A 144179-nucleotide genomic window follows, 5' to 3' on the forward strand; every position below is an offset into this window, starting at 1 on the left:
GTGCCAGCTCTTTGAAAGGGCTAACCAATTAGTCCCTTTATTATGCCACAATTGTCCAAGTGGCAATTAATTTTGTCCCTGATTATTTTTTTAAAAGATTCCCCACCACCGAGGTTAAACTGACTGGCCTGTAGTTGATGGGTTTATCCTGACACCCTTTTTTGAACAATGGTGTAACATTTGCAATTCTCCAGTCGTCTGACACCACCTCCGTATCTAAGGAGGGTTGGAAATTATGGCCATTATCTCAGCAATTTCCACCCTTACTTCCTTCAGCAACCGAGGATGCATCCCATCTGGACCGGGTGACTTATCTACTTTAAGCATAGCCAGCCTTTTTAGTACCTCTTCTTTGTCAATTTGTAGCCCATCCAGTATCTCAACTACCTCCACTTTTACTGTGACTTTTGCAGCATCTTCTTCTTTGTTCATGACAGATGGAAAGTATCCATTTAGTGCCTCAGCCATGCCCTCTGCCACCATGGTTAGATCTCCTATTTGGTCCCAAACCGGCCCCACCCCTCTTCTTACTACCCGTTTACTTTTCTATGCCTGTAGAAGACTTTGGGATTCCCTTTTTGTGAGCTGCCAGTCTACTCTCATATTCTCTCTTTGCCCTTCTTACTTCATTTTTCACTTCTCCTCTGAGCTTTCTATATTTACCCTGGTTCTCACTTGTATTATCAACCTGACATCTGTCATACGCCCCCTTTTTCTGCTTCATCTTACTCTCTATCTCTTTCGTCATCCAGGGAGCGCTGGCTTTAGTTGCCCTACCTTTCCCCCTCGTGGGAATGTATCTAGACTGTACTCGTACCATCTCCCCTTTAAAGGCCACCCATTCCTCGAATACAATTTTGCCTGCCAATCTCTGATTCCAATTTATCCGTTCTCAACCCACTGAAATTGTCACTCTTGGAATCAAGCAATTTTTACTGTAGATTGCTCCTTTCCTTGTCCATAACTAATTGAAACCTCATGATATTATGATTGCTGTTCCCTAAATATTTCCCCCTGAGATTTGCTCCACTTGACCCACCTCATTCCCCAGAACAGCAGCACGCGAAACCTCAGTAATCAGGGATGTTGCTGAGAAGAGGAAAAATCACTGCTCACTGAGTTTCTATGCTGATCGAGCAGATGCAGGACGCCCCGTCCAGCTAGACCATCGCCCCCCACCTGTCCCAGGTGAAGAAGTTCCCGTGGATGAACCACTTTGACCTTAAAGCCCTCAGACAGTGGTCAGCACGGAATGTTCCGGGGATCCTGCAGTGAAAGGAGAGGCAGGCTCCGAACGGGCAGTTTCTCGACCAGACAGTCGATGCCATTTGGCAGAACATCCATCGCTGGAACTGATGAACAGCCACGAGGTTGTAGCCTGGATGGTGGTGAGAAAGGCCTTCCAGTCCAGTCCTTACAACAAGCATAGAATCTCAGCACCACCGTGAGCTGCCCTCGAGGCTGCGGCGGCAGGAGACCGTCGTCCGTCTCCTGATGGACTTTCCCTTCACTCAGAATGTGTGGAGAGAGAATCGTTGTTATCGGTCCCGTTCATCCCCAACGCCTCGGTAACACAGGACGCTGTGCTCCACGAGCTGTTCCCCGGGACGCATACCGAGAGAGTTATCAACTGCTGTTGGAAGACCATCAACTCGGTGAAGTAGCCCCTTTGGTCTGTCCGAAACCTCTTGACCTTCCAGCTGAGGGAGCAGCCCACGACCGAGTGTTGCCAACTGGAACATTCCGAAGTCCAGGAGTAGGTGCTGCGTGACGCACTGAAGCGAAGTGCGGCCTACGCAAAAGCTCTATGGGGAAAGGGAACCGGGTAAGGACATCCCACGTGATATTGGTCACCATATATTAGAAAATATATACTTTGTTTGAATTGCAATATTGGGATCATACTGTGTGCGTTCTGCTTTGTATTGTTTTGGAATTGCATTGATTTGAAATTGCGGTATTTAGTTTGAACTCTGTGGATTATTTAATTTTGTGAAACAAAGTATATTTTGTAATAAAAAAAACGTGTGCATAAACCTTTGAACCATCTAGAAAGCAAACCTACGAACTTCTGGCTTGTAGTCAAACACGTTACCCATTGCTCCACTGCCTCAGGGTGCGGAGAGAAAGTAACAGCTCACACTCCCACAATGCTGTGGAATGAGCAGGTACCGAGTCAGTCTCGGTCATACCCCCTTGAATCCACGAGTCCGGGAGTGTCAAAAGACGCACGGTGAACAATCACTAAAGAGAAAAACCTTGAACTGCTTCCCTTCGATCGCTCATCTGGTCGAGCGGAAGATGGTTAATTGACGAAGAACACAAAGCAAATTCATCGTTCGATCAGTGTTTGAATTCCAGCTTGAAGGAGCGAGTGCTCTTTTGGAGCAATTAGCTCAAGGCCGCTCTTTTAACTTTCCAGCCGAGAGCTCAACATGTTGACAACTCTTTTCCTTTCTCAAAACTGAAAGCTTTCTGTGTCTGCCCGAACACGGCTGTTTCACTCGAACATTTGCCTTTGTTTACCAGCAGGGAGCGCCTTTGAGCAGCAACTTTTATAAAATTTCAAAGTCGACTTTATTCCATAAAATTTAAGGGTACATACAGTTCAGTGTAAATGTCGCAATTTCAGTTCAAAACAATACAAAACAGATCGCACACCGTATGTTCACGCTTTTTCAAAAGAAAATACACAACATAACTAATTTTAAATTCTGTACAATACAAGGTTGGGTGGACTCAATACATATCTTATATTACATTCTGTACAATACAAGGTGGGGTGGACTCAGTACATATCTTATATTACATTCTGTACAATACAAGATGGGGTGGACTCCGTACATATCTTATATTACATTCTGTACAATACACGGTGCGCTGGACTCAGTCCATATCTTATATTACATTCTGTACAATACAAGTTGGGTGGACTCAGTACATATCTTACATTACATTCTGTACAATACAAGGTGGGGTGGACTCAGTACATATCTTATATTACATTCTGTACAATACAAGGTGGGGTGGACTCAGTACATCTCTTACATTATATTCTGTACAATACAAGGTGGGGTGGACTCATTACATATCTTATATTACATTCTGTACAATACAAGGTGGGGTGGACTCCGTACATATCTTATATTACATTCTGTACAATACACGGTGCGGTGGACTCAGTCCATATCTTATATTACATTCTGTACAATACAAGTTGGGTGGACTCAGTACATATCTTACATTACATTCTGTACAATACAAGGTGGGGTGGACTCAGTACATATCTTACATTACATTCTGTACAATACAAGGTGGGGTGGACTCAGTACATCTCTTGTAGTACATTGTGTACAATACAAAGTGGGATGGACACAGCACGTAGCTTATATTACATTCTGTACAATACAAGGTGGGGTGGACTCAGTCCATATCTTATATTACATTCTGTACAATACAAGGTGGGTGGACTCAGTATGTCGGTCTTTGTAGACGTCACCGAGCCCTCTTCCTCCTTCAGGCTGTTGATCACAGAAGTCTCTCTGGCCAATTTTATGCAGTAATGTATGTTTTATAACAAAAAACAGTTCACAGAAACCTTCGAGTCAAGCGGGAAACAAACATAGAACGGGTGCTATTCGTGAACAGAAACGTTATCCATTACTCTACTGACCAAGTTTGTAAAACTGAAGTAACAGCTCACACTCCCACAGCGCTGAAGAATTAATAGGTACAGAGTCAGCCTCGGTCATGCCCACGCGATTCCACGAGTCCAGGAGAGACAAAAGGCACACGGTGAACACTCCCCAAAGACCTTTGCTGCTTCCCTTCGATCGCTCAGCTGGTGGAGTGGAGAACTATTGTGCAATTAACAGATCAAAGTCATCCTCAGGTTGCTTGCTCGAAGTAGCGAACGTGTCATAGAGTTATACAGCACGGATAGAGGCCCTTCGGCCAAACGTGCTTTTGGAGTAATTAGCTCCAGGCCGTTCTCTTAAATTTAGAGGCAGCCGACAGCTTAACACGTTGGCGCTGAGGCACAGGAGACCTCTTTTCATTTCTCATACTTTAAAGCTTTCTGTGTCTGCCCAAACACGGCTGTTTTGCTCGAGCATTTGCCTCTGCTCACCAGCAGGGAGTGCCTTTGAGTAACAACACTTCAAACCGCTTTGAGGCAAAAAAAGTCTTCCATCAGTCAGAGAGACAGAGAGACATACTGGGTTCTCGCTGCTCCCTCAAGCTCGGCACGGCTGTTCCTTTCCTCGTCTGCCTTCCGCAGGCTCGGGCTCTTCTCAGCATCATTCACGATTACAGTGGCTTCCCGTTCTGCTGTCGCTCACTTGTTGATGCTCGATAACTCCGAATAGAGCAAAATATTGATTGAATTCAGGGAGGGGCCAACCCAAGGCAAGATTTCTCTGCTGGTAGTGGAGCTGCTTGGTAGCGAGTGCGAAGCAGCTATTGTGATGGCCAATTTACAAGAAACAACCTCAAATGTGGAATAAAGGAGGCAGTAGCAACATGAATACAGAATTGGCTCAGGTACAGGAAACAGAGAGTAGTGGTGAACGGTTGTTTTTCGGACTGCAAGGAGATGTACAGTGGTGTTCCCCAGGGACCAGTTCTGGGACCACTGCTTTTCTTGATATACATTAATGACTTGGACTTGGGTGTATAGGGCACAATTTCCAAATTTGCATATGACTCAAAAATGGAAGTGTAGTGAACAGTGAGGTGGATAGTGATCGACTTCAAGAGGATATAGATAGGCTGGTGGCATGGGCGCATACGTGGCAAATGAAAGTTAACGCAGAAAAATTCGAAATCATCCATTTCGGTAGGAAGAACGAGGAGAGGCAATATAAACTACAGGGCACAATTCTAAAAGGGGCACAGGAACAGAGAGATCTGGGGGTATATGTGCACAAATCGTTCAAGGTGGCAGGGCAGGTTGGGAAAGCGGTTAAAAAGCATACGTGATCCAGGGCTTTTTAAATAGACTACAAAAGTATGGAAGTCATGATGAACCTTTATAAAACACTGTTTCGGCCAAAACTGTAGTATTGTGTCCACTTCTGGCCACTGCATTTTAGGAAAGATGTGAAGGTCTTCGAAAGGGTGCTGAAGAGATTTACTAGATTGATTCCAGGGATGAGGGGCTCCAGTTACGTGGAGAGGCTGGAGAAGCTGGAGTTGTTCTCCTTGGAACAGAGACGGTTGCGAGGAGACTTGATGGAGGTATTCAAAATCATGAAGGGTCCAGACAGAGTAGATAGAGAGAAACTGTTCCCATTGGTGGAAGGGTCAAGGACCAGAGGAAATAGAATTAAGGTGATTGGCAAAAGAATTAAAGGTGACATGAGGAAAAACTTTTTTACACAGCGAGCAGTTAGGATCTGGAATGCACTGCCCGAGGGGATGATTCAATCGTGGAAAGGAAATCATTTTCAGGGCGACGGGGATGGGGCGGGGGAGTGGAACTAGCTGGGTTGCTCGTGCATAGAGCCGGTGCGGACTCGATAGGCCGAATGGCCTCATTCCGTGCTGTAACCTTTATATGATTCTCGCTGAGCATGTGAGAGATAGCAGTATAGATTGTTGCATTCTCCACACACCTTTTGACTTGGGTCAATTGTCCAGAAAAAAAGTGGCGTCAGTTTTCAGCGAGCCCATGGTCCATGTACTTCTTAAGCTTCACTGCGTGCGATGGCACACAGAGGTCAAGGGGCAGCAAATCTTTTGGTGTGCTGCAGGAAGCAAAAATTCTTGATTTTGGTCTTGAGCAAAGATGAAAAAAAAAGCTTAATTATGCCTTCTCTGAGGATAGAACTCAGGACCTTCAGATTATGAGACTGACGCGCTGCCTGCTGCGCTAAGAAGACACTTGAAGCATAAATGTCCAGGCAGCACTACCAAGTCGGACAGTTTGCAAGGTGTAAAGTCATAACGTAATTGGCAGTTTGAAAAAACATCCATCCAGGTGGAAATCGAACCAACAATCTCCTGAATTCTGGTCAGACACGTTTTTCATTGCTCAACTGGCCCAGGGTGCTGCAAGTAATTAGGAGCACACACTCCCACAGCGCTGCGGTATGAGCAGGTACCGAGTGAGTCTCAGTCATGCCCACGCGATTCCACGAGTCCGGGAGTGTCAAAAGGCGCACGGTGAACAATCACTAAAGAGAGGAACATTTGCTGCTTCCCTTCCATAGCTCAGCTGGTAGTGCACAAAACTTGTAGAGGTTAAAACTTGAAAGGAAAATCGCTGGTTTAATTCTGGCTCAAAGTATATTGCCACCAATCCCATGTGTTTTAATTTTGCACACTTATATGTGGGACTTTATCAAAAGCCTTCTGAAAATCCAAATGAAACACATCCACTGGTTCTCCCTTGTCTATTCTGCCAGTTACATCCTCAAAAAACTCCAGTAGGTTTGTCAAACATGATTTCCCTTTCACAAATCCATGTTGACTTTGTCTAATCCCGTTGATATTTTCTGAGTGTCCTGTTATCACATCCTTTATAATAGACTCTCACATTTTCCCTACTACTGATGTTAGGCTAACCGGTCCGTAGTTCCCTGTTTTCTCTCTCCTTCCTTTTTTAAATAGTGGGTTTATATTTGCCACCCTCCAATCTGTAGGAACTGTTCCATAATCTATAAAATTTTGGAAGATGACGACTAATGCATTCATTATTTCCATGACTACCTCTTTCAGTGCTCTGGGATGCAGATTATCAGGCCCTGGGGTTTTATCGGCTTTCAGTCCTATTGATTTCTCCAGCACTATTCGTTTACTAATACTAATTTCCTTTAATTCCTCTTTCTCACTAGTCCCTAGCATTTCTGGGAAGTTATTTGTGTCCTCTTCTGTGAAGACAGAACCAAAGTATTTGTTTAATTGTTCTGCCATCTCCTTGTTCCCCATTATAAATCCTCCCGTTTCTGAATGTAATGGACCTACTTTTGTCTTCACTAATCTTTTTCTTTTCACATACTTGTAGAAGCTTTTACAGTCCACTTTTATGTTCCTTGCACGTTTACTCTCATACTCTATTTTACCCTCTTAATCAATCGCTTGGTGCTTTTTTGTTGACTTCTAAACTGCTCCCAATCTTCAGGCTTGCTACTTTTTCTGGCATTTTATATGACTCCTCTTTGGATCTAATACTATCCTTAATTACTTATGTTAGCCATGGTTGGGCCACTTACCCATTTGTGTTTTTATGCCAAAAACTGTTGCAATTTATACATTCGTTCCTAAAATGTTAGCCATTGCCTATCCACCGTCATGCCTTTTAATGAAGTTTCCCAATCTATCATAGCCAACTCACTCCTCATACCTTCGTAGTTTCCTTTGTTTAGATTTAGGACCCTAGTTTCGGATTGGACTACTTCACTTTCCATCTTAATGACGAATTCTATCATGTTATGGTCACTCTTCCCAAGAGGACCCCGCACAACAAGATTATTAATTAACCCCTTCTCATTGCACAATACCCAATCAAGGATAGACTGTTCCCCAGTTGGCTCTTCATCGCACTGGTCTAAAATATCATCTCGTGCACACTCCAGGAATTCATCCTCCACAGTATTATTGGTAATTGGGTTTGGCCAGTCGATATGTAGATTAAAGGCACCCATGATTACATGCATCTCTAATTTCCTGTTTGTTGCCGACCCCTATATTAGCACTACATTTAGAGGCCTATAGACAACTCCCACCAGTGTTTTCTGCCCCTTGGTGCTTCTTAACACCATCCAGACTAAATCTACAGCGGCCATCTTGAAAAAAATGGCCGCATGTACGGTGGCCATCATGGACAAAGTAGCGGCAAGTACGAAGGACATCTTGGACAAAATGGCGGCAAGCATGGCGGCCATATTGGTAAAAATGGCGGTAAGTACGGCGGCCATATTGGACAAAATGGCGGTGAGCACGACGGCGATCTTGGATAAAATGGAGGTGATTACGGCAGCCACGTTGGACGTAATAGCGGCAAGTACCTCAAGGCTGTTCGACAGGAAGAGGAGGAGGCCATTCAGCCCCTCGAGCCCGTTTCACAGATAAAAGAGGCCATTCATCGGAACATAGGAACAGGTTAGGCCATTCAGCCTCTCGTGCCTGATCCGCCATTTGATAAGATCATGGCTGATCTGTGATCTAACTCCATATACCTGCCTTTGGCCCATATCCCTTAATACCTTTGGTTGCCAAAACACTATCGATCTCACATTGAAATTTAGCAATTGAGCTAGTATCAATTGTCGTTTGCAGAAGAGAGTTCCAAACTTCTACCACCATTTACGTGTGTCGAAATGTTTTCTAATCTCACTCCTTAAAGGTCTGGCTCTAATTTTTATATTGTGCCCCCAACTCCTAGAATCCCCAACCAGCGGAAATAGTTCCCCTTAATATCTTATAAAGTTCGATCAGATCACCCCTTAACCTTCGAAACTCTAGAGAATACTACCACATTGTGTAATCTCTCCTTGTGACTTAATGCTTGAAGTCCGGGTATCATTCGAGTAAACCTACGCTGCACTCCCTCCAAGGCCAATATGTCCTTCTGAAGGTGCGGTGCCCAGAACTGCTCACAGTACTCCAGGTGCGGTCTAACCAGGGTTTTGTATAGCTGCAGCACAACATCTGCCCCCTTGTACTCTAGTCCTCCAGATATAAAGGCCAGCATTCCATTAGCCTTCTTGATTATTTTATACACAAGGAACTGAAAGCTGCAAGCAGCAGTAAGATTAATACAGAAAATTGAGCAATAGTATCCTGCGCTGATTAGAAAGACGTTTAAACATCAGCATAGCAGTTTAATACCAAAAGGATGCCGAATAGAAAAGGGGAGACAGTTATTGCTATCATACTAGAGTTCAGAAACAGAAGATTTAACCCTCTAGTATCTGCAGCATTGAAGCTCCCCCCTCCATGGTTTTCACAACGTTGCAGTCAAACAAAAGGTACAACTGGTTCATGGTAACTGCAAAGTGATTCACCAGTGTACATCACAAAGTAAATGGTCATACGACCAAGTAGAGATGTGGAATAAGGTTGTGTACGTGACCATAGTCTGTAGTATAATACATTAGTCTGGGGACACCTAAAGTTCCAAGTACTTACCTCTATAATACAGTTCCAGCTTAATGCAGTCTCTGCTGAAGGAATTACTATGACACAGGAACAAAAACGGTACAACACATTGGATTTGAGCATGGGGAAGGCTGAGAGTGTACTTCAATTTGTGAATCTGTGAGCACCATTTTTTTCAGCCAACCTTTAAACTGGACTTCAAGTCCCCCACATAAAATGCATGAGGTGCTCTTCTTCAAAGGCTGGAGCCTGCATCTCCCTGAAGGTGCTCAATGGGATCTGGACAGTGTTGCAGTTCTGTTAGTGAAACTGATTACAAGAACAGCAGTGCCTAATTCTCTACTACAAATATGCTTTTTAAACATTTTGACTGGAGTGAACATTCAGTACAAATGGATTTGCTTGCGTTACATCAAAGAATTATTTCTATGATGGAACGGCTGCTGAACGTATGGTAAGCCAGCATAAGATTCTATACCTGCACAGATTTCACATCCTTTCTTGATCTGGTCACAGAAGTCCTATACAGATCTACATACACCTAAGTAACAGGCAAAAATAGCAACACCTGAACTACTTTAACAACAACTTGCATTCAATGCTATTTTTTTTCACGGTGCTTTTTTGTAGATGTGCTCTATTATCAGAGAAAGTAACATTATGCAAGGAAACTGCAAACTTTGACACCCCAAAAGCAATGTGGTACTGAAGGACAGCAATTTAAATTTTAAAAAAAACTGCTCTGCACACAACTAAGATATACTACACTGGCATTTTCAAAGGATGTTGATGGAAATTACAATACAGACCAAGTTCATTTAGCCCGTCGTGCTTGTGCCGGTGCCAGCCCTTTAATCGAGTTTTCCCTATCCTTCCATATTCTTCCTTTTCAAATACCTATTTAATTCTATTTTAAATAACATTATGGTGCCTGCCTCAATAGATACTTGTGATTAAACATTCCTTGTTATCATAATGTGAAAAACTTCCTTCCAGTGATAACCCTGAGTCTAGCCCGGTACCAATTTACTAACCACTGGAAATAAGCTTTTACTGTTTACCTTTAAAACACCTTCCATAATTTTGAAAACCCAAATTACATTCCCCTTAATTTTCTCTGTTTCAATGGAAAAAAAACACCAATTTTTTGAGCCTTTCTTCATAAATTTAACCTTTAATTCCCAATATTATTCTTTGTTGTATTCTTTCCATAGCTCTAATATTCTTTCTATAATGAGGTGTCAAGAACTGTCCAGTGGTATTTCACACAGGGTCTGGAACCCCTACTATTCACAATATTTGTGAATAGGCTGTAGTAGTATTACATTTTCTAATAATACAAAGGTGCATGTGCAGGTAATGAAAGAACGATTATCTTCAGATAGTCTCGGACCAATTATGCTGAAATATAGCAGATAAGATTTTAATTATAGATATAGGATTGTGCATATAGGAAGAGATAACAGTAAACATGTATAAGATGAACTTTGAGATGAATGTGTGGAAATGGGCAACATCTAACCCCACAGGGATACATCAAGTGCTCCCCACGCAGGGAGGGCACCACTAGAAATTCAAGGAAGGGTGGCCCATCCAAATTTATCTTTAGACAAATTAAACCAAAACAGTGAAGTCAGGAGAAGTCAAAACAAAAATACCACCTGGTGCCCACCAGTCATGGAAGGCATCCGGTTAATCAGTAGACACTGCATGTTGGCATTCAAGGGTCACTTGGGCATGAATCAAATCGTGAAATCTAGGCAGTGAAATCCCGCTTGATGATCCTATGCTTTCTGGACCTGTGGCTGGCAGAATTTTCCAGGCCCAGGAGTAGACATGGCAGGAGGACCACCAATCTGCTCACCATGTGACCAAAAATAAACAGTGACTTGTCCTCCACTGGCAGAGGCTGAAAATGAAAAGAATTTGGGTGATCAATAACCATACCCTGAAGGTAGGTAGTATGAGACAGCTGCATAAGCAAATAACCAAAATCAGTTACTGCAGTGCATCTGGAGGGCAATGGATTACAAGTCAGTACCTTATATTGGTATTGTACAGATCAATGGCAATGCCAATTTTAGAATAAGATGCTGTTTTAATGACTACCTCAAAAACCATTAGATGCATTAGAAAGGGCTCAGGTGAGAATGATCAGGATGATTCAAGGACTACAGCGGCTAAGTTATGAAGAAAGGCTTAAGTCACTAAACTTAATTTTCAATGATCGGTGTACCTGAACCGGAAGTCCATTTGGACATCCACTGTTTTTAACTTTTTACCATTTAGAAAGTACCCTGTTCTATCCTTTTTTGATCCAAAGTGGATGACCTCACATTTGTCTACACTGAATTCCATTTGCCACAGTTTTGCCCATTCACCTAATCTATCAATAACGCTTTGTAATTTTATGTTTTCATCTACACTGCTTACAATGCCACCAATCTTTGTGTCATCGGCAAACTTAGATATGAGACTTTCTGTGCCATCATCTATGTCGTTAATAAATATTGTAAATAATTGAGGCCCCAAGACAGATCCCTGCGGGACTCCACTAGTCACATCCTGCCAATGTGAGGACCTACCCATAATCCCTACTCTCTGTCGCTTTTCGTTCAGCCAACTTCCGAACCAAGTCCGTACTTTTCCCTCGATTCCATGGGCTTCTATGTTACCTAACAGTCTCTTATTTGTGACCTTATCAAATGCCTTCTGGAAGTCCATATAAATAATATCCATTGACATTCCCCTGTCCACTACTTTAGTCACCTCTTCAAAAAATTCATTCAGATTTGTCAGGCACGATCTACCTTTCACAAATCCATGCTGGCTCTTTCTGATTAACTGAAAATTCTCGAGGTGTTCAGTCACCCTATCCTTAATTATAGACTCCAGCATTTTCCCCACAACAGATCTTAAGCTAACTGGTTGATAGTTCCCAGGTTTCCCTCTCTCTTCTTCCTTAAAAAGCGGAGTGATATGTGCAATTTTCCAATCGAGAGGGACAGTTCCTGATTCGAGAGAACATTCACCCCCTCAAGGCTGTTACACAGGAAAAGGAGGAGTCCATTCAGCCCTTTTATCCAGGAACTGGAGGCCAATCAACCTCTCGAGCCTGTCGGATAGCAACAGGAGGAGGCCATTCAGCCCCTCGATACTGTTATACGGGAACTGAAGGCCATTCAGCATCATGGTCCTATTACATTGTGTCCCTCGAGCCTGTTTCACAGGAACTGGACGCCATTCAGCTACTCGAGCCTGTTAAGTGGGAAGAGGAGGCCATTCAGCCCCTCGAGCATGTTATACAGGAACTGAAGGCCAATCAGCCCCTCGAGCATGTTAGGTAGGCACAGGAGGAGGCCAATCAGTCCCTCGATTCTGTTACATGGGAACAGGTGGAGGCCATTCAGCCCCTCGAGAAAGTTACATAGGAACAGTAATACACCATTCAGCTCGTTGAGCCTGTTCCGCCATTTAATTAGATCTGCATCTTAACTTCATTCAACCGCCTTGGTTCCTAAATCCGTAATAGTTTTGCCTAACAAAAATCTAGCGATCTCTGTTTCGAAATTTCGTCTTGACCCCCCGCCTCAACAGACTTTTGTGGGAGAGAGTTCCAGATTCCCACTACCCTTTGTGTGAATAAGTGATTGCTGACATCAACCCTGCACGGCCGAGCTCTATTTTTACCATTGTTGTCGATGACCCACCAGAGGAAATCGTTTTTTTCTCTATCTACCCTATTAGTTCCTTTAATCATCCTAAACACCTCAATTAGATCATCCCATAATCTTCTATATTCAGGGGAATACAAGCCTTGTCCATGCAACCTGTCCTCATCATTTAACCCTTTTAGCTCCGGTATAATTCTGGTGAATCTGCGCTGCAGCCCTTCCAAGGCCAATATATCCTTCCTGAGGTGCAGTGCCCAGAACTGAATGCAGTCCTTCAGATGGGCTCTAACCAGAGCTCAGTACAGCTGGAACATAACTTCCACCCCTTTATATTCCAGCCCTCGAGAAATAAAGGCCGACATTCTTTTAGCCTTTTTAATTATTTTTGTAACTGTCCACTAGCTTTTAATGATTTCTGTACTTGGACCCCTAAATCTCTCTGCTCCTCCACAGTTCCGAGCTCCTCACCATTTAGAAAACTCTCTGATCTATCTTTCTCAGATCCGAAGTGGATAACCTCACATTTCCCCTCATTGAACTCCATTTGCCACAGTTTTACCCACTCATTTAATCTCTCAATATCCTGGGAATGTTTGGTGCCTTTGTTTGGTTGGAGAATGATTTATATCAGATCGTTATTTTTAAAAAAATAGGATTGATTTGTAATTTGTATGGTTTGAACAAGATCATTGTTCCCCGATCAGTAAAATATCTGTGTTTTTCAGATAGTGGCGACAGTTCAGAGATAGTTGCCTTTTTGCCGACTTTCATGAAGTGAAATTTTGCTGATTTCAAATCAGCTGTATTTCTAAGCTTGAAAAAGCAGCTCCTCTGTTAGGTGAGGCTTCACTCCCAATGTATCAGCGTTTCCGCTTGTCCTGATATCAATGTAACATTTGAAGGGCTCCAGGTAATGAACAGTGAAACCTCTTCAGATTATCTCAGCCCACTCGTTCCATCCAGTGCCTAATAGTGCCTGCTCTTCAGAGGGTGACAGATTCACATTACACGAGACCTTGTTTTAGACTTTAACTGCCCAACAAATTGATGAAACAATAAGAGAACAAACAAATAGTAGCAGCAAGACAACAGTTTTACTGTAAAGCTCAACGAGATCCTTACTGCAAAAGAAAATAATAAATAATTCACAAATACTGTACGAAACTGTGAGAGAACTTTCGAACATTCTGGTTCTTTGTTGTCATTTTTTCACTAACTATGGAAACTGTCGACCTGATTAACATTCTCAGAGATTCCAAACAGACTCACCAGTTTGAAAAGGACAGGCTGATAAATGGTTTCAAAACAGTGACTGGGAGCCAGTCATTTTAAGCAATGGTCTGTTTAATTCAAAAGAAGCTTCCAATCAGAACTGGAGGAGAAGAAATTACCCCGGAGGTTTGTATCTGAATCAAATGTTTGACTTTGTGAGGTCAGGCTGCCTTTAAGAGGTGCAGCCTGCCTTTCAGAGGTGCAGCCTGCCTTTAAGAGGTGCTGGCCACTTACGCAATATCGTGGCCCCCTGCTGGTGAGAAGCCGCTCAACAGCTCAGCCAGGCCTGACTGCTCGCAGGAATCAGGGAAATCACCAGACAGCACCAATCTCACGGGCTGTCTGCATCTCAATGACCGGGTGCAGGTTAATCACGTGGGGGTTAATCGACCCCCGCGCCCGGATTCGGGGATTATCGAATTTAACCCCGTACTTATCTTGATATATATTTTACATAGAATATAGCGCGGCACAGAAACAGGCCATTCAGCCCATCTGGGTCAAGAAGTTCCCCTGAATTTCTTATTTGACAACAACTTCTGGAGTAGAAAATATTATACAATATATAATCAAATATTATATGTATGTATATTTAACATCGAATGTACAGTACAGCACAGTACCGTGTCCATTCGGCCTGACTACTATTTCTGTTTTACAACACCACATCTTTATATAAAATACAATACAATATATCTTTATATAAATATTACATAGAATTCAGCACGTCACCGAAACAGGCCATTCGGCCCATCTGGATAATTAAATATCCCACAGTGTTCCCACAGTGACCAAGTGATCCCACAGTGCACCCAGTGATAGTGCCCCATTGATCCACGGTGTCCCAGTGATCTAAAGTGCACCCAGTGGTCCCACAGTGATTGCAGAGTGAACCATTGATACCACAGTGCATTCGTGATATTGCTCCAGTCATGCACAGTGTCCCAATGATCCACAGTGCACCCAGTGATCCCACAGTGCACGCAGCGTGACCCAGTGATTCCACGGTGCCCCCAGTGTCCCCACCGTGCACCCAGTGATTCCACGGTGCACCCAGAGGTACCAGTATCCAAACTGCATTTGTGTAAACGTTGGAGAGACTTTATTTACATACAACAACTTGTGCTTATGAAATAACGTGTTTTATATATATATATATATATTACATATTACATGGAATGGGTAATTAAATTCCTCCTGCAACACCATGAAGCTGAAATGAAATGGCGGCCATTAAGGCGGTCAACTTAAACAAAGTGGTCGCCAGTGTCCCAGCGCTCCCACATTAACCCAATGATTCCACAGTGTCCCACTGATCCCACAGTGTCCCAGTGATCCCAAAATACCCAAGTTAACCTGAAGTGTCCCAGTGATCCCACAGCAACCTGTGACCCCACAGTGCTCCCATTGATCCCACAGTGACCCAGACAAAACTCACGTGAGTCCCATTGGGTGCAACCTGTGTCAAAGGCCTCGGTCAGTGCCCTGTGGAGAGAAAGCCTGTAGTTTGTGGTTAACTTACAGTTTGTGGCTTTTTCCAATCAGCCAAAGAGTTCATACAAATTCATGACATTCAAAAGAGTCAAAGCAAAAAGCTTTTTAAAAAACCGAACGCACGGCAAGATCCCTCATCAGTTACAGGGACAATCTCTCAGCAACATTCAATTACACAGAAACAAAGCCCAGTTTATAAAGGAGAAGAATCTAAGTAGTAAAAGATTGAGAGACAATCTTAATCGATAACAACTTGTATTTATTTCTTACAGCAACTACTACAACATCAATTTGCATTATTACATATATATGTATTTGCATAATACAACTACTATTACAAAGCCTCCATAAAGGATGTGGGGAAAGAGCAAAGGGGGAAATGGGACGAATTCGACAGCCCTTTCAAAGAGCTGGCACAGGCACAGTGGGGCGAAAGGCCTCCTCTTGTGCCATAGTTACCATGAAACCTTAAATCTATGAACAACAACTTCAATGTCATGAACCTGAAACACAATGGACACCAGTAAGGCAGTCATCTTACTGAGGGGCAAGCTGGACATCTTACTGAGGGGCAAGGCAGCAATTTAACTGAGGGGCAAGGCGGCCATTTAACTGAGGGGCAAGGCGGCCAAATTACTGGGGGACAAGATGGTCATATTGAACAAATTGGCCGCCATGAAGCTTAAACAAATTGGGCGCCTTGATCCTGAAACCTAATGGCCACCAATAAGGCAGCCATCTTACTGAGGGGCAAGATGAAGCAAGCTGTGTTGTGAGACCCGGAGAGGGTTCATTTGCTGTTCCTGTTAAATCACTGTTGAACGATAGTTAAAGATACAAACGGAGTGAGACTGGCACTAGCTGGTGTTTAACATAAATACAGCGGAGCGGTGAGGAAATCAAGGACCAAAATGTGAACATCTGCAAAAAAATGGATTAACATTTGGTTATTTGGACGTAATGCGTCTGGAGAAGGAAAGACCAGGCATTCGGAGGAAAGGTCAAATGAGTCATTTTGTGTCGTGTTTGCAATTCTAGCTTCTATTAAATAAATCAGAGTAAAATTGGTCTCAATCTGAATGCAGTTCTGATCTAGGATTTGGTTCATTTCTCCATTATTCATATTTTTCTTTAATCTGAAACAATAACCGGACTTGTAACAGTAACATAACAGGAGAGTGCTGCGGGACTCTGCCCAGTTTGGTAAGACAGCAGAAGGGGTAAGAGTACATTATGATTTATTACAGAATCCCAGCAGCTCACTGGGAAAGTTACACATGGTAGAGATGGAGGAATAAAAAGGTGCAAAGTGATTTTACACTTTAATTTGGGGCAGTGCCTTTTTATCTCCAAAAGGTTAAAATTTATATTTAAATAATGGGCTCTTTCTCCTCAAGAAACTTCAGGCACAAACCATGGCTTTATGAACAAAACAATCATTTATTATTCTTAATGCACTAGAAAATTTTACATTTGAATTTAATCAACATCTTGGGATTATACCCGATTTAGAATTGCTTTAACACCAATGAAACTACACATTCTGAATTCCCAAAATGCATAACCGTTTGGAAATCCAATGTCTATCTTCCACTAAGCTGATAACGAAAGTTATATCCTTATGGTTGACTCAAGCTTGCCTGGAAGATTCCAGGCGTTTTGATGGATCCTGTTGTAGTGTCGCCTGCCTTACTCTGGCATCCAGGTCATCTGCTTCACAGGCAACCTGTAAACCATCATCGAGGCATCAAGCTGGGAGGTTGCGAGCAGTCATGAAGATTCCAGGTGAGGTGGTGCTGCCAGGAAGCGAAATGTGAGTTTGGAGCAGCAGTGGTGGATCTGTGTCTCTCCCCACTCAACTTCTGCCCAGCTTCTTTGTAACATAGAACCACACCTCTGGGGCGTTAGCTTATCAAAAATAGTTTCCTACAAATACAACCCAAGATTGATTGACACTTCACTTGTTTTCTCTCAGTGTCCACAACGTAACCAAGTCAAGCCGGCAGGAGTTCAAACCATCTCCAGCCCTCCTGGAATCGTTATTATTGCGATGGTGATCTATCCTCTGCTGTGTGATCTTTCACAACGTGTCGTTAACAATCCTTCTAACAGCCCTTTCTCCTTTTAATCGTCCTTTTCCTTCAGACATGCTGAAGCCGATTTAATCTCAGGCTTTCGTTTATCAGATGATTTTTTTACGACACAGAGCAGCTGGGAAACTCCTGCAGTAAGTAATGGTTAGGGTCAGGTACACAAGGCTGGGTGACTTTGTTGTGCAGCCTCCCGGCATCACCTCTCTCCTTGTTTCTCTCTGTGGATCTACTTTTCCGTTTTCCTTCTTTCTATCTGTCTCTTCCTCCTTCCCTTTCCATCTGTCTTTGTATCATTCTGATGCTTCTCACTCTCTCCAGCACTGCTTCTGTCTACTTCTTTCTCTCTGTTTCGATTTGAATTCTCGAACTCTTCTTTGCATCTGTTTCTGTATTTCATTCCATCTCTCTCAGTCTCTGTTTTAATATTTGTATTTCTCCCCATCTCTCCTGTTTTCCATTTTCTCCCTGCTTCCTGTTCCTCTTTTTCTCTTTCTCTTTGTCGTTTTATGTCTGACACTCTCTTGCTCTGAATCTTGCTCAGTCTCTAGTTATTTTGAATTGATTTCTTCTGTCTATTAACCTCTCCTCTCCTTTGTAATTATTTGGCAGTGTCTCTCTCTCATGATATATGGAGAAAGAAAGTATAAATATATATATATGTATATATATATACTTTCTTTCTCTCTTTATTTTTCTCTCTTGTCTTAATAACTTACTCTTTATTTCTCTCCGTCTCTGAATAACTCTGTCTCTGCCTCTCTTTATTTCTGCACTTTTCTAATTGGTACATTTATGTTGTCCTTGTGTTCTCTCTCTGTTTGTCCTTCTCTCTGTCTCTCGTCTCTCTCCCTCTGCCTCTCTATCTATCTGTTTATTTCGCTTTCTCTGCCCTCTCTGTCTCTCATTCTCTCTGTGTCTCTCTCTCCCTGCCTCTCTCTTTGTCTTTCTCCTGGTCTCCCTCTCTGTCTCTCTCTCGGTCTATCTATGTGCCACTCTCTCTGTCTCTCTCTCTCTGTCTTTCTCTTTCCCTCGCTTCCCTCTCTCTATATCTCCCTCTCTGTCTCTCTGCCTCTCCTTCTTTCTCTCCATCTTTCTCTCCCACCCTCTCTCGCCCTTTCCCTCTCTCTTCCCCTTTGTCTCTCTTTCTCTGTCTCTCTTTCTCTGTCTCTCTCCAAATCTCTTTGTCTCTGACTCTCCCTCTCTCATTTTCTCTGTCTCCCTCTCTCTGTCTCTGTCTCTCTCCAATTCCCTCTCCCATTCTCTCCCTCTTTCTCGCTCCCTCACTCCTTCTTTCTCACTCTCTCTCTGTCTCCCGTTCTCCCCCTCCCCTCTCTCTCTCTGTCCCTCTCTCTGTCTCCCCTCTCTCTCTCCCTCTCTCCCTTCCCCTCTCCATCTTTCTCACCATTTATGTGAAGGACACACATCCTGATCAGGTCCACAGAAGTGAATTTGATTTCCAGCTTTGCCCATTTTGTCTTGCGGTCAGTTAATTAAAGTCCAGCTGAGCTCTTTGGTGCCGTCGTTTTGAACAACAATTCACGTGTTGTCTGCAAAGAAAATCCCGCCTCAATAGGTGAGATTATCAATAAAATATAATCTCAGAATCAGATTTAAGATCATTTCAGGGCTCTGTGCTGCTAATATAAAATGTACTTTCCATCCCCTGGGAAGTGTAGGGGATGGAGTATGAAATGGGATTTAGTTCTAGTGCTTGAAACCCTTCAGCGCTTTCGATGATTTCACTAAATTAACAATTTGATTGAGTGGGTATTTCACCGCGTTCTTCAGCTCCTCTCTGAATTTAGTCTGGGTCAGGACATAAATACACGTGTTTGTGCAGGAACTGAGAAGCCGCAGCATCTTTGATGTCTGTTCTGAGATATAACCAGGGTCAGTGAAGGAGTAATAAGACCGAATGTCTGCAATTCGCACATAAATGAAAAATACAACATATGTCAGCCACAACAGTATAAAACTACCCGAGATACTGAAGAGCAAAATGATGGATTTCTTTCGGTTCTCCATCTCTGGATCACTCCGATTCTCTCCATTGCTGCGGCCCCGGAGTCCCCTGCGGACTCGACTGGACATTAAAATACGCCTGACTGTCAGAACATTGAGCAGCAAAATCAGACAGAACGGGAGACAAGGGGTTAAAATGAGGTGAAACATGTCAAATGCGGCCCATGTGGGGGAAGTACGGAAGCTCAGTTTACTCACACAAAACCAGGGAGCATTATTAATTATATATAAAGGTTCATTGGTAAAGTACCAGGGGACATTCACCAAACAGCCCAGCACACTCACTGTTCCCAGAACCACAGCCGCCGTTCTCTCGGTGCAATATTTAGTTTTCAGCTTCTCACAACAAATGGCCACAAAACGATCAAAGGTGAAAGCGACCGTGAACCAAACAGAAACATTCGTGGTTACAAAACTCAAGACTATAACAAAACTACACACGGGAGTGATGTCCAGGAATGACATTGTGAAATAAATCGAAGTAATCTGACTCAATATCGGATCAGTGATAACGACCAGAAGATCGGCCACTGCCATTCCCACCAGGTAGACACTGATACATTTGGAGAGACCGCACTTTCCTCGGGACAGGATCACAATCGCCACCAAGTTAACTGTAAGAGAGAGAAAAGGAAGCAGCGAAATTATTGATCTGACCTGGAGTGAAAGCAGCAGTTTGAGAGGATCTGAGGTGAAATTTCCAGCTTTGTTGCTGCATCAAACGGTGGAAAGTGATTGATTGACCTGGGCAGCACTTTCGGTCAAAGGGATGTTTTTAAACACAATGATCAGTAATGAATTAAGAGATGGATACAGAACGTGAATGAAGTGAGCACCGGATCCACTGGAAGGGCTGGGTGAGGGCACAGTGCCGGTGGGGAATGGAGAAGGGGTATTGCACACCCGGAATCCAGCTGATTAAAGCCGGATTTGGGTTCCAGACTGATGGGGAAAAGGGGGAAGGGTGGGGAATGTGAGGGTACAGGGTGAGGTACAGCTGGTTTCTTGCTCTGGGTTAAGTGAGCCGACAGCGGCTGGCACTAAATGGGAAAGGCAGCTGGAGCCCGAGCCAGTGAGTGAGATTGGGAGGGAGACAAGGAAAAGGACATGTAGGAGCTGAACGGGAGTCAGGAGCAGATGGTTTGGGAAAGCGAACAAATTGAAGCAACGGATGAGGAGACAGAGGATTCAATGCAGTGAGAGGAGAGGCTGGGATTCATGGGGAGAGACTGCAGCAGAATGTCAGACGAAATCGAATCTATAGGTCCCACTAACACAATCCAACTATTACATTCAATAGTTCATTTCTGTGGTTATTGATATCAGGGAACCTGTGTCGTTATAAAATGTGTACAATAAATTTACTTTGTAATTCACTTGAAATTAAATTTAAAAGTATTAATTAAATCAACCTCGTTGTTTATTGAATTCACCTAACTTTAACGTACTGTATCCGAACAATTCATTACGATCAAGACATTTCTGATTATATTTTTTTCAGCAAATTTTAATTATGTTCAGTGTTAAGTTGGAAAACAAAGAACATTCACAAAAACAGACTGAGGACCTGACAGGGATATAAACATGAGGAGCGAGTCCCACAATAAAAACTCACCCAAACTGACCACATCATAATAACATATTCAAGTCATTTTTTCTCTGTGTAATTGTACTGGAAGTTTCAGCAGATCATTCTGATGAATTATTCACACCACAGCCTCTCGCTTTCGCTCTCAGTCTCCCTCTCTATCACTCACTTCACTCTCTTTCTCAAGTCCATTTTCATATCCGATTAAATCCTATCATCCTGTGCCTGCATTCTGTTCACCAGCCCCGTGTTCCACCGATCCTATTCTCAGTGTTAGTTTGTTAAATAGTGAAGCCTCTGTGGGATAGTTTAATGTTTCTACAGATCATCCAATTCTCCACCTGTTCACCTGCACTGTTCTCTTCATCCACAAATCATGGAATAAACAGAATCGAATCCCTCTCCCAGGCAGAACTCACAATAATTGAGATTCCTTCTCCAGTAATTATAGGGTATGGGGATGGATGGCGGGATTGTTCAATTTACAAAACTCCAACATCATACTTATCACCTACAGGTACATAGAAGGGCTGCTGATTCCAACAGGGACAGTGCAAATTGAGACCACAAAACATCAAAACATTTCATTTTACAGTGAAGTCCAGTGACAGTCAGTGAATTCATCCACAGTGAAGCAGAGAAGGAGATGTGAAAGAGTCAGCAGAAAACTCAGTTCAGTAACCAGACATCTGAAGCGGCGTCAGATACACACATAATGAAATAATATTTCATAACAGTGATAACCAATAAATACATTGAAATCCCAGTTAAACTGAAGCATGTTATTTGGGAGGGAGGACATTCCGCTGCCTCCTTGTAACACTGAGACCGTGAGCTGTCTCATTATCAATCACTGAAAACACATTGATGAAAACATATTCCAGGACAGGTTAGTTCCACAACAAGAAACTGTTATCAGCTCCTGATGGTCTGATACCAACTCTTAGCCCAGTACATTCAGTACAGAGAATAATCCAGTAACAATGCCAGGGTTGGATAGACAAATTCATGACAGATATAATGCAGCGCCTCAATACCGAAAGAGCAGAGACTTAACACATTCCATCATTCAACCAATAGAACAGAACAAGTGACTGTGTAAAATATGTAGGGACAAAAAACAATTTTCCAAGTACAGCAGCAGAGTTAACACCGATTTACACCATTAACAGCTGAGATAATGGCTTACCTGGAACTCCAAATGCTGCAAGAACTGGATAATAAATAAGTTCTATCTGATGGATTACTGGATATTCCATTTCTGTGAGAAGCACTGACTTCTGTTACCCTGGAAACCACAGATCCAGCAGGCACTCTGAGCTGATCCATTCCAACAAGCCCTGATTTATACAGGGGATAAGTCTCCACTGACACGGTTATACTCCTGATCATTGCTGTTAGTTACAGTCAGTTTAACAAACACATTACATTAGCAGCTTTGACTCCGCTGTAAATAATGTGGTGAATAAAACACAAACATCTCAAAGTCCACGATATTACTTAGTCAGATCTCTCTCAGGAATAAAGTTTAAATCTGATCTCATACAGGACTGATCCAACAATAATAAACGGCTTCATTTACAGCTTTTATATAACTATATTGACCATGTTCACTCCTGGTGATTCATTTATAATTTAGACAGATGTCTCCGCAGTGTGCACTGAATCCAGGGACACAAGCAGACCCGTTTCACTCTGTTCCTGCAGTTTCCCAGTTAAAATATGAATTGCGAGTCTCTGACACGAGGACAGTTAAAGGGCAGGTTGAGGATTGCAGCCTAGAAATGACTGGGTGATATTAGGGGACGGACACTGAACATGTCATATTGACATTCCTCTCTCCGCTATTTTACTGCAGATGTTTACCCGTTTATTCCACATTGGTTAACGGTTCCAGTAAAATTGGTCCCGTGTAACACCGAGCTGAGCCCATGACCCTTTTTGACCTCCATCACAAAGGCCCCGTAATTCCCTCACCCGCCTCCATTCCTTCCTCAGCCCTTTGCCATTGAAACCCTCATCAATGCCTCTGTCCCCTCCAGACTCAATTCCTCCAATGCACTCCTGACCGGCCATTCAACCTCCACCTTCTTTAAACGTGAGCTCGTCCAAAACTCTTGTCCGTGTCCAACCAGCACCAGGTCCTGCTCGGCCTCACTGACCCTCACTGGCTCCCAGTTGCATATTCATTAAATTTAAAATTCTCATCCTTGGGTTTAAATCCCTCCCCATTTCCATACCGACAGACAACCCACCCGTCAGCATCTCATTCATCGGAAACTGGCCTCTTTTGCTGGGACTCACCTCACTTGGTTCCACTCACCTATCTGATCAGAGCCAGAAGAAGCTTCTCTTCCCACCCTATCACCGTTATCTCTGATGTTTCTAAAGGTTCAATCCTTGGCTCCCTCCTCTTCCTCATCTCCATGCTGCCCTTTGGTGACACAGTCCGCAGACATGGACCAGCTTTCAGATGGACGCTGACAAAACCACCGCCTCTCTTGACCCTTCCAATATATTTGTGTTGCCAGACCCACATTCTGTTTTAGATGAGCCTCCAGTTCCTCCAGTTAAAAATTGGGAAGTCATGATCTTTGGCCCCACAATCTCCACATACTTGCCAGGGATTCCATCCTCACCCCTAGTTTTTTGATTGGTGAGTCACTTTGGATTCCAATCTCCTCAGCCTTTAGTTTATTTTTATTCTTTCTCACACTTGAATCCATCAGGGCCTCACCCCTCCCTATCTCTATAAACTACCAGTTCCGGAAGCCCCTCCCAAACATTCCGCTCCTCCACCTCTGGCCGCTTGTGCATCTGCAGTCCATTTGTCCTACTTCTGACAGCGGTGCCTTCAGCCATATCCACGCTCCTGAATGCCCTCCCTAAGCCGCTCCATCTCCATTCCTCCTTTCACGTGTCAGACGTGGCTCAGTGGGAGCAGTCTCACCTGTGAGATAGAAGTCTGTGCATTGAAGTCTAATTCCAGATACTTGAACATATAATCCCGCCTGACACTGCAGTGCAGTCCTGAGGGAGCACTCGACTATCGGAGGGTCACTACTGAGGGAGCACATTACTCTCGGAGGGTCAGTACTGAGGGAGCACAGTACTCTCGGAGGGTCAGTACTGAGGGAGTGCTGTATGGTCGGAGGGTCAATATTGAGGCAGCACAGTACTGTCTGAGGGTCAGCAGTGAGGGAGTGCTGCACTGTCGGAGGGTCGGTACTGAGGGACTGGCGCACTGCCGGATGGTCAGTGCTAAAAGAGCGCAGTACTGTCGGACGGGCAGTACTCTGGGAGCGCTATACTGTCGAAGGTGCCGACGGTACGATATTTTAAGCCGAGGGCCCATCTGCCCTCTCAGGCAGATGTAAATGATCCTACAGCAATATTCGAAAAAGAGCAGGGGAGTTCCTTCCAGTGTCCTGGCCAATATTTACCCCTCAACCAATGTTTATAAAACCGACTTTCTGGCCATTTATCTCATTGCAGTGTGTGGGAGCTTCATGTGCGCAAATTGGCTGCCACGTTTCCTACATTAACACAGCGACTACTCTTAACAATGTACTTCATTGACTATTTAGGGACGTCCAGAGGTCAAGAACGGCGCTTGATAAAAGCAAGTTCTTTCCTTCTTTCAGACCTTCCAAGAAACCCGTCTCTTGCTCAAGTTTTTGCCGTCCTTCCTACTATTTCCTCACTTGGTCAGGGGTCGTCGAAATTCTACTCTTGAAAACCAATCATATCCCCTCCGATTCTCCATTTACTTCTCCTCCTTTTACATCCTCCCGAAACCCACTCTTGACCAAGGTTTTCGCCAGTCCTCCTGATATCTTGTTATTCCTTTTACTTCTCCGTGAATCCGCTTGGGAATGTTTATTCCATTAAAGGCGGTCTGGGAATGCAAGTTGTTGTTAACTTTCATTGGAATGTGTTCATTAGTTGTCCACTGTATGAGCAAAAGTAGTTTCTGGGATCATATTCTTGTACCAGAAAGAAATTTATATCAGAGACAGACTTGCTCACATAAATAAACATTGGAAACTGCTCGTGGACACCGTTTTATTCGAACAACATAACTTGGTTTATGTTCAGGCATCGCATTGAAATCGGTTTGTACAATCGTGAGGGAACCTTTAGGGGAACCTTGATCTAATAGGAGACAAGCAACACTGACTAGGATGAAGGTTTATTAGTTATTTGCCTTTTTACTCCATGATTATAACCCGTTTTACTGCTCCCTGGGACTGATGACTATGATGAAGATTTATTAGTTACTCTATTCGGTTAAACCACATAGTTCCAGAGCAGTTTCGGTGTCCCATTATAGAAACAACATTAAAGCCATAGGGAGAGCACAGTGTAGATTCATTCGAATGAGGCCAGGGAAGGGAAACTTATTTGGAAAGACTTGAAAAAACAGGATTATTTCCATGGGAATAGAAAGGACGAGGCTTAAATCTTAAAAAAACAGTCCATTCGGCCCAACTGTTCCATTCCGGTGTATATGCTCCACACGAGCCTCCTCCTGACTTCATCTAACTCTTTCAGAATATCCTTCTGTTCCTCTCTCCCTCGTGTACTTATCCAGCTTCCCCTTAAATACATCTCCACTATTCGCCTCAACTACTCCAGGTAGGAGCAAGTTCCAAAATTCCATCCACTCTCATGGTTAAAAAGTTTCTCCTGAATTCCTTATTGGGTTTATTAGTGACTATTTTATATTGCTGAGCCCAAGTTTTGGGCGCCCCACAAGTGGAAAAATTTTCCCTCCCTCTAACATATCAAACCCCTTCCTAATTGTAAAAACCTCTATTAGGGCACTCGTCAGCCTTCTCTTCTCTAGAATAAAAATACCCAGCCTGTTCAGTCTTTCCTGATATTTATAACCTCTCAGTTCTGGTATCATTCTAGTGAATCATTTTTTGCACCTTTTCCAGTGACCATGTATCGTTTTTATAATATGGAGACCAGAACTGTTCACAGACCTGAAATGTGAAGACTGTTTCTCTCTCCACAGATGCTGCCTGACCTGTTGTGTGTGTCCAGCATTATCTGATTTAATTACAGTTTACATAGACTGGTCTAAACAAGCTCCTGTACAAGTTCAACATAATATCTCTGCTTTTCAATTCTATTCCTCTAGAAATGTTTGCATTTTTATGGCCTTCGCCCCTCAGCAAGATCGCCAGCTTGCCCCACAGTATGATGGCCGCCTTGCCCCTCAGTATGATGGCCGCCTTGCCCCTCAGTAAGATGGCCGCCTTGCCCCTCAGTGAGATAGCCACCTTGCCCCAAAGTATGATGGCCGGCTTGCCCCTCAGTATGATGGCCGCCTTGCCCCTCAGTAAGATGGCCGCCTTGCCCCTCAGTAACATGGCCGCCTTGCCCCTCAGTAAGATGGCCACCTTGCCCCTCAGTAAGATGGCCGCCTTGCCCCTCAGTAAGATAGCCACCTTGCCCCAAAGTATGATGGCAGGCTTGCCCTTCAGTATGATGGCCGCCGTGCCCCTCAGTAAGATGGCCGCCTTGCCCCTCAGGAAGAGAACCACCTTGCCCCAAAGTATGATGGCCGGCTTGCCCCTCAGTATGATGGCCGCCTTGCCCCTCAGTAGGATGGCCGCCTTGCCCCTCAGTAAGATGGCCGCCTTGCCCCAAAGTATGATGGCCACCTTGCCCCTCAGTAAGATGGCCGCCTTGACCCTCAGTATGATGGCCGCCTTGCCCCAAAGTATGATGGCCACCTTGCCCCAAAGTATGATGGCCACCTTGCCCCTCAGTAAGATGGCCGCCTTGACCCTCAGTATGATGGCCGCCTTGCCCCAAAGTATGATGGCCACCTTGCCCCAAAGTATGATGGCCGCCTTGCCCCTCAGTAAGATGGCCGCCTTGCCTCAAAGTATGATGGCCACCTTGCCCCTCAGTAAGATGGCCGCCTTGACCATCAGTATGATGGCCGCCTTGCCCCTCAGTAAGCATTGCTGGCTCCATTTTGTTTTCAGTTCAGGGCGGGAGTGAATGGTTCCCTGTTACCCACTGTGTACTGTACATGTCCAGGAGCTGACACTGTTCCATACATGGGCCGTAAAGTACCGAGAAGGAGAGACACACTGAGAGAGGCATTTTGTTTAAATGTAAAGGCACTGATTTTTTTACAGGTGTCTGTCTCAATTTTGTGTTTATTCAGGGCCACCATTTTGTGTCAACACAGCACTGGGACATTTATTACAGAGCAGCTCTCCTCACTGGGAAATAAACGCACTGTACAGAGGACAGGAAATATAAAGTGAAACACTGATACAGGTCTGAATGGAGATCAGAAATTGAACAGATAAAACACAGGTGCAGATCTCGTTGTTATGTTTAATAACTGTTTTTTTTATTCGTTCATAGGATGTGGGCGTCGCTGGCGAGGCCGGCATTTATTGCCCATCCCTAATTGCCCTCGAGAAGGTGGTGGTGAGCCGCCTTCTTGAACCGCTGCAGTCCGTGTGGTGAAGGTTCTCCCACAGTGCTGTTAGGAAGGGAGTTCCAAGATTTTGACCCAGCGACGATGAAGTAACGGCGATATATTTCCAAGTCGGGATGGTGTGTGACTTGGAGGGGAACGTGCAGGTGGTGTTGTTCCCATGTGCCTGCTGCTCTTGTCCTTCTAGGTGGTAGAGGTCGCGGGTTTGGGAGATGCTGTCGAAGAAGCCTTGGCGAGTTGCTGCAGTGCATCCTGTGGATGGTACACACTGCAGCCACTGTGCGCCAGTGGTGAAGGGAGTGAATGTTTAGGGTGGTGGATGGGGTGCCAATCAAGCGGGCTGCTTTATCTTGGATGGTGTCGAGCTTCTTGAGTGTTTTCGAGCTGCACTCATCCAAGCAAGTGGAGAGTATTCCATCACACTCCTGACTTGTGCCTTCCAGATGGGGGAAATGCTTAGGGGAGTCAGGAGGTGAGTCAATCGCCGCAGAATACCCAGCCTCTGACCTGCTCTCGTAGCCACAGTATTTATATGGCTGGTCCAGTTAAGTTTCTGGTCAATGGTGACCCCCAGGATGTTGATGGTGGGGGATTCGGTGATGGAAATGCCGTTGAATGTCAAGGGGAGGTGGTTCGACTCTCTCTTGTTGGAGATGGTCATTGCCTGGCACTTATCTGGCGCGAATGTTACTTGCCACTTATGAGCCCAAGCCTGGATGTTGTCCAGGTCTTGCTGCATGCGGGCTCGGACTGCTTCATTATTTGAGGGGTTGCGAATGGAACTGAACACTGTGCAATCATCAGCGAACATCCCCATTTCTGACCTTATGATGGAGGGAAGGTCATTGATGAAGCAGCTGAAGATGGTTGGGCCTAGGACACTGCCCTGAGGAACTCCTGCAGCAATGCCCTGGGGCTGAGATGATTGGCCTCCAACAACCACTACCATCTTCCTTTGTGCTAGGTATGACTCCAGCCACTGGAGAGTTTTCCCCCTGACTCCCATTGACTTCAATTTTACTTGGGCTCCTTGGTGCCACACTCGGTCAAATGCTGGCTTGACGTCAAGAGCAGTTACTCTCACCTCACCTCTGGAATTCAGCTCTTTTGTCCATGTTCGGACCAAGGCTGTAATGAGGTCTGCAGCCGAGTGGTCCTGACGGAACCCAAACTGAGCATCGGTGAGCAGGTTATTGGTGAGTAAGTGCCACTTGATAGCACTGTCGACGACACCTTACGTCAATTTGCTGATGATTGAGAGTGGACTGATAGGGCGGTAATTGGCCGGATTGGATTTGTCCTGCTTTTTGTGTATGAGATTTTTGGACTGGTATGCAATGTGTATCTCAGGCTGCACTAATAGAATTGATACTCTATCTTTAAATCTCATTCTACGAGGACATTCTGAACAAGTATCTAATTTGTTTCTCAGGTTTACTATCTTTCAATATTTCTCAATCTGATACTCTACCTGAGTTTTGGACTTGTATGCAATTTGTATCATATGATACACTTTTCGAATGGATATTGCATGTATTAAAGTCATGTGTGTGAGAGTTCTGGGCTCGTATTCAATTTGAATCTCGGGGTACATTATTGGGATTCATTCAGTACCTTTGAATCGGGTACCATGTGTGATTTCTATCTGGTATTTAATTCGTAGCGAATGTTGCCCTATTGTGAGATTGACACAGTGCCTTTCACTCTGAGTGTGTGATTTTGGACTGGGATTTTTGTATCTACCTGTCAGCGGGACTGAGTTAGGGGGAAATGGAACAGTGTCTGCCTCACCTACTCTGCTTGACTGTTGGATTGAAAATATGTCTCTGGAAATTGTGATCAGTGTGGGACTGACGACTTCTGCTGTCTGAGACTGTGGAACTGATGACCTGTCTGTGTCTCTGTGCTCTGTGAGTGATAATATACCTCCTGTGTGTGAGAAGGAGCTGGCTGCATTGTTCCTTCTGCCTCGGGTGGAGGAAGCATCACATTTATTCTGGATCGTTCAAGGGTTTGCCTGTGGAAAGAAAATTATCTCTTGTTACTCAGGAACATGTGAGGTAGAAAATACAGAAGTGATCAGTTTAATATCTCTCTTAATGATCATTTTGAATATCCACAAATGAAATCCAGTGATACAAACAGTGTCAGTGTCTGACTCCACTGCAGTACTGCAGCAATCAGCTTCTGCATACCAGGTGTGTTGGGCTGTTTTATAACAATTTAATGACATCCAGACACGGCCCAACCCATGCACTGATCCATGAATGGGACGACCCGATGGGGCAGGGACCTTTGCACAGGTCAGGTTTCTAATCCCCTCTCCCATGGGACTAACCGTTCAATCGAAACCAAACAGCCGCTGTTTAAAATGTGTCCTTCACACTTCTCACCTGATGCCTGCAATAGATGCTCTTTGTATAACTCCCCACATCCTTCCTGTCCGGCTCTGTTTCCACTCTTCACTGTCCAATAACAATAAACAGGGTGAGCATGGAACTAAACCAGGACCATTCACTCCTGGTTTGGGGAGAGAAAGCAGCAATGATTTTAATAGCAGGTTCTGCCCATTCTCTCTCCCTTCCCCTGGACACACCCTGTACACACACAGCCCGAGAATGACCTCTCCCTTCCCCCCTCTCACTCCATGTTCCGGGACCAGTTCCTGATCGACTCCGCCTCTTACAAACAGCCCCCGGACTGCCCCTGAACTTCCCCCGGACTCAATGCCGATCTCTGAGCCCATCTGCGGACACGGTCCCGAAGCGATGATCTGCTGTAACGAGGCTGCTCTTTGCTCCCTTCCCCCGGGGGCCGTGATCTCTCCATTCCCGACTGTTTTAAACCATCTTCTTCCGCTCACTGAGGGAATGGCGCCCACAATTCCCAATCCAAAAATCGATGGAAACTTTCCCCAATTGGAATTTTTCCGAGTCTGAGCAAAGGAATTGGGTCTGGGGGAAATGTCAGAGGGAATGGGGTCCACAGGCAGTGCAGGAACAGGCACCAGAATGGGAAACAGATGGGATTCCACCAGTGCCTAACGCTGGAATCCAGACTGACTTTACAATCTCCAACTATTAAACTAGATGTTTCCATCCCTGCTGTTTCTCTCGGAGTCTTTTGATGGGAAATGCCTTTCAGAGATAAAGTGAGCGGCTGTGAAATCAGCCAATGGATTCTCTTCATTAATGGCCCCTATAATGTGTGACTGAGAGAGGATTTCTCAAACCAATCCTGGAGAAACATGGGAGGAAAGTGGGAGTCGGTGTATTTGCTGGGACCGTGTAGGGTTAATATCAGGCAGCAACAGTCGCAGATTAATTTAACCGGAGTGAAACTGTCGGTCACTGAGAGTAATATCGAACAGCCCTGAGCTGTAAAACTGCAGATAGTACAACAGGCATTAGAGGGTTAAATGTGACCCATTGTTTCTGTCCCTCTCTGTACTGTCCCTGGGTGTGGGATTAATAGTGTTTCTGACCCTTGTACAATATCAGTGAGAGATGAGATTGCATCTTCTGTCTCTCCAACGCGATCTTTCTGGATAAAACGGCACTTTCCCGGTAAGTCTGGATCTAATACTGTTAACGTCTGTCTGTCACTGTGTCTCACCGCTCTCTCTGTCTCTCTCACCGTGTCTGCCTCCCTCTCTCTCTATGGTGCTGTATATGAAGGTGGATACTGCTATTGAGCGTGATTTGGACACAGATCGGAAGTGTAAGACTGATACTGTCTCTCTCTCTCTCTCTTCCTCTGTTGCTGGACCTGAAAGTGGGATACTGTCTGATATAAAATAGAGAGAATGAGATGTCCGGGCCGGGCCTCACTGTAACTGGGGATGTGTTCGGCTCCAGTCCCAGTTCATGGTCATAATCTTTTCACAGATTCAGGGCGAGTGTCTCTGTGAGACGGTAACACTGGTGGAGAAACTCCGCGTCATAACTCAAACCCCAACAGATGAGATTCTCCAAATAAGCTGGAATAAGGTGTTTGTGAAACGCTGAACCCGTCTGGGAGGGGATGTGTGGGGAGATAGAACAGGGAAACAGACTGAAATGGAGGAGCCGAGTTGACTTGTTATTGAATGGACTGTATTCAGACAGGAATATTAACGATTTCTCATTGTAACGGGGCTTATTTGAAAGCTTCGGGTTTTGGGAACCCTTGACTATGAAGCCCGGGTCTGTCAGGGTTTGTGCGGAGCGCTGAGGTTCGGTTCTATTATCGATAAACGGTTTGAAACTGTCGGATGGAGAGAACTGGAGGTTGAGTTAGAAGATCAGATGCCGCTCTCCGCTCTGTCACTCTGACTGTCTCCTCCCCTCCCGATTTCTCTGTTTAATCCCCCATATGGAACCAAAGCGGGTCGGTGGACTCTAAACACGGTTTACTCGTTAACAGGACGAAAGGCGAGTAATGTTCCTGATCTCCTGGGCACCAGGCAATTCACTGTTATTTGTTTCTGTACAGAGTTACATTTCAGAGACTCCCCAGTGAGTTTGATGCGTTATGTAAATAATCCAACAAAATAGAACAGAAACAGAGCGAAGCGCTGAATTCCACAGATGTAGAAAGGTTAGTCGAGCAGTTCTGGTGATTCTTTATGAGCCCAGCATGGCAAGTAGTTTAAATAAATACAAGAAACCTGGTGATGTGTGGGCTGGGGTCTATAAGTCACCGTTTAATGTACCGGATTGTGGTCACTGCCCCGACTCCAGTCCCATTAATTCCTCATCTCGTCCACAACGAGACAAAAGCAGCTCAAAGCCTCACTGGTAGCTTGATATCAGCGTCTCCCTTCAGACAGTAACCAGCCCTTTCACAGATACAGAGGGTGGCTCTGAAAAGAGCCTTTACATCCAGTTACATTGAAACTGGAGCACAGAAACAGGCCATACGGCCCAACTAGTCTATGCTGGCGTTTATGCTGCTCATGAGCCTCCTCCTTCCTTACTTCATCGAACCCTATCGGCATATCCTTCTATTCCTTTCTCACTCATGTGCTGATCTATCTTCCCCTTAAATGCCCCGATGTTATTTGCCTCAGCTACTCCTCGTAGTTGCAAGTTCCACATTCTAACCACTCTCTGGGTAAAGCAATTTCTCCTGAATTCCCTATTTAATTTATTAGCGACAATTTTATGTTTATTACCTGAAGTTTTGGACTCCCCACAAGTGGAAACATTTTCTCTACATCTATCCTAACAAACCCTATCATTATCTTAAAAACCTCGATCAGATCAACCCTCAGTCTTCTCTTTTCTAGAGAAACGAGACCCAGTCTGTTCAGTCTTTCCTGATAATAATATCCTCTCATTTCTGGTATCATTCTTGTGAATCCTGTTTGCACCTTCTCCAATGCCCCTATGTCTATAATATGGAGACGAGCCCTGTTCGCAGTCTTCCAAGTATGGTCTAAACAAGGTTCTATACAAGTTTAACATAACTTCTTTGCTTTTCATCTCTATCCCTCTAGTAATGAATCCTAGTGTTTGATTTGTCTTTTTATGACCTGATTAACCTGGGTCGCTACTTTGAGTAATTTGTGTATCTGTACCACGAGATCCCTTTGCTGCTATATCCCGTTTAGACTCTTATTATCCAAGCAGTGTGTGACCTCCTGATTCTTCATTCTGCAAGTTTATTAATGTCCTCTTGCGTTTTGATGCATTCTTCCTTTGTATTAACTAAATCCCCCAATTGGGTGTCGTCCACAAATTTTGGAATTGTACTTCCGATTCCCGAATCCAAATCGTTAATGTAAATTGTGAAGAACAGTTGTCCCAGCAACTGGAATTCCACTTCCCACCTTTTTGCCAGTCTGAGTCGCAACCCTGAAACTCTATTCTCGCCTGTCAATTTTGTAGCCAACTTCCTATCCATTCTGCCACCTGACCTGACTCCACTTGCTCTGAACTTAGCCATGAGTCTGCAATGTGGTACATTATAGAAGGCCTTCTGAAAATCCAAATATATCACATCTACTGCATTAAACTTGTCTACATTTTCTGTTCCTTCTTCAAAGATTTCAATAAGGTTGGTCCTGTCCTTTGGGTTATCAGATTAAGCCTTGGCCGGTTTACTTGCTCTTGGAGCTCACAATGCTGGTTTTCTTCGGCAGCATCACGGCCTGGATATCAGACAACACCCAGAGCGATGGTCACCCGTCCCGGCAGCTTGTTGAGCTCCTCGTCGTTACGGATGGCCAGCTGCAGGTGTCTGGGGATGATGCGGGTCTTCTTGTTTGTCCCGGGCCGCGTTGCCGGGCAGCTCGAGGATTTCAGCCGTCAGATACTCGATGCACAGCAGCCAGTTAGACCGGGTCTCCGGCACCCACACGTTCAGCATAGTTCCCCTTTCGCAGGAGCCTGTGAACACGGGTAACAGGGAACTGCAGTCCGCCCCGGGATGAGCGAGACTGGGCCTTGGCCCGAGCTTTACCGCCGGTTTTTCCTCTTCCAGACATTTAACACAATCTCACAAACACTTTCACAAAGAATGAAGAAATCCTCCCGCACTCGCCCTTCTTATACCTTCTGGAGGAGTACAGTGGGGGCACTTGTGATGAGTCTCTCTCAGAGTGTTTACACTGCCCGCTCACCCTCACTGATATTCTATCTTTGAACTGCTGTAATATTGACCATTAGTAATATTGCTGCTCCTCCTCCTTTCCCTATTTCCCTGTCCTTTTTAAAGTTCTTATGGACTTGAATATTAAGCTGCCAATCCTGCCCAATTGTTCGTCAGGTCTCTGTAATGATTTAATGGAATTATTTAACTTTACTCAATCGCTGATATGAGCTGTGGTAAAATGTATTGCCAGCTGGTCAAGTATTGCCGGTATCGACAATCTCTTCAGTCCGATTTCAGTTGAAGAATTACTGGCTGGTGTGGAATTTCCATTGATTGGGGGTTGGCTCAATCTCCTGGGCGGAAACAGGAACTGCAACAGAGCGAGAAACGATCCGTCAGAAACCAGTTCAAATGAAGAACAAAATCCAACAGCCTGCAGTGTCGGATCAGGATCTGATGTTTGGCAACTATTTTATTGTTGATTATTTTTAGCGATGGCGGTATAGTGGTGATCATAGCTGCCTTCCAAGGAGTTGACCCGGGTTCGATTCCCGGCCATCGCAGTTAAGTGTTTTTATTAGTTTATTTCCATCAGAAACTGTTAAGTTTACAATCGAATTTGATGCAGTTCAGTTGGATATTGTTTCCAAAACATAGTGCAATTATAGTAAAATATTTTCAACCTTCATTTCTTTTCCCGAAAGAAGCAAAAGAGGAATAACATGCTGGAAATACTGATTTACCAAGGGTCGAATGAGAGTGAGGAAGGGAAATGAAATGTTAGCCTTTATTGTAAGCGTGTTGGAATATGAGAGTAAGAAGGTCTTGCTGCAATTGTAGTATGAGGAAATATTGTGTAAAATTGGCCAATTTTCGGTGGAGTTTAGAAGAATGAGAGGTGATCGCATTGAAATGTATGAAATTCTTAGACGGCTTGACAGGGTCGATGCTGAGAGTCTGATTCCCCTGGCTGGAGATTCAAGAACTCGAGCTCATGGTCTCAAGATAAGGGGTCGGCCATTTCGGACCGACATGAGGAAACATTTCTTCACTCAAAGGATTATGAATCTTTGGAATTCTCTACACCCCAGAGGGCTGTGGATGCTCTGTCGTTGAGTTATATTCAAAGCTGAGATCGATAGATTTTTGGACTCGAGGGGAATCAAGGGATATGTGGATCTGGCGGGAAAGTGGAGATGAGATCGAAGATCAGCCATGATCTTATTGAATGGCGGAGCAGGCTCGATAGGCCATATGGCCTATTCTGCTGCTATTTCTTATGTTCTTATGTTGAGAGTTTATTTCCAAGTGTGCTGACGACAATAATTTATGATGTGGAGATGCCGGTGATGGACTGGGGTTGACAAATGTAAGGAATCTTACAACACCAGGTTATAGTCCAACTGTTTTATTTGAAAATCACAAGCTTTCGGAGGCTTTCTCCTTCGTCAGGTGAGTATGGGATTCCATGGAAGGTGACTGCATTTATCGTCAGAGAACACAACCTGGTGATTACAGATAATCTTTCCAACTGCCCGTTGTCAAGGCAATCAACGTGTTCGGACAGATAGATGTAACCGACAGGACCACCGAATATACAAACGGCCAGAACAAAAGACAGAGAGAGAGAGAGAGAGAGAAACTTCCGAAAGGAAGAGAAAGACAGAGAATGACCCGTTGTATTAATAACAGAGAACTTATTTTCGCTGGTGGGGTTACGTGCAGCGTGACATGAACCCAAGATCCCGGTTGAGGCCATACTCATGGGTGCGGAACTTGGTTATCAATTTGTGCTCGACGATTTTGCGTTGCTGCATTTCTCGAAGGCTGCTTGGAGGCGAGTGTAAAGCGACCATTGTGAAGGGCAAGGTTGGGCTAATAACTGGGGAATTAGCTCAAATAGTAGAGCGCTTGCTTAACATGCGAGAAATAGCGGGATCGATGCCTGTATTTTCCCTCACTTCTTTATCTTGGGGTTTTGCAGCGAAACAAAAATGGTGTCAGTTTTCAGCAAATCCATGACCCACGGAAAGCCAAAGCTTCGATAAAGAGAACTCAAGGGGCGATAAATCATTTGGTGTGCTGCAGTCAGCAAAAGTTTTTGATTTTTGTGTTAAGCAAAGATGGAAAGATGAAGTGAGACATGGAAAAAGCTTCACAGGTCCTGATATCTTTTCTGTGGTTTGAACTCAGCATTTCCAAAGATAATAAAACTGATGAATTCCCTGCTGTGTGAGGAGCGCACGAACGGCGGAGACTGCCAGGCAGCACTGACAAGTTGGTCAGTTTACAAGCTATCTAAATTCATAAAGTCATGGACAGTTTGCAAAAACAATCCAGTCAGGTTGGAGTTGACCAGACAATCTTCTGATTTGTCATCAGACACGATATCCGCTGCTCCAATGGCCTTGGTTGTGCAGAGAAAGTAGCAGCTCACACTGCCACAGCGCTGCGGCATGTGCAGGAACCGAGTCAGTCTCGGTCATGCACACGTGACTCCACGAGTCCGGGAGTGTCAAAAGGCGCACAGTGAACATTTACCAAAGAGAGCAATCTTTGTTGCTTGCCTTCGATCGTTCAGCTGGTACAGCGGAGGACTGCAAAACAATTAACAGATAAAAGTCATCCTTAGGTTTCTGGTTGGAACAAGCGAACGTGCTTTTGGAGTAAGCAGAAATTAGCTCAATGCCGTTTTCTTTACTTTACAGACAGCCAAAAGCTTAACATGTTGGCGCTGAGGCACAGGAGACCTCCTTTCCTGTCTGAAACCAAAAGCTTTTTGTGTCTGTCCGAAAACGGCTGTTTTGCTCGAGCGCTCGCTGAGCATGTGAAAAGTAGCGAGATCGATGCCCGCATTCTCCACTCACTTTTTTACCTTGGGCAATTGTCCCGAAACAAAAATGGTGTCAGTTTTCAGCAAATCCAGAACCCACGTCAATCCTCAGCTTTGATAAATAGAGATCAAAGAGCAGCAAATCTTTTGGTGTGCTGCAGTAAGCAAAAGTTTTTGATTCTGGTATTTAGCAAAGATGGAAAGATGAAGTGAGACATGGAAAAAAGCTTCACAGGTCCTGGTATCTTTTCTGTGGATTGAACTCAGGATTTACAAAGTTAATAAAACTAATGCACTCCCTGCTGTGTGAAAAGCGCACGAACGGTGGAGACTGCCAGGCAGCACTGCCAATTAGGTTAGTTTGCAAGCTATCTAAAGTCATAAATAATGGGCAGTTGGCAAAAACAATCCAGTCCGGTCGGAGTTGTCCAGACAATCTTCTGATTTGTCATTAGACACGATATCCACTGCTCCACTGGCCGAGGGTGTGCAGAGAAAGTAGCAGCTCACACTGCCACAGCGCTGCGGCATGAGCAGGAAATGAGTCAGTCTCGGTCATGCACACGTGACTCCACGAGTCCGGGAGTGTCAAAAGGCGCACAGTGAACATTTACCAAAGAGAGCAATCTTGGCTGCTTCCCTTCGATCGTTCAGCTGGTACAGCGGAGGACAGCAATACAATTAACAGATAAAAGTCATCCTTAGCTTTCTGGTTGGAACTAGCGAACGTGCTTTTGGAGTAAGCAGAAATTAGCTCAATGCCGTTTTCTTTACTTTACAGACAGCCAAAAGCTTAACATGTTGGCGCTGAGGCACAGGAGACCTCCTTTCCTTTCTGAAACCTGAAAGCTTTTTGTGTCTGCCAGAAAACGGTTGTTTTGCTCGAGCACTTGCTTCTGCTCACCAGCAGGGAGTGCCTTTGAGTAACAACGCGTCAAACCGCGCTCACTTTCAGGCAAATAAGCCTTCCATCAGTCAGACAGACAGACAGACAGACAGAGCTCTCGCTGTTTCCTCAAGCTCGGGCTGCTGTTCTTTTCCGATGACCTTGTCTGCCTTCCGCAGGCTCGGGCTCTTCTCAGCATCATTCACGATGACTGTGCCTTCCCGTTCTGCTGTTACTCAATTGCGAACACTCGTTACCGCGGATTGGAGCAAAGTATTGAATGCATTCAGGGAGTTGGCACTTCGCGGCGCTGCCTGGAGACGAATGTTAAGCGATTATTGTGAACGGCAAATTCACTGCCTCAACTGGGGAATTAGCTCAAATGGTAGAGTGCTCGCTTAGCATGCGAGAAGTAGCGGGATCGATGCCCGCATTCTCCACTCACTTTTTTACCTTGGGCAATTGTCCCGAAACAAAAAGGGTGTCAGTTTTCAGCAAATCCATTACCCACGTGAATCCTAATCTTCGATAAAGAGAGGTCAAGGGGTAATAAATCTTTTGGTGTGCTGTAGCAAGCAATAGTTTTTGATTTTCGTGTTTCGCAAAGATGGAAAGATGAAGTGAGACATAAAAAAAGCTTCATGGGTCCTGGTCTCTTTCTTGCGGATTGAACTCAGGATTTACAAAGTGAATAAACCTAATGCATTTCCTGCTGTGTTAAAAGCGCACGAACGGTGGAGACTGCCAGGCAGCACTTCCAATTAGATCAGTTTGCAAGCTATCAAAAGTCATAAGGTAATGGACAGTTCGCAAAAACAATGCAGTCAGGTTGGAGTTGACCAGACAATCTTCTGATTTGTCATTAGACACGGTATCCACTGCTGCATTCGCCTCGGGTGTGCAGAGAAAGTAGCAGCTCACACTGCCACAACGATGCGCCATGAGCAGGAACCGAGTCAGTCTCCGTCATGCACATGTGACTCCACGAGTCCTGGAGTGTCAAAAGGCGCACAGTGAACATTTACCAAAGAGAGCAATCTTTGCTGCTTCCCTTCGATCGTTCAGCTGGTACAGCGGAGGACTGTAATAGTATTAACAGATAAAAGTCATCCTTAGCTTTCTGGTTGGAACGAGCGAACGTGCTTTTGGAGTAAGCAGAAATTAGCTCAAGGCCGTTTTCTTTATTTTACAGACAGCCGACAGCTTCACATGTTGGCGCTGAGGCACAGGAGACGTCCTTTCCTTTCTGAAACCAAAAGCTTTTTGTGTCTGCCCGAAAACGGCTGTTTTGCTCGAGCACTTGCCTCTGCTGATCAGCAGGGCGTACCTTTGAGTAACAACGCGTCAAACCGCGCTCACTTTCAGGCAAATAAGCCTTCCATTCTTCAGTCAGACAGAGCTCTCACATTTTCCTCAAACTCGGGCGGCTGTTCTTTTCCGATGACCTCGTATGCCTTCCGCAGGCTCGGGCTCTTCTCGGCATCATTCACGGTTACTGTGCCTTCCCGTTCTGCTGTTGCTCACTTGCGAATACTCGATACCGCGTATTGGAGCAAAGCATTGAAAAAATTCATGGAGGTTGCAATTCGTGGCGCTGCTTGGAGGCGAGTGTAAAGCGACTATTGTGAAGGGCAAATAGATCCGCCAAACAGGGGAATTAGCTCAAATGGTAGAGCGCTCGCTCAGCATGCGAGAAGTAGCGGGATCGATGCCCGCATTCTCCACTCACTTTTTTACCTTGGGGAATTGTCCCGAAACGAAAATGGTGTCAGTTCTCAGCAAATCCAGAAGCCACGTCAATCCTCAGCTTCGATAAAGAGAGGTCAAGGAGCAGCAAATCTTTTGGTGTGCTGCAGCGAGCAAAAGTTTTTGATTTTGGTGTTTAGCAAAGATGGAAAGATGAAGTGAGACATGGAAAAAAGCTTCACAGGTCCTGATATCTTTTCTATGGATTGAACTCAGGATTTACAAAGTTAATAAAACTAATGCACTCCCTGCTGTATGAAAAGCGCATGAACGGTGGAGACTGCCAGGCAGCATTATCAATAAGGTAAGTTTGCAAGCTATCTATAGTCATAAAGCAATGGACAGTTGGCAAAAACAATCCAGTCAGGTAGGAGTTGTCCAGACAATCTTCTGATTTGTCATTAGACACGATATCCACTGCTCCACTGGTCTCGGGTGTGCAGAGAAAGTAGCAGCTTGCACTGCCACAGCGCTGCGGTCTGAGCAGGAAATGAGTCAGTCTCGGTCATGCACACGTGACTCCACGAGTCCGGGAGTGTCAAAAGGCGCACAGTGAATATTGACCAAAGAGAGCAATCTTGGCTGCTTCCATTCGATCGTTCAGCTAGTACAGCGGAGGACTGCAATACAATTAACAGAGAAAAGTCATCCTTAGGTTTCTGGTTGGAACTAGCAAACGTGCTTTTGGAGTGAGCAGAAATTAGCTCATGGCCGTTTTCTTTACTTTACAGACAACCAAAAGCTTAACATGTTGGCGCTGAGGCACAGGAGACCTCCTTTCCTTTCTTCAACCTGAAAGTTTTTTGTGTCTGCCCGAAAACGGCTGTTTTGCTCGAGCACTTGCCTCTGCTCACCAGCAGGGCGTACCTTTGAATAACAACACGTCAAACCGCACTCATTTTCAGGCAAATAAGCCTTCCATCAGTCAGTCAGACCGACAGACAGACAGAGCTCTCGTTGTTTCCTCAAGCTCGGGCTGCTGTTCTTTTCCGATGACCTCGTCTGCGTTCCGCAGGCTCGGGCTCTTCTCGGCATCATTCACGATTACTGTGCCTTCCCGTTCTGCTGTTGCTCAATTGCGAACAATCGAGACCGCGGATTGGAGCATTGAATGCATTCAGGGAGGGGGCAATTCGTGGCACTGCCTGGAGACGAATGTTAAGCGATTATTGTGAAGGGCAAAGTCACCACCGCAACTGGGGAATTAGCTCAAATGGTAGAGTGCTCGCTTAGCATGCGAGAAGTACTGGGATCGATGTCCGCTTTTTCCACTCACTTTTTTTACCTTGGGGAATTGTCCCGAAACAAAAATGGTTCCAGTTTTCAGCAAATCCATAACCCACGTGAATCCTGAGCTTCGATAAATAGAGGTCAAGGGGCAGTAAATCTTTTGGTGTGCTGCAGTCAGCAAAAGTTTTTGATTTTGGTGTTTCGCAAAGATGGAAAGATAAAGTGAGACATGGAAAAAAGCTTCACGGGTCCTGGTATCTTTTCTTTGGATGGAACTCAGGTTTTGCAAAGTGAATAAAACTAATGCATTTCCTGCTCTGTGAAGAGTGCACGAACGGTGGAGACTTCCAGGCAGCACTTCCAATTAGGGCAATTTGCAAGCTATTAAAAGTCATAAAGTAATGGACAGTTTGCAAAAACAATCCAGTCAGGTTGGAGTTGACCAGACAATCTTCTGATTTGTCACTGCTGCATTCGCCTCTCGGGTGTGCAGAGAAAGTAACAGCTCACACTCCCACAACGATGCGCTATGAGCAGGAACCGAGTCAGTCTCGGTCATGCACATGTGACTCCACGAGTCCGGGAGTGTCAAAAGGCGCACAATGAACATTTACCAAAGAGAGCAATCTTTGCTGCTTCCCTTTGATCGATCAGCTGGTACAGCGGAGGACTGTAATACAATTAACGGATAAAAGTCATCCTTAGGATTCTGGTTGGAACCAGCGAACGTGCTTTTGGAGTCAGCAGAAATTAGCTCAAAGCCGTTTTCTTTACTTTACAGACAGCCTACAGCTTAACATGTTGGCGCTGAGGCACAGGAGACCTCCGTTCCTTTCTTCAACCTGAAAGCTTTGTGTGTCTGCCCGGAAACGTCTGTTTTGCTCGAGCACTTGCCTCTGCTCACCAGCAGGGCAAGTGCACCTTTGAGTAACAACACGTCAAACCGCACTGACTTTATCACGAACAGAAGACAAACACACGTCTTCGTTCAAAAACCACCCTGCAGGTGGACACGGAGTGAGATAAACACAGGGCAGAGATGCAGACAGTATCCGTAAACATCGGGAAGTAGACAAGAGAAATAGATTGAGCGCTTTGTTATCAGAAAAATGTCTGAACCTCCACGGTCAATGAAAGGGCTTTTGTTGGTCGGTTTCCCATTGAACCGGATAATTCGGGAGAATTTGGTAGATGTTTGGTTTGGTTCCCTTGACCCCACCAGCGGAAAAGGTTTATCGATCCCACCCGACAACTCGTTTTAAAAGCCACTCTGTCCAAAGCAAATGTATCCTTCCAGATTAAAAGGGAATAAAACTTGAAAAGAGCGTCACTGTGGATCAGTTTTCTCTCACTAAAAGTAAACTGTTTAATGAAGTAAAAGATGCACTTTCCAAAGAATCAGGGAACAGCCACTGTCTCCCTTTTTGGCAGGAGAAGAAAATCGATGTGGATGTTTATGGAGACCAAGTTCCAACATAATGTTCTACCCGGAATCGAACTGGGGACTTTTTGTTTACAAAGCAAACGTGATAACCGCTACACTACAGAAATGGATAATATTTCACTAAACAATGGGCAACTGAATGGTGTCCTCTCTCTGCTCGCAGTTGGAATGTGTTGTTTCAAGTGCAGCAAGAGATACAGACAGTGGCTGTTCCCCCTTTGCTTTAAAAACTCTCAGGGTGGTGGGTTTGAGCCCACGTTGGGCGAGTACCGTTTTAAACTTTTGTGCTGCTTCCACCGGTGAGCCCCAGCTCTGACACTTCCCCCACCCGCCTCTGTCTCACCGCGCACGATGGGGCCGCGCCCGGGCTGAATCTCTCCAATTAGGTTTCCGCCCCTGTCGCAGCATGAAATGGTCCTTATCAAAGTCACAAATGATACCCTATGTGACTACCACCATGATAAACTATCCCTCCTCATCCTTCTCAAATACAATATCTCACCGAGCTGTTATGCTGTTAGACTAGTTTCCTCTCTCTGCTCTTATTTGGAATATGTTGCTTTTCCGTCTGACAACACTTGGTATCATCGTATTATGTTAGTCCACAAGAGGAGATCATTCGGCCCGTCGTGCCTGTGCCGGGTCAAACGCACATTTTCGTTCAAAATTCGTTCAGGAATAGATTGAGTGCTTTGTTATCAGAAAATTGCCTGAACCCCGACAGTCTACAGCTTTCCACCTCGATATCAACCACACGGCCTATTTTTGTGTCACCCGCAAATTTCTTCATCATGCCCCCTACGTTTAAGTCTAAATCGTTAATGTATACCACAAAAAGCAAAGGACCAAGTACCGAGCCCTCAGGCACCCCACTGGAAACAGCCTTCCAGCCGCAAAAACACCCATCGACCATTACCCTTTGCTTCTTGCCACTGAGCTAATTTTGGATCCAACAAGCCACATTCCCTTGGATCCCATGGGCCTTTAATTTTTCGATCAATCTGCCATTTGGGAATTTTTCAAAAGCCTTGCTAAAATCCATGTCGACGACATCAATTGCGCTACCCTCATCGATCCTCCTTGTCACCTCCTCGAAAAATTCAATCAGGTTAGTCAGACACGACCTCCCCTGAACAAATCCATGCTGACTGTCCTTGATGAGTCCGTGCCTTTCGAAGTGACAGTTTATCCGAGCCCTCAGAAATTATTCCAATAATTTGAAATGGAGTCTTTCTCCTGGTTGCTGCAATAACAGACAAGGCGATTAAAGTAACCATGCCCGGCTAGCTCAATCGGTAGAGCATGAGATTCTTAATCTCAGGGTCGTGGGTTCGAGCCCCACTTTGGGCGAGTGCGATTTTCAAATTTTATGCTCAGTTCACTGACCAACAGTGCAGAAATAATGCAGAATGGAATATGCATTCGGTAGTCAGGATGGCCGAGCGGTCTAAGGCGCTGCGTTCAGGTCGCAGTCTCTTCTGGAGGCGTGGGTTCGAATCCCACTTCTGACATTGCTTACTTTTACTAAGACGTGAAAATATTTTATTGGTGGATTGGGCTGCAGCTGATTTTTCGACCAAGTTGAGTTGCTCCTCCCACAAAAGCAACTGGCTTTGTGATGGAAATGTGACTTGAGAAGTTTCAAACGGTGAAATGTTTGACATATTAATGACCTGGACAAAGAAATAGAACAGCAGTGGGAAACATTTAAAACGGTGATCAATAGAGTCCAGGAGAAATATATCCCACTGAAAAGCAAGAACAAACTAGCCAGAAATGACACACCAGGGATGAATAAAGAAATAAGGGTAAAATTGAAACTGAAGAAAAAGGCACACACTGGACAATAAAAGAGAGAGGGGAATGTGAAAAGACTGGGAAAGAAGTCTAAAGAACTGTTGGAAAGGCAAAAAGGAATATAAAAAAAAGCAAAGTATTCGAGACACAACAACAGCCAAAGAAAATTTAGGACAGGAATCGGGTCACTTAGCGAGACACACGACAAACTCACAGGCAATGACAGCGAAATGGCAGAAATATTAAATAATCACTTTGCTTCAGTATTTACCAGGGAGACTGGTATTGTGGGCATGGCAGTAGAAGAAGAGATCAAAAAATATGTAAAGACATTTAAGATGGAAAGCGGGGAGATAATTGATAAACTAATCAAACTCAGAGAGGAAATTTCCTGTTAGGAGCCTAACCAGAGTTTCAAACCGCTCAGCCACGCTAATTTCCGTATTACTGTTCAGGAGCTCATTTCACAGGGACACGATTACTGCGCTCCATTTAGGGAGGCTCAGTGAAAGGCGGAAATTGATCTATTAATCGAATCATAGAATAAGACAGCGCTATTCGGATACCATTCGGCCCATCGTGCCTGTGCCTGCTCTCTGAACGAGCTGTCCAGTTAGTACCACTCGCCTGCTGTTTCTCCATTGCCCTGAAAATGTTTCCATCCAAGCGTTTATCCAATTCCCTTTTGAAAACTGTGAGTTAAGAAAAACAATATTGAAAGGGGTGATGGGGTCTCTGCACCGTCGATGTAGAGTGTGTGATGATTGAAGTTATCAAGATGGTTGCTTTACACATGGTATGTTGTGCAATCATCCTGAAATATCTTCAACATCCAATACAAATTGAATTGCAAACCTGACGGACAAACACTGGAAAACAAGTCACGAGTGAACGCAAATCATCTGGGACCCGTTTTCAGCCTCACGGCACTTTAAATAAAGTGAAATAACTTTGCATTGAAAATATTTGGAACTTGCATCTGTGCCTTTATCTGTTCCATTTGTAAAAGTTGCTGGTGTCTGATGATGTACACGCCTCTGCTCCCTCCATTGAACAAGAAAGGAGGTGTTTGACGATGACGGGACCTGTTGCTTATGAGCTCATCCTTTACATTGAGTGGGTTCGCGTTTTTTAAACGGCGTCAGCTTTAGCCCAGCGGTGAACTTCACAACAAACAAGTTCGACACCGTCTCACCGCGGGCATTGACTGACATGTTTATTGTTATTTCTTTCAGACCAAAATGAATAGTGACCGTGATTTTAAATTTGCACTAAGTGATTTTTAGATAGTCGCCTTTAAATGTTTCAAAGGCGACTCCTAATTTATGATAGTCCGGCCATTTCACCAGCCGTGTTGAAAACAAAACATGTCTCTGCTTTTCGCGTCTTTTTTCGAAAGGCAAAACATATATTTCCCCTGGCCTCTGAAGGATGGACAAGTACATTTCAGAAAGCTGAAGCAAGTTCACCGAGCTTAAATCGTCTGACCACGTTAAAGGCAATGTATACAGATATATATGCAAGTAGTTGCTGCCTGTTTCTGTGGTTCTCTTTCTTCTGTGTGTCCATCTGCAGGTCGATTTTGAATCAATACCAGTGTTCGTGTCAGTTTGTTGCATGAAATAAATGAGGGTATCAGGCGCTCCCCTCCCTGCCACTGGGTCGGTACTGAGTCAGGTTTTAGGCCAAACACCTGTTTCTTTTCTGTGAAAAAGCAATTAAAACCTTCATTCGAGAATTATCCAGTCTCATGTGAGCGGTGAAAGAAACAGTGACCCCGATGTGATGTGAACACGCAGACTTTTGATCTGGAGTCAGAACTTTGCGCCACGCACTCTGAAGACAGGATCCAGGATGTTATTGTCTGTATGAATCTTTCTCAAACATCGTTTCATTTATCCCACCTTGGTTGAATAGATAGGACTGACCAAATTTCCGCCAGGTCCCACCGGGTGTGGGACAGTATTGGAAGCAGCCTTCACCCTCAATATCACGGGTCTTTCATCGCCTGCTCTCAGCGGGCTGCAAGTTATGGACTTTGTTCACATTTCATCAGCAGTGTGAATCGTTAAATATTCACTCATTTTTAATGGGAACAAGGTTTACGCCCGGTTTCGAACTGGGGACCTTTCGCGTGTTAGGCGAACGTGATAACCACGACACGACGGAAACCTGAAGCTTGCAGTCCCGTGTTCGGGACATAACGCCTCAGCCAAGCTGATTTCCGTATTACTGTCCGGGAGCTCATTTCACAGGGATACATTCACTGCGCTGTATTTCGGAAGGCTGCAGAGAAGGATCGGTGGCTATGGTCAGGCAGGGAATCCCAGAGCATCGCGCCCACACAAACATTTCACTGTTTTTCATGTGCCTGATATCCGACCGCAGTTTGAACTGTAGCGAATCCGGCATGCTCAGATGACATTGTTCACAGAGTGTTTTCTTGCAGCCAAATCACACATTCGAAAACTTGAAATGAGATTACGAGATCGGAGCCAATTAAAGTGCTCCCAGTTACTGCAGATCAGGAATTAAAACCTGGCACCGGCTTCAGGACTATCAGAATGAGGCAATGAATCCGAAAGTGGGAAGAGAAAGGTGCAACTTTCGTCCCTGGGTGGGCTCAAACCACCAAAGCTTTTGATTAACATCCGAACGCGCTAACCGATTGCGCCACAGAGACCACCCAATACATGTGTTTGCAAGATACACGAAAGCAGCTTGTCACCTTGCCAAATTTACAGCCACAGAAATGCAATTGTCCACGATCAGTGTTACTTTTCCAGAAGCAAAGGATGGGACATTGTTTGTGGAAACATGGAAACGATCTGGTCTCGCTCACAGCATCGATATCACCGCCAACCAGCTCTCCTGCAACCGGCGCGCCCACCGGTGTTTTGTCTGTTACTCAGCAGCACTGTGGGAGAACCTTCGCCACACTGACTGCAGCGGTTCAAGAAGGCGGCTCACCACCACCTTCTCAAGGGCAATTCGGGATGGGCAATAAATGCCGGCCTCGCCAGCGACGCCCACATCCCATGAACAAATAAAGAAAAAGTATTCTAAGCGTCCTGACGCTGATGTCAGGTTTTGATCCCTGATCTGCAGTAACTGGGAGCGCTTTAAATGGCTCCGAACTCTTAATTTCATCCACAACATCAGAGTAACTGTTCCAGGAGGACATGCCGACTCAGCTGCGTCTTGGCCGCCTGTCTGGTCAGTCTTTTATTCGCCTCCAATTCCGTTTCCCAAAGCGTATCTGCAGATTCACAAAGCTGTTTGTCATTTCGGTTCCTTTCGATTTGTCCAGCTCCCGACTGGCAATAATTTGCAAACCTGGTTGCAAACCTCCGCCTTGCATCGTGTCCAGGGATGGGTTATGTGGAGAGACTGGACAATCTGGGATTGTTCTCCTTCGAGCAAAATAAGGTTAAGGGGAGATTTAATGGAGGTATTCAAAATTATGAGGGGATTTTGATAGAATGGATGGGGAGAAGCTGCTTCCATTGGCAGGAGGGTCCATAACCAGAGGATGCAACCTGCATTTGTCGAGCGCCTTTAACGTAGTAAAACGTCACAAGGTGCTTCACGGGAGCGTTATTGAACAAAATTTGACACGAAGCCACATAAGGAGATATTGGGACAGGTGACCAAAAGCTTAGTCGAAGAGGTAGGTTTTAAGGTATGTGTTAAAGGAGAGAGAGGCGGAGAGGTTTAAGGAGGCATTTCCAGAGCTTAGGTTGCTGAAGGCACAGCCGCCAATGGTGGAGCGATTTAAATCGGGGATGCGCAAGAGGCCAGAATTGGAGGAGCACAGAGATTTTTTTTATTCGTTCATGGGATGTGGGTGTCGCTGGCAAGGCCAGAATTTATTGCCCAAACCTAATTGCCCTTGAGAAGGTGGTGGTGAGCCGTCTTCTTGAACCGCTGCAGTCCGTGTGGTGAAGGTTCTCCCTCAGTGTTGTTCGGTAGGGAGTTCCAGGATCCAACGGCGATGAAGGAACGGCCGATATATTTCCAAGTCGGGATGGTGTGTGACTTGGAGGGGAACGTGCAGGGTGGTGTTATTCCCATGTCCTTGCTGCCTTTGTCCTTCTAGGTGGTTGAGGTCACGGGTTTGTGAGGTGCTGTGCAAGAAGGCAATCGAGTAACAAGTCGAGCAATGTATTCCGCTCAATCATTGATCATTCCATTCAGATCTTCTGCTTTTCAGCTGCACTTCCCCCCAAACATTGCAAATAATTTTGCTCAGTATTTGTTTCGCTTTTTGAATATTTTGTTCTCCGGCTTAGCCAGATTAATATTTCATTTCAATTATCAATGACAGGGAGCAATGAACAATGAACTAGTGAGCAAAGTTTCGTTTATTATTAAAAAGCAGTGATTCCGAAATTATCCAGGCTGATATGAATGGTATAAGAAGTAGTGATTTCGACATGATTTAAATACGCAGCCTTCAGAGTCAGACGCGCTACCGTTTCACCACGAGGTCTACTGATGGCATAGATTATATATATATATATATATATATATATTATATATACTTATTATATACTTAAATATATATGTTTGATGCAGTGTTCCCTTGTGGTTGGGAATAGTTCATTGCACAAAAATAATTCAAGTCTGTGAGACATTTAATGTTTTTTTAATCGCCATTAATACGTTCTGTTGCACACTGAAGTAAATGCTAACTTGTTTGCCAAGTGACAATTAAAACGTCAATAAATCTTTGTGTTTTGTATGTCATGAACTTTTATCCCTTCCCGTTTTACATACTGTATTTTAGGAGTCTGCTTAAAAGTGTTTAGTGCTTATTATACCAGGAATCTGGTGTAGCCGTTGTTAAATTAAAAAAGGTTTGTAGCCCCTTTCATGCATGAACAAACTCGACCCTGAAGGTTTATGGGGAGCACGTCCCAACAACATGCTTCCCTCCGAGGTTAAATCGGGGACTTTCTGCGTGTAACTGGTGAACATGATAACCGCTGCACTATGGAAATGAGAAACTTTTCGTTCTTAGCTCTGAAGGAAGTGTCTCGGGAAAACATGTACTGTTGACTCTCTTTGCACTGACTCTTTTCACGAATATTTCATCGATCGAAACTCTCCAATTCACAGGGAAAAAATGTCAGTCATTAAACTCCCGAATTAGCCCCAAAATCTATCAATCTCAGTTTTTAAATTTTCAATTGACCCCCAGCCTCAACTGCTTTTTGAGGGAGAGAGTTCCAGAATTCCACTCCCCTTTGTGTGAAGAAGTGCTTCCTGACATCAACCCTGAACGGCCCAGCTCTAATTTTAAGGTTATGACCCCTTGTTCTGGACTCTCCCCACCAGAGGAAATAGTCTCTATCTGCCCTGTCAAATCCTTTAATAATCCAAACACCTCAATTAGATCACCCCTTAATATTCTGCACTCAAGGGAATGCAAGTCTGGTCTTTGCAACCTGTCCTCATAATTGCTTATCAAGGATAGCCAACAAAAAGGGTTTTACGACGGCTGGCTCTTTAATGCGTTCGGTTTTGTCAACGGGCTCGTTGGTCTAGGGGTATGATTCTCGCTTCGGGGTTGTCTGTCCAAATATGTGAGAGGTCCCGGGTTCAAATCCCGGACGAGCCCTTATTTTACTCTTCAACTTCCAAAGACAGAAAAGTACCCAAATCAACCCACATGAGTGAAACAATTCCAATGTTTCATCCTATTCCCAAACACAACTGCCCAACGTGGTTCTGATGAAAGGTCATTGACCTGAAACATTAACTCTGTTACTCTCTCCACAGATTCTGCCTGACCTGCTGAGGGTTTCCAGAATTTTCGATGTCATCAGAGTATCACTTCCCTCATCACCGAACTACACTCCTCCACTAGATGCAGCCTTGTGGTGCAAGCAGGCTCCTTCCGCACAGCCAGGTGTTCTGCTTTAGGCATTAATTATAACTATAACTTTGGAACTTGTTAGTTAAAACATATGGCCTTGCCCATTGACCAGAGAGCAGAATGGTGTTTGTCTCTCACCAGTGCAGCCCTTTCCCGCTTCGTCAGCTTGGAATGATACGTAGCTATCATACATATCTCACACCTCTCCTGCTTCCCTGTGAAGCTGGTAAGACGAATAGCACACAATGCTGTCTGACACACATACACACCAGCTCTGAATGATTTAAAGGCCTTGTTATGATTGTCAGAGAATTGTTTATATCAAAAGGATAATTAAACTTATGAGTAATATGATATCAGCTCCGATCCAAGAGTTTCTGGACTTCAGAATCTACTCGTCTCTATATTAAACATATGCATGCATATAAAATGAAGCAAATCTGTCTGATGATTGTAGTTTCGTTCTCCCAACAGAGATTTATACTTCCTTACTTAAGAGGCAAATGGTAAAGGTTAATATTAATTCAATATAAAGACTAATTCTTTCCTTACAATACAGATACCCCAAACTAATATAACACTTCAAACTGATAGAGCTTCTCAAATTAAAAGAGTACCTCAAACTAATACGGTACCTCAAGCTAATACAATACCTGAAACGGATAGAGAATCTGAAACTAATATAATACCTCAAGCTAATACATCATCTCAAACTAATAAAGAACCTCAAACTAATACAGTACCTCAATCAAATACAACACCTTAAACTAATACAGTACCTCAAACCGATACAGAACCTGAAACATAAATTAATACCTCAAACTAATACAGCATCTCAATCTAATACCGTATCTCAAAGCAATAAAGTACCTCAAACAAATACAACAGCTTAATCCAATACAGCACCTCAAACTGATGCAGAATCTGAAATTAATATTTTTTTTATTCGTTAATGGGATGTGGGTGTCGCTGGCGAGGCCGGTATTTATTGCCCATCCCTAATTACCCTGGAGAAGGTGGTGGTGAGCCGCCTTCTTGAACCGCTGCAATCCGTGTGACGAATGCTCTCCCGCAGTGCTAATAAGTAACAGACAAAGCAGCGATTAGCGCGCCGGTTGCAGGAGAGCTGGTTGGCGGTGATATCGATGCTGTGAGCGAGATCAGACCGTTTCCATGTTTCCACAAACAATGTTCCTTCCTTTATTTCTGGAAAAGTAACACTGATAATGGACAACTACATTTCTGTGGCTGCAACATGAAACTTTGGCCAGGTGACACGCTGCTTTCGTGTATCTTGCAAGAAACCGCACCGGTTGGTCTCTGTGGCGCAATCGGTTAGCGCGTTCGGCTGTTAACCGTAAAGGCTGATGTTTCGAGCAAGAAAACACTCAATGAACAATATCATCTGAGCATGCCATTCGCAATAGTTTAAACTGCGGTCGGATAACAGGTACATGAAAAAAACAGTGAAATGTTTGTGTGGGCGCGATGCTCTGGGATTCCCTGCCTGACCATCGCCACCGATCCTTCTCTGCAGCCTTCCGAAATACAGTGCAGTAAATGTATCCCTGTGAAATGAGCTCCTGGACAGTAATACGGAAATTAGTTTGGCTGAGGGGTTATATCCATATCACAGAGGTTGAAGCATCAGTTTTCCGTAGTGTAGTGGTTATCCCGTTTGCCGAACAGGTGAAAGGTCCCCGGTTCGAAACCGGCCGGTAGCATTCTGAAACCTTGTCCCCATTAAAAATGATTAAATATTTAACGATTCACATTGCTGAATGATGTGAACAAAGTCCACATCTCCCAGCCCTGTTCATGCAGTCCGCTGGGAGCAGGCGATGAATGCCAGCGTGATATTGGGGGTGAAGGCTGCTTCCAAAACTGTCTCACACCCGGTGGGATCTGGCGGAGATTTGATAAGCCCTATCTATTTAACCAATATATGAGACGGTGTTTGAGAAACATTCAAAAAATATAATAACATCCAGGATCCTGTCTTCAGAGTGCGTGGCGCAAAGGTCTGACTCCAGATCAAAAGTCTGCGTGTTCACCTCACATCGGGGTCACTGTTTCTTTCACCGCTCACATGAGACTGGATAATTCCCGAATGAAGGTTTTAATTGCTTTTTCACACAAAACAAAACAGAAGTTTGGTCTAAACCCTGACTCAGTCCCGACCCAGTGGCAGGGAGGGGAGCGCCTGATACCCTCATTTATTTCATGCAACAAACTGACACGAATACTGGTATTGATTCAAAATCGACCTGCAGATGGACACACACAGAAAAAAGACAACCACAGAAACAGACAGCAACGACTTGTACATATATATATATATATATATATCTGTGTATATCGCCTTGAACGTGGTCAGACGATTTAAGCTCGGTGAACTTGCTTCTGCTTTCTGAACTGTACTTGTCCATCCTTCAGAGGTCACGGGAAATATATTTTTTGCCTTTCGAAAAAAGACGCGAAAAGCAGAGACATGTTTTGTTTTCAACACGGCTGGTGAAATGGCCGGACTATCATAAATTAGGGGTCGCCTTTGAAACACTGAAAGGAGACTACCTAAAAATCACTGAGTGCAAATTTAAAATCACGGTCACTATTTATTTAGGTCTGAAAGAAATAACAATAAACATGGCATGATGTGGAAATGCCGGTGATGGACTGGGGTTGACAATTGTAAACAATTTTACAACACCAAGTTATCGTCCAGCAATTTTATTTTAAATTCACAAGCTTTCGGAGGCTTCCTCCTTCCTCAGGTGAACGTTTGTTGGAAACGTTTATCATTCCCAACAAACGTTCACCTGAGGAAGGAGGAAGCCTCCGAAAGCTTGTGAATTTAAAATAAATTTGCTGGACTATAACTTGGTGTTGTAAAATTGTTTACAATAAACATGGCAGTCAGCGTCCGCGGTGAGACGGTGTCGAACTTGTTTGCTGCGAAGTTCAACTCTGGGCTAAAGTTGAAGGACGCGAACCCACTCAATGTAAAGAATGAGCTCAGAACCAACAGGTCCCGTCAACGTCAAACACCTCCTTTCTTGTTCAATGGAGGGAGCAGAGGCGTGTTCATCATCAGACGCCAGCAACTTTAAGAAATGGAACAGATAAAGGCACAGATGCAAGTTCCAAATCTTTTCAATGCAAAGTTATTTCACTTTATTTAAAGTGCGGTGAGGCTGAAAACGGGTCCCAGATGATTTGCGTTCACTCGTGACTTGTTTTCCAGTGTTTGTCCGCCAGGTTTGCAATTCAATTTGTATTGCATATTGAAGATATTTCAGGATGATTGCACAACATACCATGTGTAAAGCAACCATCTTGATAACTTCAATCATCACACACTCTACATCGACGCTGCAGAGGCCCCAGCACCCCTTTCAATATTGTTTTTCTTAACTCACAGTTTTCAAAAGGGAATTGGATAAAAGCTTGGATGGAAACTTTTTCTGGTCTATGGGGAAACAGCAGGCGAGTGGGACTAACTGGACAGCACTTTCAGAGAGCTGGCACAGGCACGATGGGCCGAATGGCATCCGAATGGCGCTGTCTTATTCTATGATCCTATTAATAGGTCAATTTCCACCTGTCACTAAGCCTCTCTTAATGGAGCGCAGTAATCGTGTCCCTGTGAACTGAGCTCCTGAACAGTAATACGGAAATTAGCGTGGCTGAGCGGTATGAAACTGTGGTTCGGCTCCTAACAGGAAACTTCCTCTCTAGCTTTGATTAGTTTATCAATTATCTCCCCCCTTTCGATCTTAAATGTCTTTATATTTTTTTGATCTCTTCTTCTCCTGTCATGCCCACAATATTAGTCTCCCTGGTAAATAGTGAAGCAAAGTGCTTATTTAATATTTCGGCCATTTCGCTGTCATTGCCTGTGAGTTTGTCATGTGTATCCCTTCGTGGCCCTATTCCAATCCTAAATTTTCTTTGGCTGTTGATGTGTCCAGAATACTTCCCTTTTTTTAATTCCTTTTTGTCCTTTCCAATAGTTCTTTAGACTTCTTTCCCAGTCTTTTCACATTCCCCTCTCTCCTTTATTGTCTCGTGTGTGCCTTTTTCTTCAGTTTCAATTTTGTCCTTATTTCTTTATTCATCCCTGTTGTATCATTTCTGGCTAGTTTTTTCTTGCTTTGTCGTGGGATATATTTCTCCTGGACTCTATCGATCATCGTTTTAAATGTTTCACACTGCTGTTCTATTTCTTTGTCCCGGTCATTATTATGTCAAACATTTTACCATTCAAAACTTCTCAAGTCACATATGCATGACAAAGCCAGTTGCTTTTGTGGGAGGAGCAAATAAACTTGGCAGAAAAATCAGCTGCAGCCCAATCCACAAATAAAATATTTCCACGTCTTGGTAAAAATCAGCAATGTCAGAAGTGGGATTCGAACCCACGCCTCCAGAAGAGACGGCGACCTGAACGCAGCGCCTTAGACCGCTCGGCCATTCTGACTACCGATACCGTGTTTTATTCTGCATTATTTCTGCACTGTTGGCCAGTGATAGCAGCATGAAACTTAAAAATGGTCCTCCCCTAATGTGGGGCTCGAACCCACGATCCGGAGATTAATAGTCTCATGTTCCACCAACTGAGCTAGCTAGGCCTGCGTACTAATAACCGCCTTATCTGTTATTGCAGGAAGCAGGAGAAAGACTCCATTTCAAATGAGGGACAGGATCAACTGTCACTTCGAAAGGCACGGACCAATCAAGGGCAGTCAGCATGGATTTGTTGAGGGGAGGTCGTGTCCAACTCACCTGATTGAATTTTTCGAGGAGATGACAAGGAGGATCGATGAGGGTAGCGCAATTGATGTAGTCTACATGGATTGTAGCAAGGCTTTTGAAAAATTCCCACATGGCAGATTGGTCGAAAAAGTAAAGGCCCATGGGATCCAAGGGAATGTGGCTTATTGGATCCAAAATTAGCTGAGTGGTAGAAAGCAAAGGGTAATGGTCAACGGGTGTTTTTGCGGCTGGAAGGCTGTTTCCAGTGGGCTGTCGCAGGGCTCGGTACTTGGTCCTTTGCTTTTTGTGGTATACATTAACGATTTGGACTTTAGCGTAGGGGGCATGATTGAGAAATTTGCGGTTGACATAAAAGTGGGCCGTGTGGTTGATAGCGAGGAGGAAAGCTGTGGACTGTGGGGGTTCAGGCATTTTTCTGATAACAAAGCACTCAATCCATCTCTGAACGAATTTTGAACGAATACGTGTGTTTGACCGGGCACAGGCACGAGGGGCCGAATGATCTCCTCTGGCGGACGAACATAATACAATGATACTCAGTGTTGTCAGACGAAAAAGCAACACATTCCAAATAAGAGCAGAGAGATGAAACTAGTCTAACAGCATAACAGCACGGTGAGATATTGTATTTGAGAAGGATGAGGAGGGATAGTTTATCATGGTGGTAGTAACATCGGGCATCATTTGTGACTTTGATCAGGACCATTTCTTGCTGCGACAGGGGCGGAAACCTAATTGGAGAGATTCAGCCCGGGCGTGGCCCCATCGTGTGCGGTGAGACGGAGGGGGGCGGGTGGAAGCAGCATAAAAGTTTAAAATGGTACTCGCCCAACGTGGGGCTCAAACCCACTACCCTGAGAGTTTTTAAAGATAAGGGGGAGCAGCCACTGTCTGTGTCTCCAGCTGCAATGGAAAGAACACATTCCAAGTACGAGCAGAGAGAGCACACCATTCAGCAACCCATTGTGTTACATACCATGCCATCGGTTTCCGTAGTGTAGCGGTTATCACGTTCGCTTTACACGCGAAAGGTCCCCAGTTCGATCCCGGGCGGAAACATTATGTTGGAACTTGGTCTCCACAAACAGACAGATCGATTTTCTTCTCCTGCCAAAAAGGGAGACAGTGGCTGTTGCCGTGTTCTTTGTCACCTGCATATTTTACTTCATTAAACAGATAATGTTGAGTGTTAGAAAACTGATCCACAGTGACGCTCTTTTCAAGTTTTATTCCCTTCTCATCTGGAAGGATATGTTGGCTTTCGACAGAGTGGCTTTTGAAAGGAGTTAGTCGGGTGGGATCGACAAACCTTTTCCAATGGTGGGGGACAAGGGAATACGAACCAACCATTCACCAAGTTCTCTCAAATTCTCCGGTTCAATGGGAAACCGGCCAACAAAAGCCCTTTCATTGACCGTGGAGGTTCAGACAATTTTCTGATAACAAAGCGCTCAATCTATTTCTCTTGTCTATTTCCCTATGTTTCCGGATACTGTCTGCATCTCTGCCCTGTGTTTATCTCACTATGTGTCCACCTGAAGGGTGGTTTTTGAACGAAGATGTGTGTTTGTCTTCTGTTATTTGCATTAAATAAATGAGGTCATCAGGTGCTTCCCTCCCGGCCAGAGGCAGACTTTAGAGCAGGGTTCTGTTAATTGTGAAGACGCAAAGAAAGCTTGAATTGCAGAATTGTTCAAACCGGCTCTCAGGGAAAAAACTGTGATCCCCACGTGATTTGAACCCGCAACCTTCTGATCTGGCGTTGCGTCACGATGCCTGGGTATTTCAATGGGTGTTTGTTTCTATCAATGTTTGTCAAGCACCGCTTTCGAGCTCCCAGATTGGTGGAATGGGTTGGCTTTCAAATCCCCGCCCACTCCCACCGGATGTCAGGCAGCATCAGAAGTATCCTTCACCTGTCAGCGGTAGCATGGCGCTCGCTTCCATCGCCTGCTGTCACCGGACTGCAGCAAATACAATTACATTCATCCTGCACCCAGAATTATCACATCACAGGAAATGGATGTGGGAAACTGCTCAAGATACATAACAGGACGGGAAACTTCTGAAAAACACGTGGACTTTCGATGTTTGGACTTTGGTGAGAACTGCAAAAAAGAAGGTGTGAAAAAATAAATTATGGGTGTGATGCTTGTATATAAAGTGAATGTTTATTTTCGGATTTCTCCCGTTACTGTCGCAAATATGGGTTGTTAATCCATCAACAATAACGTCCGCTTGATTTTAGCCCAATTGGTTACAAAATAGCAATTTTAATAGACTGATTACAGCAGAGTTGCACTACAGGTATCTTCAACATTACATTCAACAGTATTATTATTATTATAATACAACTGTCTACAGATTACATTAATGACAAGCAATCAACACAACCTGACCTGTCTGCGAATCCAGGTATATCAGACCTGACATTTGCGGACTGCCTGTGGCAATGGACTTCCGACTGTCCCCTATTGAGAGCTCTAACATTTGAGAAGGGAGCATGCCCTATCTTTATACGATTCGGCTGCATTGTTCTGTACGTAAGCACTACTGATCTTAACTCATGGTCGTAAACCATCCCACTTTGCTGACTCACAGAAACCACCAAGGGTTGTTTATTGTCTTAGTTTTTTTTAGACTTTCTCCGTCATCAGGTTTTGGATGCATATACTAGATTAACACAACCTGGAGTTCAGGTGTCCAGGACACCCAAGTTTCTCTGGACATCAACATTTTATAGTTTCTCACCATTTCAAAAATATTCAGTTCTCTGTTCTTCCTACCAAAGTGAATAACCTCACATTTCCCCACATTATAATCCATCTGCCACATTCTTGCCCACACGCTTAACCTGTCTGTATCCCTTTGTAGACTCTTTGTGTCCTCTTCACAGCTTACTTTCCCACCTAGATTTGTATCTTCAACAAACTTGGATACAATACACTCGATCCCTTCATCAAGTCATTACAAGTCGTCTATAGGCATATAAATAGTAAACTGGTAGTGAGAGGAGGGGTAAGAACGATTAGGGACCAAAAGGGAGATCTACACATGAAGGCATAGGGCATGGCTGAGGTTCTAAATGAGTATTTTGCATCTGTCTTTACCGAGGTAGAAAATGCTGCCTAAATCACAGTAAATCACAGTAAAATGGGAGGTAGTTGAGATACTGGATGGGGTGAAAATTGATAAAGAGGAGATACTAGAAAGGCTGGCTGTACTTAAAGTAGATAAGTCATCTGGTCCGAATGGGATGCGTCCTCGGTTGCTGAGGGAAGTAAGGGTGTAAATTGCCGAGGTCCTGGCCATAATCTTTCAATCCTCCTTAGATACAGGGTTTGGTGCCAGAGAACTGGAGAATTGCAGATGTTACACCCTTGTTCAAAAAAGGTTGTAAGGATAAACCCAACAACGAGAGGCCAGTCAGTTTAACCACGGTGGTGGGAAGCTTTTAGAAATTATAATCTGGGACAAAATTAATAGTCATTTGGACAGGAAAGCCACTTTGGATTTGTTAAAGGCAAATCGTGATTGAGTTTTGTGGTGAGTTAACAGAGAGGGCTGATGAGGGCAATGTGGTTGATGTTGTGTAAATGTCCTTTCAAAAGGCATTTGATAAAGTGCCACAAAATAGACTTGTCAAAAGGGGCGATAGTGGCTGCTTCCTTATTCTTTAAAAGCGCTTTCTTTTCTTTCACTCAACAGATAACTTTGAGTGAGCGAAAACTGATCCACAGTGACGCTTATTTTAAGTTTATACCCTTTTAATCTGAAAGGATATATTGGCCTTGGAAGGAGTGCAGCACAGATTCACCAGATTGTTACCAGGGTTAAGGAGTTAAGTTATGAGAAGATGTGGTATAAATTAGGTTTAAAATCACACAAGTCACACTGCAAAAAGTTTTCATTTTTGATACATACATTAATGACCTGGGCTTGAGTATACAGGGTATAATTTGAAAGATTGCAGATGACACGAATATCGGGAATGTAGTAAACAATGTGGTGGATAGTATCAGACTTCAGGAGGACATCGACAGCCTGGTGAAATGGACTTTATTAATAGAGGCATAGAGTACAAAAGCAACAAAGTTATGCTAACCGTTCATAAAACATTGGTTGGGCTGCAGCTGGAGGATTGTGTTCAATTCTGTGCACCGCACTTTAGGAAAGGTGTCAATGCCTTGGAGAGGGTGCAGAGGAGATTTACTAGAATGGTAACAGGGATGAGGGACTTCAGTTATGAGACGAGAATGGAGAAGCTGGGATTGACCCCTTAGAGCAGAGAAGGTTAAGGGGAGATTTGAAAGAGGTGTTCAAAATAATGAAAGGTTTTGATAGAGCAAATAAGGAGAAACTGTTTTCAGTGGCAGAAGAGTCGGTAACCAGAGGACACAGATTTAAGGTAATTGGTAAAAGAGCCTGAGGCGACATGAGGGAATATAATTTACACAGCGAGTTGTTATGATCTGGAATGCGCTGCCTGAAAGGCCGGTGGAAGCAGATTCAATAGTAACTTTCAAAAGGTGATTGGATAAATACTTGAAAAGAAAAAAAAATCAGGGCTTATGAGGAAAGAGCTTATGGGTGGTTAGACTACTTGGATCGCTCTTTCAGAGAGCTAGCACAGGCACGATGGGCCGAATGATCGCCTTCTATGTTGCAACATATTAAGTGTTGCTGGGCGAAGAAGCAACACATTCCAAATCAGAACAGAGACAGGAGACTAAGTCAGTTCCCCATTGTTTTTAATGAGATAGCAGCGGGTTCCGTAGTGTAGCGGTGATCGGGTTTGCTTTGCACGCGAAAAGTTCCCGAGCGTAAACATTATGTTGAAACTTGCTCTCCATAAACATCCAGCGAGGAGTTTTTTCTCCTGCCAAAAAGGGCGACAGTGGCTGCTCCCTTATTCTTGAAATGCTGCATCTTTTACTTCACTAAACAGATAACTTTGAGTGAGAGAAAACTGATCCGCAGTGACGCTCATTTCAAGTTTTATTCCCTTTTACTCTAAAAGGGTATATTGGCCTTGGAAGGAGCGCAGCCCAGATTTACCAGAATGTTAGCAGGGCTCGAAGGGTTAAATTATGAGGAGCGGTTGCATACTTGTATTCCCTGGAATATCGAAGGATTTTTCGGATTTTGGAAGGGAGATGGACAAACCCTTTCCGCTGGGGAGGGAGCCTCAGGCAATATCACAATAGCTGCTTTCCGAGTGAAAACGGCCCGACGCATCACTGTGAATATGAGAGACGAGTCTCTCGGTGCCGCGTCCTGCACAGTGAATGTCAAAACTTTTAAAAGGTGCAGAAACATAAACCTCCAATGGGAATGAGATTTTGTCAGAGGTTGCCGCCTTCCCTGCTGCTCTTGCCTTTTGCGAGGCACCTATTTCGGTTTCAATTTCCAAACTGGGTGAGTTGGTGATCACAGTACAGTAGACTCAGCGGTCCCGGGTGAGATGGAGAGAAATCAGCCGTGGCGCAGACATACTGCAGGAGAGAGTCAGAGCTGGGATTCACCCCTGAAAGCAACAGAAACAGTTTGAAAGAGAAATCATCCAACGTGGGGTTTGAACCCACGACCCGGAGATTCGGAGTCTCATGCTCTACCGACTGAGCTAGCCGGGCCTAAAGCACTCGATCACTCTTGTCTGTCATTGCAGTAAACTCGGCCCTGGGTGTCCATGTGCAGCAATCCCAACATAACGACTATATCATTGGCTGTGTTTATCTCTGTGTGTGTGTCCACCTTCAGGTTGATTTTGAGCGAATACGAGTGTTTGTCTTCTGTTTGTAACATTAAACAAAATAGCGCATCAGACACTTCCCTCCCTGACACGGGGGAACCAGTGAGACAGACTTGTTTTTGAGAAAACGCAAATGAATCATCAATTGCGGAATTATACAGACTCTTATCAGCGCCAAAAGTAGATTTACAATATATACACCCCAATAAATAAATACTACAGATCCGTGTAATACATTTGCAACCAACAGAGTCACGAAACCATAAATATTATTTGTACCTAATACAAACACTCTCAGATATATTTCGAAACTATTCGCACCTTCTCTGGTGGTCCAGTGGTTCGGATTCGGTGCTTTCACAGCCACGGCCCGTGTTCAATGCTTGGTCAGGGAATTTGCTCTTAAAAAAAACCTTTTGCCAAATCATAGCAAATTGACGGCACAAAAGGAGACCATTCGGCCCATCGCGTCCGCGCCGGCCGAAAATGAGCCACCCAGCCTCATCCCACTTTCCAGCACTCGGTCCGTCACCTTGTCGGTTATGCCACTTCAGGTTCATATTCAAGTATTTTTTAAATGTAACGAGGGATTCTGCCTCTCCCACCCTTTCAGGCAGTGAGTTCCAGACCCCAGAAAAAGGATTCTCCTCATCTCCCCTCTAATCCTTCGAACAATCACTTTAAATCTATGCCCCCTGGTTATTGATCTCCCTGCTAAGGTAAATACGTCCTTCGCATCCATTCTATCTCGGCCCTTCATAATTTTGTACACCTCAATTAAATCACCCCTCAGCCTCCACTGTTCGAAATAAAACAACCCCAGCCGATCCATGCTTTCCTCACAGCCAACATTCTCCAGCCCTGGCAACCTCCTCGTAAATCTCCTCTGTACCCTCTCTAGAGCAATCACATCTTTTTTGACCAGTCTGCCAATTGGGACCTTGTCAAAAGCCTTGCTAAAATCCAAGTAGACTACATCAAAGTACTCCAGGTGTGTTCTCACCAAAGCCCTATTTAATTGCAGCAAGACTTCCTTACTCTTATACTCCAACCTCCTTGCAAAAAGGCCAACATACCATTTTTCTTCCTAATAGCTTACTGTACCTTCATGTTAACTTTCTGTGATTTGTTTACAAGTACACCCAACTCCCTCTGAATATCAACATTTATTGGACTCTCACCTTATAAAAACTATTCTGCTTTTCTATTCTTCCTACCAAAGTGGACAATTTCACATTTTCCCACCTTATACTCCTACTGCCACCTTCTTACCCAATCAATTAACCTGTCCACCTCCCTTTGCGTCCTCCTCACGGCTTACTTTCCCACCTACCTTTGTATCGTCAGCAAACTTGGATACATTACACTCGGTCCCCTCATCCATGTCATTAATATAGAATGTAAACAGCAATTGCAACATAAATTGTCCGCCCAGGATCGAAAGCAGGGCCGTTCGCGTGTCAAACGAACTGGTAACCACTACACCACAAAAAACCGCTGGTGACTTATACTGGGCAGAGGGGAACCGACCAGTCACCTCTGTCTGCTCTGATTGGGACAGTTTTACCTCTCTTTAAACAACATCTCTCCTGTCCCACACTTAAATCATGGAATTGAATCATAGAATATTACAGCACAGAAGGAGGCCATTCGGCCGTGTTGCCCTGCCTACTCTTTGAAAGAGCTGTCCAATTTAGTCCAAAAAAAACAGCCTTTTCCCCATAACCTTGCAAATCAGTCCTCTTCAAGTACCTGTCCAATTGCCTTTTGAAAGTTCCTATGAAAGCTGCTTCCACCGCCCTTTCAGGGAGTGGCTACCAGATCGGAACAACCCTCTGTGTGAAACAAAATATCCTCATTTCCCCTCTAGTCCTAAAAGCTCTCAATCCTTCTCCAAGGATGCCTTTTTACAAATATTTCATTCATCAAAAACCACACAAGTTACACCGGAGAAAGTCTTCATTTTCAAGTAATGAACGTTCCGAAGGAGCTCCCTAATTTCCCTCCCCTAACATTATGAATCAGATCATTCTCGTCCGGATCCTGTTCCACATGAACCGGCCACGCCCACCCCCGTCAGGAAATAGCCATTCTGATTCTGTGACTGTGGCCAGCTTTGTTCGGGCAGTTGGTTTGACAGGGACCTCACACCATACCCTCCTCCCGTGTTTTATTCCACATCCGCAGATTGGGGCCCGGCCTGGACTGATTTTTTTTCTCTGTCTCACCCGGGGCCGCTGAGTTTCCTGCTCAGATCACAAACCAGCTCTCCTACACCCGATCAACAATTCACCCAGTTTGTAAATTGAAACCGGAGCAAGTCCCTCGTCAGAGGGCAAGAGATGTAGGGGAGGCAGCAACCTCTGACTAAATCTCAGGCTCATCACAGAGGTTTGTGTCTCTGAACCCCGAATAACCTTCTGCTCCTTTTATAGTTTTGATCATTGCGCACGAGGCGGCACTGACAGAATCGTCTCTTGCACTGACAGTCAAGCAAGCAGAGGGTTCACTTGCAAAAGCAGCGTCAAAGTTTAAAACAGAATTTGCCCAACGTGGAGCTCGAACCGACGACCACAAGATTAAGAGTCTTATGCTCCACCGACTGAGCTAGCCGGGCCCACTAAAATCTCTCCATTTGGTCTGTTATTGCAGTGAGGCAGCTGCTGGCTCCCCCCGAGGGGCTGAGTTTCGAATCGGAGAAGTAGACAGCTCAGAAGCAGGCCATTCGGGCCATCGCGCCCGTGCCTTGTCCTACAAACCATGTACCAGATTCTCCTGAATTCCAAGGTGTGGAACGAAAGCGAACAACAAAAGCCCTTACATTCGACCGTGGAGGTACAGGCAATTCTCTGAGAAACCGGTTTGTCTATTTCCCGGTGTTTGCCTGTCTCTCTGGCTGTGTTTATCTCTGTGCGTGTGGAGCTGCAGGCTGATTTTGAATTAATAAGTGCGTTTGTGTATGTTTCTTGCAATAAATAAATGAGGGAATCAGACGCTTCTCTCCCTGACACTGGGGAACTAGTGAGGCAGAATTCAGAGCAGGGTTCTGTTTATTGTGAAAAAGGGATCTCAATATGTATTATTCAGTCTCTTACCAGCGCGAAGTACAAGTGCGACCCAGACGTGATTTAAACACTGAGCTATCTCATCTGGAGTCAGTACGCGCTACCATTGCGCCACGAAGTGAGATAGTAGAGAGTTGGGTTTTACCTTAATGAACGTTTCTCATTTACTGTTTCATTTATTTCAGATTCCCAAATCCCCGCCCACTCCCACCGGGTGTCAGGCAGCCTCAGAAGCAGCCTTCACCTGTCCGCGGCAGCTTGTCTGCAGCAAACACAATGGCACACACCCGGCACCCAGAATCATCACATCACAGGAAAGGAACTGCTCAAAATGCAGAAGAGGACGGGCAGCATCTGAAAAAACGCGGAGACTTTCGGTGTGTGGAATTTGTTCAAGACTGCTCAGAAGACGGTGTTAAAATGTAAACTATGGATTTGTATAAATGGATGTCATGCTTCTTTATAAAGTGAGTGTTTATGTTCTGTGTGCCATTGAAAAATTTATTTTGATTATTTTTAAAATATGATATATCTTGTCATAAATATGTATGATTGCATCTGTGACATTTATAAATACATTTGGGTGTAACTGTGTGGTGGTTATCATTATATCTCTGTGTATCTGTGTTATGTATTTGTGTGCAATGACAAATAAGACATAGAAGACTGAAGCCGATGGTTTCATTCTTCCCGTCGTTTAGCAGCAGGAAATTACTCGGCCATGCAGGCGACTTTTTTGTCTTCATTCATGGGATGTGGGTGTCAATGGCAAGGTCAGCATTTATTGCCCATCCCAAATAGCTCTTGAGAAGTTGCTGGGGAGCCTCCTTCGTGAACTGCACCTTTCATTGACTGTGTTATTGACATTTTCTGGATTTGCACAAACTATTTCCGCTGGTTGCGAATTCTAGGACGAGGGGGCACAGTCCAAAAATTAAATCTGAGATAGATAGCTTTTTGCCAGCCGAAGGTATTAAGGGATATGGGCCAAAGGCAGGTATATGCAGTTGGATCACAGATCAGCCATGATCTTATCAAATGGCGGAGTGTGCTCGAGGGGCTGAATGACATACTCCTGTTCCTATGTTACATTTCCCCATGTTACATTTCCCCAAGTGTCTGTTTTCTCCATAGTTTTCACAGAGGAAAAAAAACCTGCCCCAACATAATGCTCCCGCCCATGATCGAAACGGGGACTTTCTGCATATCAGGACAAGGTGATAACCGCTATACTACGGAAACCTCTGTTCTGATTAATAGCCAGAAGTTAGAATGACTGCATTGATTCTCTTTCATAACTATTCAATTGATCGAAGTTGCACAAGTCACAAAAGAAAAATGTTCATTTCAAAGTTATTAAACTCCCAAATGTGACCTGCCTTGTTTGGACAGGGGTTGACCCAGACGTGACAGCCTCAACAAAGCATATTCTCAACATTTCCATTGGGAACAAGAGGAGGCCATTGAGCCCCTTGAACCTGTTCCGCCCTTCAATTCGATCATTGATGATCTGCACCTCAAATCTATTTACCCTCCTTTGCTCCCGATCCCTCGATACCCTCAGCCAACAAAACTCTATCGATCTCAGTCTTGAAAGCTTCAATTGCCCCCCAGCATCCACAGCCTTTTGGGGGACAGAGCTCCAGATTTCTATTGCCCTTTGTGTAAAAAAGTGCTTCCTGATTTCGAACCTGAGTTGCATGGTTCTAATTTTAAGCTTATGTCCCCCTCGTTCTTGATTCCCCAGAGGAAATTGATTCTCTCTCTCTCTCGATTCTATCGAATCATTTAAACATGTTAAACATCTCGCTCAGACCGCCCCTCAATCTTCTATACTCGAGGGAATACGCAGCCTGTCGTCATAATTTAACCTTTTTAGCCCCGGTAATATTCTGGTGAATCTGCTCTGCACCCCCTCAAAGGTCAATCTATCCTTCCTGAGGTGCAGTGTCCAAAACTGAACGCAGTTACTCCAGACGCAGGCTAACCAGAGCTTTATATAACTGCAACATACATTCCACTTCTTTATATTCCAGCCCCCTGAGATAAAGGTTAACACTCCGTTAGTCTTTTAAATTATTTTTGGACCCGTCCGTTAGCTTTTACTGATTTATGTAAATGAACCGTTAATTCTCTCTGCTTCTCCACAGTTCCGAGCTTCTTACCATTTGGAAAATACCCAGAGCATAGGTACAAAGTGGATTACCCCACATTGAACTCCATCTGCCATAGTTTTGCCCACTCACTTAATCTATCAATGTCCCTTTGTAACTTTCAACTTGCATTCCACACTACTTACTGCACCACCTAACTTAGTGTCATCAGCAAACTTGGGTATACGACTCTCTGTTCCTTCATCAAAGTCATTGATAAATATGGTGACAAGCTGAGACCCCAGTTACAGATCCCTGGGGGACACCACTAGTCGCATCCTGCCAATTGGAGTATGTACCCATTATCCCTACTCTCTGTCTCCTATCTGCGAACCAATTCTCTCCCCATGTCAATAATTTGACTCAAGTTTCATGCGCTTTCATTTTTGCGAACAGTCTCTTGTGTGGAATCTTATCAAATGCCTGTCGGAATTCTATATTAATAATATCATAGGAACATAGGAACATGGGAACATAGCCTTTGTGTACAGAAGTGTTTTCTAATCTCACTCCTGAAAGGTCTGGCCCCTCGTCCGAGAATCCCCAACCAGCGGAAATAGTTTCTCTCTATCCAGAAAATGTCAATGACACAGTCAATGAAAGGCGCAGTTCACGAAGACGGCTCACCAGCACCTTCTCAAGAGCAATTCGGGATGGGCAATAAATGCTGACCTTGCCATTGACACCCACATCCCATGATTGAAGACAAAAAATGTCGCCTGCATGGCCGAGTAATTTCCTGCTGCTAAACGACGGGAAGAATGAAACCATCGGCTTCAGTCCTTTGAACGAACTGTATACACTTGCCGTCGAGCTCAATCCCCACTTGGTCCTCTGCCCCGAATATCCACTGCATCAGAAAATCCTCCATAACATCGAATCTCAGCATGGAAACATCACAGAAGGAGGTCATTCGGCCCATCGTGCCTGTGCCAAATATTTGAAAGAGCGATTCAATTGGACCCGCTCCCCTTCCCTGTCCCCATAGCACTGCAATACTTTCCCCTTCAATTGTTGATCCAGCTCCCCTTTGAATGTTATTATTGAATCTGTTTCCACCGCCCTTTCAGGCAGTGCATTCCAGATCATGGCAACTCGCTGCCTAAAAACATTCTCCTCATCTCACCTATGTTGCCAATAACCTTAAATCTGTGTCCTCTGGTTAGCATCCTTTCTGGCACTGGAAATAGTTTCTCCTGATTTATTCTATCAAAACCGTTCATGATTTTGAACACCTCTGTTAAATCTCCCCTCAACCGTCTCTGCTCTCAGGAGAACAACCCCAGCTTCTCCAGTCTCTCCACCTCACTGAAGTCCCTCATTCCTGGCACCATTCTCGTAAATCACCTCTGCACCTTCTCCAAGGCCTTGACATCCTTCCTAAAGTGTGGTGGGCAGAATTGTGTGGTGGCCAGCTGGGGCCGAACCAGTGATTTATGAAGGTTCAGCAGACGTTCCTTGCATGAGTACTCTATGCCTCTATTAATAAAGTCAACGATTCCGGATATTTTTTTATCAGTCAGGATGGCTGAGCGGACTAAGGCACTGCGTTCAGGTCGTAGTTTCCTTTGGAGGCGTGGGTTCGAACCCCACTTCTAATATCGGTTATTTTGACTCCTATTTTATTTGTTGCTTGAGCTGCAGTTGATTTTTCGGCCCAGTTGATTTGCTCTTCCCGCAATTACCAACCCGGTCTCCATCCACGGCATGTTTTGACGCCCACCGGTTCATCCCTGAGCCATTGGAAGTAAATGCCTTTCATGACTGCTGCTTACAAATGTATTTACATGTATCTGTATTATTTATTCATTTATTGGGGTGTATATGATGTCAATGTATTTTCTGGATGTTTATTTCTCTATGTCTTATTTTTTATTACACACAAATACATAATACAGATACACAGAGATATAATGATAACCACCACACAGTTACACCCAAATGTATTTATAAGTGTCACGGATGCAATCATATATATTTATAACAAGATATATCATATTGTAAAAATAATCAAAATAAATGTATAAATGGCACACATAACATAAACACTCACTTAATAAAGAAGCATGACATCCATTGTTTAAATTTTCACACCGTCCTGTTAGCAGTCCTGAACAAAGTCCACACACCGAAAGTCTCAGCGTTTTTTCAGATGCTGCCCGTCCTGTTATGCATTTTGAGCAGTACCTTTCCTGTGATGTGATGATTCTGGGTGCCGGGTGTGTGTAATTGGATTTGCTGCAGTCATGCTGCCGCGGACAGGTGAAGGCAGCTCCTGAGGCTGCCTGAGACCCGGTGGGAGTGGGCGGGGATTTGGTAATCTGAAATAAATTCAACGGTGCATGAGAAGCTTTCATCAAGATCAACATCAAGGTCCCTGCCATTCGACCTCCAGGCGCAATAGCGGCGCGTCTGATTCAAGGTTGCGTGTTCAAATCACATCGGGGTCACGCTTGTTCTTAACGTTGGTCGGAGTCTGAATAATTCCGGAATTCTTATTGCATTCCCTTTTTCACAATAAACAGAACCCTGCTCTGAATTCTGCCTCACTACTTCCCCAGTGTCAGGGAGAGAAGCGTCTGATTCCCTCATTTATTTATTGCAAGAAACACACACAAACACACTTATTAATTCAAAATCAGCCTGCAGCTCCACACGCACAGAAATGAACACAGCCAGAGAGACAGGCAAACACCGGGAAATAGACAAACCGGTTTCTCAGAGAATTGACTGTACCTCCACGGTCGAATGTAAGGTAATTTGTTGTTCGCTTTCGGTCCACACCTTGGAATTCAGGAGAATCTGGTGCATGGTTTGTCGGACAAGGCACGGGCGCGCTGGCCCGAATGGCCAGCTTCTGAGCTGTGTCCTTCTCCGATTCTGAACTCAGCCCCTCGCGGGGAGCCAGCAGCTGCCTCGCTGCAATAACAAACCAAATTAAGCTTTTTCAGCTCGACCCGGCCAGTTCAGTCGGTAAACGATGAGACTTTTAATCTCAGATTCGTGGGTTCGAGCCCCACGTTGTGCGAATTCTGTTTTAAACTTTCACGCTGCTTTCGCGAGTGAACCCTCCGCTTGCTTGACTGTCAGTGCAAGAGACGATTCTGTCAGTGCCGCCTCGTGTGCAATGGTCAAAACTTTAAAAGGAGCAGTAGGTTGTTTGGGGTTCAGATACACAAACCTCTCTGATGAGCCTGAGATTTTGTCAGAGGTTGCTGCCTCACCTGCATCTCTTGCTCTCTGACGAGGCACTTGCTCCAGTTACAATTTACAAACTAGGTGAGTTGGTGATCGGGTGCAGGAGAGCTGAGGAGAATTATTTTTACCCAGAGGGTGGCAGGAGTCTGGAACTGACTGCCTGAAAGGGTGCTGGAGGTAGAATCCCTCGTTACATTTAAATAATACTTGGATATGCACCTGAATTGGCGTAACCAAAAAGGCTCCGGACCGAGCGCTGGAAAGTAGGATTCGGCTGAGTGGCGCATTTTCGGCCGGCGCGGACATAATGGGCCGAATGGCCTCCTTCTGTGTTGAACATTTGCTGTGATTCTCCAAAATTGGCACTTGTTTTTTGTAACAGCAAGTCCTCTGATCAGGAATCGAACCAAGGCTATAACAGTGAGAATGCCGAATCCTAACCACGACACCACCAGAAAACACATGTCAGGTTTCTGAATATATCTGGGAGTGTTTGTATGAGGTTCAAATAATATTTCTGGTTTTGTGACTCTTTTCGTTGCAAATGTATTTACATATACCTGTATTATTTATTTATTTATTGGGGTGTATATATACTAAAGCTACTTTTGGCGCTGATAAGAGTCTGTATAATTCCGCAATTCATGCTTTAGTTGCGTTTTCACTGGTTCCCCAGTGTCGGGGAGGGAAGTGTCTGATGCGCTCTTTTATTTAATGTTACCAACAGAAGACAAACACTCGTATTCGTTCAAAATCAACCTGCAGGTGGACACAAGAGTGGAACATAACACTCTTAATCTCAGAATCGTGGATTCGAGCTCCCCGTTGGGCGAATTCGCTTTTAAACTTTTTATGTTGCTTTCAGGGGCGAACCCCAGCTCTGACTCCACCCCCGACCTCCCGTGCAGTGTCACCGCGCACATTGTGGCCGCGCCCGGGCTGATTTCTCTCTCTCACCCGGGACCGCTGAGTCTGCTGTACCGTGATCACCAACTCATCCAGTTTGTGAATTTAAACCGGAACAGGTGTCTCGCAAAGGGCAAGAGAAGTGGGGAAGGCTGAAACCTCTGACAAAATCTCATTCCCATTAGAGATTTGTGTATCTGAACCCCAAACACTTTCTTCACCTTTTAAAAGTTTTGACATTCACTGCACAGGACGCAGCACCAAGAGGCTCGTCTCTTACACTCACAGTGATGCGTCGGACCGTTTTCACTCGTAAAACAGCTATTGTCATATTGTGATATTGTCTTAGACTCCCTCACCAGCGGAAAGGGTTTGTCTATCTACCTTTCAAAATCATAAAAAGCCTTCTATATTCCAGGGGATACAAGTATGTAACCGCTCCTCATAATTTAACCCTTCGTGCTCTGCTAACATTCTGGTGAATCTGAGCTGCGCTCCTATCAAGGCCAATGTACCCTTTTAGAGTAAAAGGGAATAAAACTTGAAATGAGCGTCACTGAGGATCAGTTTTCTCTCACTCAAAGTTATCTGTTTCGTGAATTAAAAGATGCAGCTTTTCAAGAATAAGGGAGCAGCCACTGTCGCCCTTTTTGGCACGAGAAAAAATCTCCTCCGTGGATGTTTATGGAGAGCAAGTTTCAAAACAATGTTTACACTCGGGAGCTTTTCGCATGTGAAGCAAACGCGATAACCACGACACTACGGAAAGCGCTGCTATCTCATTAAAAACAATGGGGAACTGACTTAGTCTCCTGTCTCTGTTCTGATTTGGAATGCGTTGCTTCTCCGTCCAGCAAAACTTAATATGTTACAACACAGAAGGAGATCATTCGGCCCATCGTGCCTGTGCTAGTTCTTTGAAAGAGCTATCCAAGATGTCTCACCACCATAAGCTTTTTCCTCGTAAGCCCTGCAAATTGTTTTCCTTTTCAAGTATTTATCCAATCCCGTTTTGAAAATTACTATTGAATCTGCTTCCACCGGTCTTTCAGGCAGCGCATTCCAGATCATAACAACTCGCTGTGTAAATTATGTTCTCCCATGTCGCCACAGGCTCTTTTGCCAATTACCTTAAATCTGTGTCCTCTGGTTACCGACCCTTCTGCAACTGAAAACAGTTTCTCCTTATTTGCTCTGTCAAAACCTTTCATTATTTTGAACAACTCTTTCAAATCTCCCCTTAATCTTCTGCGCTTTCAGGGGATAATCCCAGATTCTCCAGTCTCACCACATAACTAAAGTGCCTCATCCCTGTTACCATTCTAGTAAATCTCCTCTGCACCCTCTACAAGGCCTTGACATCTTTCCTAAAGTGCGGTGCTCAGAATTGAATACAATGCTCCAGCTGCAGTCTAACCAGTGTTTTATAAACGTTGAGCATAACTGTGCTGCTTTTGTACTCTATGCCTCTATTATTAAAGTCCATTTCACCAGGCTGTCTATGTCCTCCTGAAGTCTGATACGATCCACCACATTGTTTACTACATTCCCGAGATACGTGTCATCTGCAATCTTTCAAATTATACCCTGTATACTCATGTCCAGGTCATTAATGTATGTATCAAAAATGAAAACGTTTTGCAGTGTGACTTATGTGATTTTAAACCTAATTTATACAACATCTTCTCATAATTTAACTTATTGCACCCTGATAACAATCTGGTGAATTTTTGCTGCCATCCTTCCAAGGCCAATATATCCTTTCAGATTAAAAGGGTATAAACTTGAAATAAGCCTTACTGTGGATCAGTTTTCGCTCATTCAAAGTTATCTGTTGAGTGAAATAAAAGAAAGCGCTTTTAAAGAATAAGGAAGCAACCACTATCGCCCATTTTGACAAGTCTATTTTGTGGCACTTTATCAACCGTCTTTTGAAAGGCCATTCACACAACATCAACCACATTGCCCTCATCAGCCCTCTCTGTCAATTCATCACGAAACTCAATCACGATTTGCCTTTAATAAATCCAAAGTGGCTTTCCTGTCCAAATGACTATTAATTTTGTCCCAGATTATCATTTCTAAAACCTTCCCACCATCGTGGTAAAACTGACTGGCCTCTCGTTGTTGGGTTTATCCTTACACCCTTTTTTGAACAAGGCTGTGACATCTGCAATTCTCCAGTTCTGTGGCAGCAAACCCTGTATCTAAGGAGGATTGAAAGATTATGGCCAGGACCTCTGCAATTTACACCCTTACTTCCCTCAGCAACCTAGCATGCATCCCATTCGGACCAGGTGACTTATCTACTTTAAGCACAGCCAGCCTTTCTACGATCTCCTCTTTATCAATTTTCACCCCATCCAGTATCTCAACTACCTCCCCATTTACTGTGATTTACTGTGATTAGGCAGCATTTTCTACCTCGGTAAAGACAGATGCTAAATACTCATTTAGAACCTCAGCCATGCCCTATGCCTTCATGTGTTGATCTCCTTTTTGGTCCCTAATCGTTCTTACCCCTCCTCTCAATACCAGTTTGCTATTTATATGCCTATAGACGACTTGTAATGACTTGATGAAGGGATCGAGTGTAATGTTTCCAAGTTTGTTGAAGATACAAATCTAGGTGGGAAAGTAAGCTGTGAAGAGGACACAAAGAGTCTACAAAGGGATACAGACAGGTTAAGCGTGTGGGCAAGAATGTGGCAGATGGAGTATAATGTGGGGAAATGTAAGGTTATTCACTTTGGTAGGAAGAACAGAGAACTGAATATTTTTGAAATGGTGAGAAACTATGAAATGTTGATGTCCAGAGAAACTTGAGTGCCTGGACACCTGAACTCCAGGTTGTGCTAACCTAGTATAATCATCCAAAATCTGATGACGGAGAAAGTCTAAAAAAAACTAAGACAATAAACAACCCTTGGTGGTTTCTGAGAGTCAGCAAAGTGGGATGGTTTACGACCATGAGTTAAGATCAGCGGTGCTTACGTACAGAACAATGCAGCCGAATCGTATAAAGATAGGGCATGCTCCCTTCTCAAATGTTAGAGCTCTCAATAGGGGATAGTCAGAAGTCCATTTCCACAGGCAGTCCGCAAAGTTCAGGTCTGATCTACCTGGATTCGCAGACAGTCCAGGTTGTGTTGATTGCTTGTCATGAATGTAATCTGTAGACAGTTGTATTATAATAATAATACTGTTGAATGTAATGTTGAAGACACCTGTCGTGCAACTCTGTTGTAATCAGTCTATTAAAATTGCTATTTTGTAACCAATCGGGCTAATTTCAAGCGGAAGTTATTGTTGATGGATTAACAACCCATAGTTGCGACAGTAACGGGAGAAATCCGCAAACAAACATTCACTTTAAATAGAAGCATCACACCCATAATTTATATTTTCACACGTTCATTTTTGCAGTTCTCACCAAAGTCCAAACATCGAAAGTCCAAGTGTTTTTCAGAAGATTCCCATCCTGTTATGTATTTTGAGCAGTTTCCTACATGTATAAACATCACACCCATAGTTTATATTTTCACACGTTCTTTTTTGCAGTTCTAATCGAAGTCTAAACACGGAAAGTCTAAATGTTTTTCAGAAGATCCCCTCCTGTTATGTACCTTGAGCAGTTTCCCACATCCATTTCCTGTGATGTGATAATTCTGGGTGCAGGATGAATGGAATTGGATTTGCTGCAGTCCGCTGACAGCAGGCGATGGAAGCGAGCGCCATGCTGCCGCTGACAGGTGACGGCGACTTCTGATGCTGCCTGACATCCGGTGGGAGTGGGCGGGGATTTGAAAGGCAACCCATTCCACCAATCTCGGAGCTCTAAAGCGGTGCTTGACAAACATTGATAGAAACAAACACGCAGTGTAGCATCCAGGCCTCTTGGCGCAACGGTAGCGCGTCTGACTCCAGATCAGAAGGTTGCGTGTTCAAATCACGTCGGGGTCGCAGTTTTTTTCCCTGAGAGCCGGTTTGAACAATTCTGCAATTCAAGTTTTCTTTGCGTCTTCACAATGAACAGAATCCTGCTCCGAAGTCTGCCTCTGGCCGGGAGGGAAGCACCTGATGACCTCATTTATTTAATGCAAATAACAGAAGACAAACACACATCTTCGTTCAAAAACCACCCTGCAGGTGGACACATAGTGAGATAAACACAGGGCAGAGATGCAGACAGTATCCGGAAACATCGGGAAATAGACAAGAGAAATAGATTGAGCGCTTTGTTATCAGAAAATTGTCTGAACCTCCACGGTCAATGAAAGGGATTTTGTTGGCCGGTTTCCCATTGCACCGGAGAATTCGGGAGAACTTGGTGGATGGTTGGTTCGTATTCCCTTGTCCCCCACCATTGGAAAAGGTTTGTCCATCCCACCCGACTAACTCCTTTCAAAAGCCACTATTTCCAAAGCCAATATATCCTTCCAGATGAGAAGGGAATAAAACTTGAAAAGAGCGTCACTGTGGATCAGTTTTCTCTCACTCAAAATTATCTGTTTAATGAAGTAAAATATGCAGGTGACAAAGAATACGGCAACAGCCACTGTCTCCCTTTTTGGCAGGAGAAGAAAATCGATCTGTCTGTTTGTGGAGACCAAGTTCCAACATAATGCTTCCGCCCGGGATCGAACTGGGGACCTTTCGCGTGTAAAGCGAACGTGATAACCGCTACACTACGGAAACCGATGGCATAGTATGTAACACAATGGGTAGCTGAATGGTGTGCTCTCTCTGCTCGGACTTGGAATGTGTTCTTTCCATTGCAGCTGGAGACACAGACAGTGGCTGCTCCCCCTTAACTTTAAAAACTCTCAGGGTAGTGGGTTTGAGCCCCACGTTGGGCGAGTACCGTTTTAAACTTTTATGCTGCTTCCACCCGCACCCCTCCGTCTCACCGCACACGATGGGGCCACGCCCGGGCTGAATCTCTCCATTTCGGTTTCCGCCCCTGTCGCAGCATGAAATGGTCCTTATCAAAGTCACAATTGATACCCTATGTGACTCCAACCATGATAAACTATCCCTCCTCATCCTTCTCAAATACAATATCTCACCGTGCTGTTTTGCTGTTAGACTAGTTTCCTCTCTCTGCTCTTATTTGGAATGTGTTGCTTTTCCATCTGACAACACTTAGTATCATGGTATTATGTTAGTCCACAAGAGGAGATCATTCGGCCCATCGTGCCTGTGCCGGGTCAAACACACGTATTCGTTCAAAATAAGTTCAGAGACAGATTGAGCGTTTTTTTTATCAGAAAAATGCCTGAACCCCCACAGTCCACAGCTTTCCTCCTCGCTATCAACCACACGACCTACTTTTATGTCAACCGCAAATTTCTCAATCATGCCCCCTACGCTTAACTCCAAATCGTTAATGTACACCACAAAAAGCAAAGGACCAAGTACCGAGCCCTGCGACACCCCACTGGAAACAGCCTTCCAGCCGCAAAAACACCCGTTGACCATTACCCTTTGCTTTCTACCACTCAGCTAATTTTGGATCCAATAAGCCACATTCCCTTGGATCCCATGGGCCTTTACTTTTTCGACCAATCTGCCATGTGGGAATTTTTCAAAAGCCTTGCTACAATCCATGTAGACTACATCAATTGCGCTACCTCATCGATCCTCCTTGTCATCTCCTCGAAAAATTCAATCAGGTGAGTTGGACACGACCTCCCCTCAACAAATCCATGCTGACTGCCCTTGATTGGTCCGTGCCTTTCGAAGTGACAGTTGATCCTGTCCCTCAGAATTGATTCCAATAATTTCTCCTGCTTGCTGCAATAACAGATAAGGCGGTTATTAGTGCTCAGGCCTGGCTAGCTCAGTTGGTAGAACATGAGACTATTAATCTCAGGATCGTGGGTTCAAGCCCTACATTTGGCGAGGACCATTTTTAACTTTCATGCTGCTATCACTGGCCAACAGTGCAGAAATAATGCAGAATAAAGCATGGTATCGGTAGTCAGAATGGCCGAGCGGTCTAAGGCGCTGCGTTCAGGTTGCAGTCTTTTCTGGAGGCGTGGGTTCGAATTCCACTTCTAACATTGCTGATTTTTACCAAGACCTGGAAATATTTTATTTGTGGATTGGGCTGCAGCTGATTTTTCTGCCAAGTTGATTTGCTCCACCCACAAAAGCAACTGGCTTTGTCATGCATATGTGATTTGAGAAGTTTTGAATGGTGAAATGTTTGACATATTAATGACCGGGACAAAGAAATAGAACAGCAGTGGGAAACATTTAAAACGATGATCGATAGAGTCCAGGAGAAATATATCCCACGAAAAAGCAAGAAAAAACTAGCCAGAAATGATACAACAGGGATGAATAAAGAAATAAGGACAAAATTGAAACTAAAGAAAAAGGCACACACGAGACAATAAAGGAGAGAGGGGAATGTGAAAAGACTGGGAAAGAAGTCGAAAGAACTATTGGAAAGGCAAAAAGGAATATCAAATAAGCGAAGTATTCTGGACACATCAACAGCCAAAGAAAATTTAGGATTGGAATAGGGCCACTAAGGGATACACACGACAAACTCACAGGCAATGACAGCGAAATGGCAGAAATATTAAATAATCACTTTGCTTCAGTATTTAACAGGGAGACTAATATTGTGGGCATGACAGGAGAAGAAGAGATTAAAAAATATATAAAGACATTTAAGATCGAAAGGGGGGAGATAATTCATAAACTAATCAAAGCTAGAGAGGAAATTTCCTGTTAGGAGCCGAACCAGAGTTTCAAACCGCTCAGCCACGCTAATTTCCGTATTACTGTTCAGGAGCACAGTACACAGGGACACGATTACTGCGCTCCATTTAGGGAGGCTAAGTGACAGGTGGAAATTGACCTATTAATAGAATCATAGAATAGGACAGCGCCATTCGGATGCCATTCGGCCCATCGTGCCTGTGCCAGCTCTCTGAAAGAGCTTTCCAGTTCGTCCCACTCGCCTGCTGTTTCCCCATAGCCCAGAAAATGTTTCCATCCAAGCGTTTATCCAATTCCCTTTTGAAAACTGTGAGTTAAGAAAAACAATATTGAAAGGGGTGCTGGGGCCTCTGCAGTGTCGATGTAGAGTGTGTGATGATTGAAGTTATCAAGATGGTTGCTTTACACATGGTATGTTGTGCAATCATCCTGAAATATCTTCAATATCCAATACAAATTGAATTGCAAATCTGACGGACAAACACTGGAAAACAAGTCACGAGTGAACGCAAATCATCTGGGACCCGTTTTCAGCCTCACGGCACTTTAAATAAAGTGAAATAACTTTGCATTGAAAAGATTTGGAACTTGCATCTGTGCCTTTATCTGTTCCATTTCTTAAAGTTGCTGGCGTCTGATGATGAACACGCCTCTGCTCCCTCCATTGAACAAGAAAGGAGGTGTTTGACGTTGACGGGACCTGTTGGTTCTGAGCTCATTCTTCACATTGAGTGGGATCGCGTCCTTCAACTTTAGCCCAGCGGTGAACTTCGCAGCAAACAAGTTCGACACCGTCTCACCGCGGACGCTGACTGCCATGTTTATTGTAAACAATTTTACAACACCAAGTTATAGTCCAGCAATTTTATTTTAAATTCACAAGCTTTCGGAGGCTTCCTCCTTCCTCAGGTGAACGTTTGTTGGAAATGAAAACGTTTCCAACAAACGTTCACCTGAGGAAGGAGGAAGCCTCCGAAAGCTTGTGAATTTAAAATGAAATTGCTGGACTATAACTTGGTGTTGTAAAATTGTTTACAATTGTCAACCCCAGTCCATCACCGGCATCTCCACATCATGCCATGTTTATTGTTATTTCTTTCAGACCTAAATAAATAGTGACCGTGATTTTAAATTTGCACTCAATGATTTTTAGGTCGTCTCCTTTCAGTGTTTCAAAGGCGACCCCTAATTTATGATAGTCCGGCCATTTCACCAGCCGTGTTGAAAACAAAACATGTCTCTGCTTTTCGCGGCTTTTTTCGAAAGGCAAAAAATATATTTCCCGTGACCTCTGAAGGATAGGCAAGTACATTTCAGAAAGCTGAAGCAAGTTCACCGAGCTTAAATCGTCTGACCACGTTAAAGGCGATATATACAGATATATATATATATATATATACAAGTAGTTGCTGTCTGTTTCTGTGGTTGTCTTTTTTCTGTGTGTGTCCATCTGCAGGTCGATTTTGAATCAATACCAGTATTCGTGTCAGTTTGTTGCATGAAATAATGAGGGTATCAGGCGCTCCCCTCCCTCCCACTGGGTAGGTACTGAGTCAGGGTTTAGACCAAACTTCTGTTTTGTTTTGTGTGAAAAAGCAATTGAAACCTTCATTCGGGAATTATCCAGTCTCATGTGAGTGGTGAAAGAAACAGTGACCCCGATGTGATGTGAACACACAAACTTTTGATCTGGAGTCAGACCTTTGCGCCACGCACTCTGAAGACAGGATCCTGGATGTTATTATATTTTTTGAATGTTTCTCAAACACCGTTTCATCTATTGGTTAAATAGATAGGGCTTATCAAATCTCCGCCAGATCCCACCGGGTGTGAGACAGTATTGGAAGCAGCCTTCACCCCCAATATCACGCTGGCATTCATCGCCTGCTCCCAGCGGACTGCATGAACAGGGCTGGGAGATATGGACTTTGTTCACATCATTCATCAATGTGAATCGTTAAATATTTAATCATTTTTAATGGGGACAAGGTTTACAAAACGCGCCCGCCCAGTTCCGAACCGGGGACCTTTCGCCTGCTCGGCAAACGTGATAACCAGTATACTACGGAAAACTGATGCTTCAAGCTCTGTGATATGGATATAACCCCTCAGCCAAACTAATTTCCGTATTACTGTCCAGGAGCTCATTTCACAGGGATACATTTACTGCGCTGTATTTCGGAAGGCTGCAGAGAAGGATCGGTGGTGATGGTCAGGCAGGGAATCCCAGAGCATCGCGCCCACACAAACATTTCACTGTTTTTTTCATGTACCTGTTATCCGACCGCAGTTTAAACTATTGCGAATGGCATGCTCAGATGATATTGTTCATTGAGTGTTTTCTTGCTCGAAACATCAGCCTTTACGGTTAACAGCCGAACGCGCTAACCGATTGCGCCACAGAGACCAACCGGTGTTGTTTCTTGCAATATACACGAAAGCAGCGTGTCACCTGGCCAAAGTTTCATGTTGCAGCCACAGAAATGTCGTTGTCCATTATCAGTGTTACTTTTCCAGAAATAAAGGAAGGAACATTGTTTGTGGAAACATGGAAACGGTCTGATCTCGCTCACAGCATCGATATCACCGCCAACCAGCTCTCCTGCAACCGGCGCGCTAATCGCTGCTTTGTCTGTTACTTATTAGCACTGCGGGAGAGCATTCGTCACACGGATTGCAGCGGTTCAACAAGGCGGCTCACCACCACCTTCTCAAGGGTAATTAGGGATGGGCAATAAATACCGGCCTCGCCAGCGACACCCACATCCCATTCACGAATTAAAAAAAATATTAATTTCAGATTCTGCATCAGTTTGAGGTGCTGTATTGGATTAAGCTGTTGTATTTGTTTGAGGTACTTTATTGCTTTGAGATACTGTATTAGATTGAGATGCTGTATTAGTTTGAGGTATTAATTTATGTTTCAGGTTCTGTATCGGTTTGAGGTACTGTATTAGTTTAAGGTGTTGTATTTGATTGAGGTACTGTATTAGTTTGAGGTTCTTTATTAGTTTGAGATGATGTATTAGCTTGAGGTATTATATTAGTTTCAGATTCTCTATCCGTTTCAGGTATTGTATTAGCTTGAGGTACCGTATTAGTTTGAGGTACTGTTTTAATTTGAGAAGCTCTATCAGTTTGAGGTGTTATATTAGTTTGGGGTATCTGTATTGTAAGGAAAGAGTTAGTCTTTATATTGAATTAATATTAACCTTTACCATTTGCCTCTTTAGTAAGGAAGTATAAATCTCTGTTGGGAGAATGAAACTACAATAATAAGACAGATTTGCTTCATTTTATATGCATGCATATGTTTAATATAGAGACGAGTAGATTCTGAAGTCCAGAAACTCTTGGATCGGAGCTGATATCATAATACTCATAAGTTTAATTATCCTTTTGATATAAACAATTCTCTGACAATCATAACAAGGCCTTTAAATCATTCAGAGCTGGTGTGTATGTGTGTCAGACAGCATTGTGTGCTATTCATCTTACCAGCTTCACAGGGAAGCAGGAGAGGTGTGAGATATGTATGATTGCAACGTATCATTCCAAGCTGACGCAGCGGGAAAGGGCTGCACTGGTGAGAGATAAACACCATTCTGCTCTCTGGTCAATGGGCAAGGCCATATGTTTTAACTAACAAGTTCAAAAGTGATATTTATAATTAATGCCTAAAGCAGAACACCTGGCTGTGCGGAAGGAGCCTGCTTGCACCACAAGGCGACATCTTGTGGAGGAGTGTAGTTCGGTGATGAGGGAAGTGATACTCTGATAACATGGAAAATTCTGGAAACCCTCATCAGGTCAGGCAGAATCTGTGGAGAGAGCAACAGAGTTAATGTTTCAGGTCAATGACCTTTCATCAGAACCACGTTGGGCAGTTGTGTTTGGTAATAGTATGAAACATTGGAATTGTTTCACTCATGTGGGGTGATTTGGGTACTTTTCTGTCTTTGGAAGTTGAAGAGTAAAATAAGGGCTCGTCCGGGATTTGAACCCGGGACCTCTCATATGTTTGGATAGATAACCCCGAAGCGAGAATCATCCCCCTAGACCAACGAGCCCGTTGACAAAAACCAATGCATTCAAGAGCCAGCCGTCGTAAAACCCTTTTTGTTGGCTATCCTTGATAAGCAATTATGAGGACAGGTTGCAAAGACCAGACTTGCATTCCCTTGAGTGCAGAATATTAAGGGGTGATCTAATTGAGGTGTTTGGATTATTAAAGGATTTGACATGGCAGATAGAGACTATTTCCTCTGGTGGGGAGAGTCCAGAACAAGGGGGCATAACCTTAAAATTAGAGCTGGGCCGTTCAGGGTTGATGTCAGGAAGCACTTCTTCACACAAAGGGGAGTGGAATTCTGGAACTCTCTCCCTCAAAAAGCAGTTGAGGCTGGGGGTCAATTGAAAATTTCAAAACTGAGATTGATAGATTTTGGGGCTAATTCGGGCGTTTAATGACTTTGACATTTTTTCCCTGTGACTTGGAGAGTTTCGATCGATGAAATATTCGTGAAAAGAGTCAGTGCAAAGAGAGTCAACAGTTCATGTTTTCCCGAGACACTTCCTTCAGAGCTAAGAACGAAAAGTTTCTCATTTCCATAGTGCAGCGGTTATCATGTTCACCAGTTACACGCAGAAAGTCCACGATTTAACCTCGGAGGGAAGCATGTTGTTGGGACTTGCTCCCCATAAACCTCCAGGGTCGAGTTTGTTCATGCATGAAAGGGGCGACAAACCTTTTTAAATTTAACAACGCCTACACCAGATTCCTGGTACAATAAGCACTAAACACTTTTAAGCAGACTCCTAAAATAAAGTATGTAAAACGGGAAGGGATAAAAGTTCATGACATACAAAACACAAAGATTTATTGACGTTTTAATTGTCACTTGGCAAACAAGTGAGCATTTCCTTCAGTGTGCAACAGAACGTATTAATGGCGATTAAAAAAACATTAAATGTCTCACAGACTTGAATTATTTTTGTGCAATGAACTATTCCCAACCACAAGGGAACACTGCATCAAACATATATATTTAAGTATATAATAAGTATATATATATATATAATCTATGCCATCAGTAGACCTCGTGGTGAAACGGTAGCGCGTCTGACTCTGGATTCTGAAGGCTGCGTATTTAAATCATGTCGAAATCATTACTTCTTATACCATTCATATCAGCCTGGATAATTTCGGAATCACTGCTTTTTAATAATAAACGAAACTTTGCTCACTAGTTCATTGTTCATTGCTTCCTGTCATTGATAATTAAAATGAAATATTAATCTAGCTAAGCCGGAGAACAAAATATTAAACAAGCGAAACAAATACTGAGCAAAATTATTTGCAATGTTTGGGGGGAAGTGCAGCTGAAAAGCAGAAGATCTGAATGGAATGATCAATGATTGAGCGGAATACATTGCTCGACTTTTACTCGATTGCCTTCTTGCACAGCACCTCACAAACCCGTGACCTCAACCACCTAGAAGGACAAAGGCAGCAAGTACATGGGAATAACACCACCTGCACGTTCCCCTCCAAGTCACACACCATCCCGACTTGGAAATATATCGGCCGTTCCTTCATCGCAGTTGGATCCTGGAACTCCCTACCTAACAACACTGAGGTTTCGGCAATTAGGTTTGGGCAATAAATTCTGGCCTTGCCAGCGACACCCACATCCCATGAACGAATAAAAAAAATCTCTGTGCTCCTCCAATTCTGGCCTCTTGCGCATCCCCGATTTAAATCGCTCCACCATTGGCGGCTGTGCCTTCAGCAACCTAAGCTCTGGAAATGCCTCCTTAAACCTCTCCGCCTCTCTCTCCTTTAACACATACCTTAAAACCTACCTCTTCGACTAAGCTTTTGGTCACCTGTCCCAATATCTCCTTATGTGGCTTCGGGTCAAATTTTGTTTAATAACGCTCCCGTGAAGCACCTTGTGACGTTTTACTACCTTAAAGGCGCTCGACAAATGCAGGCTGTGTCCTCTGGTTATCGACCCTCCTGCCAATGGAAACAGCTTCTCCCCATCCATTCTATCAAAATCCCCTCATAATTTTGTACACCTCTATTAAATCTCCCCTTAACCTTATTTTGCTCGAAGGAGAACAATCCCAGCTTCTCCAGTCTCTCCACATAACCCATCACTGGACACGATGCAAGGCGGAGGTTTGCAACCAGGTTTGCAAATTATTGCCAGTCGGGAGCTGGACAAATCGAAAGGAACCGAAATGACAAACAGCTTTGTGAATCTGTAGATACGCTTTGGGAAACGGAATGGGAGGCGAATAAAAGACTGACCAGACAGGCGGCCAAGACGCAGCTGAGTGGGCATGTCCCCATGGAACAGTTACTCTGATGTTGTGGATGAAATTAAGAGGTCTGAGCCATTTAAAGCGCTCCCAGTTACTGCAGATCAGGGATCAAAACCTGACATCAGCGTCAGGACGCTTAGAATACTTTTTCTTTATTTGTTCATGGGATGTGGGCGTCGCTGGCGAGGCCGGCATTTATTGCCCATCCCGAATTGCCCTTGAGAAGGTGGTGGTGAGCCGCCTTCTTGAACCGCTGCAGTCCGTGTGGTGAAGGTTCTCCCACAGTGCGACTAAGCAACAGACAAAGCACCGGTGGGAGCGCCGGTTGCAGGAGAGCTGGTTGGCGGTGATATCGATGCTGTGAGCGAGACCAGACCGTTCCCATGTTTCCACAAACAATGTCCCATCTTTTGTTTCTGGAAAAGTAACACTGATAGTTGTCAATTGCATTTCTGTGGCTGCAACTTGTAACTTTGGCTAGGTGACACGCTGCTTTAGTGTATCTTGCAAACACATGCATTGGGTGATCTCTGTGGCGCAATCGGTTAGCGCGTTCGGATGTTAATCAAAAGCTTTGGTGGTTTGAGGCCACCCATGGACGAAAGTTGCACCTTTCTCTTCCCACTTTCGGATTCATTGCCTCATTCTGATAGTCCTGAAGCCGGTGCCAGGTTTTAATTCCTGATCTGCAGTAACTGGGAGCACTTTGAATGACTCCGATCTCGTAATCTCATTTCAAGTTTTCGAATGTGTGATTTGGCGACAAGAAAACACTCTGTGAACAATGTCTTCTGAGCATGCCTGATTCGCTACAGTTCAAACTGCGGTCGGATATCAGGCACATGAAAAACAGTGAAATGTTTGTGTGGGCGCGATGCTCTGAGATTCCCTGCCTGACCATCGCTACCGATCCTTCTCTGCAGCCTTCCGAAATACAGCGCAGTGAATGTATCCCTGTGAAATCAGCTTGGCTGAGGCGTTATGTCCCGAACACGGGACTGCAAGCTTCAGGTTTCCGTCGTGTCGTGGTTATCACGTTCGCCTAACACGCGAAAGGTCCCCAGTTCGAAACCGGGTGGCAACCTTGTTCCCATTAAAAATGAGTAAATATTTAACGATTCACACTGCTGATGAAATGTGAACAAAGTCCATAACTTGCAGCCCGCTGAGAGCAGGCGATGAAAGACCCGTGATATTGGGGGTGAAGGCTGCTTCCAATACTGTCCCACACCCGGTGGGACCTGGCGGAAATTTGGTAAGTCCGATCTATTCAACCAAGGTGGGATAAATGAAACGGTGTTTGAGAAACATTCATACATACAATAACATCCTGGATCCTGTCTTCAGAGTGCGTCGCGCAAAGGTCTGACTCCAGATCAAAAGTCTGCGTGTTCACATCACATCGGGGTCACTGTTTCTTTCACCGCTCACATGAGACTGGATAATTCCCGAATGAATGTTTTAATTGCTTTTTCACAGAAAAGAAACAGGTGTTTGGCCTAAAACCTGACTCAGTACCGACCCAGTGGCAGGGAGGGGAGCGCCTGATACCCTCATTTATTTCATGCAACAAACTGACACGAACACTGGTATTGATTCAAAATCGACCTGCAGATGGACACACAGAAGAAAGACAACCACAGAAACAGACAGCAACTACTTGCATATATATCTGTATACATTGCCTTTAACGTGGTCAGACGATTTAAGTTCGGTGAACTTGCTTCAGCTTTCTGTAATGTACTTGTCCATCCTTCAGAGGCCAGGGGAAATATATTTTTTGCCTTTCGAAAAAAGACGCGAAAAGCAGAGACATGTTTTGTTTTCAACACGGCTGGTGAAATGGCCGGACTATCATAAATTAAGAGTCGCCTTTGAAACATTTGAAGGCGACTATCTAAAAATCACTTAGTGCAAATTTAAAATCACGGTCACTATTCATTTTGGTCTGAAAGAAATAACAATAAACATGTCAGTCAGTGCCCGCGGTGAGACGGTGATGAACTTGTTTGTTGTGAGGTTCACCGCTGGGCTAAAGCTGACGCCGTTTAAAAAACGCGAACCCACTCAATGTAAAGGATGAGCTCATAACCAACAGGTCCCGTCATCGTCAAACATCTCCTTTCTTGTTCAATAGAGGGAGCAGAGGCGTGCACATCTTCAGACGCCAGCAACTTTTACAAATGTAACAGGTGAAGGCACAGATGCAAGTTCCAAATATTTTCAATGCAAAGTTATTTCACTTTATTTAAAGTGCCGTGAGACTGAAAATGGGTCCCAGATGATTTGCGTTCACTCGTGACTTGTTTTCCAGTGTTTGTCCTTCAGGTTCGCAATTCAATTTGTATTGGATGTTGAAGATATTTCAGGATGATTGCACAACATACCATGTGTAAAGAAACATCTTGATAACTTCAATCATCACACACTCTACATCGACGCTGCAGAGGCCCCAGCACCCCTTTCAATATTGTTTTTCTTAACTCACAGTTTTCAAAGGGGAATTGGATAAACGATTGGATGGAAACTTTTTCAGGGCTGTGGGGAAACAGCAGGCGAGTGGGACGAACTGGACAGCTCTTTCAGAGAGCTGGCACAGGCACGATGGGACGAATGGTATCCGAATAGCGCTGTCTTATTCTATGATTCGATTAATAGATCAATTTCCGCCTTTCACTGAGCCTCCCTAAATGGAGCGCAGTAATCGTGTCCCTGTGAAATGAGCTCCTGAACAGTAATACGGAAATTAGCGTGGCTGAGCGGTTTGAAACTCTGGTTAGGCTCCGTACAGGAAATTTCCTCTCTGAGTTTGATTAGTTTATCAATTATCTCCCCGCTTTCCATCTTAAATGTCTTTACATATTTTTTGATCTCTTCTTCTACTGCCATGCCTACAATACCAGTCTCCCTGGTAAATACTGAAGCAAAGTGATTATTTAATATTTCTGCCATTTCGCTGTCATTGCCTGTGAGTTTGTCGTGTGTATCGCTAAGTGACCCAATTCCTATCCTAAATTTTCTTTGGCTGTTGTGTCTCGAATACTTTGCTTTTTTTTATATTCCTTTTTGCCTTTCCAATAGTTCTTTAGACTTCTTTCCCCGTCTTTTCACATTCAACTCTCTCCTTTATTGTCCAGTGTGTGCCTTTTTCTTTAGTTTCAATTTTACCCTGATTTCTTTATTCATCCCTGGTGTGTCATTTCTGGCTAGTTTGTTCTTGCTTTTCAGTGGGATATATTTCTCCTGGACTCTATTGATCACCGTTTTAAATGTTTCCCACTGCTGTTCTATTTCTTTGTCCAGGTCATTAATATGTCAAACATTTCACCGTTTGAAACTTCTCAAGTCACAAAGCCAGTTGCTTTTGTGGGAGGAGCAACTCAACTTGGTCGAAAAATCAGCTGCAGCCCAATCCACCAATATAATATTTTCACGTCTTAGTAAAAGTAAGCAATGTCAGAAGTGGGATTCGAACCCACGCCTCCAGAAGAGACTGCGACCTGAACGCAGCGCCTTAGACCGCTCGGCCATCCTGACTACCGGATGCATGCTCCATTCTGCATTATTTCTGCACTGTTGGTCAGTGAATTGAGCATCAAAGTTGAAAATCGCACTCGCCCAACGTGGGGCTCGAACCCACGACCCTGAGATGAAGAAGCTCATGCTCTACCGACTGAGCTAGCCGGGCAATGGTTACTTTAATCGCCTTGTCTGTTATTGCAGCAACCAGGAGAAAGACTCCATTTCAAATTATTGGAATAATTTCTGAGGGCTCGGATAAACTGTCACTTCGAAAGGCACGGACTCATCAAGGACAGTCAGCATGGATTTGTTCAGGGGAGGTCGTGTCTGACTAACCTGATTGAATTTTTCGAGGAGGTGACAAGGAGGATCGATGAGGGTAGAGCAATTGATGTCGTCTGCATGGATTTTAGCAAGGCTTTTGAAAAATTCCCAAATGGCAGATTGGTCGAAAAATTAAAGGCCCATGGGATCTAAGGGAATGTGGCTTGTTGGATCCAAAATTAGCTCAGTGGCAGAAAGCAAAGGGTAATGGTCGATGGGTGTTTTTGCGGCTGGAAGGCTGTTTCCAGTGGGGTGCCTGAGGGCTCGGTACTTGGTCCTTTGCTTTTTGTGGTATACATTAACGATTTGGACTTAAACGTAGGGGGCATGATGAAGAAATTTGCGGGTGACACAAAAATAGGCCGTGTGGTTGATATTGAGGTGGAAAGCTGTAGACTGTCGGGGTTCAGGCAATTTTCTGATAACAAAGCACTCAATCTATTCCTGAACGAATTTTGAACGAAAATGTGCGTTTGACCCGGCACAGGCACGACGGGCCGAATGATCTCCTCTTGTGGACAAACATAATACGATGATACTAAGTGTTGTCAGACGGAAAAGCAACACATTCCAAATAAGAGCAGAGAGAGGAAACTAGACTAACAGCATAACAGCACGGTGAGATATTGTATTTGAGAAGGATGAGGAGGGATAGTTTATCATGGTTGTAGTCACATACGGTATCATTTGTGACTTTGATAAGGACCATTTCATGCTGCGACAGGGGCGGAAACCTAATTGGAGAGATTCAGCCCGGGCGCGGCCCCATCGTGAGCGGTGAGACAGAGGGGGGTGGGGGAAGTGTCAGAGCTGGGGCTCACCGGTGGAAGCAGCACAAAAGTTTAAAACGGTACTCGCCCAACGTGGGCTCAAACCCACCACCCTGAGAGTTTTTAAAGCAAAGGGGGAACAGCCACTGTCTGTATCTCTTGCTGCACTTGAAACAACACATTCCAACTGCGAGCAGAGAGAGAACACCATTCAGTTGCCCATTGTTTAGTGAAATATTATCCATTTCCGTAGTGTAGCGGTTATCACGTCTGCTTTGTACGCAAAAAGTCCCCAGTTCGATTCCGGGCAGGAACATTATGTTGGAACTTGGTCTCCATAAACATCCACATCGATTTTCTTCTCCTGCCAAAAAGGGAGACAGTGGCTGTTCCCTGATTCTTTGGAAGCTGCATCTTTTACTTCATTAAACAGTTTACTTTGAGTGAGAGAAAACTGATCCACAGTGACGCTCTTTTCAAGTTTTATTCCCTTTTAATCTGGAAGGATACATTTGCTTTGGACAGAGTGGCTTTTGAAATGAGTTGTCGGGTGGGATCGACAAACCTTTTCCGCTGGTGGGGTCAAGGGAACCAAACCAAACATCCACCAAGTTCTCCCGAATTATCCGGTTCAATGGGAAACCGACCAACAAAAGCCCTTTCATTGACCGTGGAGGTTCAGACATTTTTCTGATAACAAAGCGCTCAATCTATTTCTCTTGTCTACTTCCCGATGTTTCCGGATACTGTCTGCATCTCTGCCCTGTGTTTATCTCACTCCGTGTCCACCTGCAGGGTGGTTTTTGAACGAAGACGTGTGTTTGTCTTCTGTTCGTGATAAAGTCAGTGCGGTTTGACGTGTTGTTACTCAAAGGTGCACTTGCCCTGCTGGTGAGCAGAGGCAAGTGCTCGAGCAAAACAGACGTTTTCGGGCAGATGCACAAAGCTTTCAGGTTGAAGAAAGGAACGGAGGTCTCCTGTGCCTCAGCGCCAACATGTTAAGCTGTAGGCTGTTTGTAAAGCAAAGAAAACGGCTTTGAGCTAATTTCTGCTTGCTCCAAAAGCACGTTCGCTGGTTCCAACCAGAATCCTAAGGATGACTTTTATCTGTTAATTGTATTGCAGTCCTCCGCTATACCAGCTGAACGATCGAAGGGAAGCAGCAAAGATTGCTCTCTTTGGTAAATGTTCACTGTGCGCCTTTTGACACTCCCGGACTCGTGGAGTCACATGTGCATGACCGAGACTGACTCGGTTCCTGCTCATAGCGCATCGTTGTGGGAGTGTGAGCTGTTACTTTCTCTGCACACCCGAGAGGCGAATGCAGCAGTGGATACCGTGTCTTATGACAAATCAGAAGATTGTCTGGCCAACTCCAACCTGACTGGATTGTTTTTGCAAACTGTCCATTACTTTATGACTTTTAATAGCTTGCAAATTGCCCTAATTGGAAGTGCTGCCTGGAAGTCTCCACCGTTCTTGCACTCTGAACAGAGCAGGAAATGCATTAGTTTTATTCACTTTGTAAATCCTGAGTTCAATCCAAAGAAAAGATACCAGGACCCGTGAAGCTTTTTTCCATGTCTCACCAAAATCAAAAACTTTTGCTGACTGCAGCACTCCAGAAGATTTACTGCCCCTTGATCTCGATTTATCGAAGCTCAGGATTCACGTGGGTTATGGATTTGCTGAAAACTGAAACCATTTTTGTTTCGGGACAATTTCCCAAGGTAAAAAAGTGAGTGGAAAATGCGGACATCGATCCCAGAACTTCTCGCATGCGAAGCGAGCACTCTACCATTTGAGCTAATTCCCCAGTTGCGGTGGTGACTTTGCCCTTCACAATAATCGCTTAACACTCGTCTCCAGGCAGTGCCACGAATTGCCCCCTCCCTGAATGCATTCAATGCTCCAATCCGCGGTCTCGAGTGTTCGCAATTGAGCAACAGCAGAACGGGATGGCACAGTAATCGTGAATGATGCCGAGAAGAGCCCGAGCCTGCGGAAGGCAGACGAGGTCATCGGAAAAGAACAGCAGCCCGAGCTTGAGGAAACAGCGAGAGCTCTGTCTGTCTGTCTGTCTGACTGACTGATGGATGGCTGAATTGCCTGAAAGTCAGTGCGGTTTGACGTGTTGTTACTCAAAGGTACGTCCTGCTGGTGAGCAGAGGAAAGTGCTGGAGCAAAACAGCCGTTTTCGGACAGACACAAAAAGCTTTTGGTTTCAGAAAGGAAAGGAGGTCTCCTGTGCCTCAGTGCCAACATGTTAAGCTTTTGGCTGTCTGTAAAGTAAAGAAAACGGCCTTGAGCTAATTTCTGCTCACTCCAAAAGCACGTTCGCTAGTTCCAACCAGAAACCTAAGGATGACTTTTATCTGTTAATTGTATTGCAGTCCTCCGCTGTACCAGCTGAACGATCGAAGGGAAGCAGCCAAGATTGCTCTCTTTGGTCAATATTCACTGTGCGCCTTTTGACACTCCCGGACTCGTGGAGTCACGTGTGCATGACCGAGACTGACTCATTTCCTGCTCATACCGCAGCGCTGTGGCAATGTGAGCTGCTACTTTCTCTGCACACCCTCGGCCAGTGGAGCAGTGGAAATCGTGTCCAATGAAAATCAGAAGACTGTCTGGACAACTCCTACCTGACTGGATTGTTTTTGCCAACTGTCCATTACTTTATGACTTTAGTTAGCTTGCAAACTAACCTAATCAGCAGTGCTGCCTGGCAGTCTCCACCGTTCGTGTGCTCTTCACACAGCAGGGAATCGAATAGTTTTATTAACTTTGTAAATCCTGAGTTCAATCCACAGAAAATATATCAGGGCCTGTGAAGCTTTTTTCCATGCCTCACTTCATCTTTCCATCTTTGCTAAACACCAAAATCAAAAACTTTTGCTCGCTGCAGCACACCAAAAGATTTGCTGCTCCTTGACCTCTCTTTATCGAAGCTGAGGATTGACGTGGGTTCTGGATTTGCTGAGAACTGACACCATTTTCGTTTTGGGACAATTCCCCAAGGTAAAAAAGTGCGTGGAAAATACGGGCATCGATCCCGATACTTCTCGCATGCTAAGCGAGCACTCTACCGTTTGAGCTAATTCCCCTGTTTGGCGGATCTATTTGCCCTTCACAATAGTCGCTTCACACTCGCCTCCAAGCAGCGCCTCGAATTGCAACCTCCATTAATTTTTTCAATGCTTTGCTCCAATCCGCGGTATCGAGTATTCGCAAGTGAGCAACAGCAGAACGGGAAGGCACAGTAATCGTGAATGATGCCGAGAAGAGCCCGAGCCTGCGGAACGCAGACGAGGTCATCGGAAAAGAACAGCAGCCCGAGCTTGAGGAAACAGCGAGAGCTCTGTCTGTCTGTCGGTCTGACTGACTGATGGAAGGCTGATTTGCCTGCAAGTGAGTGCGGTTTGACGTGTTGTTATTCAAAGCTACGCCCTGCTGGTGAGCAGAGGCAAGTGCTCGAGCAAAACAGCCGTTTTCGGGCAAACACAAAAAGCTTTTGGTTTCAGAAAGGAAAGGAGGTCTCTTGTGCCTCAGCGCCAACATGTTAAGCTGTAGGCTGTCTGTAAAATAAAGAAAACGGCTATTTTCTGCTTACTCCAAAAGCACGTTCGCTCGTTCCAACCAGAAAGCTAAGGATGACTTTTATCTGTTAATACTATTACAGTCCTCCGCTGTACCAGCTGAACGATCGAAGGGAAGCAGCAAAGATTGCTCTCTTTGGTAACTGTTCACTGTGCGCCTTTTGACACTCCAGGACTCGTGGAGTCACATGTGCATGACCGAGACTGACTCGGTTCCTGCTCATAGCGCATCGTTGTGGCAGTGTGAGCTGCTACTTTCTCTGCACACCCGAGGCGAATGCAGCAGTGGATACCGTGTCTAATGACAAATCAGAAGATTGTCTGGTCAACTCCAACCTGACTGCATTGTTTTTGAGAACTGTCCATTACCTTATGACTTTTGATAGCTTGCAAACTGACCTAATTGGAAGTGCTGCCTGGCAGTCTCCACCGTTCGTGCGCTTTTAACACAGCAGGAAATGCATTAGGTTTATTCACTTCGTGAATCCTGAGTTCAATCCACAAAAAAGATACCAGGACCCATGAAGCTTTTTTCCATGTCTCACTTCATCTTTCCATCTTTGCTAAACACTAAAATCAAAAACTTTTGCTTACTGCAGCACACCAAAAGATTTATTACCCCTTGACCTCTCTTTATCGAAGCTTAGGATTCACGTGGGTTATGGATTTGCTGAAAACTGACACCATTTTTGTTTCGGGACAATTCCCCAAGGTAAAAAAGTGAGTGGAGAATGCGGGCATCGATCCCGCTATTTCTCGCATGCCAAGCGAGCACTCTACCATTTGAGCTAATTCCCCAGTTGCAGCCGTCAATTTGCCCTTCACAATAATCGCTTAACATTCGTCTCCAGGCAGCTCCGCGAATTGCCCCCTCCCTGAATGCATTCAATACTTTGCTCCAATCCGCGGTATCGAGTGTTCGCAATTGAGCAACAGCAGAACGGGAAGGCACAGTAATCGTGAATGATGCTGAGAAGAGCCCGAGCCTGCAGAAGGCATACGAGGTCATCGGAAAAGAACAGCCGCCCGAGTTTGAGGAAACAGTGAGAGCTCTGTCTGACTGACCGATCGAAGGCTTATTTGCCTGAAAGTGAGTGCGGTTTGACGCGTTGTTACTCAAAGGCACTCCCTGCTGGTGAGCAGAAGCAAGTGCTCGAGCAAAACAGCCGTTTTCGGGGAGACACAAAAAGCTTTCAGGTTTCAGAAAGGAAAGGAGGTCTCCTGTGCCTCAGCGCCAACATGTTAAGCTTTTGGCTGTCTGTGAAGTAAAGAAAACGGCCTTGAGCTAATTTCTGCTTACTCCAAAAGCACGTTCGCTAGTTCCAACCAGAAACCTAAGGATGACTTTTATCTGTTAATTGTATTGCAGTCCTCCGCTGTACCAGCTGAACGATCGAAGGGAAGCAGCCAAGATTGCTCTCTTTGGTAAATATTCACTGTGCGCCTTTTGACACTCCCGGACTCGTGGAGTCACATGTACATGACCGAGACTGACTCATTTCCTGCTCATACCGCAGCGCTGTGGCAGTGTGAGCTGCTACTTTCTCTGCAAACCCTCGACCAGTGGAGCAGTGGATATCGTGTCCAATGACAAATCAGAAGATTGTCTGGACAGCTCCGACCTGACTGGATTGTTTTTGCCAACTGTCCATTACTTTATGACTTTAGATAGCTTGCAAACTAACCTAATTGGCAGTGCTGCCTGGCAGTCTCCACCGTTCATGCGCTTTTCACACAGCAGGGCGTGCATTAGTTTTATTAACTTTGTGAATCCTGCGTTCAATCCACAGAAGAGATATCAGGACCTGTGAAGCTTTTTTCCATGTCTCACTTCATCTTTCCATCTTTGCTCAACACCAAAATCAAAAACTTTTGCTTACTGCAGCACACCAAAAGATTGATTACCCATTGACCTCTCTTTGTCGAAGCTGAGGATTCACGTGGGTTTTGGATTGGCTGAAAACTGACACCATTTTTGTTTCGGGACAACTCCCCAAGGTAAAAAAGTGAGTAGAGAATGGGGGTATCAATCCCGCTACTTCTCGCATGCAAAGCGAGCATTCTACCATTTGAGCTAATTCCCCTGCTTGTCAAATCAAATTGCCCTTCACAATAGTCGCTTCACACTCGCCTCCAAGCAGCGCCACGAATTGCCCCCTCCCTGAATGCATTCAATACTTTGCTCCAATCCGCGGTATCGAGTGTTCGCAATTGAGCAACAGCAGAACGGGAAGGCACAGTAATCGTGAATGATGCCGAGAAGAGCCCGAGCCTGCGGAACGCAGACGAGGTCATCGGAAAAGAACATCAGCCCGAGCTTGAGGAAACAGCGAGAGCTCTGTCTGTCTGCCGGTCTGACTGACTGATGGAAGGCTTATTTGCCTGAAAGTGAGTGCGGTTTGACGTGTTGTTATTCAAAGGCACTCCCTGCTGGTGAGCAGAGGCAAGTGCTCGAGCAAAACAGCCGTGTTCGGGCAGACACAGAAAGCTTTTAGGTTTGAGAAAGGAAAGGAGGTCTCCTGTGCCTCAGCACCAACATGTTAAGCTGTAGGCTGTCTGTAAAGTTAGGAGAACGGCCTTGAGCTAATTTCTGCTTCGTCCAAAAGCACGTTTGCTAGTTCCAACCAGAAACCTGAGGATGATTTTCTCCACTTGCTGAGGATTTCCAGCATTTTCTCTTTATATTTCACATTTCCAGCATCCGCATTATTTTGCTTTTGATTGGATGAACCTCGTCCTTCTAAACCCCATCACAGAATCATCAGCGAGATGGGTTTACAATGGCGGATGACCTTACCCAGAATGTCGCGCGCGGTAGAATACGGTCTATCTCCATTCGAAGGGGCGCAGCGCGCAGGCGCGGCAAGGGCAGCCGGCCGGATAAATCAGCGCCTTGGAGAGATAGAGGGGTTTCTGGGGCGCGTTGGATTGTGGGCTCTCCGGCCGCCATTAGTCGCAGGTTGTGGGTCAGTGTTTTGTTGCCCGCGTCGCCCACAGACCGTTTCTGGAAATACAGACTGAGGAATTCAGAGCGGGTTTGCTGAACAGACACTGACCGTACAATGTAGAACAGAGTTTATCAAACTATTTTTCTCGTGACACAGTGGAAGAAAAACACTTCCCCCAGGGACCCCAAACAATAATAACTTCAGACTGGAGTTTTCATCAAATCCCAATAAAGGTGAGTCCATGCTCGCTCTTCAATTCACTTCAAGTAATAATTAAAATTAGACATCGACGTTGCTTGAAAAACATTTTAAATACAGTATAAATACAGTAAAAGAAGATCAGGTTGAGTTTCACTTCCTCAATGTGAGGGGTGGGTCTGTCAGTTGGTCATGATCTCGTTCCAATCTGGATCACAGGATGAAAGTGCTTCACGCATCTCAGGTGCGCTGTTGAGTTTCTTTCTCTTGTTTTTAACCTTGTCAAAGTCGAAAATCCCATTTCGCACAGGTAGGTTGTTGTGAACGGCAGCAACAACAGAACACGAATCATAACAGAGGATATTCTTTGAAAGCACTGATCCAAAAAGATGACAATCTGAATGACTTGTGGCGTGTTTTCAATGTGTTCACAGGTGAGTCGCACCGGCTCGTTTTCTTGCTCAGGCATCAAGTTTAGCCTCATTATTGATTCAGGATTTCCCAAAGCAAAAGGATTTTCACCCAACGCTTTTCCTTCAAATTTTCAAATCCCTCTACAGGGAAGTAGCGACTAAAATGGTCAGACAGAGCAGCGAGATGTAACTGTGTGACACATTTCATTTCATTCCCTTTATCTTCATTGATGCTGTTCTCCTCAATGTGTTGTAACAGTGTGAAGCAGGAAATGAGCTCCGCTCCCATTTCTGATCATAACTCTTCAAAAACCCTGTATTTCAGTGAGCTTCCTTTAATGAAAAACCCCTTCTCATTCCAAGCCATTAGAGAGAGTGCGGTGCCCAGAACTGAGCACGGAACTCTAAATGATGCCTAACCAGAGCACTGCTTTTTTTCCAATTCCCTTGAGATAAAGATCAAAATTTAATCTCCATTTTAACATTGTTTTAGTGAATTAGTGATCACTTTTAGTGATTTCTGTATTGGACCCCCTAAATCTCTATCCTCCCCCACAGTTCCTTGCTTCTTGCCATTTAGGAAATACACTGATCTATCGTTTTATGGTCCAAAGGGATAACCTCACACTTCCCCACGTTGAACTCCATCTGCCACAGTTTCACCCATTCACTTAATCTATCAATGTCCCTTTGCAAATTTCTGCTTCCATCTACAACGTTTACTGTGCTACCTAAATTATTGTCGTCAGCACACTTGGAAATAAAGCTCTTTACATAAGAACATAAGAAATAGCAGCAGAATAGGCCATATGGCCCATCGAGCCTGCTCCGCCATTCAATAAGATGATGGCTGATCTTCGATCTCAAGTCCACTTTCCTGCCCCATCCGCATATCCCTTGATTCCCCAAGAGTCCAAAAATATATCGATCTTACCTTTCAATATAACTCAACGACTGATCATCCACAGCCCTCTGGGGTGTAGAGAATTCCAAAGATTCACAATCCCTTGAGTGAAGAAATGTTTCCTCATGTCGGTCCTAAATGGCCGATTCCTTATCTTGAGACGATGAGCTCCAGTTCTTGACTCTCCAGCCAGGGGAATCAGACTCTCAGCATCTACCCTGTCAAGTCGTCTAAGAATTTTATACATTTCAATGCGATCACCTCTCATTCTTCTAAACTCCACCGAATATTGGCCAATTTTACGCAATATTTCCTCATACTACAATTGCAGCAAGACCTCCTTACTCTTATATTCCAACACCCTTACAATAAAGGCTAACACATCATTTCCCTTCCTCACTCTCATTAGACCCTTGGTAACTCAGTATTTCCAGCATGTTTTTCCTCTTTTCCTTCTGTAGGGAAAAGAAATGAAGGTTGAAAACATTTTACCATAATTACACCCGATTATGTTTTGGAAACAAGATCCAACTGAACTGCATCAAATTCGATTGCAAACTTAACAGTTTCTGATGGAAATAAACTAATAAGAACACTTAAATGCGATAGCCGGGAATCGAACCCGGGTCAACTGCTTGGAAGGCAGCTATGCTGACCACTATACCACCATCGCTGAAAATAACCAACAATAAAATAGTTCCCAAACATCAGACCCTGAACAGACACTGCAGGCTGTTGGATTTTGTTCTTCATTTTCACTGGTTTCTGACGGATCCTTTCTCGCTCTGTTGCAGTTCCTGTTTCCGCCCAGTCGATTTCGCCAACCCCCAATCAATGGAAATTCCACACCAGCCAGTAATTCTTCACCTGATATCGGACTGAAGAGACAGTCGATACCTGCAATACTTGACCAGCTGGAAATACATTTTACCACAGCTCACATCAGCCTTTGAGTAAAGTTAAATAATTACATTAAATCATTACAGAGACCTGAATACCAACTGGGCAGGAATGGCAGCTTAATATTCAAGTCTATAAGATGTTTAGAAAGGACAGGGAAATAGGGAAAGGAGGAGGAGCAGCAATATTACTAAAGGACAATATTACAGCAGTTCAAAGATAGAATATCAGTGAGGGTGAGCGGGCTGTGTAAACACTCTGAGAGAGACCCATCACAAGTGTCCCCACTGTACTCCTCCAGAAGGTATCAGAAGGGCGAGTGCGGGAGGATTTCTTCATTCTTTGTGAAAGTGTTTGTGAGATTGTGGAAATGTCTGGAAGAGGAAAAACCGGCGGGAAAGCTCGGTCCAAGGCCAAGTCTCGCTCATCCCGGGCCGGACTGCAGTTCCCTGTTACCCGTGTTGAAAGGCTCCTGCGGAAGGGGAACTATGCTGAATGTGTGGGTGCCGGAGCCCCGGTCTATCTGGCTGCTATGCATCGAGTATCTGACGGCTGAAATCCTCGAGCTGGCCGGCCACGCGGCCCGGGACAAACAAGAAGACCCGCCTCATCCCCAGACACCTGCAGCTGGCCATCTGCAACGACGAGGAGCTCAACAAGCTGCTGGGACGGGTGACCATCGCTCAGGGTGTTGTCTGATATCCAGGCCGTGCTGCTGCCGAAGAAAACCAGCATTGTGAGCTCCAAGAGCAAGTAAACCGGCCAAGGCTTAATCTGATAACCCAAAGGACAGGACCAACCTTATTGAAATCTTTGAAGAAGGAACAGAAAGTGTAGACAAGTTTAATGCAGTAGATGTGATATATTTGGATTTTCCGAAGGCCTTCTATAATGTACCACATTGCAGACTCATGGCTAAGTTCAGAGCACGTGGAGTCAGGGTCAGGTGGCAGAATGGATAGTAAGTTGGCTTCAAAACTGAAAGCCGAGAATAGAGGTTAAGGGTCGCTACTCAGACTGGCAAAAGGTGGGAAGTGGAGTTCCAGTTGCTGGGACCACTGTTCTTCACAATTTACATTAACGATTTGGATTCGGGAATCGGAAGTACAATTCCAAAATTTGTGGACGACACCAACTTGGTGGATTTAGTTAATACAAACGAAGAATGCATCAAAACGCCAGACGGCATTAATAAACTTGCAGAATGAAGAATCAGGAGGTCACACACTGCTTGGATAATAAGAGTCTAAACGGGACAGAGGAGCAAAGGGATCCAGTGGCATAGGTACACAAATTACTAAAAGTAGCGACCCAGGTTAATCAGGTCATAAAAAGACAAATCAAACACTAGGATTCATTTCTAGAGGGATAGAGTTGAAAAGCAAAGAAGTTATGTTAAACTTGTATAGAACCTTGTTTAGACCAGACTTGGAATACTGCGAACAGGTCTCGTCTCCATATGATAGACATAGGTGCATTGGAGAAGGTGCAGACAAGATTCACAAGGATGATACCAGAAATGAGAGGGTATTCTTATCAGGAAAGACTGAACAGACTGGGTCTCGTTTCACTGGAAAAGAGAAGGCTGAGGGTTGATCTGATCGAGGTTTTTAAGATAATGACAGGGTTTGTTAGGATAGATGTCGAGAAAATGTTTCCACTTGTGGGGAGTCCAAAACTTCAGGTAATAAATATAAAATAGTCGCTAATAAATCAAATAGGGAATTCAGGAGAAATTGCTTTACCCAGAGAGTGGTTAGAATGTGGAACTTGCAACTACGAGGAGTAGCTGAGGCAAATAACATAGGGGGCATTTAAGGGGAAGATAGATCAGCACATGAGGGAGAAAGGAATAGAAGGATATGCCGATAGGGTTCGATGAAGTAAGGAAGGAGGAGGCTCATGAGCAGCATAAACGCCAGCATAGACCAGTTGGGCCGAATGGCCTGTTTCTGTGCTGTAGTTTCAATGTAACTCGATGTAAAGGCTCTTTTCAGAGCCACCCTCTGTATCTGTGAAAGGGCTGGTTACTGTCTGAAGGGAGACGCTGATATCATGCTATCAGTGTGGCTTTGAGCTGCTTTTGCATCGTTGTGGACGAGATGAGGTATTAATGGGACTGGAGTCGGGGCAGTGACCACAGTCCGGTACTTTAAACGGTGACTTATGGACCCCAGCCCACACATCACCAGATTTCTTGTATTTATTTAAACTCCTTGCCATGCTGGGCTCATAAAGAATCACCAGAACTGCTCGAATAACCTTTCTACATCTGTGGAATTCAGCGGTTCGCTCCGTTTCTGTTCTATTTTGTTGGATTATTTACATAACGCATCAAACTCACTGGGGAATCACTGAGATGTAACTCTGTACAGAAACAAATAACAGTGAATTGCCTGGTGCCCAGGAGATCAGGAACATTACTCACCTCTCGTCCTGTTAACGAGTAAACCGTGTTTCGAGTCCACCGACCCGCTTTGGTTCCATATGGGGGATTAAACAGATAAATCGGGAGGGGAGGAGACAGTCAGAGTGACAGAGCGGAGAGCGGCCTCTGATCTTCCAGCTCCACCTCCAGTTCTCTCCATCCGACAGTTTCAAACCGTTTATCGATAATACAACCGAACCTCAGCGCTCCGCACAAACCCTGACAGACCCGGGCTTCATATTCAAGGATTCCCAAAACCCGAAGCTTTCAAATAAGCCCCGTTACAATGAGAAATCGTTCATATTCCTGCCTAAATACAGTCCATTCAATAACAAGTCAACTCGGCTCCTCCATTTCAGTCTGTTTCCCTGTTCTATCTCCCCACACATCCCCTCCCAGACGGGTTCAGCGTTTTACAAACACCTTATTCCAGCTTATTTGGAGAATCTCATGTGTTGGGGTTTGAGTTATGACGCGGAGTTTCTCCGCCAGTTTTACCGTCTCACAGAGACTCTCGCCCTGAATCTGTGAAAAGATTATGACCATGAACTGGGACTGGAGCCGAACACATCCCCAGTTACAGTGAGGCCCGGCCCGGACATCTCATTCTCTCTATTTTGTATCAGACAGTGTCCCACTTTCATGTCCAGCAATATATAGAGAGAGACAGTATCAGTCTTACACTCCCTATCTGTGTCCAAATCACGCTCAATAGCAGTATCCACCTTCATATACAGCACCAGAGAGAGAGAGGGAGGTAGACCCGGTGAGAGAGACAGAGAGAGAGGTGAGACACAGTGACAGACAGACGTTAACAGTATTAGTTCCAGACTGACCGGGAAAGTGCCGTTTTATCCAGAAAGATCGCGTTGGAGAGACAAAAGATGCAATCTCATCTCTCACTGATATTGTACAAGGGTCAGAAACACTATTAATCCCACACTCAGGGATAGTACAGAGAGGGACAGAAATATTGGGTCACATTTAACCCTCTAATGCCTGTTGTACTATCTGCAGTTTGGGAGCTCAGGGCTGTTCGATATTACTCTCAGTGATCTACAGTTTCACTCCGGTTACATTAATCTGCGACTGTTGCTGCCTGATATTAACCCTACACGGTCCCAGCAAATACACCGACTCCCACTTTCCTCCCATGTTTCTCCAGGATTGGTTTGAGAAATCCTCTCTCAGTCACACATTATAGGGGCCATTAATGAAGAGAATCCATTGGCTGATTTCACAGCCGCTCACTTTATCTCTGAAAGGCTCTTTACTATCAAAAGACCCCGAGAGAAACAGCAGGGATGGAAACATCTAGTTTAATACTTGGAGATTGTAAAATCAGTCTGTATTCCAGCGTTAGGCACTGGTGGAATCCCATCTGTTTCCCATTCTGGTGCCTGTTCCTGCACTTCCTGTGGACCCCATTCCCTCTGACCTTTCCCCCAGACCCACTTCCTTTGCTCAGACTCGGAAAAATTCCAATTGGGGAAGGTTTCCATCGATTTTTGGATTGGGAATTTTGGGCGCCATTCCCTCAGTGAGCGGAAGAAGATGGTTTAAAACAGCCGGGAATGGAGAGATCACGGCCCCCGGGGGAAGGGAGCAAAGAGCAGCCTCGTTACAGCAGATCATCGCTTCGGGACCGTGTCCGCAGATGGGCTCAGAGATCGGCATTGAGTCCGGGGGGAAGTTCAGGGGGAGTCCGGGAGGCTGTTTGTAAGAGGCGGAGTGGATCAGGAACTGGTCCCGGAACATGGACTGAGAGGGGGGAAGGGAGAGGTCATTCTCGGGCTGTGTGTGTACAGGGTGTGTCCAGGGGAAGGGAGAGAGAATGGGAAGAACCTGCTATTAAAACCATTGCTGTTTTCTCTCCCCAAACCAGGAGTGAATGGTCCTGGTTTAGTTCCAGCCTCACCCTGTTTATTGTTATTGGACAGTGAAGAGTGGAAACAGAGCCGGACAGTAAGGATGTGGGGAGTTATACAAAGAGCATCTATTGCAGGCATCAGGTGAGAAGTGTGAAGGACACATTTTAAACAGCGGCTGTTTGGTTTCGGTTGAACGGTTAGTCCCATGGGAGAGGGGATGAGAAACCTGACCTGTTTCCCATCGGGTAGTCCCATTCATGGATCAGTGCAGGGGTTGGGCCGTGTCTGGATGTCATTAAAGTGTTGTAAAACAGCCCAAAACACCTGGTGTGCAGAAGCTGAGTGCTGCAGTACTGCAGTGGAGTCAGACACTGACACTGTTTGTATCACTGGATTTCATTTGTGGATATTCAAAATGATCATTAACAGAGATATTAAACTGATCACTTCTGTATTTTCTACCTCACATGTTCCTGAGTAACAAGAGATAATTTTCTTTCTACCGTAAAACCCTTGAACGATCCAGAATAAATGTGATGCTTCCTCCACCCGTGGCAGAAGGAACAGTGCAGCCAGCTCCTTCTCACACACAGTAAGTATATTATCACTCACAGAGCACAGAGACACAGACAGGTCATCAGTTCCACAGTCACAGACAGCAGAAGTGGTCCGTCCCACACTGATCACAATTTCCGGAGACACATTTTCAACCCAACAGTCAAGTAGAGTAGGTGAGGCAGACACTGTTCCATTTTCCCCTAACTCAGTCCCGCTGACAGGGAGATACAAAAATCCTGGACTAAAATCACACTCTCAGAGTGAAAGGCACTGTGTAAATCTGACAATAGAGCAACATTAGCTACGAATTAAATACCAGATAGGAATCACACATGGTACCCGATTCAAAGTTACAGAATGAATCCCAATAATGTACCCCGAGATTCAAATTGAATATTAGCCCAGAACTCTCACACACATGACTTTAATACATGCAATATCCATTCGAAAAGTGTATTATATGATACAAATTGCATACAAGTCCTAAACTCAGGTAGAGTATCAGATTGAGAAATACTGAAAGATAGTAAACCTGAGAAACAAATTGGAAACCTGTTCAGATGCACTCGTAGAATGAGATTTAAATAGAGTATCAATTCTAGTAGTGCAGACTGAGATACACATTACATACCAGTCCAAAAATCTCATAAAATATTAGACTGAAAGATATGGTATCAATTCAATTTCTACAGACTGATCTACACATTACATACTAATTCAAAAATGTCAAATTATCAGTTTGAAAGATACATTATCATCCACAACAGTACTCACAGAGATACAGATTTAATAGTACTCCAAAAAGCACACAAATTATCTGATTAAAACCTCCAGCATCAAATCCTAAAGTGTGTCCATATTTACCAATTAAACAAGGAGTAAATTTATTTAAACATTGAGATATTAAAGCTACAATATTGAACGCCATAATATAATCTGAGAGAATAATTACGTACAGATACAGAATGAATCTCACATTCAGAGACAGTAGCAGAGACACACAGACACAGAATGAATCCAACTCTCACAGATGCAGAAGGAATCCCAAACTCATATACAGTACTAGAGACTGACAGACACAGAGTAAATCCCACACTCTCATGGAGTACCAGAGACTGACAGATACCGAAAGAATCCCACACTAACACACAGTATGAGAGACTGAATATAAAGAATGAATCACAAACTCTCACACACACTGCTGACAAGATACAGAATCAATTCCAAACTCACACACAGTATCAGAGAGTGACAGATACAGAATGAATCCCCCACTCACACACAGTACCAGAGACTGACAGATACAGAATGAATCCCACACTCACACACAGTACCAGAAACTGACAGATACAGAATGAATCCCACACTCACACACAGTACCAGAGACTGACAGATACAGAATGAATCCCACACTCATACACAGTACCAGAGACTGACAGATACAGAATGAATCCTACACTCACACACAGTACCAGAGACTGACAGATACAGAATGAATCCCACACTCACACACAGTACCAGAGACTGACAGATACAGAATGAATCCCACACTCACACACAGTACCAGAGACTGACAGATACAGAATCAATCCCACACTCACACACAGTACCAGAGACTGACAGATACAGAATGAATCCCACACTCACACACAGTACCAGAGACTGATAGATACAGAATGAATCCCACACTCACGCACAGTACCAGAGACTGACAGATACAGAATCAATCCCACACTCACACACAGTACCAGAGACTGACAGATACAGAATGAATCCCACACTCACACACAGTACCAGAGACTGTCGCAGCATGAAATGGTCCTTATCAAAGTCACAAATGATACCCTATGTGACTACCACCATGAAAAACTATCCCTCCTTATCCTTCCCAAATACAATATCTCAACGTGCTGTTATGCTGTGAGTCTAGTTTCCTCTCTCTGCTCTTATTTGGAATGTGTTGCTATTCCATCTGACAACACTTGGTATCATCGTATTATGTTAGTCCACAAGAGGAGATCATTCGGCCCATCGTGCCTGTGCCGGGTCAAACACACGTATTCGTTCAAAATTCGTTCAGAGATAGATTGAGTGCTTTGTTATCAGAAAATTGCCCGAACCCCCACAGTCTACAGCTTTCCACCTCGCTATCAACCACACGGCCTATTTTTGTGTCACCTGCAAATGTCTTTATCATGCCTCCGACGTTTAAGTCCAAATTGTTAATGTATATCACAAAAATCAAAGGACCAAGTACCCAACCCTGCGGCACCCCACTGGAAACAGCCTTCCAGCCGCAAAAACATCCGTCGACCATTAACTTCCTGCCACTGAGCCAATTTTGGATCCAACAAGCCGAATTCCCTTGAATCCCATGGGCCTTCACTTTTTTGACCAATCTGCCATGAGGGAACTTTTCAAAAGCCTTGCTAAAGTCCACGTAGACGACATCAATTGCGCTCCCCTCATTGATCCTGCTTGTCAACTCCTCGAAAAATTCAATCAGGTTCGTCAGACACGACCTCCCCTTGACAAATCCATGCTGACTGTTCTTGAATCGTCCGTGCCTTTCGAAGTGACAGTTTATCCTGTCCCTCAGAATTGATTGCAATAATTCGAAATGGAGTCTTTCTCCTGCTTGCTGTTATGACAGATAAGGCGGTGAGCAATCCTCAGGCCCGGCGAGCTCAGTTGGATAGAGCACGAGGCTCTTAATCGTGGGTTCGAGCCCCACGTTGGGTGAGTAACATTTTAAACTTTCATGATGCTTTCACTGGCCAACAGTGCAGAAATGATGCAGAATGAAACATGGAATCGGTCGTCAGGATGGCCGAGCGGTCAAAGGCGCTGCGTTCAGGTCGCAGCCTCTTCTGGAGGCGTGGGTTCGAATCCCACTTCTGACATTTGTTATCTTTGCTATTACGTGGAAATATTTTATTTGTGGATTGGGCTGCAGCTGATTTTGCTGCCAAGTCAATTTGCTCCTCCCACAAAAGCAACTGGCTTTGTCATGGATATGTGACTTGAGAAGTTTCGAACGGTGAAATGGTTGACATATTAATGACCTGGACAAAGAAATCGAACAGCAGTGGGAAACATTTAAAACGGCGATCAATAGAGTCCAGGAGAAATATATCCCACTAAAAAGCAAGAACAAACTAGCCAGAAATGACACACCAGGAATGAATAAAGAAATAAGGGCAAAATTGAAATTTTAAAAAAGGCACACACTGGACAATAAAGGAGAGAGGGGAATGTGAAAAGACTGGGAAAGAAGTCTAAAGAACTATTAGAAAGGCAAAATGGAATATCAAAAAAACCCAAAGTATTCGAGACACATCAAACAGCCAAAGAAAATTTCGGATAGGAATAGGGTTACTGGGGGATACACACGACAAACTCACAGGCAATGACAGCGAATTGGCAGAAATATTAAATAATCGCTTTGCTTCAGTATTTATCAGGGAGACTGGTATTGTGGGCGTGACAGTAGAAGAAGAGATCAAAAAAATATGCAAAGACAGTTAAGATCGAATGGGGGAGATAATTAATAAACTAATCAATCTTAGACAGGAAATTTCCTGTTAGGGGCCTAACCAGAGTTTCAAACCGCTCAGCCACGCTAATTTCCGTATTATTGTTCAGGAGCTCATTTCACAGGGACACGATTACTGTGCTCCATTTTGGGAGGCTCAGTGAAAGGCGGAAATTGATCTATTAATAGAATCATAGAATAATACAGCGCCATTCGGATGGCATTCGGCCCATCGTACCTGTGCCAACTCTCTGAAAGAGCTGTCCAGTTCGTCCCACTCGCCTGCTGTTTCTCCATAGCCCTGAAAATGTTTCCATCCACACGTTTATCCAATTCCCTTTTGAAAACTGTGAGTTAAGAAAAACAATATTGAAAGGGGTGCTGGGGCCTCTGCAGCGTCGATGTAGAGTGTGTGATGATTGAAGTTATCAAGATGATTGCATTACACATGGTATGTTGTGTAATGATACTGAAATATCTTCAATATCCAATACAAATTCAATTGCAAACCTGATGGACAAACACTGGAAAACACGTCAAGAGTGAACGCCAATCATCTGGGACCTCTTTTTAGCCTCACGGCACTTTAAATAAAGTGAAATAACTTTGCATTGAAAAGATTTGGAACTTGCATCTGTACCTTTATCTGTTCCATTTCTTAAAGTTGCTGGCGTCTGATGATGTACACGCCTCTGCTCGCTCTATTGAACAAGAAAGGAGGTGTTTGACGTTGACAGGACCTGTTGGTTATGAGCTCATCCTTTACATTTAGTGGGTTCCCGTCCTTTAAGCGGCGTCAACTTTAGTCCAGCGGTGAACTTCACAGCAAACAAGTTCGACACCGTCTCACCGCGGGCACTGACTGACATGTTTATTGTTATTTCTTTCAGACCTAAATGAATAGCAACCGTGATTTTAAATTTGCACTAAGTGATTTTTAGGTAGTCGCCTTTAAATGTTTCAAAGGCGACTCCTAATTGATGATCGTCCGGCCATTTCACCAGCCCTGTTGAAAACAAAACATGTCTCTGCTTTTTGCGTCTTTTTTCGAAAGGCAAAAAATATATTTCCCGTGACCTCTGGAGGATGTACAAGTACATTTCAGAAAGCTGAAGCAAGTTCACCGAGCTTAAATCGTCTGACCACGTTAAACGCGCTAAATATATATATACAAGTACTTGCTGTCTGTTTCTGTGGTTGTCTTTTTTCTGTGTGTGTCCATCTGCAGGTCGATTTTGAATCAATACCAGTATTCGTGTCAGTTTGTTGCATGTAATAAATGAGGATATCAGGCGCCCCCCTCCCTGCCACTGGGTAGGGACTGAGTCAGGTTTTAGACCACACATCTGTTGTATTTGTGAAAAAGCAATTAAAATCTTCATTCTGGAATTATCCAGTCTCATGTGAGCGGTGAACGAAACAGTGGCCCCGATGTGATGTGAACACGCAGCCTTTTGATCTGGACTCAGACCTTTGCGCCACGCACTCTGAAGACAGGATCCTGGATGTTATTATATATATGAATGTTTCTCAAACACCGTTTCATTTATTGGTTGAATAGACAGGGCTTATCAAATCTCCGCCAGATCCCACCGGTAATGAGACAGTATTGGAAGCAGCCTTCACCCCCAATATCACGCTGGCTTTCATCGCCTGCTCTCAGCGGACTGTATTAACAGGGCTGGGAGATATGGAGTTTGTTCACATTTAATCAGCTGTGTGTATCATTTAATATTTACTCATTGTAAATGGGAGCAACGTTTCAAAATGTTCCTAGCCGGTTTTGGACCGGGGACTTCTCGCGTGTTATGTGAACATAATAACCACTACACTCCGGAAACCTAACACCTGATACTCCGTGTTAGAGATATAACCCCTCAGCCAAACACATTTCCGTATTACTGTCCAGGAGCTGATTTCACAGGGATACATTTACTGCGCTGTATTTCGGAAGGCTGCAGAGAAGGATCGGTGGCGAAGGTCAGGCAGGGAATCCCAGAGCATCGCGCCGAAACAAACATTTCACTGTTTTTTTTCACGTGCATGATATCCGACCGCAGTGTAAATTATGGCGAATCAGGCAAGCTCAGATGACATTGTTCACAGAGTGCTTTCTTGCAGCCAAATCAGACATTAGAAAACTTGAAATGAGATGAAGAGATCGGAGCCATTTAAAGTGCTCCCAGTTCCTGCAGATCAGGAATTAAAACCTGGCACCGGCTTCAGGGCGATCAGAATGAGGCAATGAATCCGAAAGTGGGAAGTAAAAGGAAGCACTATCGCCCCTGGGTGGGCTCGAACCACCAACCTCTCGGTTAACAGCCGAACGCGCTAACCGATTACGCCACAGAGACCATCTGGTGTGGCTGTTTGCAAGATGCACTAAAGCAGCGTGTCACCTAGCCAAAGTTACATGTTGCAGCCACAGAAATGCAATTGACCACGATCAGTGTTACTTTTCCAGAAATATAGGATGGGACATTGTTTGTGGAAACATGGAAACGGTCTGGTCTCGCTCACAGCATCGATATCACCGCCAACCAGCTCTCCTGCAACCGGCGCGCCAACCGGTGCTTTGTCTGTTAGTTCGTTGCACTGTGGGAGAACCTTCGTCACACTGACTGCAGCGGTTTAAAAAGACGGTTCACCACCACCTTCTCAAGGGCAATTGGGGATGGGCAATAAATGCCGGCCTCGCCAGCGACGCCCACATCCCATGAATGAATAAAAAAGTATTCTGAGCGTCCTGACGCTGATTTCAGTTTTTGAAGCCTGATCTGCAGTAACTGGGAGCGGTTTAAATGGCTCCGACCTCTTAATTTCACCCACAACATCAGAGTAACTGTTCCAGGGGGACAGGCCGACTCAGCTGCGTCTTGACCGCCTGTCTGGTCAGTCCTTTATTCGTCTCCAATTCCGTTTCCCAAAGCGTTTCTACAGATTCACAAAGCTGTTTGTCATTTCGGTTCCTTTCGATTTGTCCAGCTCCCGACTGGCAATAATTTGCAAACCTGGTTGCAACCCTCCGCCTTGCATCGTGTCCGGGGATGGGTTATGTGGAGAGACTGGAGAAGCTGGGATTGTTCTTCTTAGAGCAAAAAAAGGTGAAGGGGAGATTTAATAGAGGCGTTCAAAATTATGAGGGGATTTTGATAGAATGGATGGGGAGAAGCTGTTTCCATTGGCAGGAGGGTCGATAACCAGAGGACACAGCCTGCATTTGTCGAGCGCCTTTAACGTAGTAAAACGTCACAAGGTGCTTCACGGGAGCGTTATTAAACAAAATTTGACACTAAGCCACATAAGGAGATATTGGGACAGGTGACCAAAAGCTTAGTCGAAGAGGTAGGTTTTAAGGTATGTGTTAAAGGAGAGAGAGGCGGAGAGGTTTAAGGAGGCATTTCCAGAGCTTAGGTAGCTGAAGGCACAGCCGCCAATGGTGTAGCGATTTAAATCGGGGATGCGCAAGAGGCCAGAATTGGAGGAGCACAGAGATTTTTTACATTCGTTCATGGGATGTGGGTGTCGCTGGCAAGGCCAGAATTTATTGCCCAAACCTAATTGCCCTTGAGAAGGTGGTGTTGAGCCGTCTTCTTGAACCGCTGCAGTCCGTGTGGTGAAGGTTCTCCCTCAGTGTTGTTCGGTAGGGAGTTCCAGGATCCAACGGCGATGAAGGAACGGCCGATATATTTCCAAGTCGGGATGGTGTGTGACTTGGAGGGGAACGTGCAGGTGGTGTTATTCCCATGTACTTGCTGCCTTTGTCCTTCTAGATGGTTGAGGTCACGGGTTTGTGAGGTGCTGTGCAAGAAGGCAATCGAGTAACAAGTCGAGCAATGTATTCCGCTCAATCATTGATCATTCCATTCAGATCTTCTGCTTTTCAGCTGCACTTCCCCCCAAACATTGCAAATAATTTTGCTCAGTATTTGTTTCGCTTGTTTAATATTTTGTTCTCCGGCTTAGCTAGATTAATATTTCATTTCAATTATCAATGACAGAGAGCAATGAACAATGAACTAGTGAGCAAAGTTTCGTTTATTATTAAAAAGCAGTGATTCCGAAATTATCCAGGCTGATATGAATGGTATAAGAAGTAGTGATTTCGACATGATTTAAATACGCAGCCTTCAGAATCCAGAGTCAGACGCGCTACCGTTTCACCACGAGGTCTACTGATGGCATAGATTATATATATATATATATATATTATATATATACTTATTATATACTTAAATATATATGTTTGATGCAGTGTTCCCTTGTGGTTGGGAATAGTTCATTGCACAAAAATAATTCAAGTCTGTGAGACATTTAATGTTTTTTTAATCGCCATTAATACGTTCTGTTGCACACTGAAGGAAATGCTAACTTGTTTGCCAAGTGACAATTAAAACGTCAATAAATCTTTGTGTTTTGTATGTCATGAACTTTTATCCCTTCCCGTTTTACATACTGTATTTTAGGAGTCTGCTTAAAAGTGTTTTGTGCTTATTATACCAGGAATCTGGTGTAGCCGTTGTTAAATTTAAAAAGGTTTGTAGCCCCTTTCATGCATGAACAAACTCGACCCTGGAGGTTTATGGGGAGCAAGTCCCAACAACATGCTTCCCTCCGAGGTTAAATCGGGGACTTTCTGCATGTAACTGGTGAACATGATAACCGCTGCACTATGGAAATGAGAAACTTTTCGTTCTTAGCTCTGAAGGAAGTGTCTCGGGAAAACATGAACTGTTGACTCTCTTTGCACTGACTCTTTTCACGAATATTTAATCGATCGAAACTGTCCAAGTCACAGGGAAAAAATGTCAAAGTCATTAAACTCCCGAATTAGCCCCAAAATCTATCAATCTCAGTTTTGAAATTTTCAATTGACCCCCAGCCTCAACTGCTTTTTGAGGGAGAGAGTTCCAGAATTCCACTCCCCTTTGTGTGAAGAAGTGCTTCCTGACATCAACCCTGAACGGCCCAGCTCTAATTTTAAGGTTATGCCCCCTTGTTCTGGACTCTCCCCACCAGAGGAAATAGTCTCTATCTGCCCTGTCAAATCCTTTAATAATCCAAACACCTCAATTAGATCACCCCTTAATATTCTGCACTCAAGGGAATGCAAGTCTGGTCTTTGCAACCTGTCCTCATAATTGCTTATCAAGGATAGCCAACAAAAAGGGTTTTACGACGGCTGGCTCTTTAATGCGTTGGGTTTTGTCAACGGGCTCGTTGGTCTAGGGGTATGATTCTCGCTTCGGGGTTATCTGTCCAAATATGTGAGAGGTCCCGGGTTCAAATCCCGGACGAGCCCTTATTTTACTCTTCAACTTCCAAAGACAGAAAAGTACCCAAATCAACCCACATGAGTGAAACAATTCCAATGTTTCATACTATTACCAAACACAACTGCCCAACGTGGTTCTGATGAAAGGTCATTGACCTGAAACATTAACTCTGTTACTCTCTCCACAGATTCTGCCTGACCTGCTGAGGGTTTCCAGAATTTTCTATGTCATCAGAGTATCACTTCCCTCATCACCTAACTGCACTCCTCCACTAGATGTCGCCTTGTGGTGCAAGCAGGCTCCTTCGGCACAGCCAGGTGTTCTGCTTTCGGCATTAATTATAACTATAACTTTTGAACTTGTTAGTTAAAACATATGGCCTTGCCCATTGACCAGAGAGCAGAATGGTGTTTGTCTCTCACAAGTACAGCCCTTTCCCGCTTCGTCAGCTTGGAATGATACGTTGCAATCATACATATCTCACACCTCTCCTGCTTCCCTGTGAAGCTGGTAAGACGAATAGCACACAATGCTGTCTGACACACATACACACCAGCTCTGAATGATTTAAAGGCCTTGTTATGATTGTCAGAGAATTGTTTATATCAAAAGGATAATTAAACTTATGAGTATTATGATATCAGCTCCGATCCAAGAGTTTCTGGACTTCAGAATCTACTCGTCTCTATATTAAACATATGCATGCATATAAAATGAAGCAAATCTGACTTATGATTGTAGTTTCATTCTCCCAACAGAGATTTATACTTCCTTACTTAAGAGGCAAATGGTAAAGGTTAATATTAATTCAATATAAAGACTAACTCTTTCCTTACAATACAGATACCCCAAACTAATATAACACTTCAAACTGATAGAGCTTCTCAAATTAAAAGAGTACCTCAAACTAATACGGTACCTCAAGCTAATACAATACCTGAAACGGATAGAGAATCTGAAACTAATATAATACCTCAAGCCAATACATCATCTCAAACTAATAAAGAACCTCAAACTAATACAGTACCTCAATCAAATACAACACCTTAAACTAATACAGTACCTCAAACCGATACAGAACCTGAAACATAAATTAATACCTCAAACTCATACAGCATCTCAATCTAATACAGTATCTCAAAGCAATAAAGTACCTCAAACAAATACAACAGCTTAATCCAATACAGCACCTCAAACTGATGCAGAATCTGAAATTAATATTTTTTTTATTCGTTAATGGGATGTGGGTGTCGCTGGCGAGGCCGGTATTTATTGCCCATCCCTAATTACCCTTGAGAAGGTGGTGGTGAGCCGCCTTGTTGAACCGCTGCAATCCGTGTGACGAAGGCTCTCCCGCAGTGCTAACAAGTAACAGACAAAGCAGCGATTAGCGCGCCGGTTGCAGGAGAGCTGGTTGGCGGTGATATCGATGCTGTGAGCGAGATCAGACCGTTTCCATGTTTCCACAAACAATGTTCCTTCCTTTATTTCTGGAAAAGTAACACTGATAATGGACAACGACATTTCTGTGGCTGCAACATGAAACTTTGACCAGGTGACACGCTGCTTTCGTGTATCTTGCAAGAAACCACACCGGTTGGTCTCTGTGGCGCAATCGGTTAGCGCGTTCGGCTGTTAACCGTAAAGGCTGATGTTTCGAGCAAGAAAACACTCAATGAACAATATCATCTGAGCATGCCATTCGCAATAGTTTAAACTGCGGTCGGATAACAGGTACATGAAAAAAACTGTGAAATGTTTGTGTGGGCGCGATGCTCTGGGATTCCCTGCCTGACCATCGCCACCTGTCCTTCTCTGCAGCCTTCCGAAATACAGCGCAGGAAATGTATCCCTGTGAAATGAGCTCCTGGACAATGATACGGAAATTAGTTTGGCTGAGGGGTTATATCCATATCACAGAGCTTGAAGCATCAGTTTTCCGTAGTATAGTGGTTATCACGTTTGCCGAGCAGGCGAAAGGTCCCCGGTTCGGAACTGGGCGGGCGCGTTTTGTAAACCTTGTCCCCATTAAAAATGATTAAATATTTAACGATTCACATTGCTGAATGATGTGAACAAAGTCCATATCTCCCAGCCCTGTTCATGCAGTCCGCTGGGAGCAGGCGATGAATGCCAGCGTGATATTGGCGGTGAAGGCTGCTTCCAAGACTGTCTCACACCCAGTGGGATCTGGCGGAGATTTGATAAGCCCTATCTATTTAACCAATATATGAAACGGTGTTTGAGAAACATTCAAAAAATATAATAACATCCAGGATCCTGTCTTCAGAGTGCGTGGCGCAAAGGTCTGACTCCAGATCAAAAGTCTGCGTGTTCACATCACATCTCACCGCTCACCGCTCACATGAGACTGGATAATTCCCGAATGAAGGTTTTAATTGCTTTTTCACACAAAACAAAACAGAAGTTTGGTCTGAACCCTGACTCAGTACCTCCCCAGTGGCAGGGAGGGGAGCGCCTGATACCCTCATTTATTTCATGCAACAAACTGACACGAATACTGGTATTGATTCAAAATCGACCTGCAGATGGACACACACAGAAAAAAGACAACCACAGAAACAGACAGCAACTACTTGTATATATATATATATATATATATATATCTGTATATATCGCCTTTAACGTGGTCACACTGAAAGGAGACTACCTAAAAATCACTGAGTGCAAATTTAAAATCACGGTCACTATTTATTTAGGGCTGAAAGAAATAACAATAAACATGGCATGATGTGGAGATGCCGGTGATGGACTGGGGTTGAAATTGTAAACAATTTTACAACACCAAGTTATAGTCCAGCAATTTTATTTTAAATTCACAAGCTTTCGGAGGCTTCCTCCTTTCTCAGGTGAACGTTTGTTGGAAACGTTTGTCATTTTCAACAAACGTTCACCTGAGGAAGGAGGAAGCCTCCGAAAGCTTGTGGATTTAAAATAAAATTGCTGGACTATAACTTGGTGTTGTAAAATTGTTTACAATAAACATGGCAGTCAGCGTCCGCGGTGAGACGGTGTCGAACTTGTTTGCTGCGAAGTTCACCGCTGGGCTAAAGTTGAAGGACGCGAACCCACTCAATGTAAAGAATGAGCTCAGAACCAACAGGTCCCGTCAACGTCAAACACCTCCTTTCTTGTTCAATGGAGGGAGTAGAGGCGTGTTCATCATCAGACGCCAGCAACTTTAAGAAATGGAACAGATAAAGGCACAGATGCAAGTTCCAAATCTTTTCAATGCAAAGTTATTTCACTTTACTTAAAGTGCCGTGAGGCTGAAAACGGGTCCCAGATGATTTGCGTTCACTCGTGACTTGTTTTTCAGTGTTTGTCCGTCAGATTTGCAAAATATTTCCACGTCTTGGTAAAAATGAGCAATGTCAGAAGTGGGATTCGAACCCACGCCTCCAGAAGAGACTGCGACCTGAACGCAGCGCCTTAGACCGCTCGGCCATTCTGACTACCAATACCATGCTTTATTCTGCATTATTTCTGCACTGTTGGCCAGTGATGGCAGCATGAAACTTAAAAATGGTCCTCGCCTAATGTGGGGCTCGAACCCACGATCCTGAGATTAATAGTCTCATGTTCTACCAACTGAGCTAGCCAGGCCTGAGCACTAATAACCGCCTTATCTGTTATTGCAGCAAGCAGGAGAAAGACTCCATTTCAAATGAGGGACAGGATCAACTGTCACTTCGAAAGGCACGGACCAATCAAGGGCAGTCAGCATGGATTTGTTGAGGGGAGGTCGTGTCTAACTCACCTGATTGAATTTTTCGAGGAGATGACAAGGAGGATCGATGAGGGTAGCGCAATTGATGTAGTCTGCATGGATTGTAGCAAGGCTTTTGAAAAATTCCCACATGGCAGATTGGTCGAAAAAGTAAAGGCCCATGGGATCCAAGGGAATGTGGCTTATTGGATCCAAAATTAGCTGAGTGGTAGAAAGCAAAGGGTAATGGTCAACGGGTGTTTTTGCGGCTGGAAAGCTGTTTCCAGTGGGGTGTCGCAGGGCTCGGTATTTGGTCCTTTGCTTTTTGTGGTATACATTAACGATTTGAACTTAAGCGTAGGGGGTATGATTGAGAAATTTGCGGGTGACACAAAAGTAGGCCGTGTGGTTGATAGCGAGGAGGAAAGCTGTAGACTGTGGGGGTTCAGGCAATTATCTGATAAAAAAACACTCATACTATCTCTGAACGAATTTTGAACGAATACGTATGTTTGACCCGGCACAGGCACGATGGGCCGAATGACCTCCTCCAGGGGACAATCATAATACAATGATACTAAGTGTTGTCAGACGGAAAAGCAACACATTCCAAATAAGAGCACCGAGAGGAAACTAGTCTTACAGCATAACAGCACGGTGAGATATTGTATTTGAGAAGGATGAGGAGGGATAGTTTATCATGGTGGTAGTAACATAGGATATCATTTGTGACTTTGATCAGGACCATTTCATGCTGCGACAGGGGCGGAAACCTAAATGGAGAGATTCAGCCCGGGCGCGGCCCCATCGTGTGCGGTGAGACGGAGGGGGGCGGGTGGAAGCTGCATAAAAGTTTAAAACGGTACTCGCCCAACGTGGGACTCAAACCCACTACCCTGTGAGTTTTTAAAGATAAGGGGGAGCAGCCACTGTCTGTGTCTCCAGCTGCAATGGAAACAACACATTCCAAGTACGAGCAGAGAGAGCACACCATTCAGCTACCCATTGTGTTACATACCATGCCATCGGTTTCCGTAGTGTAGTGGTTATCACGTTTGCTTTACACGCGAAAGGTCCCCGGTTCGATCCCGGGCGGAAACATTATGTTGGAACTTGGTCTCCTCAAGCATCCAGATCGATTTTCTTCTCCTGCCAAAAAGGGAGACAGTGGCTCCTCCCTTATGCTTTGTCAGCTGCAATCTTTTACTTCATTAAACAGATAATTTTGAGTGAGAGAAAACTGATCCACAGTGACGCTCTTTTCAAGTTTTATTCCCTTCTAATATGGAAGGATATATTGGCTTTGGACAGAGTGGCTTTTGAAAGGAGTTAGTCGGGTGGGATCGACAAACCTTTTCCAATGGTGGGGGACAAGGGAACCGAACCAACCATCCACCAAGTTCTCCCGAATTCTCCGGTTCAATGGGAAACCAACCAACAAAAGCCCTTTCATTGACCGTGGAGGTTCAGACAATTTTCTGAGAACAAAGCGCTCAATCTATTTCTCTTGTCTATTTCCCTATGTTTCCGGATACTGTCTGCATCTCTGCCCTGTGTTTATCTCACCATGTGTCCACCTGCAGGGTGGTTTTTGAACGAAGATGTGTGTCTGTCTTCTGTTCTTTCCATTAAATAAATGAGGTTATCAGGTGCTTCCCTCCCGACACTGGAGAACCAGAGACAGAATTTAGAGCAGGGTTCTGTTCATTGTGAAGACGCAAAGAAAACATGAATTGAACAATTTTTTTGAACCAGCTCTAAGGGAAAAAATTCTATTACCCCAATGTGATTTGAACACGCGACCTTCTGATCTGAAGTCAAACGCGCTACCTTTGCGCCACGAAGCCTGAATGCTATAATGGGTATTTGTTTCTATCAATGTTTGCCAAGCACCGCTTTATCGCTCCGATATTGGTGGAATGTGTTGCGCTTTCAAATCCCCGCCCACTCCCACCGGATGTCAGGCAGCATCAGAAGCTTCATCTGTCAGCGGCAGTGTGGCGCTCGCTTACATCGCCTGCTGTCAGCGGACTGCAGCAAATCCAATTACATTCATCCTGCACCCAGAATTATCACATTACAGGAAAAGGATGTGGGAAACTGCTCAAAACACATAACAGGAGGGGAAACTTCTGAAAAACACGTGGACTTTCGCTGTTTGGACTTTGGTTAGAATTGCAAAAAAGAACGTGTGAAAATATAAACTATGGATGTGATGTTTATATGTAAAGTGAATGTTTGTGAGCGGATTTCTCCCGTTACTGAGGCAACTATGGGTTGTTAATCCATCAACAATAACTTCCGCTTGATTTTAGTCCGAGTGGTTACAAAATATCAAGTTTAATAGATTGACTTACAACAGAGTTGCACGACAGCTGTCTTCAACATTACATTCACAGTATTATCATTATAATACAACTGTCTATAGATTACATTAATGACAAGCAATCAGCACAACCTGACCTGCCTGCGAATCCAGGTAGATCAGACCTGACCTTTGCGGACTGCCTATGGCAATGGACTTCTGACTGTCCCCTATTGAGAGCTCTAACATTTGAGAAGGGAGCATGCCCGATGTTTATACGATTCGGCTGCATTGTTCTGTACGTTAGCACCACTGATCTTAACTCATGGTCGTAAACCATCCCACTTTGCTGACTCTCCGAAACCACTAAGGATTGTTTCATGTCTTAGTGTTTATTTAGCCTTTCTCCATCATCAGAATTTGGATGCTTATGCCAGGTTCGCACAACGTGGAGTTCAGGTGTCCAGGACACCCAAGTTTCTCTGGACATCAACCTTTAATAGTTTCTCAACGTTTAAAAATATTCTGTTTTTCTGTTCTTCCAAACAAAGTGAATAACCTCACATTTCCCCACATTAGACTCCATCTGCCACCTTCTTGCCCACACACTTAACCTGTCTATATCCCTTTGCAGACTCTTTGTGTCCTCCTCACATCTTACTTTCCCACCTAGCTTTGTATCATCAGCAAACCTGGATACATTACACTCGATCCCTTCATCAAGTCATTAAAAGTCTTCTCCAGGCATATAAATAGTAAACGGGTAGTAAGAGGAGTTTTAAGACCGATTAGGGACCAAAAGGAGTATTTTGCATCTGTCTTTACCGAGGAAGAAAATGATGCGTAAATCACAGTAAAAGGGGAGGTAGTTGAGATACTGGATGGGGTGAAAATTGATCAAGAGGAGGTACTAGAAAGGCTGGCTGTACTTTAAGTTGATAAGTCACCAGGTCCGAATGAGATGTATCCTAGCTTGCTGAGGGAAGTAAGGGTGTAAATTGGAGAAGTCCTGGCCATAATCTTTCAATCCTCCTTAGATACAGGGTTTGGTGCCAGAGAACTGGAGAATTGCAGATGTTACACCCTTGTTCAAAAAAGGGTGTAAGGATAAACCCAACAACTACAGGCCAGTCAGTTTAACCACGGTGGTGGGAAGCTTTTAGAAACGATAATCTGGGACAAAATTAATCGTGATTTGGACAAGTGTGGATTGATAATAGAAAGCCACTGTGGATTTGTTAAAGGCAAATCGTGATTGAGTTTTGTGATGAGTTAACAGAGAGGGCTGATGAGGGCAATGTGGTTGATGTTGTGTACATGGACTTTCAAAAGGCGTTTGATAAAGTGCCACAAAACAGTCTTGTCAAAATGGGCGATAGTGGCTGCTTCCTTATTTTTTAAAAGCGCTTTCTGTTATTTCACTCAACAGATAACTTTGCGTGAGCGAGAACTGATCCACAGTGAGGCTTATTTCAAGTTTATACCCTTTTAATCTGAAAGGATATATTGGCCTTGGAAGGAGTGCAGCACAGATTCACCAGATTGTTACCAGGGTGCAATGCGTTAAATTATGAGAAGATGTTGTATAAACTACGCTTAAAATCACACAAGTGACACCGCAAAATGTTTTCATTTTTCTTACATACATTAATGACCTGGACTTGGGTGTACAGGGTATAATTTCAAAGTTTGCAGATGAAAACGAAAATCGGGAATGCAGTAAACAATGTGGTGGATCGTATCAGACTTCAGGAGGACATAGACAGCCTGGTGAAATGGACTTTATTAATGGAGGCATAAAGTACAAAAGCAACAAAGTTATGTTAAACGTTTATAAAACACTGGTTCGGCTGCAGCTGGAGTATTGTGTTCAATTCTGGGCACCGCACTTTAGGAAAGATGTCAAGGCCTTGGAGAGGGTGCAGAGGAGATTTACTAGAAAGGTAACAGGGATGAGGGACTTCAGTTATGTGGCGAGAATGGAGAAGCTGGGATTATCCCCTTTCGAGCAGAGAAGGATAAGGGCAGATTAGATCGAAGTGTTCAAAATGATGAAAGGTTTTTACAGAGCAAATAAGGAGAAACTGTTTTCAGTGGCAGAAGGGTCGGTAACCAAAGGACACAGATTTAAGGTAATTGGCAAAAGAGCCAGAGGCGACATGAGGGAACATAATTTATGCAGCGAGTTGTTATGATCTGGAATGTGCTGGCTGAAAGGCCGGTGGAAGCAGATTCAATAGTGAATTTCAAAAGGGGATTGGATAAATACTTGAAAAGCAAAAAAATTGCAGTGCTTATGAGGAAAGATCTAATGGGTGGTGAGACTACTTGGATAGCTCTTTCAAAGAGCTAGCACAGGCACGATGGGCCGAATGATCTCCTTCTGTGTTGTAACATATCAAGTGTTGCTGGACGGAGAAGCAACACATTCCAAGTCAGAACAGAGACAGTAGACTAAATCAGTTCACCATTGTTTTTAATGAGATAGTAGCGGTTTCCTTAGTGTAGCGGTTATCGCGTTTGCTTTAGACGCGAAAGGTTCCCGAGTGTAAACATTATGTGGAAACTTGCTCTCCATAAACATCCAGGGAGGAGTTTTTTCTACTACCAAAAAGGGCGACAGTGGCTGCTCCCTTATTCTTGAAAAGCTGCATCTTTTACTTCACGAAACAGATAACTTTGAGTGAGAGAAAACTGATCCTCAGTGACGCTCATTTCAAGTTTTATTCCCTTTTAATCTAAAAGGGTATATTGGCCTTGGAAGGAGCGTAGCCCAGATTTACCAGAATGTTAGCAGGGCTCGAAGGGTTAAATTATGAGGAGCAGTTACATACTTGTATTCCCTGGAATATAGAAGGCTTTTTAGGATTTTGAACGGTGGATCGACAAACCCTTTCTGCTGGTGAGGGAGTCTAAGACAATATCACAATATCACAACAGCTGTTTTACGAGTGAAAACGGCCATCCATGTCACTGTGAATGTAAGAGACGAGTCTCTTAGTACCGCGTCCTGCACAGTGAATGTCAAAACTTTTAAAAGATGCAGATTTTGTCAGAGATTGCAGCCTTCCCGACTTTTCTTGCCCTTTGCGAGGCACCTGTTCCGGTTTAAATTTACAAATAGGGTGAGTTGTTGATCACGGTGCAGCAAACTCAGCGGTCCCGGGTGAATCAGCGAGAAATCAGCCCGGGCGTGGCCATAATGTGCGCGGTGACACTGCACGGGAGGTCGGGGTGCGTCAGAGCTGGGGTTCGCTCCGAAAAGCAACATAAAAAGTTTAAAGAGAACTCGCCCAACGTGGGGCTCGAACCCACGACCTTGAGATTAAAAGTCGCATGTTTTAACCGATGGAACTCGCCAGGCGTGAGCAGTCGCGCCACTCTTGTCTGTCATTGCAGTAAATTCGCCCCTGGGTGTCCATGTGCAGCAATCTCAACATGACATCCATATCATTGGCTGTGTTTATCTCTGTGTGTGTGTCCACCTGCAGGTTGATTTTGAACGAATACGAGTGTTTGTCTTCTGTTTGTAACATTAAATAAAAGAGGGCATCAGACACTTCCCTCCCTGGCACTGGGGAACTAGTGAGACAGACTTGTTATTGTGAAAACGCAAATAAAGCATTAATTGCGGAATTATACAGACTCTTATCAGCACCAATGTAGCTTTACAATATATACACCCCAATAAATAAATAATACAGACACATGTAATATATTTGCAACTAACAGAGTCAATAAACCAGAAATATTATGTGTACCTAATACAAACACTCCCAGATATATTTAGAAACCTTGTATGCGTTCCCTGGTGGTCCAGTGGTTACGATTTGGCGCTTTCACCGCCGTCGCCCCGATGCGATGCTCACTCAGGGAATTTGCTCACATAAAAAGCATTGTCAATTTCGTAGAATCATCGCAAATTTACAGCACAGAAGGAGGCTATTCGCCCCATCGCGTCCCCGCCGGCCAAAATTGAACCACCCAGCCTAATCCCACTTTCCAGCACTCGGTCTGTAGTATTGTAGGTTACGCCACTTCAGGTGCATAGCCAAGTACTTTTTAAATGTAACTAGAGATTCTGCATCTACCACCCTTTCAGGCAGTGAGTTCCAGACCCCCACCACCCTCTGGGTGAAAAGAATTCTCCTCATCTCCCCTCTGATCCTTCTATCAATCACTTTCAATCTATGCCCCCTGGTTATTGACCTCCCTGCTAAGGTGAATAGGTCCTTCCTATCCACTCAATCTCGGCCCTTCATAAATTTGTACACCTCAATTAAATCACCCCTCAGCCTCCTCTGTTCCAAAGAAAACAACCCCAGCCTATCCAATCTTTCCTCACAGCCAAATTTCTCCAGCCCTGGCAACCTCCCCGTCAATCTCCTCTGTACCCTCTCTGGTGCAATCACATCTTTTTTGACCAGTCTGCCAATTGGGACCTTGTCAAAAGCCTTGCTAAAATCCAAATAGACGACATCAAAGTACTCCAGGTGTGTTCTCACCAAAGCTCTACTTAATTGCAGCAAGACTTCCTGACTCTTATATTCCAACCTCCTTACAAAAGGACCAACATACCAGGGGCTGAGTTTAGAATCGGAGAAGAATGCAGCTCAGAAGCAGGCAATTCGGGCCATCGCGCCCGTGCCTTGTCCGACAAACCATGGATCAGATTCTCCCGAATTCCAAGGTGTGGAACGAAAGCGAACAACAAAAGCCCTTCCATTCGACCGTGGAGGTACAGGTAATTCTCTGAGAAACCGGTTTGTCTATTTCCCGGTGTTTGCCTGTCTCTCTGGCTGTGTTTATCTCTGTGCGTGTAGAGATGCAGGCTGATTTTGAATTAATAAGCGTGTTTGTGTATGTTTCTTGCAAGAAATAAATGAAGGAATCAAACGCTTCTCTACCTGACACTGGGGAACTCGTGAGGCAGAATTCAGATCAGGGTTCTGTTTATTGTGAAAAAGGGAAAGTTGCTGGTGTCTGATGATGTACACGCCTCTGCTCCCTCTATTGAACAAGAAAGGAGGTGTGTGACGTTGACCGGACCTGTTGGTTATGAGCTCATCCTTTACATTGAGTGGGTTCGCGTCTTTTAAACGGTGTCAACTTTAGCCCAGCGGTGAACTTCAGAGCAAACGAGTTCGGTACCGTCTCACCGTAGGCGCTGACTGACATGTTTATTGTTATTTCTTTCAGACCTAAATAAATAGTGACCGTGATTTTAAATTTGCACTAAGTTATTTTTAGGTAGTCCCCTTTAAGTGTTTCAAAGGTGCCTCCGAATTTATGATCGTCCGGCCATTTCACCAGCCGCGTTGAAAACAAAACATGTCTCTACCTTTTGCGTCTTTTTTCGAAAGACAAAAAATATATTTCCCGTGACCTCTGAAGGATGGACAATTACATTTCAGAAAGCTGAAGCAAGTTCACCGAGCTTGAATCGTCTGACCACGTTAAAGGCGCAAAAGTTGCTGTCTGTTCCTGTGGTTGTCTTTTTTCTGTGTGTGTCCATCTGCAGGTCGATATTGAATCAATACCAGTATTCGTGTCAGTTTGTTGCATGAAATAAATGAGGGTATCAGGCGCTCCCCTCCCAGCCACTGGGTAGGTACTGAGTCAGGGTTTGGACCAAACTTCTGTTTTTTTTGTGAAAAAGCAATTAAAACCTTCATTCGGGAATTATCCAGTCTCATGTGAGCGGTGAAAGAAACAGTGACCCCGATGTGATGTGAACACACAGCCTTTTGATCTGGAGTCAGACCTTTGCGCCTCGCACTCTGAAGACAGGATCCTGGATGTTATTATATGCATGAATGTTTCTCAAACACCGTTTCATTGATTGGTTGAATTGATAGGGCTCATCCAATCTCCGCCAGATCCCATCGGGAATAAGACAGTATTGGAATCAACCTTCACCCCCAATATCACGCTGGCATTCATCGCCTGCTCCCAGCGGACTGCAATAACAGGGCTGGGAGATATGGACTTTGTTCTCATTGAATCAGCTGTGTGTATCATTTAATATTTAATCATTTTTAATGGGAACAAGGTTTCAAAATGCTTCCAACCGTGGACCGAATGTGATAACCACTGTACTACGGAAACCTGATTCCTGAAACCTCCGTGTTAGGGATATAACCCCTCAGCCAAACTAATTTCCCGTATTACTGTCCAGGAGCTCATTTCACAGGGATACATTTACTGCGCTGTATTTCGGAAGGCTGCAGAGAAGGATCGGTGGTGATGGTCAGGCAGGGAATCCCAGAGCAGCGCGCCTACACAAACATTTCACTTTTTTTTTCATGTGCCTGATATCCGACCGCAGTGTAAATTATGGCGAATGAGGCATGCTCAGATGACATTGTTCACAGAGTGTTTTCTTGCAGCCAAATCACATATTAGAAAACTTGAAATGAGATTAGGAGATCGGAGCCATTTAAAGTGCTCCCAGTTACTGCAGATCAGGAATTCAAACCTGGTACCGGCTTCAGGGTGATCAGAATGAGGCCATGAATCCGAAATTGGGAAAAAAGGCGCAACATTCGTCCTTGGGTGGGCACAAACCACCAACCTTTTAACTAGTAACCTAACCCGCTAACCGATTGTACCACAGACACCTTCCACTTCCTTTTCTTGCAAGATACACTGAAGCAGCGTGTCACCGAGCAAAAGTTACATGTTGCAGCCGCAGAAATGCAATTGACCACGATCAGTTTTACTTTTCCAGAAATAAAGGATGAGACATTCTTTGTGGAAACAAGGAAACGGTCTGGTTTCGCTCACAGCATCGATATCACCGACAACCAGCTCTCCTGCAAACGGCACGCCCACCGGTGCTTTGTCTGTTCGTTGGTGGCACTGAGGGAGAACCTTCGCCACACTGACTGCAGCGGTTCAAGAAGACGGCTCACGACTACCTTCTCAAGGGCAATTAAGGATGGGCAATAAATGCTGGCCTCGCCAGCGACATCCACATCCCATGAACGAATAAAAATATGTCTCTGTGCTCCTCCAATTCTTGCCTCTTGCATATTCCTGATTTTAATCGCTCCACCATTGGCGCCTGTGCCTTCAGCTGCCTAGGCCCAATGCTCTGGAATTCCCTCCCTAAACCTCTCCGCCTCTCTCTCCCTTAAAACCTACCTCTTCGACTCAGCTTTTGGTCACCTGTCCCAATATCTCCTTACGTGGCTTAGTGTCAAGTTTTGTTTAATAACGCTCCTGTGAAGCACCTTGTGACGTTTTACTACGTTAAAGGCGCAAGACAAATGCAGGTTGTGTCCTCTGGTTATCGACCCTCCTTCCAATAATAACAGTTTCTCCCCATCCATTTTATCAAAATCCACTCATAATTTTGAACACCTCAGTTAAATCTCCCCTTAACATTTTTTTTGCTGTAAGTAGAACAATCCCAGCTTCTCCAGTCTCTCCACATAACCCATCCCTGGACACGATGCAATGTGACGGGTTGCGACCAGGTTTGCAAATTATTACCATTCGGGAGCTGGACAAATCGAAAGGAACCGAAATGACAAACAGCTTTGTGAATCTGTTGGTACGCTTTGGGAAACGGAATTGGAGGCGAATAAAGGACTGGCCAGACAGGCGGCTAAGATGCAGCTGAGTCGGCATGTCCCCCTCTAACAGTTAATCTGATGTTGTGGGTGAAATTAAGAATTCGGAGCCATTTAAAGCGCTCCCAGTTACTGCAGATCAGGGCTCAAAACCTGACATCAGCGTCAGGACGCTCCGAATATTTTCTTTTATTCGTTCATGGGATGTGGGCGTCGCTGGCGAGGCCGGCATTTATTGCCCATCCCTAATTGCCCTTGAGAAGGTGGTGGTGAGCCGTCTTCTTGAACCGCTGCAGTCCGTGTGGCGAAGGTTCTCCCACAGTGCTACGAAGTGACAGACAAAGCACCGGTGGGCGCGCCGGTTGCAGGAGAGCTGGTTGGCGGTGATATCGATGCTGTGAGCGAGACCAGACCGTTTCCATGTTTCCACAAACAATGTCCCATCCTTTATTTCTGGAAAAGTAACACTAATAGTGGACAATTACATTTCTGTGACTGCAACATGGAACTTTGGCTCGGTGACACGCTGCTTTAGTGTATCTTGCAAGAAAAAATACCAGATGGTCTCTGTGGCGCAATCGGTTAGCGCGTTTAGCTATTAATGGAAAAGTTTGTGCTTCGATCCCACCCAGGGACGAAAGTTAAACCTTTTTCTTTCGAATTCCGGATTCATTGCCTCATTCTGATCGCCCTGAAGCAGGTCCCAGCTTTTAATTCCTGATCTGCAGTAACGGGGAGCACTTTAAATGACTCCGATCTCTTAATCTCATTTCAAGTTTTCTAATGTGTAATTTGGCTGCAAGAAAACACTCTGTGAACAATGTGATCTGAGCATGCCTGATTCGCCATAATTTACACTGCGGTCGGATATCAGGCACATGCAAAAAAAACAGTGAAATGTTTGTGTGGGCGCGATGCTCTGGGATTCCCTGCCTGACCATCGCCACCGATCCTTCTCTGCAGCCTTCCGAAATACAGCGCAGGAAATGTATCTCTGTGAAATGAGCTCCTCGACAATGAAACGGAAATTAGTTTGGCTGAGGGTTCATGTCCCGAACACGGTAATTGAGCCATCAGGTTTTTGTATTGTTGCGGTTATCACGTTCGCCTCACACGCGAAAAGTCCCAGGTTCGAAACCAGGCGGAAGCATTTTGAAACCTTGTTCCCATTAAAAATGTGTAAATATTTTACGATTCACACTGCTGATTCAATGTGAACAAAGTCCATATCTCCCAGTCCTGTTATTGCAGTCCGCTGGGCGCATAGTGGTTATGTTACTGGACTAGTTATCCAGAGGCCTGGACTAAAATCTAGAATTTAAATTCTAATTGATTAAATAAAAATCGGAATTAAAATACTACTATTAGTGATGATGGCCATAAATCCACCGGATTGTCGTAAAAACCCATCAGGTTCACTAATGCCCTTTCGGGAAGGAAACCTGCCATCCTTACCCGGTCTGGCCGAGATGTGGTTGATTCTTACTCGACCTCTGAAATGATGGCCCAGCAAGCCACTCAGTTGTAAAACTCTCGCTACGAAATAGTCATAATAAGAATAAAACCGGACGGACCACCGGACACTACAACGGCAAAACCCCAAGCCCAGTCGACCCTGCAAGGCCCTCCTTACTAACATCTGGGGACTTGTGCTAAAATTGGGAGAGCTGTCAAGCAACAGCCTGACACAGCCATACTCACAGAATCATACATTTGAGCCAACGTCCCAGACTCTTCCATCACCATCCCTGGGTATGTCCTGTCCCACCGGCAGGACAGACCCACCAGAGGTGGCGGTACAGTGATATACAGTCAGGAGGGAGTGGTCCAGGGAGTCCTCAACATTGACTCTGGACCTCATGGCATCAGGTCAAAGATGGGCAAGGATACCTCGTGCTGATTACCACCGACGCGTCCTCCCTCAGCTGATGAATCAGTCCTCCTCTATGTTGAGCACCACTTGGATGGAAGCACTGAGGGCAGCAAGGACACAAAATGTACTCTGGGTGGGGGACTTCAATGTCCATCACCAAGAGTGGCTCGGTAGCACCACAGCTGGCCGAGTCCTGACGGACATAGCTGCTAGACTGGGCCTGCGGCAGGTGGTGAGCGAACCAACACGAGGGAAAAACTTACTTGACCTCGTCCTCACCAATCTACCTGTATTCCAGCACAATATGTAACCTCATGGCCCGGCATATTCCTCACTCTACCATTACCAACAAGCCAGGGGATCAACCCTGGTTCAATGAGGAGTGTAGAAGAGCATGCCAGGAGCAGCACCAGGCGTACCTGAAAATGAGTTGCCAACCTGGTGAAGCTACAACTCAGGACTACATGCATGCTATACAGCGGAAGCAACATGCTATAGACAGAGCTAAGCGATTCCACAACCAACGGATCAGATCAAAGCTCTGCAGTCCTGCCACATCCAGTCGTGAATGGTGGTGGACAATTAAACAACGATCGGGAGGAGGAGGCTCTGCAAACATCCCCATCCTCAATGATGGCGGAGTCCAGCACGTGAGTGCAAAAGACAAGGCTGAAGCGTTTGCAACCATCTTCAGCCAGAAGTGCCGAGTGGATGATCCATCTCGGCCTCCTCCCGATATCCCCACCATCACAGAAGCCAGTCTTCGGCCAATTCGATTCACTCCACGTGATATGAAGAAACGGCTGAGTGCACTGGATACAAAAAAGGCGATGGGCCCCGACAACATCCCAGCTGTCGTGCTGAAGACTTGTGCTGCAGAAATAGCTGCGCCTCTGGCCAAGCTGTTCCAGTACAGCTACAACACTGGCATCTACCCGACAATGTGGAAAATTGCCCAGATATGTCCTGTCCACAAAAAGCAGGACAAATCCAATCCGGCCAATTAACGCCCCATCAGTCTACTCTCAATCATCAGCAAAGTGATGGAAGGTGTCGTCGACAGTGCTATCAAGCGGCACTTACTCACCAATAACCTGCTCATCGATGCTCAGTTTGGGTTCCGCCAGGACCACTCGGCTCCAGACCTCATTACAGCCTTGGTCCAAACATGGACAAAAGAGCTGAATTCCAGAGGTGAGGTGAGAGTGACTGCCCTTGATATCAAGGTAGCATTTGACCGAGTGTGGCACCAAGGAGCCGGAGTAAAATTGAAGTCAATGGGAATCAAGGGGAAAACTCTCCAGTGGCTGTAGTCATACCGAGCACAAAGGAAGTTGGTAGTGGTTGTTGGAGGCCAATCATCTCAACCCCAAGACATTGCTGCAGGAGCTCCTCAGTGCAGTGTCCTAGGCCCAACCATCTTCAGCTGCTTCATCAATGGCCTTCCCTCCATCATAAGATCAGAAATGGGGATGCTCGCTGATGACTGCACAATGTTCAGTTCCATTCGCAACCCCTCAAATAATGAAGCAGTCCGAGCTCGCATGCAGCAAGACCTGGACAACATCCGGGCTTGGGCTCATAAGTGGCAAGTAACATTCGCGCCAGATAAGTGCCAGGCAATGACCATCTCCAACAAGAGAGAGTCTAACCACCTCCCCTTGGCATTCAACGGCATTACCATCGCCGAATCCCCCACCATCAACATCCTGGGGGTCACCATTGACCAGAAACTTAACTGGACCAGCCATATAAATACTGTGGCTACGAGAGCAGGTCAGAGGCTGGGTATTCTGCGGCGAGTGACTCACCTCCTGACTCGCCAAAGCCTTTCCACCATCTACAAGGCACAAGTCAGGAGTGTGATGTGATACTCTCCACTTGCTTGGATGAGTGCAGCTCCAACAACACTCAAGAAGCTCGACACCATCCAAGATAAAGCAGCCCGCTTGATTGGCACCCAATCCACCACCCTAAACATTCACTCCCTTCACCACCGGCGCACTGTGGCTGCAGTGTACACCATCCACAGGATGCACTGCAGCAACTCGCCAAGGCTTCTTCGACAGCACTTCCCAAACCCACGACCACTACCACCTGGAAGGACAAGAGCAGCAGGCACATGGGAACAACACCACCTGCACGTTCCCCTCCAAGTCACACACCATCCCGACTTGGAAATATATCGCCGTTCCTTCATTGTCGCTGGGTCAAAATCCTGAAACTCCCTTCCTAACAGCACTGTGGGAGAACCGTCACCACACGGACTGTAGCGGTTCAAGAAGGCGGCTCACCACCACCTTCTCAAGGGCAATTAGGGATGGGCAATAAATGCTGGCCTTTCCAGCGACGCCCACATCCCGTGAACGAATAAAAAAAAAGAGATTAAAGGAAGCTTTGTCACAAGCACCCGCATTGGGGAGACCCCTGAATGACAGACCATTTCAGTTGTACTGTCCTATCGTCACTGATTGCTCAACTGCTCTTTTAACTCAAAAACATGGAGACAAGCATAGACCGGTAGCATACTACTCTTCGAAGCTGGATCTGGTAGCACTTGGACATTCAGTTTGTACTCAGATTTTAACGGCCATTTACAATAGCCTGCAGTCGGCTGCTAATCTGACTTTACAACAGGACATTACAGTATACAGTTCTTACTCGCTAACTGCATTATTGGGCCAGCTGCAGACTCAACATCTTACGATGGCTCGTCAAATAAGTATGAGATATATCTGCTGAATAATCCTAAGTTGCGATTTAAACATTGTACTACCATCAACCCAGCATGTTTTCTCACAGAGCCACCCCTTGAACAGACTGATCCAGGACATGATTGTTTATCTTTAATTAAGGAGGACACCTCTGTCAGAGACGATTTGTCTGATGGCCCAATAAAGGATCCGGACATAACTATGTACGTAGATTGGAGTGCCTCTATCGGTTCCTTTGGAGAGAAACTTTCTGGATATGCAATCGTGGACGAGGACGGTAAAACTGTCGAATCTGCTGCTTTTGAATTTCAATATTCTGCCCAACAGGCGGAGCTGTTTGCACTGATAAGAGCTTGTGTCCTTGGAAAATACCAAAGGGTTAATGTGCATCCAGATTCGAGATCCGCTTTCGGAGTTGTTCACGATTTTGGACAGTTATGGAAAAACAGAGGGTTTTTGACTGCTGCAGGTACTCAGATTTCCCATCAGAAGTTAGTCTCAGATTTGTTACAAGCCCTGATGCTACCAAGACAGATCTCAGTTATAAAATGCTCCGCCCACACGACAGGACAGACCCCAGTAGATATAGGAAAGAGATATGCTGATCAGGAAGCTAAGGAAGCGTCCCAGACACAGAGGGTGGTTGTCCCTGGAATGATGAGTCAGACTAAAAGCTCAAACCAGAGCAAGTCTCCCTCTGAAAAACCAATGCCAACCATCCAAGACGTCATGAAATTACAGGAGGACGCTCCTGGCTGTGATAAACAATTGTGGAAACAACTTGGTTGTACTTATGACTGTGTATCTAAATTGTGGGTTACCCCTGCGGGGCAGACCTGTATGTCAGATGAATTAGCAGTATGGGTTATTGAATGTGTACACTTTGCAACTCATTGTAGTGCCAAAGCTGCTAGTGATACGCTGCTGGCCACTTGGTGGCATCCTCGGTTGCAAGCGCTAGCCCAGAGCATCAGCAGTCGCTGCCTCATTTGTCAACAACACAACCCTGGGAAGGGAGTGCCTTGCGAATGGGGAAAAACCCCTTTGCCGGAAGGTCCCTTTGAGGCCCTCCAGATGGACAACATTGAGTTGGAAAGATGTCAAGGTTATAAATATGTCCTAGTTATTGTTGATGTATTTAGTAAATGGATAGAGGCCTATCCGACAACAGATAACAAAGCCTCCACAGTTGTAAAGGTTCTGATGAAAGAGATCATCCCTCGATACGGAATCCCGAATCAAGTGAGTTCCGATAATGGCCCTCATTTTGTGGGTCAGGTGAACAAGGAATTCTGCACCCAGATGGGCATTAAACAGCAGCTACATTGTGCTTACAGACCACAGGCCGCTGGATTGGTTGAGCGTGCTAATCAGACTTTAATAAATAAACTGGCTAAACTGCAGGCAGAGACTGGTACTGCTTGACTTAAACTTCTTCCAGTAGCCTTATTTCAAATACGTACTACTCCGGCTGGGGTAGCGCGATTAAGTCCTGCTGAAATTATACATGGTAGACCCCTCAAGACCCCGTGGAATCAAAACGTTGAGAAAACTGTCCACTTTCACCACATGACGACAGAAATGACGAATTATATTTTGTCATTAACTAAGGCATTGAGAAGCCTCCACTCTCGGGTACGAGCTGCCTACGTCGAACTTCCTCCTATAGCCAGTCCATCTAAAATTGAACCGGGAACGTACGTGTTAATCAGGAATTGGACAAGGAAAGGACTGGAACCTCGTTGGGAGGGGCCCTATCAGGTTCTACTCACCACCCCTACCGCTGTGTAGGTAGAGGGGAAGAGTGCTTGGGTTCACCTCCACCACTGTAAAACTATCAGTCCCACGTCTCAAACTTAAAATGCTAACTTCTCTTTTCTTCTAAGAAATCTTCCCTATATAGGTATCGTGACCAGTTATGAAAGTCTTCCCTTGGATCTTCTGCCTTGAACTCTTGCTGACCCTGGGAGTAACCAAAGAGAGAACATGTCGACGGGACCAGCCTAAGCACATACACCACCTATGCAAAGGAGACGTACTTCGATGTAATGATAATGACCCAGACGGATTCGGAAGGTGGAACATCACCCGGACAGACAGATGTGCCGGGCTGCTGAGGCAGCCCCACCGCTCGATAGAGTTCGGAATATCGCATGGAGGAATACCTTGTTATTGGACTGAGTGCAAATATGATTATGTTTGTAAACGTGAAGGGGAAAAGACCCCTGAGCTGCGTAAACAAGAGAGAGATACACAGAGGTATGTTCGGTACCTGAGATTTAACCAAGGGAGAAAGCGTAATGGGTTAGCCCCCATAGAGATTTTTAACTATCTAAGATTAGAGGGTTCTCTGCTACAGAGATGTAAGAGAGATCTCCAACTCCAAAAGCGCGAACTGCACGTTAACACCTTCCTGTACATGAGTTATGTGTATGCCAAACGGCAGGGTATCTCTAGCTGTTGGGTGTGTTCCCACATTCCTATCCATTCCAAGGGAGGTATCCCTTTAAAGCCGATTCCCTTTACGTCCCATGAATCTGCGGAATGGGTCATAAGACGAAACAATTCGGGAAATGCGATAGGAACCCCGGAAACAATAGAATGGGCATCAGCGGGGTATAGTCTTAATGAGTTTAGAGGATGGTACCAGCCTAATTAAAATTAAGCCCATAAGCCCCCGTTCCTGCTCTTGACCAACACGTCTAGACCAAACGGGACGATATGTTGGAATAAGAATGCCCCAAATAATGGCCCTTTTATGGGACATAGTGATTGCAGCACCACCCACTATTGGCTACCGCCCATAGTCAACCTGACTACTCAGGGCATGTTCCAGGGCCAGTGGGCCCCAACGCTTAATAAAACCAGTGGGTTGCCGTGTAATCACCTTGACTCTCAGCCTTTTATATATATGGCTAAAGAGGGAAATTTAACTGCATATAATGAGACATATTTCATATGCGGCCATAAGGCATACCCATGGTTGCCTCAGAACTGGATCGGGTCCTGCTATTTCGGAAATGTAGTACCATATGTTTATCACTTGCCTTCCCTAGCGGATCACCACCATTATAGGCCAAAAAGGGCAATTACAGAAACGGAGCGATATTTCGCTATTTTGTTTCCCGGGTATGGGGTAGCCAGGACAATCAAGGAAATTCGGCAGGTGGCTTCGGTATTAGAGGATGTAGCCAATGAAACTGCAGTAGCATGAAGGATATTAATGCAGAAATGATATCCATTCGGACAGTGGCCTTGCAGAATCGCATGGCTCTAGACTACCTGTTAGCCGCAAAAGGGGGAACATGTGCACTGATTGGATCAGAATGCTGCACCTGCATACCAGATAACTCGGAAAATATAACTAATCTGGCTGAGCATATACAGAAATCTGTAACAAAATTACACCAAACCTCAGGAGAAGGTTGGTTAGAATGGCTTCTCAGTGGCTCATGGGGATCGTATTTGATGCACGGACTAATTAATCTAATTGTAGCAATATTTACTTTTGGCCTGATCGTTGCTTACGTCAAAATTTGCTGTCAGGTAGCAATGGAACAAATTCGAGTATGAGACTCTGCTCAGGCAGAACTGCTGAGTGAGCGAAAATTAGTTATCATGGAATGATAAAAGGGGGGGATGAGAATTTATACGTAGTGCCCCTTTAATGAAATGCCTTTGTAGTCAGTTTTCAGTAAAGTATTAAAACGCCTACGTGGCAAAGGAGCAGAATGCAAAATGGTTAGGAAATGGTTAATTAGTTAGTAACTGAGATTGGTACAGGTGGCCCCCCTGCTAGGCCATATGTTGTGTAGTCAGCAGGCCTGCATTGTCTTATCAATGTAGAAGTCTTTGATGTGTTTCAGGGTCTGGTCTGAGTGTCTCCATGTTGCGAGCTAATCAAGATTGGTCACAGCTTAGCAAGACCAAAAGGACATTCCTAGTGAGAAGAACAGGATACATCCATCAGTGTCTGTCACTGCGGCATGATCAGGCCATGGGATACCTGGGATTGGCTTGAAATCATGTAACCTCTCATGGCCAACCTATGCCCAGCTTATTATTGGTGCTGACCCTTGTGTTAACAATGTTCCAACCCCTATTGATCTGTATAAAGGTATGGATTGTTGTATATATCTTTGTTTTCATATTCTGTTAGGTTCGTCCGGACTCCCTCAGGAGTCTGAATCGAAGCTACAGACTGAGTCCTGCTATTAAACTTGTGTTGAACTTTAAAGGTGTATTCGACTCAATGTTTCCTGCAACAGACTGAGGGGTAAAGAATCCGGTTCGTCAAAGTGAATGGGCAAGAAGGTGGCAGATGGAGTATAATGTGAGGAAATGTGAGGTTATTCACTTTGGTAGAAAGAATAGAAAAACGGAATATGTTTTAATTGGTGAGAAACGATTAAATGTTGGTGTTCAGAGAGATTTGGTGGACCTCCGCCACAAAACAGAAAGTTAACATACAGGTACAGCAAGCAATTAGGAAGGCAAATGGTATGTCGGCATTTATTGCAAGGGGGTTGGAGTACAAGAGTCAGGAAGTTTTGCGATAATTGTACAGGGATTTGGTGAGACCACACCTGGAGTACTGTGTACAGTTTTGGTCTCCTATCTGAAGAAGGATATACTTGCCTTCGGGGCAGCGCAACGAATTTTAACTAGATTGATTCCTGGTAAGAGAGGGCTGTCATATGAGGAGAGATTGAGAAGAACAGGCACGTATTCTCTAGATTAGAAGAATGAGAGGTGATCTAATTGAAACTCATATCATTCTTAGAGGGCTTGACAGGGTAGATGCAGAGAGTCTGTTTCTCCTGGCTGGAGAGTCCAGAACCTTGGGTCATAGTCTCAGGATAAATGTTGGGCGATTTCGGACTGAGATGAGGAGGAATTTCTTCACTCAGAGGTTTGTGAATGTTTGGAATTCTCTACCCCAGACGACTGTGGATGCTGAATCGTTTAGCATATTCAAGGCTGAGATCGATGAACATTTGGACTCTAAAGGAATCACGGGATATGTGGATCGGCCGTGAAAGTGGAGTTGAGTTCGAAGATCAGCTGTGATCTGATTGAATGGCAGAGCAGGCCCGAGGGGCCGTATGGCCGACACCTGCTCCTTATTCCTCACGTTCTTATGACCATTCGACAGCACAGTGCTCCCTCAGTACTGACCCTCCGACAGCACAGTGTCCACTCAGTACTGACCCTTCGACAGCACTGGGCTCCCTCATTGTCAGCCTGGATTATGTGTTCAGGCTTCTGGAGTGGGACTTGAACTCATAACCTTCTGAGTCACAGGTGAGAGTTGTACCACTGAGCAAAGGTTGATGCCTGAAACGGGGAGAGGGAGATAGAGGGGCTTACGGAGACCACACTGGAGCGTGGATATGGCTGAAGGCACAGCTGTCAAAAGTAGGAAAAAATGGACTGTGGATGCACAAGTTGCCAGAAGTGGAGGACCGGAGTGGTGAGCGACTCACCAATGAAAACGCCGGGGGTGGGATGGAATCCGTGGCTCGGACTTCCCAATTTTTAATTGAAGGAGATTGTGTCTAATCTAAAACAGAATGTGTGTCTGACAAATACAAAAACATTGGAGTCATAGAATCATAGAAAGGTTACTGCACATAAGGAGGCCATTCGGTCCATCGAGCATGTGCCTGCTCTATGCAAGAGCAATCCAGCTGGTTCGACTCCTCCGCTCTTTCTCCGTTGTCCTGCAATTGTTTCCTTTCAAGTACTTATCCAGTTCCCTTTTGAAGGCCATGATTGAATCTGCTTCCGCCACCCTCTCGGGCAGTGTATTCCAGATCCTAACCACTCGCTGTGTAAAAACGTTTTTACTCGTGTCATCTTTGGTTCTTTTGCCAATCTCCTTAAATTGATGTCCTCTGATTCTTGAACCTTCCGCCAATGGGAACAGTTTCTGTCTATCTAAGCTCTATCTAGACCCTTCATGATTTTGAACAACTTTCTCAAATCTCCTCTCAACATTCTCTGCTCCAAGGAGAATAACCCCAGCTTCTCCAATCTATTCACGTAACTAAAGTACCTCATCCCGGGAATCATTCTAGTAAATTTCTTTTGCACCTTCTCGAAGGCATTCACATTTTTCCTGAAGTGCCGTGCCCAGAACTGGACACAATACTCTAATTGTGGCCGAATCAGTGTTTTATAAAGGTTCATCATGACATCCTTGCTTTTGTGCTGTTTGCCTCTATTTATAAAGCCCACGATCCCGTATGATTTTTTAACTCCTTTCTCAACCTGCCTTGCCAGCTTCAACGATTTGTGCACATATAATCCCAGATCTCTCTGTTCATGCACGAAGGGTCAAGAGAGGCGGTGGTTTTGTCAGCGTCCATCTGAAAGCTGGTCCGTGTCTACGGACTGTGTCGCCAAAGGGCAGCATGTAGATGAGGAAGAGGAGGGAGCCAAGGATTGAACCTTTAGAAACATCAGAGATAACGGTGATAGGGTGGGAAGAGAAGCTTCTCCTGGCTCTGATCAGATAGATGAGTGGAACCAAGTGAGGGGAGTCCCAGAAAAAGAGGCCAAAACTGATGAATGAGGAGGCCATTGATGGGTTTGCTGCAGGTATGGAGATGGGAAGGGGTGGGCCATGGAGGGATTTAAACCCAAGGATGAGAACTTTAAATTTAAGTGATATGGAACTGGGAGCCAGTGAGGGTCAGTGAGGCCAGCAGGACCTAGTGCTGGTTGGACACGGACAACAGAGTTTTGGACGAGCTCACGTTTATGGAAGGTGGAGGTTGGGTGTCCAGCCAGGAGTGCATTGGAGGAATGGAGCCTGGAGGGGACAGAGGCATTGATGAGGGTTTCAATGGAAATGGGCTGAGGAAGGAATGGATGCGGGTGAGGGAATCACGGGGCCTTTGTGATGGAGGTCAAATTGGGTCATGAGCTCAGCTCGGTGTTACACGTGGCCAGTTTTACTGGAGCCGTAAACCGATGTAGAATAAACGGGTAAATATCTGCAGTAAAATAGTGGAGAGAGGAATGTCAATGGGACACGTTCAGTGTCCGTCCCCTAATATCACCCACAGTCATTTCTAGGCTGCAATCCTCAACCTGCCCTTTAACTGTCCTCGTGTCAGAGACTCACAATTTATATTTTAACTGGGAAACTGCAGGAACAGAGTGAAACGGTTCTGCTTTTTTTATTCGTTCATGGGATGTGGGCGTCGCTGGCGAGGCCACCATTTATTGCCCATCCCTAATTGCCCTTGAGAAGGTGGTGGTGAGCCGCTTTCTTGAACCGCTGCAGTCCATTTGGTGAAGGTTCTCCCACAGTGCTGTTCGGAAGGGATTTCCAGGATTTTGACCCAGCGACGATGAAGGAACGGCGATATATTTCCAAGTCGGGATGGTGTGTGACTTGGAGGGGAACGTGCAGGTGGTGTTGTTCCCATGTGCCTGCTGCTCTTGTCCGTCTAGGTGGCAGAGGTCGTGGGTTTGGGAGGTGCTGTCGAAGAAGCCTTGGCGAGTTGCTGCAGTGCATCCTGTGCATGGTACACACTGCAGCCACAGCTTGCGTCCCTGGATTCAGTCTACAGTGTGGAGAATCGGTAATATTCACAAATGAATCACCAGGAGTGAACATGGTCAATACAATTGTATAACAACTGTAAATGAAGCCGCTCATTATTATTGGATCGATCCGGTATGAGAACAGATTTCAACTTTATTCCTGAGAGAGGTCTGATTAAGATAATTTCCTGTTTTTTGAGATGTTCGTATTATATCCACCACATTATTTACATCATAGTCAAAGCTGCTGATGTAATGTGTTTGTTCAAGGCACTGTAACTAATAGCAATGGTCAGGAGTATAACCGTGTCAGTGGAGACTTATCCCCTGTATAAATCAGGGCTTGTTGGAATGGATCAGCTCAGAGTGCCTGCCGGAGTTGTGGTTTCCTGGCCAACAGAAGTCAGTGCTTCTCACAGAAATGGGATATCCAGTAATATTTCAGATAGAAGACATTTATTATCCTGTTCTTTCAGCGGTTGGAGTTCCAGGTAAGCCGTTATCTCAGCTGTTAATGGTGTAAATCAGCGTTGACTCTGCTGCTGTACTTGGCATATGATTTTTTTCTACCACCGCGTTTAACACAGTCACCTGTTCTGTTCTATCGGTTGGATGATGGAATGTGTTCAGTCTCTGCTCTTTCGGTCTTGTAGGAGTTGAATTATATCCATAATGACCCTTTTATATCCAACCCTGGCATTGTTATTGGATTATTCTCTGCACTGAATGTATTGGAATCAAGTGTTTGCGCGAAGAGCTGGTATCAGACCATCAGGAGCTGTTAACAGTTTCATGTTGTGGAACTAACCTCTCCTGGAATATCTTTTCATCAATGTGTTTTCAGTGATTGATAATGAGACAGCTCACGGTCTCAGTGTTACAAGGAGGCAGTGGAATGTCCTCCCTCCCCAATAATATGCTTCAGTTTAACTGGGATTTCAATGTATTTATTGGTGATCACTGTTATGAAATATTATTTTATTATCTGTGTATCTGACGCCTCTTCAGATGTCTGATTACTGAACAGAGTTTGCTGCTGACTCTTTCACATCTCCTTCTCTGCTTCACTGTGGATGAATTCACTGACTGTCACTGGACTTCATTGTAAAATGAACTGTTTTTATGTTATGCTGTCTCAATTTACACCGTGTCTGTTGGAATCAAGAACCCTTCTATTTATCTGCAGATTATAAGTGTGACTTTAGCGTTTTTTTAATTGAACAATCCCGCCATCTATCACTTTACTTTATAATTACAGGAGAAGGAAACTCAATTATTGTGAGATCTCCCTGGGAGAGGCATTCGATTCGGTTTACTCCATGATTTGCAGATGACGTGAACAATGTCGGTGAAGAGGTGGAGAATTGAATGATCGGTAGAAACATTCTACAGAGGCTTCACTATTTAACAAACGAACACTGAGAATAGGATCGGTGAAACACGGGGCTGGTGAACAGAATGCAGGCACAGGATGATAGGATTTAATCGGATATGAAAATGGACTTGTGAAAGAGAGTAGAGTGAGTGATTGAGAGGGCGACTGAAAGGGAAAGCAAGAGGCTGTGGTGTGAATAATTCATCAGAATGAGCTGCTGAAACTTCGAGTACAATTAAACAGAGAAAAATGACTTGAATGTGTCATTATGATGTGGTCAGATTGGGTGAGTTTTTATTGTGGGACTCGTTCCTCATGTTTATATCCCTGTCAGGTCCTCAGTCTGTTTTTTGTGAATGTTCCTTGTTTTCCAACTTAACACTAAATATAATTAAAATTTACATCAAGAATAAAATCAGTGACTTATTGATCGTGATGAATTATTCATATACTGTATTTTTAAAGCTGGTCTGAATTCAATAAACAACGAGGTTGATATAATTAATACCCAACACAGCTTCACTGACACCAACAACCAGATAAATGAACTGTTGAATGTATTAGTTGGATTGTGTTAGTGGGGCCTATAGATTAGATTTCATCTCACACTCTGCTGCAGTCTCTCCCTCTGAAACCCAGCCTCACCTCGCATTGCATTGAATCCTCTGTTTCCTCATCCCTTCCTTCAGTTTATCCAAATTTCCAAATTATCTGCTCCTGACTCCCCTCCAGCTCCGAGATGTCCTTTTCCTTGTCTCCCTCCCAATCGCACTCACTGGGATGGTCTTTAGCCGCCTTACTGCCAGCCCCGGTGGGATCCCTTAAGCCAGAGCAAAAAAACAGCTTCACCCCCCCCCCCCCCCCAGCCCCGTCCCCTCACATTGCCGACCTTTCCCTCTCTTTCCTCTCCGTCTGGAGCCATAATCTACTTTAAACCGCTGGATTACCGGTGTGTAAAATCCCTTCTCCCTTCCCCACCGGCACTGTGCCCTCACTCAGCCCTTCCAGTGGATCCGGTGCTCACTTTATTCACTTTCTGTATCCAACTCCCAATCCATTATTGATCATTGTGTTTAAAAACATCTCTCTGCCCGAAAGCGCTGCCCAGGTCAATGAATCATTTTCCACCCTTCGATGCAGCAACACAGCTGGAAATTTCACTCCGGATCCTCTCAAACTGCTTCTTTGGCTCCAGGTCTGATCAGTAATTTCTCTGATTCCTTTTCTCTCTCTTACAGTTAACTTGGTGGCGATTGTGATCCTGTCCCGAGGAAAGTGCGGTCTCTCCAAATGTATCAGTCGCTACCTGCTGGGAATGGCAGTGGCCGATCTCCTGGTCGTTATCATTGGTGTGATATTGAATTGGATTGGTATGATTTATTTCAGAGATTCATTCCTGCTCATTACTCCCGTGTGTAGTTTTATTATCTTTTTGAGTGAAGCAGCCACGGGGGTTTCTGTCTGGTTCACAGTCGCTTTCACCTTTGATCGATTTGTGGCCATTTGTTGTGAGAAGCTGAAAACTAAATATTGCACCGAGAGAACGGCGGCTGTGGTTCTGGGAACAGTGAGTGTGCTGGGCTGTTTACAGAGTGTCCCCTGGTATTTTGCATATGAACCTGGTGATATTATTGATCATGTTCCCTGGTTTTGTGTGATTAAATCGAGCTTTCGTACTTCTCCCGCATGGTCCGCATTTGAGATGTTTCACCTTATTTTAACACCTTGTGTACCGTTCTGTCTGATTTTGCTGCTCAATGTTCTGACGGTCAGGCGTATTTTAGTGTCCAGTCGAGTCCGCAGGGGACTCCGGGGCCGCAGCAATGGAGAGAATCAGAGTGATCCAGAGATGGAGAACCGAAAGAAATCCATCATTTTACTCTTCAGTATATCGGGCAGTTTTATACTGTTGTGGCTGACAAAGGTTGTGTTTTTAATTTATCTGCGAATTGCAGACATTCGGTATTTTCACTCCTACACTGATCCTGTTTTTCTCACAGAACACACAGCAAAGATGCTGCAGCTTCTCAGTTCCTGCACAAACACGTGTATTTATGTCCTGACCCAGACTAAATTTAGAGAGGAGCTGAAGAACGCGGTGAAATACCCACTCAATCTAATTGTTAAATTAATGAAATCATAGAAAGAGCTGAAGGGTTTCAAGCACTAGAACTAAGTCCCATTTCATACTCCATCCCCTACACTTCCCGGGGGACGGAAAGTACATTTTATTTTGCAGCACAGAACCATTAAATGATCTGAAATATGCTTCTGATATTATATTTTGTTGATAATCTGAACTTTTGAGGCAGGGTTTATTCTGCACGCGACACATGCATTTTTGCTCGATATGACGGCACGAGAGATCTCAGCTGTACTTCAAATAAATGTCCGTCCAGCAAAATTTGCAAAGCTGGGAATCAAATTAACTGCTGCGGGCCAGATCAGAATGGGTGCATTCCACATAAATGAAGAGGGAAAGAGATGGGGAGAGAGTGAGGCAGAGAGTAAAAGACAGAGAGATGGGGAAAGAGGGATAGGGAGAGAGACTGAGACACGGAGAGATACAGAGAGGGAAAGAGAGGGGGGAGAGTGAGTGACATAGAGACAGAGAGAAACACACAGGGATAAGGAGTGAGAGAGAGACTGGGATAGTGATATAGAGACAGAGAGAAACAGAGAGAAAGAGAGGGAGATAGTGGTACAGCGACAAAGAGAATGTGAGAAAGACAGAGAGAGAGAGAGACAGAGAGACAGAGGGAAAGAGGGAGGCGGAGAGAGGAGGGGACAGTGAGAGAAAAAAAACCACAGGGAAAAAGAAGTATAATGATTAATATATAATGAGAGACCAAGCAGACATTGATGGGACGAGATAGAGAGAGACTGACAAAGAATTACAAAGTGATGGAAGTAGAAGTGGAAATAACAAGACAGAAAAACAGACAGAAAATAAACAGAGACAAACGATATAAACAGAGAACAGACACAATGAAAGACGGACAAACATATAAAGAGATAGGAGGGTGGAGACAGGAGTGAGAATAGAACACAGAAATAACCAAACAAACTGTGTAATCAGCCTGGAGTGTGTGAGAGCGCTGACCAGCAGAAGAACAGCAGATGAAGCAGGCCAGACAGTTCATGTTTGTTCTGGGGTAACACTCTTGTGGATTTAACGTGTGATATTTCTCAAGGTGAAGCCTGGAGGCTGCACAATAAAGTCACTCAGTCTTGTGTACCTGACCCTGACAATTGCAGCTGCACTGTGTAGTAAACATTCATCTGATAAACGAAAGCCTGAGACTAAATCGGCTTCAGCATGTCTGAAGGAAAAGGACGGTTAAAAGGTGGAAAGCCTGTTAAAAGGACTGTTAATGACACTTCGTGAATGACCACACGGCAGGGGATACAAGCAATATCCATAGCAATAAGTACGATTCAAGGAGGGCTAGAGGTGGTTTGAAAATCTGCCGCCTTAACTTAGTTACGTTGTGGACACTGAGAGAAAACAAGTGAAGTGTCAATCAATCGTGGGTTGTATTTGTCAGAACCTGTTGTTGATAAGACACCGTCCCAGAGGTGTGATTCTGTGTTAATAAGGTCTTTAGATCGTGGCAGAAGTTGAGTGGGGAGAGACACAGATCCAACATGACTACTCCAACCTCAGCTTTCGCTTCCTCGCAGCACCTGGAATCTTCCTGACTGCTCGCTACCTCCCGGCTTGATGCCTCGATGTACGTTTACAGATTGCCTGTGAAGCACATGAACTGGCTACAAGAGAAATTCACGCTACACTACAAAAGTATTTATCACAATCTCGACAGGGTCCCGCAGCACTCTCCTGATCTGTTACTGTTACAAATACTGTTATTGTTTCAGATTAAAGAAGAATATGAATAATGGAGAAATTCACCAAATCCCAGATCAGAACTACATTGAGATTGAGTCCAATTTTATTCTGATTTATTTAATAGAAGTTAGATTGGCATTCTCTACACAATTGTAGGAATAACCAAATGTTAATCCATTTTTTCCGCAGAAGTTCACATTTTGGTGTTTAGTTCCCTCACTGCAACGCTGTCTTTGTGTTAAACACCAGCTAGTGCCAGTCTCACTCAGTTTGTATCTTTAACTATAGATCAACAGTGGTTTAACAGGAAAGGAAATGAACCCTCTCCGTGTCTCTCACCACAACAAGCTCCGCCTTGCCCCTCAATAAGATGGCTGCCTTCCTGGTGGCCATTTTGTTTCAGGCTAAGAGCAGCCATTTTGATTAAGCTGCATGGCTGTCTTGCCCCTCTGTAAGATGGCTAACTTATTGCCTGCCATTTTGTTCAAGATCAGGGCTCTGCACTTTGCAGAACAATTAATGCATTGTCAAATATAAATAAAAAGTGCAAACTAATTTGTTGCGTTTACTTAAAATGTTTAATCATCTGTAAATTGCTATGAACCATCATAAATACCTTTATTATTTTCTTAATCTGTAACGTGTACATTTGTGTTTTGTTCGTGTAGAAGATGAGACAATTTTGCATGTTGATGAACATCACAATTTAATAGCATAATAACAGCTGGAACGTAGACAGTTTTTCTACAAACTAGCTATAATTTTACACAAACCCTTTGATGCTTCATTAAATTGGATTAACCTGACTCCTTCTCCCTACTTTGCCTTCCTCTGCGGAATCCAAAAGACCTAAACTAAATCACGTGTCGCCTCTATCACACAAAATCCATTCTCATAATACATTAATACTGACGTTTTTTATTCTTAACCTATTTTTCTTATTATATTATGCACAATGCTACACATGGGTACAGAGGTTTAAATATAAAATAAACCTCCCCAGGAAGGAGGGAGAGGAAACATGGAGAGACGCTCTGAAACCAGGGAATAAACAAAAAAAAGATATCAAACACCAAAGGCAGGGAAAAAGAAATAACATTTGGAGAGAGACTGAAACTGACCATGGACACTTCAGGAGAGAGACTGGGAATAAGGCACAGAGAGGGAATGAAATTACGAATGAACAGAGATTAATATGTACATCACCTCAGGAAGAAGAGAGTGAATAAAGGATCAGAGACTGGGAATCAGCAAAGATTTAAATCTAAAAATGACTTCTAGGGGAGCACAAGGAAAACACGGAGATCGGGTCTGAAAGTGGGAATACAGATTTAAACAGGAAAATCATGATAGCAGGTGGTGAGGGAAAACATGCAGAAAGGGACAAATACTGGGAATAAACAAGGACTTCAAAATTAAACTCTCCTCAGGGAGCAAATGTGGAATATTAGGGTGCAGGGGACAGCAAGTGGAGATTAAAAGAGAATTATATATAAATATCACCCTGAAAGGGAGAACATAAGAACATAAGAATTTGGGGACATAAAATGAGCAAGGTCCATCCAGTGTGATACAATGCTAATGGAGTTGGTGATTAATCACAGCAATCGATCTCCATCAATGGGAACATTGTGACATATTGTGTTATTGTAAAATGTGTGAGAGTGAATCGACAGTCCCTTTTACATCTTTCCAATCTTCATTTAATTGAATTCAATAGAAATAAAAATGGGGAGAGAGGTAAAACCGGCTGCTTATTCGCTATCACCCGTTTTACACTATCGCACGAAGTCCTAATCTACCCCAATGAGTCTAAATTAACAACAAGAGCCTCAAAGGTAATAATCTCTGGATTACTACCTGAGCCACGGACAATTTGGGACACAGTCAAGAAGATCACAGAATTAAGTGCGTGGCTCAAAGAGTGGTGTGGGAGACAGGGGTTTCGATTCATAGGGCACTGACATCAGTACTGAGAAAAGAGGGAGCTGTTCCGTTGGGACCGGCTCCATTTAAACAGGACTGGGACCAGTGTGCTCGCGAATTGAATAAGCAGGGCGGTAGATAGGGCTTTAAACTAAAAAGAGAGGGGGAAGGTTCGAGTTAGGTTACATTTATAAACCTAAAGGCCAGAGAGCAGTGTAGCGGTTTGGGTAAAGCTAAGCAGAGTGTGTGAGGAAGGGACAGAGAGTGTAACGGGAATTGTACCTCAGTGAATAAGGTCAAATCAGGGGAAAATAGCAAGAAGTTAAAATTAAAGGCTCTTTATCTGAATATATGAAGCATTCGGAACAAGATAGACGAATTAATGGCATAAATAGAGATAAATAGGTTTGATCTAGTAACATGGAAACAGAGAAAATAGGAGAAGGAGTAGGCCATTCGGCCCTTCGAGCCTGCTCCGCCATTCAATATGATCACAGCTGATCCTCTATTTCAATACCATATTCCCGCTCTCTCTCCTACTCCATGATATTTTTTGTGTCTGGAAATCTATCCAGCCCCTTCTTAAATATATTCAGTTACTTGGCATTCATAGCCTTCTGTGGTCGAGAGTTCCATTGGTTCACCACCCGCTGAGTGAAGAAATTTCTCCTCATCTCAGTCCAGAATGTCCTTCCCCGTATCCTGAGACTGTGACCCCTCGTTCTGGACTCCCCAGCCAGGGGAAACTTCCTCCCTGCATCCAGTCTATCTAGCCCAGTCAGAATTCCATACCTTTCAATGAGATCCCCTCTCATTCTGCAAAACTCTAGTGAACACAGGCCTTGTCGACCCAATCTCTCCTCATACGATAGTGCTGCCAGCCCCAGGGTTCAGTCGGTTGAACCTTCGCTGCATTCCCTCTAAGGCAAGTATATCCTTTCTTAGGTAAAGAGACCAAAACTGCACGCAATGCTCCAGGTGTGGTCTCACCAAGCCCT

At 44.5% G+C, this 144179-nt stretch overlaps 1 protein-coding gene and 21 non-coding genes across 22 annotated transcripts; 11 read left to right on the forward strand and 11 right to left on the reverse strand.

Annotated features, from left to right (window-relative positions):
• Positions 1-5809: 5809 nt before the first annotated feature.
• On the reverse strand, positions 5810-5882 carry trnam-cau (transfer RNA methionine (anticodon CAU)). The gene has a single exon. It is a non-coding gene; the product is annotated as a tRNA-Met (tRNA).
• A 28902-nt stretch (positions 5883-34784) lies between these two features.
• Positions 34785-34856, forward strand: trnag-ucc (transfer RNA glycine (anticodon UCC)). Its single transcript has one exon. It is a non-coding gene; the product is annotated as a tRNA-Gly (tRNA).
• Positions 34857-43709: 8853 nt separating this feature from the next.
• Positions 43710-43782, forward strand: trnak-cuu (transfer RNA lysine (anticodon CUU)). Its single transcript has one exon. It is a non-coding gene; the product is annotated as a tRNA-Lys (tRNA).
• A 78-nt stretch (positions 43783-43860) lies between these two features.
• Positions 43861-43943, forward strand: trnal-cag (transfer RNA leucine (anticodon CAG)). Its single transcript has one exon. It is a non-coding gene; the product is annotated as a tRNA-Leu (tRNA).
• Positions 43944-49764: 5821 nt separating this feature from the next.
• Positions 49765-49852, forward strand: trnap-cgg (transfer RNA proline (anticodon CGG)). Its single transcript is given in 2 exon segments — positions 49765-49800; positions 49817-49852. It is a non-coding gene; the product is annotated as a tRNA-Pro (tRNA).
• A 4655-nt stretch (positions 49853-54507) lies between these two features.
• On the reverse strand, positions 54508-54590 carry trnal-cag (transfer RNA leucine (anticodon CAG)). The gene has a single exon. It is a non-coding gene; the product is annotated as a tRNA-Leu (tRNA).
• A 1282-nt stretch (positions 54591-55872) lies between these two features.
• On the forward strand, positions 55873-55945 carry trnav-uac (transfer RNA valine (anticodon UAC)). Its single transcript has one exon. It is a non-coding gene; the product is annotated as a tRNA-Val (tRNA).
• Positions 55946-60446: 4501 nt separating this feature from the next.
• Positions 60447-60519, reverse strand: trnar-ccg (transfer RNA arginine (anticodon CCG)). The gene has a single exon. It is a non-coding gene; the product is annotated as a tRNA-Arg (tRNA).
• Positions 60520-63182: 2663 nt separating this feature from the next.
• Positions 63183-63255, reverse strand: trnak-cuu (transfer RNA lysine (anticodon CUU)). Its single transcript has one exon. It is a non-coding gene; the product is annotated as a tRNA-Lys (tRNA).
• Positions 63256-73851: 10596 nt separating this feature from the next.
• Positions 73852-73923, forward strand: trnaw-cca (transfer RNA tryptophan (anticodon CCA)). Its single transcript has one exon. It is a non-coding gene; the product is annotated as a tRNA-Trp (tRNA).
• Positions 73924-74585: 662 nt separating this feature from the next.
• Positions 74586-74658, reverse strand: trnav-uac (transfer RNA valine (anticodon UAC)). The gene has a single exon. It is a non-coding gene; the product is annotated as a tRNA-Val (tRNA).
• A 1133-nt stretch (positions 74659-75791) lies between these two features.
• trnan-auu (transfer RNA asparagine (anticodon AUU)) lies at positions 75792-75864 on the forward strand. Its single transcript has one exon. It is a non-coding gene; the product is annotated as a tRNA-Asn (tRNA).
• Positions 75865-86482: 10618 nt separating this feature from the next.
• On the reverse strand, positions 86483-86565 carry trnal-cag (transfer RNA leucine (anticodon CAG)). The gene has a single exon. It is a non-coding gene; the product is annotated as a tRNA-Leu (tRNA).
• Positions 86566-86643: 78 nt separating this feature from the next.
• Positions 86644-86716, reverse strand: trnak-cuu (transfer RNA lysine (anticodon CUU)). The gene has a single exon. It is a non-coding gene; the product is annotated as a tRNA-Lys (tRNA).
• Positions 86717-96307: 9591 nt separating this feature from the next.
• Positions 96308-96379, reverse strand: trnag-ucc (transfer RNA glycine (anticodon UCC)). The gene has a single exon. It is a non-coding gene; the product is annotated as a tRNA-Gly (tRNA).
• Positions 96380-104283: 7904 nt separating this feature from the next.
• On the forward strand, positions 104284-104366 carry trnal-cag (transfer RNA leucine (anticodon CAG)). Its single transcript has one exon. It is a non-coding gene; the product is annotated as a tRNA-Leu (tRNA).
• A 2912-nt stretch (positions 104367-107278) lies between these two features.
• trnan-guu (transfer RNA asparagine (anticodon GUU)) lies at positions 107279-107352 on the reverse strand. The gene has a single exon. It is a non-coding gene; the product is annotated as a tRNA-Asn (tRNA).
• Positions 107353-110212: 2860 nt separating this feature from the next.
• trnap-cgg (transfer RNA proline (anticodon CGG)) lies at positions 110213-110300 on the forward strand. Its single transcript is given in 2 exon segments — positions 110213-110248; positions 110265-110300. It is a non-coding gene; the product is annotated as a tRNA-Pro (tRNA).
• A 3367-nt stretch (positions 110301-113667) lies between these two features.
• trnal-cag (transfer RNA leucine (anticodon CAG)) lies at positions 113668-113750 on the reverse strand. The gene has a single exon. It is a non-coding gene; the product is annotated as a tRNA-Leu (tRNA).
• Positions 113751-113828: 78 nt separating this feature from the next.
• Positions 113829-113901, reverse strand: trnan-auu (transfer RNA asparagine (anticodon AUU)). The gene has a single exon. It is a non-coding gene; the product is annotated as a tRNA-Asn (tRNA).
• Positions 113902-115032: 1131 nt separating this feature from the next.
• trnav-uac (transfer RNA valine (anticodon UAC)) lies at positions 115033-115105 on the forward strand. Its single transcript has one exon. It is a non-coding gene; the product is annotated as a tRNA-Val (tRNA).
• Positions 115106-136451: 21346 nt separating this feature from the next.
• Positions 136452-139530, forward strand: LOC137314545 (probable G-protein coupled receptor 139; the record flags this gene model as incomplete). The annotated part of the gene is made up of 2 exons (XM_067979848.1): positions 136452-136521; positions 138644-139530. Coding segments are annotated over exons 1-2 (957 nt in total), but the record flags the coding sequence as incomplete, so codon positions are not given.
• Between the last annotated feature and the right edge of the window lie 4649 nt (positions 139531-144179).

Source organism: Heptranchias perlo, unplaced genomic scaffold (assembly GCF_035084215.1).
Source record: "Heptranchias perlo isolate sHepPer1 unplaced genomic scaffold, sHepPer1.hap1 HAP1_SCAFFOLD_52, whole genome shotgun sequence".
Lineage (NCBI taxonomy): Eukaryota > Metazoa > Chordata > Chondrichthyes > Hexanchiformes > Hexanchidae > Heptranchias > Heptranchias perlo.